This window comes from Oryx dammah, unplaced genomic scaffold, assembly GCF_014754425.2.
Source record: "Oryx dammah isolate SB20612 unplaced genomic scaffold, SCBI_Odam_1.1 HiC_scaffold_29, whole genome shotgun sequence".
Taxonomy (NCBI): Eukaryota; Metazoa; Chordata; class Mammalia; order Artiodactyla; family Bovidae; genus Oryx; species Oryx dammah.
Genome location: NW_024070213.1, coordinates 97664050 through 97808228, shown reverse-complemented (window position 1 = coordinate 97808228; position 144179 = coordinate 97664050). Strand labels below are relative to the sequence as shown.

Genomic DNA, 144179 nt, shown 5'->3' with positions numbered 1-144179 from the left:
GGACGGAGGAACGATGTGTGTATAGTGAGAAGTGATGAAGGGGACAGGAAACTGGGAAGCCACTGAAAGTAAAGTCGGCTAAGAAAGATTTCAACATCAGAGGCAATTTTATTATATTGGTTGGGTTATATAAAAACAAATCTGGTAAGGGCAAGTTTCAGGGGAGACGATGCAAAATGGACCCTCATAAACTCCCAGCAAGGTATAACTTGTTACTTCTGAATGGCGGTGTGGGGGTATGTATTCAAAGTCTAAATTATATGCATATCGAAAATTTTAAACTATGTGTAGAGTAATGTCACTTTGCCAACCAAGGTCCATATAGTCAAAGCTATGGTTTTTCTAGTAGTCACGTCAGGTTGTGAAAGTTGGTCCATATAGAAGGCTGAGTGTCAAAGAACTGATGCTTTCAAATTGTGGTGCTGGAGAAGACTCTTGAGAATCCCTTGGACCACAAAGAGATCAAACCAGTCAATCTTTGTTTTTTGGGTTTGTTTTTTTTTCAATTTATTTATTTTTTTAATTGAAGGATAATTGCTTTATTGAATTGTGTTGGTTTCTGCCAAACATCAACATGAATCAGCCATAGGTATACTTAAGTCCCCTCCCTTTTGAATCTCCCTCCCAGTTTCCTCTCCATCCCACACTTCTAAGTTGTTATAGAACCCCAGTCTGAGTTCCTGAGTCATACAGCAAATTCCCACTGGCTATCTATTTTACGTATGGTTGAAGCAGGTCAGGAAGCAATAGTTAGAACTGGACATGGAACAACAGACTGGTTCCAAATAGGAAAAGGAGTATGTCAAGACTGTATATTGTCACCCTGCTTATTTAACTTCTATGCAGAGTACATCATGAGAAACGCTGGGCTGGAAGAAGCACAAGCTGGAATCAAGATTGCCGGGAGAAATATCAGTAACCTCAGATATGCAGATGACACCACCCTTATGGCAGAAAGTGAAGAGGAACTCAAAAGCCTCTTTATGAAAGTGAAAGTGGAGAGTGAAAAAGTTGGCTTAAAGCTCAACATTCAGAAAACTAAGATCATGGCATCTGGGCCCATCATTTCATGGGAAATAGATGGGGAAACAGTAGAAACAGTGTCAGACTTTATTTCTGGGGGCTCCGAAATCACTGCAGATGGTAAGTGCAGCCATGAAATTAACAGACGCTTACTCCTTGGAAGGAAAATTATGACCAACCTAGATAGCACATTAAAAAACAGAGACATTATTTTGCTAACAAAGGTCTGTCTAGTCAAGGCTATGGTTTTTCCAGTGGTCATGTATGGATGTGAGAGTTGGACTGTGAAGAAAGCTGAGCACCAAAGAATTGATACTTTTGAACTGTGGTGCTGGAGAACACTCTTGAGAGTCCCTTGGACTGCAAGGAGATCCAACCAGTCCATCCTAAAGGAGATCAGTCCTGGGTGTTCATTGGAAAGACTGATGCTGAGGCTGCAACTCCAATACTTTGGCCACCTCATGCGAAGAGTTGACTCATTGGAAAAGACCTTGATGCTGGGAGGGATTGGGGGCAGGAGGAGAAGGGGACGACAGAGGATGAGATGGCTGGATGGCATCACGGACTCGATGGACGTGAGTCTGAGTGAACTCCAGGAGCTGGTGATGGACAGGGAGGCCTGGCGTGCTGCGATTCATGGGGTCGCAAAGAGTCGGACACGACTGAGTGACTGAACTGAAATGAGCTGAACTGAACTGAATGTAAGTTTCCATGTTGCTCTCTCCGTAAATCCCACTCTTCTTCCTCCTCACTCCCATGTCCATATGTCTGTTCTCATGTCTCTGCCCTGCAAATAATTTCATCAGCACCATCTTTCTAGATTCCATATATATGCATTGCTGCTCCTGCTGCCACTAAGTCGCTTCAGTCGTGTCGACTCTGTGCGACCCCAAAGAGGGCAGCCCACCAGGCTCCTTTGTCCCTGGGATTCTCCAGGCAAGAACACTGGAGTGGGTTGCCATTTCCTTCTTCAATGCATGGAAGTGAAAAGAGAAAGAAGTCGCTCAGTCGTGTCAGTATTTGTTTTTCTCTTTCTGACTTACTTCACTCTGTATAATAGGCTCTAGGTTCATCCACCTCATTAGAACTGATTCAAATGCATTCTTTTTTATGGCGCAGTAATATTCATTGAATTTATGTACCACAGTTTCTTTATCCATTCATCTTTCGACGGACATCTAGTTTGCTTCCATGTTCTAGCTATTGTAAATAGTGCTGCAATGAACACTGGGGTACATGTGTCTTTTCCAACTTTGCAATCCAGTTAGTCTTAAAGGAAAGCAACTCTGAATAGTCACTGGAAGGACTGTTGCTGAAGCTGACACTCAAGTACTTGGCCACCTGATGTAAAGAGCTGACTCACTGGAAAAGACCCTGATGCTGAGAAAGATTGAAGGCAAAAGGAGAAGGGGATGACAGAGAATGAGATGTTTGGATAGCATCACCAACTCAATGGACATGAATCTGAGCAAACTCCGGAAGATAGTGGAGGACAGAGGAGCCTGGCTTGCTACAGTCTAAGTAGTTGCAAAGAATCAGGCATGACTTAGTGACTGAATACACACATGTAATGACTCCACCAAAAATACATAGGGATACAAGGGGAGAAATGTGAGTTTATATGTATGTAAGCAATGACCCTCTGGATACTGTGGTTATGGATGTTTCTTTTTCTGCTTTACTGAGACAGAGTTGACTGACATATAACATTGTGTAAGTTTAAGGAGTACTGTGTGTTGATCTGATAATTATATACTGCAAAATGATTACCATCATAACTTGAGCTAACACCTCCATCACATTATATAATTACCATTTCTTTGGGAGGATGAGAACATTTAAGATTTATGGGGCTTCCCAGGTGGGGCTAATGGTAAAGAACCTGCCCATCAGTGCAAACTCAGGATACACAAGTTTGATTCCTGGGTCGGGGAGATCCCCTGGAGTAGGAAATGGCAACCCACTACGGTATTCTTGCCTGGAAAATTACATGGACAGAGGAACCTGGTGGGCTAGAGTCTATGGAGCTATGAAGAGTCAGACATGACAGAGAGCGTACACACACATTTAAGATCCACTCTTTTTGCAACTTTGACGTATATACTGCAGTATTATTAGCTATAATCACCGTACTAAACATGAGACCCTCAGAACTCATTACTGGAATTTTTTGCCCTTTATCCAACATCTCCCCATAAACCCCACCCTTGGCCCCTGGTAACTACCATTCTACTCTTTTTTTCTAACACCTTTTGTAGTTTCTATTACTTTTAAGTGAATTCATGCAGTATTTATTTTTCTCTGTCTGACTTATTTCACTTAGATGAATGTCCATAGGTCCATTCATGTTATTGTAAATGGCAGGATTGCTTTTCCTACTGACTAAAATTTCAGTCTGACTGAAATTCCTCATGGTTGACTAAAATTTCCTTTTCAAGTATATGGGTGATTTTTTTTTTTCTAATTCTCTCCTTTTACTTTTCTAATTTTTTGGAAAGATTTATTCACTCAACAGACATGTCCTGAGCACCTGTCACATGCCAGGGGTTTTCCAGGTGCAGGAAATACAACAACAAATCTCATGGCACTTAGATTCTAATGGGAGGATTAGGCAACACAGGAAATAATAAAGTATGTAGTGATATGGAGAAAAATCATGTGGAGAAGCATATCAGGAACAATGGGGTGGAGATTTGTGGTTCTTATTTTATTTTATTTTTTAATATTTATTTTGGGGACTTCCCTCATGGTCCAGTGGCTAAGCTTCCAAGCTCCCAATGCAAAGGGCCCAGGTTTAATCCCTGGTCAGGGAATTGGATTCCCCATGCAACAACTAAGAGTTCTCATGCTATAACTAAGACCCAAATAAATACATTAATTTATTTGGCTGTGCTGGGTCTTAGTTGAGGCATGCGGGATCCAGTTCTCTGACCAGGGATCTAACCTGGACCCCTTGCCTTGAGACCACAAAGTCTTAGCGACTGGACCACAGAGAAACCCCAGATTGTGGTTTTTAAAATAAGTGTCAAGAAAGGCTCAGAGAAAAGTGAGATTTAATCAAAAACTGAGTGTAGGTGAGGGAGTAAGTCTTTCAGGAGTCTGTGGAGAAGCATTTCCATGCAGAACAAATAACGCATGAGGTGAGGACAGAGCAAGCAAGAGGGGGGAAGGTAGCAGGATCTGAGGTTAGAAATCAATGAGACTGATTATGTGAAACTAAGATCTTTACAAGAACTCTACTTCTACTCTGAGTGAAATGGAAAGCCATTGTCTGATTCTGAGCAGCAGAGTTACATGTCCTTGTGCAAACTTTGTTGGTACCCCTCTGGATATGTTGGGAATAGTTTCCAGGAGGGGAAGGTGGAAGCAAGAAGACCAGTCAAGGTTCTTTCAACAGTCCAGGCAAGATGTTCTGGTGGTTCAGACCAGAGTGGTGGCGACAATGGTATGGTGCTAGATATATTCTTAAGATGTGACCAACAGGATTTGCTGAAGGTTTGGATGGATAGAGTCAGGGGCCAAGAGAGATCAAGGAAGACTCCAAGGTTTATGGCGCTAGTTAGAGTTGCCATTGACTGACAGGGACATCAGTAGGAAGAACAGCTGGGAAGGTGAAGACCAGGGGTTCAGTCTTGGACACATTGTATCTGCAGTGTCAAGGAGGGATGGATCTGGAGTTGGGGGTGGGATACAGGTGGGAGAAGGAGCCTAGGCTGGAGTGTTACATTTGGGAATTTGTTAACAGGTCTATGGCCGATAGACTGAATGAAATGACCAAGAGTGCCTTTAAACAACAAACAGGTGTCCAAACCCTGCCTTCTGGAACACTCTAGAGTTAAGTTCATGGAGATGATAATGAGCCAGCAAAGGATGCTGAGAAGGAAGAAGTGAAGGAGAAGGATAACCAGGAGCTCATGATATTCTGAGCCTTGTGGGGAAAAAAAAATACCTTTTTCAAGGAGAGAGATTCATGACCAGTGTGAACTGCTGCAGATTGGCTAGGTAAAATGAGAGGAAAAGTTGTCCATTGACTACAGCAACTTGAAGGTCATGGCTGACCTTGACAAGAACAGTTTTAAAAGGTGGAGTGTGCACATGAAAGCCTGATTAAAGTGACTTTAAGAAAGAATGGGAGGAACTGGAACCAGTGAACGAAGACAACCCCTGTGGAGTTTCCCACAAAGGGGAGAAGAGAAATAAATCTGTAGTTAGAAGTGGAAACGGGGCCAAGTGAAGGGTTCTGTTTATTTGTTTAGAGAGATGGGAAAAATAAGAGTTGTTTTATTGATAATGATGATCCACAGGAAGGAGAGGAAAGACTCATGGTGCAGAAAAGTGAAAAGACACTTGCTGGAGCAGTGTCCGTGCATAGGCAAGGAGGGACAGGCATCTAGTCCCGAAGCGGAGGGAAGGCAGGGGTCAGGTCAGACAGTGGCAGAAGTGGTGTGGGAGAGAGCGGAAGTTATCTTCTGGTGGCATTTATTTTCTCACTGAAATAGGAAGCAAGTGTTAAGAAGATGAACACGTATTACTTAAGGACAAGAAAATCAGGAAAAGAAAATTTAAATATGCATGAACTTTCAGTTGGCGACATCACTTCCAGGAATTTTTCTTAAGGAAATGATTAAAGAATTTTGTCAAGATGTTCTCCGGCAGGATTTTTTGTGAAAGCAAAAAGTTAGAAACAATCTAAGAGCCTCACAGTAGCAGACTGGTTCTATTTAACCAATCTATTAATCAGCACTGACTTTCAAATACATGAATTGCTATGGAAAGCTATTAACTATACATGTGGGCTTCCCAGGTGACGCTAGTGGTAAAGAACACACCTGCCAATGTAAGAGGATGTCAAAGCTGCAAGTTCGATCCCTGGGTCTGGAAGATCCCCTTGAGGAGGGCATGGCAACCCACTCCAGTTTTCTTGCCTGGAGAATCTCATGGACAGAAGAGCCATAGGGTCCATAGGGTCACAAAGATGGGACACGACTGAAGTGAATTAGCATGCATTCACACACAACTATACATTTAAAAGAAAAACAAAGTTCCCATGTTTGTAAAAAATAGATATTTATTTGTAGATAGCTATCTATATGTATTTACATGTTTAAAATTGGCAGTCCATGACAAATGGGATCATAGATTGCTGATATTTTTTGTTGACTGTATTTTCTGATTTTTCTACAATAAGCAGAATGAGAAACTTGCAATAAGAAAGCAACAACACAAGAACCAGCTCAGTGTATCTGTGCTGTGTGGCACGTTTAGATTTTTTGGTGATTCTCAAGAGGTCTAGGGCCTCTTTGCACTGGGTCCTTCCACATCCTGCAGGACCCTCTTGCTTGATCTAACTCAAATGTTGCCTGTATAGTCCTGTTGTATGTCAGCAAGTTCCCTTCGATCCATGCCTGTTGGATGCTGATTGATATCCACAGAAGCAGCTCCTGCCTGCTTACTAACACATGTATGTATGTCTGGCCTTCTCTTGGAGACTCGCTTGAATTGTGACATACTGCCTGGTGTGGATTAAGTAAGGCCCACTGGCCTGTTAGAAGAAACTGCTGAAATTCCTCAGGAAGACCCTCATGATCATCTCTTGGTCAGATTGGTTTAGGCCATTTGTTACGTATAAAAATATTACTTGATATGTATCATGGACATTGTCTCAGTAGTATGTGAAGTGGGTATAAAAGCATATTTAGAGAGTTATACTTCCACTGATCTGTTGCATGCAATCCAAGTTTAAAAAAGCATGCTGCCTATGACACACCTTGAAGACAACCCTTAGCCATCCATTTTTTAGACAGATTGCTGCTCCAAGCCTGTACTATCTAAGAATTCTGGTGCTCCTCCATCCCATGAGGGACTCTCGGTATTTTTTTAGATGGCTATCTGCCTTGTTTCTGCAATGTGCCACTTACCTTTGAAAACAGCTGCTTCACACTTAGAATTTCCAGCCCTGAGTTGTCATTTCTCTGAACCATTTGCAACTTATGCACTATTAATGTTTACACTAGATAACTTTGGAGGTTAAAATTGATTCATGCAAATAGATGACTGAGTAAGCAACAGAAACGTGACCTAGGGTAATCTCATGGTTTGCTATTGCATAAACACGTTTTATAATCTGTTTAACGGCAAACTTGATACTTCCTGAATGTGCCAACCATAACATGCCCTTTTCTGTTAGACAAGAGAAAAAGAAAAACCAGCTTTTTCTTCTCATTCATAATCAAGGAAATTATTAAACTAAGAAAATCTGATTGCCCTTAGTAAATACACTTTCTTGTGCTCTTCTTTTCATTCTGGGTTCTTTTATTATCCTCTTGTGTGGAGCTGGAACAAAGGCACCTCTCAGAGTTGGAATGGTAGCATTTAACCCCAGGTTTATTATTTTCAATACACCTGCCTGACTCTGACCAGAGATCAAAATAAGCATCACTAATAATGGGAGAGATTGACACTCTATGTCACTTGATAGGACTCACTGAGAGAAACACAACCCCACTTCCATCATGTGTATGTATGTGTGTTATTTGCTCAGTAGTGTCCAACTCTGCGACCCCACGGATCCTCTGTCCTGTCCTCTGTCCATGCGATTCACCAGGCAAGAATACTGGCGTCCTTCTCCAGGCGATCTTCCCAACCCAGGGATCGAACCCAGGTCTCCTGCATGGCAGGCAGATTCTTTACCATCTGAGTCACCAGGGAAGCCCACTCTTCCATGATATTTCTGGCAAAATGCAAATGATCATAAGGAAACACCATACAAACCCAAACTGAGGGAGATTCTTCAAAACAACTGGTGGAAATCTTCAAAAACATAGCAGCCATGAAAAACAAGTCCAGATTGAAGATCAAAGAGACATCAGAAGTGAAGGTGACATGATATCCTGGATCAGAACCAGAAACAGGAGAGAGAAATGGGGGGGGGTACATACTAGAATAATAAGTGAAATTTGAGTGGCATGAATGGATTACATGGTGATACTGTGTAAGTGTCAACTTTGCGCTTTTGATGGCTGAGTTGTGGTTATTATGTGGGAGAATGTCCTTGTCTTTTTAACAAATTCACATGATCATATCTAGTGAAAATAGGGCATTATGTCTGCAACTTTCAATTTTTTCAGGGAAATAGCTCACTAGATAGACAATAGATAAAGATAGATAGAAATAGAAACACACATAGATAACGATAAAACAGAAGTATCAAAATGTTAGGAACGAGAGACTTTGGGTAAAAAGGATATGGCAGTTCTTTGTATTAATTGTTCTGTGTCTGTGTCTTAGAGCAAGAGACACTAGGTTACTTACCATTCCTCTTAAAGTGAGAATGTTCACTATCATCATAAAACAAACATCTGTAGCTACAGACAGTTATTATTGCAGGCAGACACTTTACCCTCTGAGCCACCAGGGAAGCCCTATTATGATATATAAGATATAAATAGACAGTATCCATCAATCTTTTTTATATCTATCTTGCAAAGGAAGTATGGACTTCCTTGCTGGCTCAGTGGGTAAAGAATCTGCCTGCAATGCAGGAGACACAGGAGACGTGGGTTCTATCCCTGGGTCAGGAAGATCCCCTGGAGGAGGGCATGGCAATCCACTCCAGTATTCTTGCCTGGGAGATCCCATGGACAGAGGAGGCTGGCAGACTAGAGTCCACAGGGTCAAAAAGAGTCAGACATGGCTGAGCGTCTAAGCACATGCTCATGTGTATATGTATATAATTTGCCTGGGACCCTAAGGGTCTGGTGAATTAGAGTATGGGTGGGGATGGAGTGCCCCTCGAAAGCCCAGCGGTGATAATGGCACACGGCCAGCGCAGCGGGTCACCCTGTAAGCAGGGCCTCTCAGTTTCGGGAGCTCTTGGGTGGGTCTGGGAAGGAAGGCGTACTTCTGCTTCTCGTCCTGGCTTCTGTCTCATATTCCAAGCCCAGTGCCTACTGTCCATCTCTCTTTGGCTACTTCCCTAGAGTATAAATGCCTGACGATGACTCAGCAAATCTTCCCAAACCGAGTTTCTCAAAAGCCTAATGTGTTCTCAGAAAACAAATGAAAACAAAAACAAATAATCCATTTGATTCTAAGTTGAATAAGTCTACATTCCCCTTCACAGAAGAGCTCCTTCCTGGACATTTATAAAATGTATTCATTTATAAATGGCTTGCAAAAGGCTGCATTTTCTGTAATTCAGTATTTCACAGATGCTTTCGGCCACGGAATGCTTTCCCTCCCACTTAACACCTATCGCATAGCAGCCAGTGACATTTGTGTTTCTTCAGGTGCTTAGTCCCAAAGCCTGTGTGAACTGTGAAGGACACTGATGGGAAAAGCGTGAAGGTACTCAGCTCTGGGGATGGCTCACTCAGGACCTGGCGCAGACCATTCTTTCTTAATTTCACAGCTCTGCTTTCTTGCGTATGTCAGCTTATATGCAAGGTGACTCCCCTCTTGAGATTTCAAGACGCTGTAAGCAGCAACTGGATCTAATGCTTTTGCCTTCATGGACAAAGAACGTATTGTGCTCATCCTGCTCAAATGAACCCTAACCAGTCCCCAGATCCAGGGAAATGGGATTGCCCTATTAGCCTGGACCAGCCAGTGCTCACCCATCCATACATGGTGGCTACACCGTGGGGAGGGGGTGGGGTCGATGTTGGGGTGGGGTTATCAGAATGTCCTCCACAATGTGGATCTTAAGCCAGTAGAGTACTGCGGTCTTGTAACTGCTTGCTCTAGCCACACAACGCTCCCCAGACTATCACCCACTCCTCATGCAGTTCTCGACGAGGTTAACCTGTCCTGGGCTGAGGAAGGGGCCCCCTGAAAGTTGAGGGTAGGGGGCAGAGGCAGTGGCTGACCCAGTGGCTGCTCACTGAGGAACAGATAAGCGTGCCAGTGAATTGAGTTGCCTTTTCCATATTTTTCCTTGCTTCCTTTTTTCACGTTCTTTCCCACGATTGGATTTTTCTTCTTCTTTAGCCCCACTGGGCAAGCCTGGTCTCTAGGAACACAGCTATGTTCAGGACACTTCTGAAAAGAGTGCTGAACACAGATTGCTTGCCAGTTCCCCTACTGGAGGCTGAATTCCAAAGGTTATTTTCTTTAAGCCTTAATCTCAACATTTTGCCTCATAATTTTGAAGTAAAACCCTTCTCAAGACAAGTCCTCACAAAGTCCTTAGAACTGAACAATGTGTCATTGTTACACTTGCAGTAATTCCCAAACAGCATCAGTGAATTCAAATATTTGTAACTTTGCATGGGTCAGTTGGCTGCAGCCAAGGAGTCTCCCATGTCGAGGCTAATGATGTGCCTTTAGTTTGATCTAACGCAAACAATGAACAGAAATCAACACAGGTTGGATTTTCCCACCTTTCCTGTGAAATAGTTAATGCCACAAATACAGTGCTTTCAGAAGACTACATCTAGCTTTGAAGACCGACCACCACTCATTCATCACCCAAGTGATGAAGGATTCTAGGGCTTAGTTGCCTACCCTAGGAAGCCTCAGAAAGTGCCTGAGCCTGTCCCAGAGCAGGTGTCCAACTAGAAACACTCTCTCCTTCCTTCTCTTCTGTCCCCCAGTCAATGCCCCAGAGGAAAAGACCTAAGAAATTACTGAAAATTAATGTAACTGGTTACTCCTACAGCTACTTTCTGGTTGCCATTCCTGAAATTATCAGCCCTTTGTTATTAGATTACTGCCTAATTCATCTGATAAGTCACTAGTGATGAGGTGTGTTATCACACACACATGCACACATACGTTTCTAAAATTGAAATATAGTTAATTGATAAAATAGGTATAAATAGAGTTATTTCATAAAATGAATGCTGTATTAGTTCCTGGTGATTAGCAGGTATTAGCAAAGTGATTTAGTTATGCATCTATATATATATATATATACATATATTCTTTCTCATATTCTTTTTCATTACGGTTTATTACAAGATGTTGAATATTATTCCCCTGTTGCTTATTTTATAAACAATGGTTTGTATCTGCTAATTCTAGACTCCTAATTTATCCCTTCCCTCTCCTTTCCCCTTTAGTAACCGTAAGATTGCTTTCTATATCTGTGAGTCTGTTTCTGTTTTAGAAATAAGTTCGTTTCTGCCATATTTTAGATTATTCCACATATAAATGACATCACGCGATGTTTGTCTTTCTCTGACTTACTTCACTTAGTGTGATCATCTTTGGGCCCATCCATGTTGTTGCAGATGTCATTATTTCATTCTTTTTATGGCTGAGTACTATTCCATTCACACATTTCAATGTGAGAACTTCAATGCTTCAATTCAAAATAATGATGGGAGCTGAGAAACTTAAGCCTTCTCCTCACCATCAAGTACTTGCTACTCAAGTCAACCTTAGCAATGAATTTGGTTTAAATTTTTAGGGTCCCTTTGGGTTACAAGTAACTCCTTAAAACCTGATGCTTATCAATACCTGCCTCAGAGAAGAGTCAGAGCCAAACAGTTATGAGTTTCTTGAGGCTCATAACTCCGCAAGGCCACCTTAGATGGGTGAATCTCCTTTAGTCCCAGAATGGCTTCTGCATTGACCAGTTCAGCAGGTGTAACACAGGATCATAGAGTCTCAAGAGAGGAGCCGGGCTTAAATGTTCCATCGTCTATTATAAGCTACAATTCTCTTACCAATTGGTAAGCTAACCTCCCCTAAGCTATCTTCTGCCTGGCAGAGTCATCGAGATTCTTACCTTCTCTATGCTGACCTATATCCTTCTAAAAATCCCTGTATTACCTGAAACAAATCAAGTGAATGTCTAATCTTTGAACCCACAATGATTTAGCTCAGAGTTCTCGCATTTTCCAAATCTTCTCTTCTCTGCAAATATTTAACCACCTGCAAATGTTTAAACCCTCCTTCTGAAATGACTTCCAGTTGCTGCAACTTCTCTGCCTGCCCCCCTCATCTATCCTCTCTAAAGTTCTGTCCTACCTCCTCACCTCCAACAACCCAACCAGCATCACAAACAAAGCACATCAGACAGCCGTCCATTCTAAGCATGTGCTCTGTATCTCCAGCATAAACAGAAGGCTTTTATGAAATCAAACACGTACCTTCTTTTCACTCTTTTAAATGATCAGAGTAGAGATTTTTCTTCCTAGTCAGAACCATGGCTCCCAAAGATTGTTAGAACCAAGATCATGAAGAATGAACTCAAAAGAATGATTATGGTCTTGAGGGGAACATGATGAGTCTTCTTTTGATCTCCTGACCACCCATCTTCACTGGGTAAAATAAACAAAGGTATTGACTCATTTCAATTTACTTAGCTAGTACTTGGAAAATAAGTATCTGAAAGAATATGTCAATGTTTTTATGTATATTCAGTTTTTGACTGCAAGTCCAGATGGCTCAGTGGTAAAGAATCTGCCTGCCAATGCAGGAGATGGTGGTCCAACCCCTGAGTCAGGAAGATCCCCTGGAGAAGGTAATGGAAAACCCCAGCATTCTTGCCTGGCGGGCCACAGTCCAAGGGGTCGCAAAAGACGGACATGACTTATCAGTTAAACCACAATAGAAAACCTAATAACTGCATAAACCGTAGGATATTACTGAATGCTGGCATCCAAAGCTGGATGCATTAGAAAGGTCTATGCTTTTGTTTTTGTTTTCCACTCAAGGTTAGAATTTGTGACTCTGCCTCCAGAATTCTGCTTGGCATTTTCACATAACTGTGTTCAAGACGGAAAGTTCTGAAAATAATGGAGCCACCAGCAGACTTCCCCTCCCATCTCATTAGTCAGGGTGGAGGCACCAGGCCAATCTGATCTATAGAGAAGCAAGGAAGTGAGTTTTTGGCAAGGGAAGTGGATGGTCATGACCAGGGAAAGCGTCTGCTTTGTTGTGTTTAGAATACTAAAAAAAAAAAAAAAATAAAGCTTTATTTTATTCTAAAAGTTAATGCATAATTATTAAGAAACTTGGTGGAAAAAAAGTTTTCCCGATGCCATTGCCCAAAGTCGTCTTTCAGTGTACTATTTTAACACTGTTCTAATCGTACTGTACAGTGTGAATTTTTTCCTGTTTTCTTCATTTAACATGGTTATTTTAAAGCTCTATGGTTTTTGAAATACAGCTACCATTTTGAAATAAAATATTATAGACAACAAAGGAAGCAAGATGGGACAGTGGAAAGAGGGCTGGCTCAGGAGTGAAGAGAACCTGCTTGTGGCCCGGGCCCTGGTACTAATCCATCACTGTATTCCTGTTTCCTCGAAATAGAGAACTGTGTTTCCTTAGTTCTCGCATTTCCAAGTCTTTAAGATCATGAGAGTTGTACCTTTGAGACACCCAAGCACACTGTCCAGATGCTGACTCAACACAGAAGGTCAGGACCACAAAGTCAAGCAGACAGGTGAACTGGAGGTTACCACCGAATGAACTGAATGCCTGATACATAATAATGAAAATATAATACAAAATATGTACTACATGACATTAATATAATGCCAGTCCTTCTTACTTTTCAGTGGAAGTCAGAAACCTGCATGTTAATGTGAAATTATTCACTTTTTAAACATGGGCTGATGCTGAAGGTCTGATGCTGAAGCTGAATCTGCAGAGTCATTGGAAAAGACCTTGATGCTGGGCAAGATTGAAGCCAAAAGGAGAAGGGGGCAGCAGAGAATGAGATGGTTGGATGACATCACTCACTCAATGGACATGAATTTGGGCAAAATCCAGGGGATGGTGAAGGTCAGGGAAGCCGGGCATGCTGCAGCCCATGGGGTCGCAAAGTCAGACACGACTTAGCAACCGAACAACAACAAAACATGGGCACCTAATTTGAAAAACAAAATACTTTAGAAGCCAAACAAAACATGTCTGCTAAATGCAGTCTGCAACTCTGGCTAAACTAGTGGCCAACTTGAGCAACACCAGATAAAAAGATGTACAGGTATATCACAGAGGAGTGCTAAGAAGAGCTGCTTATAAGACATTTTGGCTACACTGCTACTGGGTGATTACAATCCATCTAAAATATCGAATGTTTATATTAATGGTGAATAAATATAGTCTATGATTTTATCATCTCTAGTGTTTTACATTGATGGTAATTGATAATTACTTCCCACTGCCGTTTCCGAAACACCCTGGGGTAGGAGCTGAGCTTTGATGTGCTCTTTCGAATACATGTGTGCGGTACGGGAAACATCTGAGTCAGGACCCTGCTAGGCCACGACTCCTTTCATATGTGTGTTTCATGTTCATGACTTTTTGTGGTTCAAAATCACGTCCTGCGTCTTTTGTCTCAATCATTCAGGGTCAGGACAAAATGAAAATGAAAAAGTCTTATGAAATGAAAAATGATGAAAGTCTTAGACAGGAGTTCCCTTGAGAAAGAACCGCCACCGCAAGCAGTTTGTTCTCTTCTCACACTGATGTTGCATCTTTAATCGCTCGTTTTCAGAGAGACAATGAATGATCAACGTCACCAGTCACCGCGGGCCTTCGCGCTTCATGATTTAGACTCTCACTAGCTGAGAGCAGGGCAGAAAGAGGATTTGACAACTTTAAATTTTCTATGTGATTTTTGCCTTCACCACAGTTGTTATTAGGGTTCTAAAAAGGCAACAGCTCCCTACAAGAAAGTTGAGTTTCTAAATGATTCATCTTCTCACAGACCTTGATATTTAATCCAGGTGTAGGAATAAACAGTATAGCCCTTGGGTTCTCTCCTCGGGGCTTGGAAAGGCTTCAGTGAAATTCTATAGCAAAAGGCCCCTGTGCTTCCCCTGACTTTCTTTGTTCTACCAACTTTTTATCTCTGAAAAGCAGAGGGATTTCCTTTGGGGATTAAGCTGAGGAAACAATTTAAGGTAGCGATAGTGTTTCATTAGCATCATGAGACGCAAAAATATCCTGAAGTCAATTCAACAAGCAGCTCTTTGCCCCAATCTTGGAAGGTTCCCCCTGTATATCCAGCAGAGAGGATCACAATCCCTTGCCTCAGTGAGGCTTCTCATCCTCTCATCTGGCCTCACCAATATCTTGGAGTGGTTTTTTGAGTAAGGCAGTGTCTCACCTGAATGTGATACATGCTTTTTTTTTTTTTTTGCTTTTTCATTTTAAACTTTTTACCCATTTTATTTTACTAACATGAAATCATTTTGAAATATGGCTGATTCATGTTGTTGTACAGCAGAAACTGGGGCTTCCCCTGGTGGCTCAGTCGGTAAAGAATCCGCCTGTAATGCACAAGATCTGGGTTTGATCCCTGGGTCAGGAAGATCCCTTGGAGAAGAAAACAGCAACCCACTCCAATACTCTTGCCTGGAGAATCCCATGGACAGAGGAGCCTGGTGGGCTATACAGTCCATGGGCTTGTAAAAGAGTTGGACACAACTTAGTGACTAAACCACCACCACAGCAGAAACTAAAGCAACATTGTAAAGCAAGTTTATTCCAATAAAAAAATAAAAGGAAATGGAACATTCCAAAAAAAAAAAAAAGATAACTTAGAATAAAATTTTAAACACACACACACACACATGAAATGAATAGGTCCTATTCTCATCCTGCTGTGTCCTGGTTTTGAGTCACTGAAAGGAACAGAGGTAGAAGACTAAGACAGATGACTAATTTTCTTAATGACAGACCTTAGAAGCTTCTGTTCAAATAATGACATGCAAGTGAAGAGTTTCCTGTTCACAGAAGGCCAGTGCGCTACTCTACAGATTGCTCCTCCTCACACTTCTTGTTCCAAACCTGGAGTCTGCAGAAGGATTAGGATATGACAGTAAAAGAAAAGGATTTGTGTCAAAGCAGGCACTAATGCTAGCCTGACATATCCATCTCCTGTCAACACAAAGCTAGATAGAAAGTACATACTTATCTGCTATTCAAGAGCCACTGAAAAAAACCTTGAAATAAACAACATATATCACATTTCTATTAGATTTCTCAAAATTTTACATTCTGATTGATGCATGACATTTACTTTAAAAATGTTCAGTAGTGGTAACCTGAATGAACAAATTTTAAAGTAACCATGAAATAACCACATCTATATTAACTACTCTTGAAGCCCTAAAGTAACTGTGTTTTTATTAATTACTTTTGAAGTAAAACAAGTTTCATTCCCTTTTGGTTAATGATTAACCTCAACATTTTCAAAGTGCCTACTATTTTTTTCACATTTCCTTATGCAACTTTGTTATATCTTCCTTTTACTTATTATGATCACTCTTTATATTTTTAGGGAGACATTTGGTTCATACTTTCATTATTTTGGCTATATCTCAGAGTCGGACACGACTGAAGTGACTTAGCAGTAATAGCAGCATCTAATTTGACATATCGCATATCTACTTACATTTACAAATACTCTTCACTACATTTGGGAGTTTACTCTCTGGCCTGAATGTAATTCAGTTAAGTTTTCTTTTTCATATTTTCTGATTAGTATCTGATTTTATGATTTACTCTCTAGATGTATGGAAGTTGTGACTTAATTATGTGTTATAGTATGTGGTCAATATTTGTATAAAATACACTTGGGCAAAAAAGCAAACTTGGTTATATTTCGATATAGTTTTTCACACATATGTTAAATCTGCTGTATTAATTTTGTATCACTTTGCGTTATGTGGATTAACTAAATTCTACTTATGAACTATTGATATTCCTAATTACATTATGTGTTGTATTTCTGCCAATTTTTTCTATTCATGTCCTTAGAAGTTTAAGGTGATTGAAAGTACTGCTTTTGGTTGTGAAATCTACCTTATTACGAGAAGAATTTCAAATCAGAGGCTTTATTTTTAATATTAATAGAAACATGCTTGAGATTTGGTCCAAAAGAAAATGCAACTGATGGACTTTGCAAACAAAAAGTAGTTAAAACACACCCTTTCTACCCCCATTAACCTCTGCCTCTTGGCAAGCCATTGACCCATTTTCCTAGTAAGGCCAGGCTACCATTGTGTTATCTGGCTGAGTCACAGTTGGGGCTTATAAAGGACAACCTGGCAATTACACTGTGTTCCTAGATTCAATGTACATTCATAAATCCTCTGGTGCATGAAGTCTAAGATCTTGTGACTTGCTAAGGCAGCATACTGTATAAGCCATCAGGGAAAACGAAGCATATAGCGTATTGATGTAATTCCAGTTATCTACTGCAGATCTGTTTTTATCATTAAATTTGCTCATGAAGTGAACACAATTATTTGTCAGTAAACTCCAAATATTTAAATTTTTTTCCTTAACAGCCAAAGACCTGGGTTTGATCCCTGGGTCAGGAAGATCCCTTGGAGAAGAAAACAGCAACCCACTCCAATACTCTTGCCTGGAGAATCCCATGGACAGAGGAGCCGGTTTATCTTCCAATCCTGTTGTATGGTCTGGATACCCAAGATGGCTGTCCTCTTGCTCTCTGTGCACTCCCCGTTCCATCAGCCCCTGCCTCCCCTACACCCCACGCACACGAATGCCTTTCCTCTGCCCTAGCTAGTACTTGTTCTAATCCTTAGGCCAGAACGTCTGCATCCACGAGTTTATTAAGAGGAAACATCAGCCTTCGCGATGCTGGTTAAACTGAGGGCCTGTGAGGGATGTGGCCCAGCTTCTGGTCTCCCTGGTAGCTGATAAGCCAATGAGGGGGAATCATCCCCCTGCAAATGGTAGCCTCCTTCCGCCCTGGGGAGCAAAGATGGCTGCCGCGTCCTGACTGCACCGGGACCCCTTGCCTTGGATGTGTAAGCTCCCCTGTCCAATGAATCACTGATGTCTCTGTGGCTGTCTCTGAACTCTTTCTCTGGTCTCCAGGCTGGGCAAGTACAAGGCTTGCAGGCAGGCAAGGTGCAGTCCAACTGCTGAGCCACAGACACTCCTATGAGTGCATGATGTTGGCAGGTAAGGACAGGGAATGGAAAGTTGTGTAGGTAACCCCAGGGTAGCCATCCTCTGCTATCTAGAACCTGATAGTTGAAGGGGTAACCTCGAACCATCTATCCACTAGCATGTGCAGCCCAGTGAGAGCTGGGTACCATGAGAGAGAAGTCTTTCTCTTCCATTGTATTGATATTCCTGCTAACCTCAGTCTCTTTCCAGGTTACAGTAATAGCCCCATGCTCCTGACTGCATGAGGATGACTGGTGAATACAGATGAATGCAAGAACCTGGATTATCTACAGAATACAGGGATACCCACACCCACCACCCTTAGACAATTATAGACACAGGCTTTAGGGATATTAACTCAGGAACAGGCTCGTGAATTGGGTGTTGCCAGTTACCCGGAAGGGTTTGATAGGGGCCCGAGGCAACAGCAAAATGAAAAGAATACCCTTGGGCTTCTAGTCCCAGCTGCGGAAGGGTGCAGAGCAACAACACAGAGTGATGAATAGATGGAAGAGCGGCTATGTGCAGTCTATGGTGCTTTCCACCAGGTGGAAGACTTTCCAGAAAGCCTGCCTGAGTCCTTGGGCAATACACAAAAAAACCACTTGCTGTGAAGTTCAAGATTTGACTGACAAAAACAACATACGCTGGCCTTTCCCCCTGCCCTACATCCCTACTACTGCTGGGCTAATTGAAAGGATGAATGGATGACTTAAACAACAGTTGAGATGGAAACCTGTTTTCTCCACACGGGGACTAACTTAAGCCCTGTGAACTATATAACTGAACATCCCAGGAGCAGTCATCTCTAATCATCTCTAACCCTACGCCATATGAACCCAGAGGCAAGTAGTCAACACAACCTAATTTCAGCTGTTGACCACCCCTGGTCAGGACAATAGCTCCCTTCTGCCCTTGTCACAGGATCTAACCCAGGGGAACACACTATAAGACAGGACTGGAAGGTACATCCCCGGTGGCTCGCGTTTGCTGCCCCGTGGGGAACAGAATTAGAGAAAGACTTGCAGATTTCACCGGGGCTTCTACCTGGCCCCTCCTGAGGCCACTAAGGTAACTAATCTGCCGCGCCCCCACCCCCCCCCCGCCACTGGAGAAAGGCACCATCACATGAACCCTGCGGGCTGTTGTTAAACCGCCTCCCCAGTACTGGGCACCGATGGTGGGGATGGATGGTGGACAGGTGGAATCGTCCTGCAGGCCAAGGGGAAAGTCACAGGCAGGGTTGCTATGATCCCAGAATGCTGTTCCTGCCTGCATTTTGCCTAGCGGTCATGATCTTCCCTGTACTGTGCCTGTTCAACATTTTATGTTTCTTCCTTAGTCTGAACAGAGGGAATCTGCTTGTGGACTGGGCGACGACAATGGCCTCACTGAGAAATGGGCTTGATTGCTGGGTTGACAGCAAGGTACTGCTATCATCCTTTGGACTTCCATGAAAGGGTGACCCAGTAAAGCATCTGGCTCCAAAGTCTACCCACCTGTTGGACTCTTGATACTCTCGCTGCTGTTGTCTGTACTTCATTTGTGGTATTTGGCTGGAGGGCACCTCTACATACCTGATCCCAGGGCTATCAAGGATGAGGGGCAGACCAAGATCATAAGGGTTATGCAGAGTATGAGTAGGGGTGGGCTGTGGTCAGGCCACTCAGATGACTGTTCTCTTGACTTTCTACATCACCTGCTCCACCAATCCCTGCCTCACCTACAAAGCCTTGCGTGCACTGATCAGGTGGGTGGCCCTCCTCGATCATATGCACACCCCCCTTGTTCACCTGCACACCCCCTTTTGTTCATGAGCCTCATCTTGGGTCACATGCATGGTTCCCTCTTGATCATGTACATACCTCTCTTGATCACAGTGTCCACCCCCTAAATATCCTAAGTGTTCACCATGGCTGGCATTCTGTATGCCCTCAAGGGAACATGTTATAGATTCACATCTTGGGCCTACAGCTGCTCTGACATCTGGTACATCAATTCAGTTCAGTTCAGTCGCTCAGTTGTGCCCGACTCTTTGCAACCCCATGAACCGCAACATACCAGGCCTCCCTGTCCATCACCAACTCCCAGAGTTTACCCAAATTTATGTCCACTGAGGCAGTGATGCCATCTAACCATCTCATCCTCTGTCATCCCCTTCTCCTCCTACCTTCAATCTTTCCCAACATCAAGGTCTTTTCAAATGAGTCAGCTCTTCTCATCAGGTGGCCAAAATATTGGAGTTTCAGCTTCAACATCAGTCCGATTTTCTTTAGGATGGACTGGTTGGCTCTCCTTGCAGTCCAAGGGACTTTCAAGAGTCTTCTCCAACACCACAGTTCAAAAGCATCAATTCTGCGCTCAGCTTTCTTCATAGTTCAACTCTCACAAGGTGGGATTTATTTCTTGGGATCCAAACGAGTGCTAACCAGGGTCATTCCTTCAGCCCTTGTCCAGTCCACCTCTTATCGGCAGGAAGTACCCAGAGTTGACCTAGCCCTTTTCCTTCCAGATGAAAGAATGATCCAAAGATGAGGGGCTGAACCCAAGGGTTAAACCCACTCCACTTGCCCTCAGGAATTAAAGTCGTGAAGACTTTGGGTTCTCCAATCAGCACAGAGCCTAACTAACGAGCTCTTTCCCAGAGGAATTACGTTCTAGGAACTTGGAGCCTCAGCTGTGTCTAGCTGGGGCTCAGCAGGTGAGACTGAATAGAACCCTGGATGCCTGCACTGGGCCTGTGCTCTTTGCTGGCTGGTCTGTTGTGAACATTTAGGGACCTGGAGCCTGCGCAGAAGGGGACTTCCCCCGCACCTTTTGCCAATTACCTTTGCCAGGCCCTCCTCACGCAGCCCACGCCGCAGCCCGCCTAGCGGCTTTATTCTGATCCATCAGTGCCTTCGCTGAGGCAGATCTGAAGCCTGTCCTGTCTCCTCGCCTGGCTTTCTCCAAAGAAACCCTCTCCTTAGCTCTACCATCTGTATCTGGACTGGCTGCGTATCTGGCAAGACGAACTTGGTTTGGTGACCAGTTTGGAAGCCAGCGGGAGGGCACCCAGAGGGGGCACTAATAGCCGGTGTATGAGCACCCGTGGCCTTGGGTCCCTTGCTTCCAGCACCACCCCGGAATCCTCCAGGCACCACCCATCACCTGAGCTTGGTTTGGGGTTTGGGTAGGACGACACCTTTCGGTGAGTAACCTCATTATGGAAATGTACCTGGCTCTGGGTTGTTCCATGGAGCTTCCCAGAGACAAAAGAGACACTGGTTCGATCCTTGGGTTGGGAAGATCTCTGGAGGAGAGCATGGCAACCCACTCCGGTATTCTTGCCTGGAGACTCTCATGGGCAGATGAGCCTGGCAGGCTACAATCCATGGGGTTGCAAAAGATCCGGCAGGACTGAAGTGGCTTAGCATGCATGTTGGCTGGGTTTGTTCCACAGTCCTGAGTAGATCGTAGTTGGAAGTCCCACTGGCAGATTTTGGAGGCAATAGGAAAGATCTTGGCTGCTGAGGTTCTCCGTGCCTGGGGAAAAGGCTCGGTTCAGCTATTTGTCCTTTTGTTCTGGTCTTCTGTGTCCAGGACCCTCTATATCTGATTGTCTTGTTAAGGATTAGATATCGGGGACTGAGCTTCTTGCTGAGCACAGTAAGGACCCTGAGATTTTGGTACTGCAAGCACCTGGAAGCAAGCCCCTTCAGAATGGTGGTGGTGGTGGTTTACTCACATCTGACTCTCAGGACCCCATGGGTTGTAGCCCGCCAGGCTCCTCTGTCTATGGGATTTCCCAGGCAAGAATACTGGAATGGGTTACCGTTTCCTTCTCCAGAGGGTCTTCTCCACCTCAGAATCAAACCTGCATCTCCTGTATTGCAGGAGGATTATTTACCACTGAGCCAGTGGGGATTCCCCTCAGAATGGACGATGTTAATTCAACAACTTGCCATTTCCTCTACCTTGCATTCTCCAAAATTGGGTGACTTTAAGTGAGGACAGAAACGGTATATACCTAACAGAAACAGAAGATATTAAGAAAAGGTGGCAAGAATACACAGAAGAACTAAACAAAAAAGATCTTAACAACCCAGATGACCATAATGGTGTGATCACTCACCTAGAGCCAGATATCCTGGAGTCCGAAGTCAAGTGGGCCTTAGGAAGCATCACTACAAACAGAGCTAGTGGAGGTGATGGAATTCCAGCTGAGCTATTTCAAGTCCTAAAAGATGATGCTGTGAAAGTGCTGCACTCAATATGCCAGCAAATTTGGAAAACTCAGCAGTGGCTACGGGATTGGAAAAGGTCAGTTTTCATTCCAATTCCAAAGAAGAGCAATGCCAAAGAATGTTCAAATTACTGCACAATTGCACTTGTCTCACACGTTAGCAAAGTATCAAATTCTCCAAGCCAGACTTCAACAGTATCTGAACCGTGAAATTCCAGATGTTCAAGCTGGATTTGGATACAGATCATTGAAAAAGCAAGAGAGTTCCAGAAAAACATCTACTTCTGCCTTATTGATTATTCCAAAGCCTTTGTGACTGTGTGGATCACAAAAAAAACTGTGGAAAATCCTTAAAGAGATGGGAATACCAGACCACCTTACCTGCCTCCTGAGAAATCTGTATGCAGGTCAAAAAGCAACAGTTAGAATCACACATGGAACAACAGACTGGTTCCAAGTTGGGAAAGGAGTAGGTCAAGACTGTATATTGTCACCCTGCTTATATAACTTCTATTTAGAGTACATCATGCAAAATGCCGGGCTGGATGAAGCACAAACTAGAATCAAGATTGCCAGGAGAAATATCAATAACCTTAGATATGCAGAAAAGACCACCCTTATGGCAGAAAGTCAAAGAGGAACCAAAGAGCCTCTTGATGAAGGTGAAAAAGGAGAGTGAAAAAGCTGACTTAAAACTCAACATTAAAAAAAAAAAAAAAAGATCATGGCATCCAGTCCCATCAGTTCAGTTCAGTTCAGTTCAGTTGCTCAGTCGTGTCCGACTCTTTGTGACCCCATGAATTGCAGCACGCTAGGCCTCCCTGTCCATCACCAACTCCTGGAGTTCACCCAAACTCATGTCCATTGAGTTGGTGATGCCATCCAGCCATCTCATACTCTGTTGTTCCCTTCTCCTCCTGCCCCCAATCCCTCCCAGCATCAGAGTCTTTTCCAATGAGTCATCTCTTCACATGAGGAGTTTCAGCTTTAGCATCAGGCCTTCCAAAGAACACCCAGGACTGATCTCCTTTAGAATGGACTGGTTGGATCTCCTTGCAGTCCAAGGGACTCTCAAGAGTCTTCTCCAATACCACAGTTCAAAAGCATCAATTCTTCGGCACTCAGCTTTCTTCACAGTCCAACTCTCACATCCATACATGACCACTAGAAAAACCATAGCCTTGACTAAATGGGCCTTTGTTGGCAAAGTAATATCTCAGCTTTTTAATATGCTATCTAAGTTGGTCATAACTTTCCTTCCAAGGAGTAGGCGTCTTTTAATTTCATGGCTGCAATCACCATCTGCCCATCACTTCATGGCAAATAGATGGGGAAACAATGGAAACAGTGGCAGACTTTATTTTGAGGGGCTCCAAAATCACTGCAGATGGTTTTTCCAGTAGTCATATATGGATGTGAGAGTTGGACCATAAAGAAAGCTGAGCACTGAAGAATTAATGCTCTTGAACTGTGGTATTGGAGAAGATTCTTGAGAGCTCCTTGGACTGCAAGGAGATCCAACCAGTCAATCCTAAAGGAAATCAGTCCTGAATATTCATTGGAAGGACTGATGCTGAAGCTGAAGCTCTAGTAATTTGGCCACCTGATGTGAAGAACTGACTCATTTGAAAAGACCCTGATGCTGGGAAACATTGAAGGCAGGAGGAGAAGGGGACGACAGAGTATGAGGTGGTTGGATGGCATCACTGAGTCTATGGACATGAGTCTGAGCAAACTCAGGGAGATGGTGATGGACAGGGAAGCCTGGTGTGCTGCAGTCCATGGGGTCGCAAAGAGTTGCATATGACTGAGCGACTAAACTGAACTGAGTTATGAATCCATGTTGGAGACACTGTTTTAATTCTTGCTGTAAAATGACAGGTTTTAGAATGGGGTCGATGTGTTCATGAATGGTAACTTGTGCTTTTGGGTTCAAATTTGCCACTTCAGAGTTCAGTTGGGTGACACCACCCATGTGTATCACAGAGAAGCATGCCTTGGAAGAGTAATTCATCTGAGTATGAGATGGAGACATCCTGGATTCTTATAGGCATGTATGGAACAAAACCCACATCATTTCTAAGGAGTCTTCTCTTCAATCACGACTGCCTTTCCCTATAGCTCCCTGTCTCGGGTCCTGACCCAGATTGCAGAAAGGTGGGTCCCCTTGTGTGGTCCCTTCACTGTAAACCATGAACATGCGTGTTCATTTTGTCTGGGCGCCCCTGACACCACAGCCCTTTTCTCTGCAGGGTTTGGTCTGGTAAAGGTACCAAAAGGCATCCAGCACGTGGGTGGTCCTGCCTTTAGCATTCTTGCTGACTGTGTATTTTACCAAGTGTTGAGTGAATAATGATATCAAGTTTGCCTGCCTCTGTGAGAGTAAGAAGAACGTGTGTCACTTGAGTGGGCTTATTCCACCTTGGCTTTCCCGTGTTTACCATGCTCTCAGAAATGCTCATCTGTGCATTTCTGTCTCATCCTCTCTCCCCTTTTTTCCTCCCTCCTCATCTCCCAGAAGTCTTCTGAATCAGTTATGAAAGCTACATGGTAGAGATGGTTTCTGTTCAGGTGCTTATGTGTCTAGAACCTTATGTGTATACATTTCCATTATAATATATGATGGTATTTTCAATATTTCTTGCACTTAAAAAAATTAATACCAGAATTGCAAACAACTTAGGGGCCTTTTCAGATGGTCATCTTTCACTTAGTGGTATACATTTAAGATTCCTCCATATCTTTTTATGACTGGATAGCTCATTTCTTTTTAACAGTGAATAATATTCCATTGTCTGGATGGATCACAGTTTTATTAAACAAATCATCCCTGAAAGACATCTTGGTGCTTTCCAAGTTTTGGCAATTATGAATAAAGATGCTATAATCATTCATGTGCAGGTTATTGTGTGAGCACATTTTCAATCTATTTAAATAACCAAAGATAACTGATTGTTGGACTGCACAGTAATTGGTATGTTTATTTTTGTAAGAAACTGTCAAACTGTCTTGCAAAGTGGCTGCACCATTCTGCATTCTTATCACGGAGCTCCTGTTGCTTCACATGGTTACCAGCTTTGGTTTTCTCAGAGTTTGCATTTTAGTCATTCTAATAGATGTGTAGTCATCTCTCCTTGTTTTAATTTGCAGTTTTCTAGTGACCTGTGATGTTGGAGATCCTGTTATGTGCTTACTGAGCCTGAATTTACCTTTGGTGTTTTCAATTGATGTATTTGTTTTGTTTCACTGGGTCTTTTTTGCTGCGCAGTCTTCCTCTGCTTGCAGCGAGCAGGGGCTTCTCCCCAGTCGCAGTGTGCGGGCTTCTTCGTGAGGTGGCTTCTCTTGTTGCAGAGCGCGGGCTCTAGAGCTCAGGGTCGTAGTTGTGGTGAGTGGGCTTCATTGCTCTGAGGCTTGTGGGATCTTCCCGGATCAGGGATGAAACCCATGTCCCCTACATTGGCAGGCAGACTCTCAACCACTGGACCACCAGGGAAGTCCCAGGTTTTTGTTTTTATATTGTTGGGCTTCAATTGTTTTATGCCTATTTTAGATAGGAATCCTTTAGCTGACAAGTACTTTGAAAGTATTTTCAAAGGTCGGATGGGCCAAAGAGACCCTCCTTTTTGGTTCCCGACATTAAAGCACCCCAACAAGTTTGCTCTATTTATCCCAGATCAAAGTTTGGGAGAAAATTACACTGAGATAACTTGATGAATAATTACTTGGTGCAACAGTTAGGACTAGTCAAAATCAAGTTAAAAGACTGATAAAAGGGCCTGAGTCTCTTGGCTCAACCCCTCACTGGGGACCCCAGAACCTTTTATAGAAAAACAGATGAATGGTCAGAGATGAAAAGAAAGCTTCTAGGACTCCTTGTAAAATCAAGGCTTTTTTAGAAGGAAATGGCAACCCACTCCAGTATTCTTGCCTGGAGAATCCCATGGATGAAGGAGCCTGGTAGGCTACACTCCACGGGGTCGCAAAGAATCGTACACAGCTGAGTGACTTCACTTCACTAATGTAGACACTAATGTAGCTTCCCTGGTAGTTCAGCAGTAAAGAATCTTCCTGCCAATTAGGAGACAAAAGTTCAATTCCTGGCTCAGGAAGATCCCCTGGAGCAGGAAATGGCACTCCAGTATCCTTGCCTGGAAATTCCATGGACAGAGGAGCCTGGTGGACTCCAATCCACAGGGTCATAAAAGAGCCAGACATGACTTAGAGACTGGACAACAATGGAGACTAAAAGCTAAAGGCGTAAAAGAACTGAGATGAAATTTTATAAAAATTGGTATATTTAAATAGGTTTTATTGAAGCTGGGTTGCCTAAGTATATTGTCGAAAAAACACTAGGTCTTCCTGGGGAATGCTTCCCTGTGCTGTGCTTAGGCACTCAGTGGTGTTCGACTCTTTGTGACCCCAGGGACTATAGCCCAGTAGGCTCCACTGTCCATGGGGATTCTCCAGGTACAAATACTGGAGTGCGTTGCCATGCCCTTCTCCAGAATGCTTCCCTTGCTTGGTATTTAAGGCAGGGCATATGAATCTGTCCCTCAGGAAATACACTAATTAACATACTAAAGGAAACTGATGGGATTACCTGAAACTGTGCAATACAGAATGGAGAATCCCAGGGACGGTGGAGCCTGGTGGGCTGCCATCTCTGGGGTTGCACAGAGTCGCACACGACCGAAGTGACTTAGTAGTAGTAGTGCAATATAAAGTAAAAATGGAGCTAATATTTAGGGGTTAACTTAAAAAAAAAAAAACTTTACTCTGGGTCTAGCCTTACACTCCGAAAGAGGGCCTTTGTTAAATGCCTTGTGCAAGCTTTTGAAGGCTTGATAAATTAACCCTGAAATTCTAGAACATAGAACTCTTGAATTTCAGTTTAGTTGGAAAGCTTCTCACTTATATTAAAAGATCAAATTAAAGAAAATATAGTTGGGCAAAATCAATCTTTTAATATCATTTGGGAGGCACACAGGTTCTTTGGAGAATTAAAAGCAACTATCTTTCTCTCCCCAGCAAGAATACTGGAAGTTGCCATGACCTCCTCCAGATCTTCCCAACCCAAGGATCAAACCTGTCTCCTGCATCAAGGGCAGATTCTTTACTGTGTGAGCCACCAGGGAAGCCCATCTTTCTCTTGCAAATCTCTACAAATCAGAAGCTTAGCTATAGCCCACAATGACCTGAGGCTGAGCGTAATTAATCAGATAGAACCTGCCAACAAGGAGAGAAAAGTGGAAAAGTAGCCTTTAAAAACTCCAACAGTTGGAAAGGCTCCTTTGCCTAGAATCTAATTCATAGCCTCCTTAAGGGTTTATCAAGGGCAAGTAAAAATCTTATTTCTTTTCCAAAAGGAGTAAAGCCCTAGTCCTCTGGGCAAGCAAATTTAACTTATTCCAGCTATTATTTATAAACTGTTTACACTGTTTATGGGCTTCACCGGTGGCTCAGCAGTAAAGAATCTGTCTGCAGTGCAGGAGATGCAGAAGACACAGTTTCGATCCCTGGGTTGGGAAGATCCCTTGGAGGAGGGCCTGGCAACCCACTCAGTATTCTTGCCAATAGAATCCCACGGACAGAGGAGCCTGGTGGGCTATATGGGGTCGCAGAGTCGGATACAACTGAAGCGAGTCAGCACAGAGCACACAAGTTTATACTGTAAGTTTATATTGTTTATAAACTTACTTTATATCTAAGTACATTGTAATGCCGGATTCATAACTGTTACAGTGAAGCTGTCTGTGTGGACTGAATAGCCTATATCACAGTCTCCAGCCGATCTAGGAGTGAAACTTCCTAGTGCCATGGGACAAAATTGATCACTAAATGCCTTCCAAATGGTTGAATTTATGATTGAGACATAGAATACTGGAGACATAGAATGTTGCCAGCATTTCAGTAAACAGATAATGTTGTGGTCACCGCACCCACCCTCGATTGGGCACCCTGAATTCAGAATGGAGAAAAAACAGGATACTGGTACTAGGTAGTTAAGATGCATATCAAAGGAAGAATTTCAATGAGCCCAGACTTTTGCATCTTCTTATACATAGAAAAGTGCTAAAATTCATTAGCTTGAGCTATCTGGTTTTCTTCAACAGTAATCTTTTAATGTTCTGACTACCTAGTTTGTATTTGTTATGTTGTTTTATTTGCAAAACTTCTATTTATCCTGGCTCCTGTCTTACCTCTTTAGAAAAAGTCCCTTAGAGTTATCTGAGAGGCTGTATATCGGACTTAAGTCTTTCGTAAGTGCACTGAATAAAATCTTCTCAACTTTTAGGTTGAGCATTTTTTTTGATACCTATCTGTTGAGCTCCTCCTGTGAACTGTGCTAGTTTGAGAATCTAAAGGTGATGACCGTGCTTACTCTTTGAAGAGGTCCGTTCACAGTGGAAGAGGCAGAACTGGGACGGTGTTGCAATCTTGTTGTACCAGGGCTAGGCAGGGAGTGAACGGAGGGTTACTATTTCACATAGGCTGATTAGGAAGGGCTCCTCTGAAAAGGCAACAAATGAGCTGGGCTGGAGTGTTCTCAGGGACGCCTGGGGACAGGGCTCCAGGCAGAGGAAATGGCAAGGCCAGTGCTCTCAGGGGGTAGCCGTTTTGCTTCTACAAAGGGAAGAAAAGAAGCTATTGTGGCCAGGGGCAGTAAGTGTGGCCCCCAAGGGGAAGAGGAGGTCTAAATGAAGGGGTGGGGAGCATATCACCACCATCAAACCTTGGGCTTCTACTCCAAGTCGGGAGGCCCTGAAGGGTTTGGAGCCGAAAGAGCCACATGTTTGAACTCCGTCTTTTCAAGAACCACTCTGGCCGCTGTCCACAGGTGACGGTGGAGACAGTTAAGAGGTACCGCAGTCATTCCGGGAAGAGACGATGGTGGCTTGTTTCGGTGGCTGACGGAGGGGTGAGAAATGATCCAGTCTCTCATATTTTCTCATAAGATTTGCTGAAGGCATGGGAGTGGAGTGCAGGATCAAGGATTCAAGGATAACTCCAACCGGAGTGCCTTGAAGGAGAGCTGGAGGTCCGGAGACTAGGGGAGAGAGGAGCTGGCTGGTGGTTGAGGGTACAGTAGGGACTGGCTTTGGGCACTTTCAGAGACGGCCTGCCAGGTCTTCCAAGTGGAGATGTTGCTCACGCAGCGAATAGGCAGCTAGGACAAATGTGAGGTTGGAGTCTGAAGGAAAGAATCCTCAAAAGCATAAACAAAGGTGTGGGAGAGGGAAGGAGGGTTATAAAATATCCCTCCTGAAAAAGTTTTAAGGCTTTCAAACTTCTGTCATCACTGTTTTTATATCACTTATAATAAAGGTCTATGGCCATAAAAGTATGTGGCAACACCATGTTGCAGGAAGTGGCTATAGCTGGTCAATAGTTTCTAAACTGTCGGCCTGAGGCCAATAGCACCAAATCTCCTGTGAGCTTGTCAGATGCAAATTAGTGGCCCTGCCAGACCGGACCTAGTGAATCATAAGCCCGGGGAAAAGCACCGGAACTGTTTTGACAAGTTCTCCAAGAGGTTGTTATGAAGGTTAAAGTTAACTGAGCTAGATAAGAAATTTTAGTATTACTTCTAGATTTCAATCATTTAAAAAGAAACAACTTTTTTTTTAAAGGTAAAATATCTTTATTGTTTGAAGAATAAAAAAGTAAATAAAAGTTGGTATGACATTTCATTTCTTAGTCTTCTCAACAAGGTTATAAAAAATACAATGCCACTTAGTCTTATAAACTCTTGAAATGGTCTAGAAGTTCCTACTTAGTATTGTATAAAAAGGCACTTAACACACACTGGATGATAAAACAAAAACACCTCATAAATACAATTGAAATCACTTTGAGATATTTCTCAATATAGACCCATACGTAAATAGGACTTTTTTCTTTTCCGAAACATAGTATCTTCCCCAGGGTATGCCTGCAGGCATCATGAATGTGGACTGTCTTCTCCCACCTTCTGTTTTTGATATAGGTTAACAGAAATGCAAGCTAAATTCTTTTTTTTTCCAATTTAATCTCTTATTTTGTTGAAGATAAAACTCTTAAATTATAACCAAGATCTTTTAGAATGTTTTACTCATTTTCATTTTGTTTCAAATCACAATTAAAAGAAAGAGGTAGACAACGATGCAAATAAATGATCTTTTAAAGTCCTTATATCCAGGTCGCAAAATCACCCTAAACATTCCTCAAGCATGTGAACACACATGGCTGTATATTTTTAAGTATTGCTGTTGCATGGTTCTGGGTTTTGAGGATTCTGCACTAATTTAATCTTCATAAACTGATATCACAGATTTGGATATAACCAAAAACATTCAGTGCCTTCATCTACGGAAGAAGATATGTGCACTTCACATATTCCTAACTCTTCATTTTCTTTCAGGTTGGTCAAAGAATAAGCAATGTATGCCGTAAATTAAATCAAAATCCCTGCCATATGTCCTGTACGTGCTGTTGCTAATTAAAATAAGTGTATTCTTGCTGTGGAAATTCTGTGGTTTGAGAGTTTGTGAGATCATCTTTTCATCAAATGGCATAGGTAAGAAAGAGTAAATTTTTTAAACTGAGAAATACAAGTCAGATCATTAATTCATTCTCTGCACATAAAATGCTATTTTAGAGGTAAGTGAATTATTTCACCCTAAGGGTACTGTTCACTAAAGAAGTACACTAATTGTTGAAGGAACTGCCTGAACATGGTCAATTTGAAATAACAATGAAATCCAAAGATTTGGTTATTTTCCTGGCAGGATTTGAACTATTAATGAAAACTAACATTTAAAAAATAATATGGGGGGGAAATATAGAGCCACTTGAATGCTTATCACTTTATTAGTGGAACCATAAATAGTAATGATTTGAATTAGTCCTAGACATTGATTGGTATGTTTAAACTGGTCCTTAATTATGCCTTTTCTGCCTTTTGTTCTGTTGCTCACCCTTTTAAGAAATGCCATGCCAATTCGCACATGGTTGCGTTGCATGAAGCAGCTGGTACTGCCTTCCTGAGTACATGTACATGTGTTCATTTCTCATGCCTCTGCTCATACTTTTCTGTTCAAATTTTCTGTTGGATTGCATTGAAAAGCTTTTGCTGATTTTCAAGGCAGTCTTTCAGCTTATCCTCTGTCAAAGTCAGTCGCTGCTCCAAGATTGAAACAGTCTGCAAACAAAGGAGGACAAAGTCATCAGGGCCTGGTGACCTGGTGGTGAGAATGATGGTGATAATCTCTGCACTGATCTTTTTCAGAACTGTAATGCCTACCCTCTTGCCAGGAGGTTGGCTCAGAAATGAGCTCCGGAACTTGCTCTGTTTCTGCACCCCACCACAGGGCAAAGCACTGCCAAGCCGTTTGAGGAAAAGGAAAAAGGAAGCATTTAAGGAAAAAGGAATAAATGACAGTCTCTATGGACAATTCTAAAGTCTGATCTTCTAAAGCATCGATGCCAGAGGAGAGACCATAGGAGGCATGTTAAATAGTGTCCCAGGTAATGTGGAATGCAGGAGGTGGACGGAATGCCACACGCCCACGACTCCTTAAATGGCATCCCTGGTCATCCTGCCACAATCAGTCCATATGGGCCATATCTATAGTACCCTAGACAGCTGGATACCTAGCTTACCTTGAAAGTATAATGACTGCCACTCATTTCTGCACCCAGAAGATGACAACAGCACCTCACAGAGTTGGTAGGAAGACTGAATGAAATCAGGCATGTAAAATGCTTAAGCTAGTGCCTGGCACAACAGGACTTTATGAATCTTAGCTATTCTAACTCCTTCGGCTAGTAAGTGGGTATATGACTATACACACACACACACGACTACTTTTAAATTGTGACTATCGATTATTTCACTTCAGTTCTTTTTTTTTTTTTTTTAACTTCACTATAAACTGGATTCAGGAAATTGCACATTAATAAGTATCAATGAATTCTCATGAGAAAAACACCCTTGTGACCAGCACCAGGTCAAGAACTAGTCCCTTGCATGCACCTTCCCCCATAACAGCCACTATCCTGACCACTATAATAATATTCTGCATGTTTTTATGGTTTTATCTTTCAAGTATGCATCCCTAGAAACTACAACTTTATCTTATCCATTTAATCTGCAGATTCCCCACTTCCTTGCTTTATTTTCTTTATAATTTGTCTATTTACAGGCTCAGGCCATCTGACCTGTAGATTCCCTACTAGACTGGATTTTAGGGACTGTGTGCTCCAGATACAGTTAAATCTGTTCTTTTACTCTCTGTATTTTATATAAATTGGAAATGGGATCCAAAGGCTTGATAAGAATCAGGCTAGATCTGTTGGTAAGTCTATTCTTTCTTTAGAGGGCAATGACATTCTATTTCCATTTATTAGTTGGGATGGTTTACAAAATACAATTCTCATATATTATTTGGTTCCGTTCATACAGGAAAAGCAGCATAAATGCATGGTTACTTTAGTGAATAAGTTTCAAGATAATGAATTGATTCCCTATCAGTTTGTGACAGTAATCAGTTGTTCTTTTTTTTTTTCTATTATTTAATAGTTTTTTCCCTCTCATATTCCATACTATAGATCATGACTTGTTATGATTGGCCTGTTTCCCAGGCCAATCAAAAGTAAAGCTGGCATGAGGTTGAGAGAAAAACTGCCTTTTAAAGGCAAGAGATGTCTGATAAACACAAAGTCACCTCCAGCACAATACTGCAATACTGTTAATGATCGAAATTAACAGCAATGCTCATAATACTTTCTAATATTTCTTGGGTGCCTACTATGCTGCAAGCTTTTTGCCTGATATTTACATACATTATCACAATGCAAAAAGCAAAACCTTTTGATATGTATATTATCAACATCTATAACACTGGTTAACTCCAGTTACCTACTGTCTGAAAAATTATAATGAGAAAGTGATATTGTTGGGTTGGCCCAAATGCTCGTTTGAGTTTTTCTGTAACATCTTATAACTTACAGAAAAGCCTGAATGTTTTGGCCAACCCAAAACAATCTGTACTGAATTATAAACATTGCCACAGGGTTAGGAGATATTCAGTCATCTGTAATTGAAGTGAATCAGAATATGTTTATTTCACTTGATTCGCCCACAGATTCACACTGTTCCCATTTTGCAAGTGTGCTGTGCCTGCTTTTCACTTCTTTTGTATTTGAAGGGTAGTCAGTCCTTCAAAGTTAAAAAAGTAGAGACTTTCAATAAAGTTTAAAGTGATCCATTTAACCTTGAATCAGGGAAAAGGGTGCAACGGGTCACGAAGCTGATAGAGCAGAGGATGGAAAGACCCTCAAGGGGACCTGCCAGTCAGTGTGACAGCACATGTGAGGAGCCAGGGCCCTGGCAAACAGGCCCATCAAAACTAAGGCTGGCAGGAGGTCGAGAGAAGAACTGCCTTTTAAAGGCGAGAGACGTCTGATAAACACAAAGTCACCTCCAGCACAATACTGCAAAGCAAAAATTGGTGATTTCCCTGTGATTTTTCACTGAACAAATCTTATGACTCCAAGGTCTCACAAGACTTGTTCCCATAACCTGTCATGACCCATATCCATGTCCCTTAACTACAAGGTTCGGAGATGTTATCTAAAGGGTGAAATTTTTAATTACTGGCTCTAAACCCAGAAGGGAACGTTAAAAGGCCCATGCCAAGGCCTTGAATTCTCTGGAGATGAGAATTGGACATCTGGACGATTCTTAATTGCCTGGGCGATTATAATGTACAGCCAGGGTTAATTGTACATTAACTTCTATGCAAGATAACTTCTATGCAAGAGCTATTTCAGCTCGAAATATTTATTCTGGGAAAGTAATCAACATCTCTAGTTCATGTCATAGCTTCTTTTTGTATAACTTGGGACAGCATCTGCTCTGACAAATATTAGTGTCCTCATCCTATTTATCAAAGAATGATAAGACTTATTCAAAAGAAACACCAAGGAGAGCTGGAAGGACAACCTTTGATGTATCCATCTTAATACACTGCTTCCATTAAATGACATCTAAATTTCCTGACCAAGAGTTGGAAGACCTTTGTATGTTAAGATTCATGGTATTCTTTCTTGGCAAAGGTAAACTGGCATTCAGTAAAGCAATTATCCTTCAATTTAAAAAAAATTTTTTTAAATTGCTTAAATGTAATTAAAAGGGATTAAGCCATTACTTCTTTTCTTTTCACTGTAAAATTATTCATTACAAGCATGACTATATAATGAAATTTAATAAAAGAATGTATACAGTCTGGTAAAAAAAAAAAGAATGCTGAAAGTCATCCTGTGCAGTAAAAAATAAATTACAATTTAGCATCAATGAAAAAAAAAAAAAAAAGACTGGGTAATATTCTAAAAGGGGAATGTGAAAACCTCATCTCCAGAACAGAGTGTCCCGTAAGAAGCTTTGAAATGAGGGAAGTTATACATTGGACAGAGGGAATTATGTGAAAACTAAAAGCATTGCCAATATTTCATTCTAAGTGAAATGATTAATCCCAATACATTTTTTCTTTTGGCCTTAAATATTTCTTTGATAATATCCAAGATCTGAATATACTGCATCAGAAAATTCTTAGGGCAAAACATTGCTGTCCAGAATCAAATTTCTAGCATGAAGTACCACAACAGTTCTTCACTGTCTCCTCCCCTCCCTTCTGGTCCTCAGATGCCAGATACAGGGCGGTGTGTATATGCACACACGTTTACATACGCATGGGCTCAGACCTTGTCTCCACAAGACTCAGCAGAGCATGTGCTACTCTGTTAACTACCACCTTTGAGCTTGCTAAGAAAGAAACTCCCCCGCTGCTCTGCTAGTTCTGCAGCCTGCTGTAACCAGGATATTGTACATCCTACCTCTAAGTGTGAAACGTGCCAACCCACCTGTGTCAAAACATTGAGCTGTTCCATAATATGCTCTAACGCGTCGGTCACAGCAAGCGGTATGCTTCTTTGACTCTCAGAAGGGAGGTCGCTTCTGTCTTCTGTTTTCTTTTTCAAGACTGTAGGTGAACATTCTGATGCCATTAAAGAAGGATTCAAGAAATATCCGCAGATCTCTTCACCCTTGTCTGGTAGAGTTCTAACAGTTGTTTCTGTTGTCTTTGATACCATAGAAAAGATGGGAAGAGTTATATTTTCCAAACTTTAAAAATTACATATAATATATATATACAGTTTCAACATTCCTCTTTTAAATGCCCAAATTGCATTTAATTTTCATCTTCAACTACTGCAAATTACAAGAGGAAAAAAGGCTAAAAAAGAGAATGGAGGGAATTCACAATTTTCCTTGATTTTTTTCAGTGAAATATAGTTTGTATGTTGTATGTATCTGTCTGAAGGATGAGGTGTTATACATTTAAACAGGTTGTTAAATGCTAATTCTTGATTTTAAAAGTTATGTCAATTAAGATGACTATTATTTGACTTCTGAGGGGAGGAGACAAGATGGCAGCCTAGAAGGACTTGGGCTTGAGTCCTCTCATGAAACACCAAAATTACAACCAACTGCTAAAGAACCATTGAGAAAAAAGACTGAAACCCATCAGAAAAGATATTCTACACTCAAAGATGAAAAGGAAGACACAGCAAGATGGTAGGAGGGGTGCTTTCCCAAAATAATAAAGTCCCATAACCACTGGGTGGGCAATAATTAAATAATTAAACCACAGAGGTATTCCCACAGGAGGGATAGTTCTGAGCCTCATGAACCGAGGGTCTGGCATCAGGAGGAGGAGGAGCCTCTGACTTTGAAGAGCTTAAGTACAGGAGCTCCACAGGACTGGGTGAAACAGAGACTCCACTCTTGGAGGGCACCCATAAGATTTCAAATGCACTGCGAGCCAGGGTAAGGTAGTGACTCCACAGGAGCCTGGGCCAGGCCTGCCTAAGGGTCTTGGAGGGTCTCCTGGGGAGGTGGGGCTGTGGCTGACTGTAGGGTCAAGGACACTAATGGCAGAGATACTGGGGAATATTCACTGACATGAGCTCTCCTTGAGGTTGCCATTTTCACACTGAGAACACAGCCAACAGGCTCCAGTGTTGGAACACCTCATGACAAACAACAACAAGGTGGGAACGCCTTGGGAACACCTCCCAATGGAGGGAGCCCCACCCATCAGCAGACACACTGCCTAAAGTTGTCTTGAATGTACAGCCACCTCTAAACACACACCATGACACAACCCTCCCACTGTGAAACCTGCACAAAGCTCTTAGACCAGACACACCCAGCAGGAGGCAGACACCAAAAGCAAGAGGAACTACAATCTTTCAGTCTGTGAAACAGAAACTGCAATCATAGACAGTTAGACAAAGTAAGATGACGGAGAAATATGTTCCAGACGAAGGAACAAAATAAAACACCAGAAGAACAATTAATGCAAAGTGGAGATAGGCAAACTACCTAAAAAAGAACTCAGAATAATAAGAGTAAAGATGATCCATGATATCAGAAAAAGAATGGGGGCACAGACCAAGAAGATACAAGAAAATATAAAGAGCAAGAAAATATAAACAACAAACAGTTGAACTATACAGTAACTGAAATGAAAAATACACTACATGGAATCAATAGCACAATAAATGAAGCAAAAGAAGAAATAAGTGAGCTGAAAGACAGTTGGGTGGAAATCACTGCCATGGAACAGAATAAAGAATGAAAAGAAATGAGGACACTCTCAGAACCTCTGGAACAATATTAAATGCACCAACATTCCCCTTATAGGGGTCCTAGAAGAAGAGAGAAAGGGTCTGAAAATATTTGACGAGATATTAGGCAAAAACTTAACTAACTTGGGAACAGAAACAGTCACACAAGTTCAGGAAGTGCAGAGTGTCCCATATATTAATAGATAAACCCAAGGAGGAACACACCAAGACTAATACATATTAATTAAACTGACAAAAATACAATTGACACCACAGAAATACAAAGAACCATAAGAGACTACTACAAAGAACTATATGCCAATAAAGTGGACAACCTAGAAGAAATGGACAAATTCTTAGAAAGGTACAATCTTCCAAGACTGAATTAGGAAGAAACAGAAAGTATGAAGAGACAAATCACAAGTACTGAAAGTGAAACTGTGATTTTAAAAAATCCTAACTAAAGTCCAGGACCAGACGGCATCATAGCTAAAGTCTATCAAATATTTGGAAAACAGGAAACATCTATCCCTCTGAAACTATTCCAAAAAACTGCAAAAGAAGAAACACTCCCACACTTATTCTATGAGGCCACAATCATCCTGATTCCAAAACCAGACAAGTTGTTGAAGTGGAAGTCGCTCAGTCATGTCCGACTCTTTGCGACCCCATGGAATTCTCCTGGCCAGAACACTGGAGTGGGTAGCTGTTCTCTTCTCCAGGCGATCTTCCCAACCCAGTGACTGAACCCAGGTCTCCCTCATTGCAGGCGGATTCTTTAGCAGCTGAGCCACCAGGGAAGCAAAACCAGACAAAGATACCAAATAAAGAAAATTACAGGGCAATATCACTGAACACAGATGCAAAAATTCTCAACAAAATGACAGCAAAGCAAATCCAACGATACGTTTAAAGGATCATATACCATGATCAAGTGGACTTTATCCTAGGGATGCAAGGACATTTCCATGTCTGCAAGTCAATCAGTGTGATATGCCACATTAACAAATTGAACAATAAAAACCACATGATCCTCTCAATAGATGTAGAAAACGCTTTTGCCAAAACCCAACATCCATTTATGATTAAAAAAAAAAAAAACTCTCCAGGATGTGGGCATAGAAGGAACCTACCTCAACATATTAAAGGCCATATATGACAAACCTACAACTGACATCATACTCAATGGTGAAAAACTGAAAGCATTTCCTCTAAAATCAAGAACAAGATGAAGATGTCCACTCTTGCCACTTTTATTCAACATAGTTTTGGAAGATCTAGCCATGCCAGTCAGGGAAGAAAAAGAAATAAAAGGAATCTAAATTAGAAAAGAAATAAATCAGTCATAGTTTGCAGGTGATATGATACTGTGTGTGAAGTGTTAGACACTCAGTCATGTCTGACTCTTTGTGACCTCATGGGCTGTAGCCCACCAGGCTCCTTTGTCCATGGGATTCTCCAGGCAAGAATACTAGAGTGGGTAGCCATTCCCTTCTCCAGGGGATCTTCTCAACCCAGGGATTGAACCCGAGTCTCCTGCATTGCAGGAAGATTCTTTACTGTCTGAGCTACCAGGGAAGACCAACATGATTCTATACGTCGATAATCCTAAAGATGCTACTGGAAACCTACTAGAGTTCATCAGTGAATTTGGTAAAGTTTCAGGATAAAAATTTAATATACAGATATCTCTTCCCTTTCTATATGCTAACAAGGAAAGATCACAAAGAGAAATTAAGGAAACAATCCCATTTACCACTACTTCAAAAAGAATAATACCTAGGAATAAACCTACCTAATGAGGCAATTAAAAGACGCTTACTCCTTGGAAGGAAAGTTATGACCAACCTAGATAGCATACTGAAAAGCAGAGACATTACTTTGCCAACAAAGGTCCGTCTAGTCAAGGTTATGGTTTTTCCAGTGGTCACGTATGGATGTGAGAGTTGGACTGTGAAGAAAGCTGAGCGCCGAAGAATTGATGCTTTTGAACTGTGGTGTTGGAGAAGACTCTTGAGAGTCCCTTGGACTGCAAGGAGATCAGCCCTGGGATCTCTTTGGAAGGAATGATGCTAAAGCTGAAACTCTAGTACTTTGGCCACCTCATGCGAAGAGTTGACTCATTGGAAAAGACTGATGCTGGGAGGGATTGGGGGCAGGAGGAGAAAGGGACAACAGAGGATGAGATGGCTGGATGGCATCACTGACTCGATGGACGTGAGTCTGAGTGAACTCTGGGAGTTGGTGATGGACAGGAAGGCCTGGAATGCTGTGATTCATGGGGTCGCAAAGAGTCGGACACGACTGAGCAACTGAACTAAACTGAACTGAATGAGGCAAAAGACCTGTACCATACTCCGAAAACTTTAGGATGCTGATAAAAGAAATTGAAGATGACAGAAACAGATGAAAAGATATCTTTTCATATCTTTTTTTAGGTGAATCAATATTGTTAAAATGGACATACTACCCAAAGCAATCTACAGATTTAATATAATCCCTATGAAACTACCAATGGCATTTTTCACAGAACTAGAACAAAAAAAATTTTTTTTAATTTATATGGAAACATATAAGACTCTGAATAGCCAAAGCAATCTTGGGAAAGAAAAATGGAGCTGGAGGAATCAGGCTCCCTGACTTCAGATTATACCACAAAGCTACAGTAATCAAGACAGTATGGTACTGGCACAGACACAGAAATATAGATCAATGGAGCAGGACAGAGGCCCAGAAATAAACTTATAACCTATGGTCACTTAATCTATGACAAAGAAGGCAAGAATATACAATGGAGAAAAGACAGTCTCTTCAATAAGTGGTGCTGGGGAAACTGGATAGCTACATGTAAAAGAATGAAATTAGAACATTTCTAACACCATACACTCTCATAAGTCTTTGTGCCATCAGCTGAGCACTTATCACTTCTTGTTCTATTTGTGTTTTCATGTCTATATTCCCTAGCAGATTATGAGGGTTACTCTCTAGGAGACATAACTTGGTCATTTTTCTTCCTAAGGTGCCTAGCATAGAGTATGAGACACAGACTGGGCTCAACATTTGTTAAACTAAATTCAACTGACTGTCCTACATCTGATGAGCCATCAACAAAATGTAACTATTAATAATTTGACAGTATTTGGAGAGAAGTATAAACTTAAAGTTAAGATAATACCATTCTCTACTAAAAATTAGTCTTAAATGCCTCCTAAAGGTGCAGTCTCTTCCCAGGCGGCACAGGTGGTAAAGAATTCACCTGCCAGTGCAGGAGATACAAGAGATGTGGGTTTGATCCCTGGGTCTGGAAGATCTGCTGGAGAAGGAAATAGCAACCCACTCCAGTATTCTTGCCTGGAAAATTCCACGGACATAGGAGCTTGGTGGGCTACAGTTCATGGGGTCATAAGGAGTCAGACATGAGCATGCACACACACACACACAAAGGCACAATGAGGGAGCAATATAAGCATTCATCACTTACCTGAAAATCACTGCTTGATTTTTATCCCCTAAAAGTATATTTGATGGTTTCTGGTGATATTAGGATTTTCTGACAAGCATGAATGCAAAAGGAGGCACTTCACATGTAAAGTGAAAGTGAAAGTCGCTCAGTTGTGTCCGACTCTTTGTAACCCCACGGACTATACAGTCCATGGAATTCTCCAGGCCAGAATACTGGAGTGGGTAGCCTTTCCCTTCTCCAGGGGATCTTCCCAACCCAGGGATCGAACCCAGGTCTCCCCCATTGCAGGCAGATTCTTTTCCCCTGCGCCACCTGGGAAGCCCTAAAATAAGTCAGTTTGGGCTTATAATTAACATTTCTAGTTTTGCTTTAATTCTGTAAGTAGAAAATAAAACAAAGCGAGAATAGTCTATCCAAAAGTGGTCTTGACCCCTCCAGCTAAAGTAAGTTTCCCATCATTGAAGGTTCAAAAATAGACTTGGGATGGTCACTTGTCAGGGATATTGTGAGAAATATACAAACATCAGATCAGGAAATTCAAACTGAATGCCCTTTAAAAGTCCTTTCCATTCCTGACATTCTGAGAGTTTTTAAGTCACTACACGCACACTACTCTCTCTCTTATAAAATGCCTGCCTGAAATAGACTAGGATAATAAAAAATATCTTTTGCCTAGACAAAAATAAAAGCAAAGACTACTTTTCAAAGAAAGAATGGATCATTTATTTTCAATGAGAACATTCAGAATCAAGATTAGAAACTCCAATTATCTTTATATGGTATCTAAAACAATGAAGATATACCATTTATTCAAACAAGATTTTTTTAGCACGTTTGGGTCTGGAAAATTCTAGATGCCAGAGAGATTAGGAACTAGATATAGGAGTATAATAGTTTATTAGATATTAAGAACTAGATATAGGAGTATATTAGGAATTAGATATAGGAGTATATTAGTTTCCTACCATGACTTAAATTACCCACAAGTTTAGTGGCTTAAAACAACACAGATTTACTCTCTTAAAGTTCTGAAGGTTCAGATCGATTTTATGGGGCTAAAGTCAAGGTGTCAGCAGAGTTCCCCACAGAGTTCCTCCTGGTGGTTCTGGGGGCAATCTATCCTTGCCCTTTCCAGCTCCTTGAGGATGCTGACATTTGTCGCTCTAGGCTCCATCACTCTGACCTCCATTTCTCTACTTCCCATGCCTCCCTCTTCACCCTCTAAGGACCATTGTGATTGCACTGGACCATAATCTAGGATAATCTCCCCATCCCAAGATCCTTAACTTGGTCATATTTGCAAAGCCCCTCTGCCATGTGCATGCCTGCTTGGATGCTCAGTGGCTTCAGTTGTGTCTGACTCTTAGCAGCTCCATGGGCCATAGGCCGCCAGGCTCCTCTGTCCATGGGATTCTCCACACAAGAATACTAGAGTGGCTGCCATGCCCTCCTCCAGGGGATCTTCCCTACCCAGTGATCGAACTGGCATCTCTTCTGTCTCCTGAATTGGCAGGTAGGTTCTTTACCACTAGCGCCACCTGGGAAGCCAGGTAAAGAAACATATTGACAGGTGCTGGGGATGAGGACATGGACATCTTTTTGGACCATTACTCTGCCTAATACAAGAAGTGAATAAACAAAAGAGACCCTGTTGACATGGGGTTATATTCCACTGGGTAACTATATAGATATGTGATGTAATCTCAGGTAGTAACAAGGGTTATAAAGAAAAATAAAGCTGGGTAAGGTGTTACATTATGATTTAGCTCCACTGATGATGCATTTTTTAATGGGAAGAAAGGCAAGAGAATAAATTTTGGAAATGTTAAGTTTGAGATGCTTATGTGATTTCCAAAGGGAAAAGTCATGGATATAACTGGAAATACATGAATCTAGATTTCTGTGGAGAGCCTGTGGCTAAAGATATAAATCTGGGAATTATCAAAATATATATGGGCTTCCCAGGTGGTATTAGTCATAAAGAATCTGCCTACAATGCGGGAGACCCAGGTTTGATCCCTGGGCCAGGAAGATTCCTTGAAGAAAGGAACAGCAACCCACTCCAGTATTCTTGCCTGGGAAATCCCATGGACAGAGGAGACAGTCGATGGGGTTGCAAAGAGTCAGACACAACTGAAGTGGCTTAGCACGCAGCATAGAACATATATGTATCTGCCAGTTTTTACACCGAATGTCAATGAACAGCCAGGTGAAGAGGTACATAAGGCAAGGTCTGGAAGGGTACCACTTGCAGAAGCTTCTGTTCCCTTGGAAGCTGGGGTGTGAGGCATGTAACTCTTTATAGCAATGAGTCTAGGAACCAAACAGAATACCTGCAAAGACTTTAGAAGGCAGGCAGAAAGGAGCAGGAAAGGTGACTAGAGGCTCATGTGGAAGGAGAGGTACTGGACTAGAAGCCAAGGAAGGGAAGGGAGTGGTCGCCAAGACCAAGTCCTGTAGAAAGACTGATGTGGCTGAGCCACCGGAACCTCAACAGGAGTGGAAAGGTGGGGGCAAAAGCTGAACTGGGGTGAATTCCGAAGAGTGAAAAAGGAAAATGAAAGCAGGAAGACTGAATGTATGCCTTTCTTTGAAGGAGTTTTGCCAAAAAGGAGAGCAATGTGACGGCACTTGGAAACAGAGGAGGGGTCAAATGAAGTTTTCCTTTTGAAAGATGAGAACTCCATTACAAATGTGTGCTGATGAAAAAGATCAAACAGAAAGAGAGCACTGATGTCACAGGACAGGGAGGAGGTAACTGCCTGGTAAATGGATTGCTAGGCAGTACTGAGTGCTCCTGGAACTGTGTATGAATAAATTTAAGGAGAAGTCAGTCAGCATGGCTGGCTAGTCAAGTTCAGTTGCTTGGGTGTACAGAGTTGGCAGAAAAATTTAATCAGGCTGAAGTTTTTTTGGGTGACTACAATGGAGAGAGAAAGGGGGCAAGGGCGTGGCTATGATGATGACTATAGAATCTAAGCCCATAAAAAAGAGACGTGCACACAGACACAGAACGTGAGCAATGAAAAGGCAGAGGCTCGGTGGACTGGAGCTCCTTCTGGGGCTGATGAATTATCAAAACTGGAAGACTAGAGGAAGTGGTGGCCAGTGAGTGGGAGGCTTTACACCGAGTTTACCATCAACACAAAGGATTCAGATGGTTACTGAGTTCATCTGAGAATCCTGACCAGGAGAGGACGGATGTATTTCAGAAGTGAGTCAGAGTGTTGCTCTGCCTTTGGTTCTTGCCTTGAGATCAAAAGCCAGTGTTAACCAAGGTGTGGATGGGTCAATCAGAGAAACGGAACACAGAGCTATGGAGTCACCTGTGTGGGCTTGTCACAGGGCCACAACACAGGCAGGATTCGTTCTCGGTTTCTAACACTCTTAGGAAGAAAAGGCTGTTCATCCTGAAAGAGAAAACCACATCTATTTTATATCTGCACAGTGTATTGTACATCCTTGTAAGAACATATTTATCTGATCCAGTCGGATTGATTTAAAAATATTTCTAGGATAAGGATCAGAGAATGTCATGTGAAATTTGTGTCTCCCAGACTAAATTCGCTGAGCTGAGAAAGCCTTCTGTTTATCCCTTGGGAAAAATCATACATCTTTTTTTTCTCAAAGAGAGAAAAAAGAGGCTTTGGGGATAACGTTTTACTGAGGGCTTTGATTTCTCTTCTTCAAACCAAATTGGAAAATTTCATTTTTGTCAGAAGACTTGAAAAACACCCCTGCCTCAATGCAGCTATCAACTAGAATATCTGAATGATTAATTCAGTGCCCTTGGAAATGACAGCCAAGGCCATAAATCTGTCTGTCTTTGTTTTTAATCTTTACTATCATCTCCAGAGAAGCTTATTAGTTTTGAAGCCATGAATAGGTAGGATAGAGGTAGGAAAAATAAATCTGTGCAAAAATATCCTTCCATGTTTCATGATTAGGCAAACATAAGCTATGAATCCCTTAAAGGAATATTTGTCTTCAAATGCCCTGTGCTGAGTCTCAAATCATGCACTGTATCAGATAAATCTTAATTAATGATAAAGCACTACCCAGAATTATCTAGGGGAAGTGGAGAAAGAGAGCAGGTAGTCCATGAACTAGAATTAGTACTCTCCCTTCTGAGTTAATATAAAACTAAAAATGCTATTCCCAGTATTCTAGATGAATATAAAACTAATAAAACTTTCTGTAAATTCCAAAGAGAAAACACGTAGTTATTACATTTCTTGTAAATCCTGCTGTTATACCCCAAAGGCCTACAGATTAAGGGATTTATTCTTATTATCTCTTTCCTATAGAATCAACAAGAACATTTTATGCAAACTGCTGAAACGACTAAGGTAGAAATCAACCATTATTTATAGCAATACTTCACTCTGTTCAAAACAGGTGTGTGTGCATGTGAATCTAAATTCTGAGGCAGGTAGTAGCTTATCCTGTACAGTGATGTACTGCTTTAAAAGATGTTTTACATTTAAGTAAGGATCACACCTTGTAAAAACTGAAGTTTGATTTGGAAGACCACATTTGGTTTAGTTGCACTCACATCATGTCTCCAAAAAAAAAAAAAAAAAAAAAAACAACCCATCTGTTCATCTTTCAGAAAGCTGCCCCTTCCCTGTATGCACATCAACCATCCAGTGAAATTAATATAGGCATGAATAAGAGATGTAACCTCACTGCAACACTAACATTTCTGAATGAATCTGGAATCCTCTTTTCATCTCATAATAACTGATGTTTTTAAGTTCCAATTTTGCTCTTAAAATTCAATGAAAATACCAAGTGAAGTTAAGTCAAAAAGAGAAAGACAAATACCATGATATCACTTATATGTGGAATCTAAAATATGACATAAAAGAACTTATCTGTGAAACAGGCTCACAAACATTGAGAACAGCCTTGTGGTTGTCAAGAAAGTGGGGGAGGAATGGCTCAGGAGTTTGTGATCAGCAGAAACAAACTCATATATGGAATGGATAAACAAGGTCCTACTGAATACCACAGGGAACTATATTCAGTGTCCTGTGAAAAACCATAATGGAAACCAATAGGAAAAGGAATATATATATATGTATAACTGAATCACTGTGCTGTACAGCACAGATTACCATAACACTGTAAATCAATTGTAATCAACTTTTAAAGAAATTCCGTGAAAAGGTGTAAGGATAATAAAGCAACCCTCTCCCCCACCTTAAGAAATAAAGTATACTCTACCTCTCCCTCTTAAAGGATGCCACCATCTTGAATATGGTGTCTGTCACCCCAAGCTATGTGCCTTTGCTTTTATCACATAAGCTGACACCCCTAAATAGCAGTATTGCTTTTACACGTATTCAAGCTTCACATAAAACAGTATTGTATTAGGTCTCTTTAGTAGTTTCTGTTAACCAATATTGTTGGATTTGCTACAAATAAGTCTGCTTCACTTATTTTCATTGCCAAATAGCATTCCACTGATGGATTATTCCATAATTTATGTATCCTTTGTACTGGTAACTAGCATTGAATTCCATAGTAAGCACTCTTATAAATGTGTCCAGTACACAGGAAGGTGAGTTCCTCTAGAGTCGCAGTTTTACCAGATATTCTCCCAAATGGTGGGATCTACCTACTGTTCCCTGAGCAGAAAATCTCCCCCTTTTCTACAAAGTCAAAAATATTTGATAGACATTTTAAATTTTAACAAAATAATGGACAGGAAATGATTTCTCAAAGTTTTAATTTTACTGTGCATTTCTTTGATTACTGATTACTTGAGCGTATTTTACGTGTATATTGATCATCTTCTGCAAATTGCCTATTTAAGTCTTCTGTCCACTGTTTAGTTGGTCTACTTCTCTTTTTTCTAATTAATATTTAAGAGTACCTCATACAGAGAAGTGCAAATCAGAACTACAGTGAGGTACCACTTCATGCTGGTCAGAATGGCTATCATTTAAAAAAAAATAGAATTACCATGTAACATAGCAATTCCACTCCTGGGCATATATCCAGACAAAACTACTATAATTCAAAAAGATACATGCACACTTATGTTCACAGCAGCACGATTCACAACAGCTAAGACAAGGAGGCAACCTAAATGTCCTTTCGCTGATGAATGGATAAATCAGATGTGGTACACACACACAGTGCTATTCAGTCATAAAAAAGAATGACACCATGCCTTTTGCAGCAATATGGACGTGACTAAAGAATATCATACCAAGTCAGTCAGAAAGAGAAAGACAAACACACAATATTACTTACATGTGGAATCTGAGATATGACACAGATGGATTGGAAACAGAATTAGGAACAGAGAGAACAGACGTCATAACTGAATCGCTCTGCTATACAGCAGTAATTAACACGACATTTTAATTCAGCTATATGTCGATAAAATAAACAAAAAAGTGTTCCTGATATACTATGGATGTCAATACTTTGTTTATATGTGTAACACATCCCGTACTCTGTGGATTGGGTTCACTTTTATTTTATGGGATTTTTTTTTACAGATGTTTTTGCTTTAAATGTTGTCAAATTTATTAAACTTTTTCTTTTATGAATTGTACATTTTATATTTTGCTTAAGTAATCCTTGCCTACCCAAAATACAAATATGTTCCTCTGTTTTCTTTTAGAAGTGTTGAGGTACGGTTTTTCACACTTAAGGCTTTAACCCATCTGCTATTAATTTTGTCTGTGGTTAAAAGTAAGAACATAATTTAATTTTTTTCCAAATAGCTAGCCGTCCCAGCAACATTTATTGAACAGTCGATTTAGTGTCTACCTCATCTTCATGGGTCCACAGTCAGGCCTTTCACATACCAACCATCCACATTTGTGTGGTTCTGTCTATGTGTTCTCCACTGTGGACTGTCTCACCCTGTAACAATACCGTGTGTGTGTGTGTTAGTCGCTCAGTTGTGTCCGACTTTGCAACCCTGTGGACTGGAGCCCATCAGGCTGCTCTGTCCAAAAAAGTCTCCATGCAAGAATACTGGAATGGATAGCCATTCCCTTCTACAGGTGAATCTTCCCGACCCAGGGATCAAACCTGGGTCTCCTGCATCACAGGCAGATTCTTAACCATCTGAGCCACCAGGGAAGCTCTTTCCTAGAGCTTAATGAGTCCCCAACCTTAAAAGAGCTTCGAAATTGCCCTGGGTATTTTTGGTTCTTTGCTCTTCCATATATGCCATGAAATCAACTTTCTGGTTTCATTACAAATCTTATTGGGATGTTTATTGGAATTACCTTGAATCTGTAGATTTATTTGGGGGAGATCTAACATCTTTATGACCTTGAGCCTCCCTATCTACAAATAAAATATTCCCAAACACATGGCACATTTAATAAATTCATGTTATCCTCTTGTGGAGGCCACTCTAGTATTTTCTGTATCTTTTGAATTTTAGTATATGTGCTGCAAAAGCAAATACACCATCACCACTTTAGTATCATGGTAGTGTACACAGAGGACCAACCAAACCAACAAGCCAAAGGTACTCCTCAAATAACTATCATTGTTTTTGAAACATAAAATTACCACAGAATCAAAAGGATTATTTAGATTATTTAAATTTCTGAAAAATTATTTCCTGGGCTTGCTGACTTCCTGATATAAATAATGCCATCCCTTGACTTTTTTTTTACAAGCTTATCTACTATTCCTTAAAACTCTTCAAGTGCCAAGTTCAGGAGAAGTAAGCTGTGTGTAAAAAGTCATGTTTTAATTGTATACATAAAATAACTCATGTTTCATGCTTTGCTCACTTGAATAAGACTAGCTTCCTCACTGTGTTTTAATACTATCAAGAAGCAATTCTAAGGCAGGAATTCATCCAATCATTTAACAAAGCTACATTCAGAAAACTGGCAAGCTTTACAGAACATCTTTTAGAGGGCAAATATTATATTTATTTATGGTTCTACTCACCAGCTAGCATAATGTGAACACTCTAGTATGATTAATGACAACTGTGATTATAACAGGAATGTATATTCACAGCTGGGTACTGAGAACCACTGTTTTACTTATTATTCATTATATCATTCAAAAAACAGAGAGTGAAAGCTTTCTATGTGATCTCGGTATACACAGTGCACTTTATATTAGTTGATTTTAATTTGCATTTGCAAATTAATGAAGTCATTCCTCATCTTCCCCAAATAGATGTAATTTGTCCCTGTTCTAAATCTCTATAAAAATTCAAATTTTGTTTCTTAAAGGCAATTATCATTTTCCTTCCATTTCTGCTATTTGTAATAATGTGTAATGATCCATGCTAACATATAATATGGCACTATATGAATGAGCCATCAAGTCACACAGACTTGGGTTTAGTCTTTCCTGTGTACTGACTGTATGACCTTGGACAAATGCCTTGGCCTCTTTAAGCCTTAGTTTCCTCATGTGTAAAATGAAGAAATTTTATTGGGCTATATTATATGGTGGCTGTGAGAATATTGGTCAAGAGTTTAATCTATAGTCTGTAATCAATGACCTATCATTATCAGTATTATCATACTGTGTCCTCCCCTGCTTCCACTAAAATCTGAATTGTACCTTTCTAGATGGCAACCCACTCCAGTGTTCTTGCCTGGAGAATCCCAGGGATGGGTGGTGGGCTGCCGTCTATGGGGTCGCACAGAGTCGGACACGACTGAAGCGACTTAGCAGCAGCAGCAGCAGCAGACAGAAGTCATACCTCGTCTTCTTTTAGATAGCTGACAATATGGTGAGTGCTGCCTGTATAAGGCATACATAAAATAATTAATAAACTCTGCTGAATGAAGATAATATTCTATGCATTATATTCAAAGTTTAAAAAATTCTCCTGTCTGGTTTCTCTAATTAATAGGCTATCTAAGGGCTGGTGGCAATTGAATAAATAAATGAATGTGTGTGTGCTCAGTCATTCAGTTGTGTCCAATTCTTTGTGACCCCATGGACTGTGGCTCACCAGGCTTTTCTGTCCATGGACTTTTCCAGGCAAGAATACTGGAGCAGGTTGCCACTTCCTACTCCAGGGGATCCTCCTGACTCAGGGATCAAACCCATGTCTCTGGCGTTCAGGACCGAGAGCTTAGAAGTAGAAAATCAGCAACAAACACTTCATTATAAATAACTGAAGATGCCATGTATTACTGTTTGATAGACATACTATATTTGTCTTTCCTACATTTTTATATGTTTATAGTATAGAAAGGTATGAGTGTTTTGCTCCTAATTTTTTTGGTAGAAGAAACTCAGAAACCAAAGGATAACAACCATGACTTGGTAACTAAGAAGAACCTACTGTATAGTACAGAGAACTATACTCAATATTTTTAAATAACCTATAAGGGAAAAGAATCTGAAAAAATATATAATATGTAAATGTATCACTTTGCTGTACACCAGAAACTAACACAATATCATAAATAAACTATACCTCAATTTAAAACAATTTAAGTCATTTTGAAAATGACTGTATTTTTAACAAATTACCATGGGGAAGATGGTCCAGGAGAATTCATATTCAAATATATCATAAAGTTCAAAAATATTTTTCATGCCATCATGAGTCAAAGAGAATATGAACCAGATTCAGTAACTTTATAAAAAGTTATCTGCACTAAACACATACCCAGAGGAGTAAGCAGGAAGTTCTTAAAGAGGAAGCCACGACACCACCAGAGCACGCGGCTACTTATCGCCATTAAATGCAACCCACTTTATCTGCTTTATGTTTCAGTTACAGTATTTACATTATTCAGACAGTTGTCTAATGATTCCTCTGGATGAATGAGATAAGATTACTGCTGATCATCTATCAAAATCGTTACCGTATTTGGTATGGAGAGCCAGTTCAGGGATCATCCCGTGGGACCTTACGTCTTACTCAGTTAAAGCTTCTTAGATCTGTACTTCTGCCTGGATCCTCCATACCCAAGCCCTGGCTCTCAGTGCCATCATCCACCTAGGAGCTTCACAATTGGGAGATTTTCTATACTCCTGCCTCTCCCCGTTGTCTAATCAGTAAACAGAATTTTAACTCTTTCTCTTCAGGATCTCATGGTCAGTCCTCTCTCCTTTATTCCCCTCCATGTTACTGCTGGAGCTCAAACGCCTCCCACCCGGCATCTGGATCACTATTGCCCCTGCCTCCTAATGTTCATGCCTCCAGTCTCACCTCCCTCTAACCTCTCCTTTATCATGTCTCTAGAGTAACTGTCCTAAAACCCAAAGTTGCTCTTGCCACGCTCCTGCTTAAAATCTTTCAGCGGTCTGCCAAAAATTATTAGGGTGAATCCAAACACCTTCAAATGGCATTCAAGATCATTCATGATCCACCCTCATCTTTTCTCTCCTGACTCATCTCATGCTATTCCTCAGCCCCAAGAGTCCACTACTGTTCCCCACAGCCAAGCAGGAATGTTCATGGTTCCCTGAATTCGCCATCCCCTTTCAAGCCTTCTCACCCATACACATACTGAACTGTGTGTTTTCCATAACGGCAGGCAAATCCTTAAAGAATCAGCTCAAATTTCAACCTATTCTGGGAAGTTATCTCTGATTTAAGTTTTCTGCCCCCCACCCTAATTTTCTGGGCTTCTCTGGTATATCAATGGTAAAGAATCGACCTGCCAATGCAGGAGATACGGGTTCGATCCCTGGGTCAGGAAGACCCCCAGAGAAGGAAATGGCAACCCATTCCAGTATTCTTGCCTGGGAAATCACATGGACAGAGACTGGCGGGCTACAGTACATGGGGCCGCAGGAAGTCAGATACAACTGAGCACACACACTCTAATTTTCTAGCACTTACACACATGCACACACTCACACTTCTTATTTAACCACTCTACTGATGTACTCCCATAGCATACCTCCCATAGGTATTTATCACTACTACTGGATGTCTTTCATCTGTGTATTCTCATTGCTTGGTATATAATAGATGCACAGCACATATATTGAGTAAAAAATTAATATATTCTAGCTGTCTCCTTCTGAATGTTTTCTGAACATTCAGAAAACTAAGATCATGGCATCTGGTCCCATTACTTCATGACAAATAGATGGGGAAACAATTGAAACAGTGACAAACTTTATTTTTTGGGCTCCAAAATCACTGCAGATGGTGACTGCAGCCATGAAATTAAAAGATGCTTGCTCCTCGAAAGAAAAGTTATGGCCAACCTAGACAGCTTATTAAAAAGACATTACTTTGCCAACAAAGGTCCGTCTAGTCAAAGCTATAGTTTTTCCAGTAGTCATGTATGAATGTGAGATTTGAACTATAAAGAAGGCTGAGTGCCAAAGAATTGATGCTTCTGAACTGTGGTGTTGGAGAAGACTCTTGAGAGTCCCCTGGACAACAAGGAGATCCAACTAGTCCATGCTAAAGGAAATCAGTCCTGAATATCCATTGGAAAGACTGATGCTGAAGCTGAAACTCCAGTACTTTGGCCACCTGTGTGAAGAACTGACTCATTGGAAAAGACCCTGATACAGGTAAAGGTTGAAGGTGGGAGGAGAAGGGGACGACAGAGGACGAGATGGTTAGATGGCAACACTGACGCAATGGACATGAGTTTGAATAAGCTCCGGGAGTTGGTGATAGACAGGGAAGCCTGGTGCACTGCAGTCCATGGGGTTGCAAAGAGTCGGACATGACTGAGCAACTGAACTGAACTGAACTGAGCTGTTTCTTTGCTCACCCTGCCCCCTCTACTCACTGTTCAATCCATTTCATACTGGCTTGCACCTGTATTAGTCCACTGAAAATGTTTTCCAAAAGGTAACCAAAGACTTCTGCCAAATTCATCATTTTAAAAATTCTTCTCTTAGTTTTGAGCAATGTTGACACTCCCATCTTCTTGGAAACACCCCTCTCTTGGTTGCCCAGACGCCACATTCTCCCACCCATCCCTTCGCTCCAGCCATCTTTTCAGTCCCTAGAGCATACCAAGGTCCCCTAAAGTCTCTGCATGTACAACACCCTTGGCCTAGAACATGCCTGTAGTCCTTAATGTCCTCACATCAACTCTTACTGAAGCTTTAGACCAGCACTTCTCAAATTTCATTGTATACATAAGTCACCTGGGGATGGTAACATGCAGAGTCTGACTCAATAGGCCTGGGATGGAACCCAAGACTCTGCATAGATCTAAGAGGCTCCCCCGTGATGATCAAATACACCATGGACCACGTTTTGAATGGCAAGGTTTTATATCTCAGCTCCCAACAACTTTTCCAGGGAAACTTTCTGTGATTCTACCTCACTTAAACTCCTGACTCAATCAAACGCACAGTTCCTACTTCCGCGGTATCATGTAACTTTCCATGATAGCTTTGGCTTATCATAATAACTTATATCCATCCTCCTCCCCCTCCACCCCCTATTCCTAGCGAGTTCCTGGCATGTTTGTTTTTTGAAAAATGAATGAACAGTGTCTGTTGAGCCAGCCCCCGACTTAGGCTGAGTCATTCCGTTCAGGATGCTACACACCACAAGGTTCACCACTCTGAGCTCAGCTCCTACAGAAATACAGCTCATGTGTGGTTAGCAGCCTATAAGATTTTCTATTCCTGCCAAGACTCACTCATCTAGGGTCTGCAGAGCTATGGCAGAAGAGTAATTCCATATGTACTGGTTTTTCTACTCTAACAAGCTGGCTGGCCATATCCTCCATATACAGTCTACTAGTGCTCCAGATTTTCTTGTGCTAGGTATATAAGAAGCAGAGGAAAAACTGTAAATCCTGGTTAAGGTGGTCAGATCCAAGTCTCCCTCCTCTCTCTTTTGCACTGACAAAAACTTTCAGTACATTCTGAAATTTTTCCATTCAAAATTCATTGTTAGATTCTCAAAAAATCCATTTTTTCTTTACATTTAGGAAAATAATTTTGATTAAAAATACTGTAGAAAGTAATTATATAGGATACAACAGCTACTAGAACACTTACATGAAATAAGTTTTGAAGTGGAACATAATGGGAGAGTTTAATTGCATAAAACATGACAACCAGAAGCATTGCTACTGTTGCCAAGAGAACTGCCTGGAAAAAGTGCCAAAGCAAAACTAAAAATAAACAAATAGTTTGAGATAAATCCCAGGAATTTCATTTCTCTCAACTAATAAGTACATAAAAATAGTCATTGCACATAGTAACAGAAACAATAAGACCTTAATGCTTGATTAAAATATTAATCATGTAATATCTTGGGAAAGACTGTTGCTCTTTAAATAAAATGTTTCAAGTATACTTCAGGGAAGAGATCATTTATCTTTAAATAGAATTTTTCTTTTCCAATTCTGTTTGATGAACCTATAAGTATACTCAATTTTTTAAATGGTGATTTTTAAAAAACATCATATTTGCTTAAAATTTTTCATGTCATTTAATTGTATGTCCAGACAGAGGCTGTTTTCCCGGAGGTGGGAGGAAGATGGTGTGACTCTATGATAGATGAGTGGCCAAAATGTAAAACAGCTATAGCCTTATGGCATTTATAAATCACAGAATATATATAAACTATTTCTTGAAAAAGAAAGAATGAAGTTTTTAAATAGTTTTAACAACTTGAATTTTTTTCAGTAATTTTATTGTGTACTGAATTTTATAGAGAGTACACAGAATTTTCTAAAAGTACAAATCTGGAAGACTGAATTTCTTAGTCAAATTCTTCAAAGTTTCAACTGATTTTCTAAAGCACACAACTGTCTTCGCTTTATCTTAAAAGAATGCTTAAAATGAGTAATTATTTTTCATCCTGAAATTTCATTAAACGATTATTATCCCTAAAATGTATTTTTCTGAGTTTAGAATAACATTTACTCTGGTACTTTGTCTAATGCTAGATGTCATTTAACATGAATTTATTCCACATAATATCAACCTTAAAGAATGGGCAAAACAGTGCACAGATTCATTGTACTGAACCTGTAGCGTCAAAGAAGAAATTTCCAAGTGAATTAGGAGATGTCTTTTCACATTTCACCTATGGGGACAAGGTTTAACACTAACAGGACATAATGACTCCCAAGACCAGATGGGAACTGAGTCTAAGGAGCCGTGAGCTTGGGGGGCACTGGATCCCTGTAACTGTGGGTAGTTCTGATCTGAGCAATAGCAGCAGCAAGAGAGAAAGGAAGGTTGGAGGAGACAGTCTGGGTTCTACAAACAGGTGCATAGCTGTACAAGTGCCTCAAACCACTAGAAAGAACCCCCAAATATTACGGGTTTGAGCAAGCTTTTGAGCCTTGTTCATAAATTTCCAGCCCAATGAACAGAATATTTACCAAGAAAACATAGCTCAGTTAAAAAAAAAAAGGCAATGGAAAATGACACTCACTTTATAAAATTCACACTGTAACCAAATCTGATGGACACTGACATTTTCACCTACTCCACACAGGAAATTATATCTGTACCAGAAAGAATAGCAGTAACACCTTAGGCACACACAATTCTTGCCACAAAGAATACTCTGCCTTAAAAAAAGAAGAAGAAGAAAAAGAACAAACAAAAAAATTAAAATAAGTTACAGGGTGAGGTTGAGGACCTCGGAAGGTCCCTGAAGTAAAAGAAAAGTAACTACAAAGTCCTGCCAAGGAGGGAAAGCCCAGACTCAATTTTTGTCAACTGTCATAATGATGTTCTATACAGTAACTATTTCCATCATCCCAGAATCAAATCCAGAGTCACACACACACATTTAGTTGTTGTTAAACATGGTATGGATATATAATATTCTATCGCTTGACATAATATGCTTTTATTTAACTAATACTCTCTTAAAGGATATTTGTTTGATTTGTGTCCATTTTTTGTTGCTGTTGTTTTCAGTAACGCTGACATAAATACCCTTTAAGTTTTTTTTTTTCTGTACATCTTATTATTTATTTACGATCTTTAGTATGATCATTCAGAACCCAGCAGAAAAACAGAAACCACAACAGCTATTTTAACAGAGAGAATTTAATATAGGGAACCCAGTTGGACAGGTTTGGAAGTCTGCAAAGGCTGAAAGGGAGCATAGAGATGAGAAGAAATAATAAATGCATGAAGCAAGCCCCACTTGGAGCTGAAGGAACAAAGCAAAGAAGCTGGTTTGTTAGAAAGTTAGACACTCAGAGGCCCCTTGCTGAGCTGAGATGGTTTGTTCATAGGAGGGAAGAGGAATGTTCATTAAAAGGACATTCTGAAAGGAAGAGGAAATGCCTGGCATTCCTTCTCCATCTCTCCTTCAACTTAAAACAAACAAGTAACTCTTATGTGCTTCAATAATACAATCCAAACAAATACATGAAAACTTAAAACAATTTTGCCACCATAAATGCTGAAACCCACCAAAATTCTGTAGTGATCTATCTGGAAAGCAGTTTAAAAAGCACATATGATATTAAAGTTGGGCTTTCTAGTGACTATCATTATTTCAACTAAAGGAAAAAGAAAATACTGTAGGAATTAGAAAAAAAAAAAGAAGGAAGTCAAATGATACCAGAACATTCCTCAGTTGTAAAAGTCATTTCAAGTCAATCGTAATTTTTAAGTTATAGGGGCTGATGGGCTGGTTGGTGTGAAGCAGTTTTCTGTATGCTCGAGGACGTATGACGGCGCACAGAGAATGCTATCTTCTACTGAGGCCTGACTGTCTCAGAAAGGAAAAGCCAGGAGACTGAAAGACACAGAACTAGGCAAGAACCAGGAGTGAGCATCAGTTGCCAGCTCACTCAGGCCATGGGGATTTAATCTCTCTTAAGTCCTAATATGTTAATAGTTTACAATCACCTGACGTCATAAAGCACAAAGAACGGAGAAAAATCGATTTCAGCAGACATGTGGACTACCTCCACCAAATAATTAGCTGTCGGGTGGCTAAATAAAGAAAGGAGCAGAGGCAACTAGCTTCACTGAATAAGCAGCTCCGAATAACTCAAAGCCGACGGGTGACAGCTGAGAGTGAGGCCTATTTCCCACGCCAGGCTACCGGACCCGCCTGCGCGCAGCTCCAGCGCACCTCCCTCCGGGTCAGCAGGAAGCGGGTTAGGGGCCGACCGTCCAGGAGGCGAGCACGTGGCGGTCGTGTCCTGTGTGACAAGCCCACTGCTGTTCCTGCATTCCGCAGGGTGCGTTTCTCCTCCTCTCAGAGGATGTTGCTCTTCCACAGGAAGAGGAAGGAACCAGTTGTTACTGGATGCGTGGGCTGAGGCTGTCGGGCATTTTCAGCATGCCTCGGCCTCAGCTGTGGGAACTGGGGACGCGGCTTAGATTCCCAGGCCCGGGGCAGCCCCGAGTGCGGCAGTTTAGAAACACGGGAGCTCAGGAAGTTGGAAGGCAGAAATGATACCTGGAATTTTAACACCTCCAGTTCCCAGCAATGTGCTCATTTTCTAAAGGAAATTCAAAAAGGTATTTACCTGTAGGTCTACCAAAGAGCAAGTTTTATAAAATCCTTCTGTAAATTCTCTGTCTCTCCATTTCATATAGAAAAGTTTAAGTCCTAAACCACTTTTGTCAACAGGTTATAAAGACCAGTTTTATTGCACAAATTTTTAACTAGGACCAAGCCTAAAATTTTAATTAGTATAAAATTTTTGGTAAAAGGAAACAATGTAAGCTCTTTCTCTGTGACCTTGAAACTTGAAGGGAGTGAAGCTCAAATTAGTAAATCCTTAGCAGACAGCTAAATTAAACACTTAGGGACTTACATGATTATTATGATTTTTATCAAAAAGTACATTTTATTTGGAGGAAAAAAAAGAAAGCCTCTGACCCACAATATTATTCTCCCTTTACAGTGGTACTTAGTAAATCAGCTTTTTTAAAAAGCCACATTCCTTTAACAGACTAAAAAGTTTTAGTTGGTTGCTTTTTTCCATAATCCCCAAACACATTTTTTTTTAAAGGTCAGTTATCTCATTTACAACTGTTGGTAGTTCTTATAATATACGGGTCATGATGTACCCAAGCAAGGAAAACTAATTTGAAAACAGTCTCATTCTCTCTAATGTTTTCTCTAAAATAACTTGTATCTGGAAAAAAAAAAAAGTTTTCTATTCTAAAGGGTAAGAGATTTATGGAACTGTATTTTTTCTTATTTACTTCTGTTAGTTACCATATGCGACTTTTTTTTTTAATGCTTTGACAATTTAATTACTTTATTTTTAGTTTCAAAGAGTGAGGTTTTAAAATTATTTCTCAACTCTGATAAGAATTCAAGTTTTACTCCTAATATCTAATAGTTACATAACTTTTTGAGACACTGAATTAAAAAAAGTATTACTGTATCTCACTTGACATATTCACTATTATTTGAAATTAAGACTAAATGTCTTAATAACATGAGGCTAAATTGTGGAAAGCACCTCTGTGTCAAGTCCAGAGCTGGGTTTTACAAATGCTTATGTTCATTTTCTTTCAAACACTTAAGAGTGGGGGCAGCAGAAAAATATTGAGGGCCACTGAACCAATGCCTAAAGATCCCATAAAAATGCCTTTTCCTAAAGCTTAGTAAGTACCAACAAGAAATACACAAACTTACCTAGTTTGGGGAATCATATGCACTAAATGCTACCTTACAAACTATTGCAAAGTTTAAACACTTAAAAAAGAGCTTCACCTACCCCCAACTTCAGAAGCTGTTAATATGATAATCCAGGAATGTTATCAGACAGAAAAGCAGTGGAAGCAGAAGCTTTGTGCAACATGATTTTTACTGGTTTTCCTGGAAAGGTAAATGGGGTATTTGGGGGCAAAACGTTGCATATTGCCAATTTACACTTTCCAAATCACCAGTTTTAGTTTTGAGACTTTTAGGTTTGCATACACTATTCTTTCAAATAAGTCTTTCCAAATCTTTGCTTACATAAGCAGTTAGGAACTGGAATAACTCTGAACTAGTTATGCAATGTTGTCTGGTAACCAGGATGAACTGTTGCCACAACATCCATGGAGATATCCTCTCTGCATTGGCAAGTTTACTCTTTGTCTGTCCTTTCATTTTATCAATACATCAGTATTTTTCAGATAGCATGTACCATATGACAACCTCCATGAAACTGGATTAACTTTTTTCTTCCTAAAAGTAGGCTGGGGAATTCCCTGGTGGTCCAGTGGCTAAAACTCTGCGCTCAAGATACAGGGGGGCTGGGTTTGATCCCTGGTCAGGGAACTAGTTCCCACGTGCCACAACTAAGACTCTATGCAGCCAAATAAATAAATATTTTAAATAAATAAATAAAAGTAGGCTGATGTGACCATCATTCCAGAAGGGGAAATCAATGAACTTTGCTAAAAAATGCAAATCTAAAGGACACCTTGGAAGGAAGAGAATGTTTCACTATTGTCATCCAAGTCAGAGAAACAGTACAGTATCTCTTGCTTTGATTCAGCTGACCACTTTCTTGATCCCAGAAAAGAAGATAGGAAAATCAAAGGTCTTTTTTTCTCTCAGCAACTCCGCTGGTAAAATGATGCTGAACTGGGAGATAATCTCAGCTACCCGGAGATTACTCAGGGCTGCACCTTACTATCCCTGGAGACAGGAGATAGGGAATCCCACAGCTGACATCCAATCTGTCAAGAAATCCTCTTGGCTCTGCCTTCAAAATATCAATACATTCAGAATCAGATCACTTAAAACCACCTCCTCTGCACTCTGGATCAAGCAACTACTGCCTCCTGTCTGATGATTTCATTAGCTTCCAAACTGGTCTCTCTGTTCTCCTCCACTTCCTTTTCCCAGTACTTTGGCCACCTGATGTGAAGAGCTGACTCATTGAAAAAGACCATAATGCTGGGAAAGATTGAGGGCAAAGAGGAGAAGGGGGCGACAGAGGATGAGATGGTTGGATGGCATCACCGACTCAATGGACATGAGTTTAAGCAAACTCCAGGAGACAGGGAAGGACAGGGAAGCCTGGCGTGCTGCAGTCCATGGGGTCACAAAGAGTCAGACCCGACTGAGCTACTGAACACCACCACCACCACCTTCGCCAGCTGATTCTCAGCATACTGGCCAGAGTGAAGCTGTCACACACCTGTCAGTCATGCCTCTTTCTCTGAAGGAAGCCCACCCCCGGGCGGTGGGTCCTCCTTACTCTCAGTCTGGCCTATCACTGCGCCCACTGGCCTGGAGCGCCTCCCCACATATGCTTCTGATCTGTTCACTTCCTTCCTTCAGTTCCTTCCACAAACCTCACCTTCCCGTGACTCCTGTCCTGAGCACACTATCTAAACACACCCCTCTTCCTCCCTGAGTTCAGGGCTATCTACACCTTTCCACTGTTTCTGTCTACTATACTACATGGTCTATTTTTAAAATCTGTGAATTGCTTGTCTACCCCTCTAGAATATAATGCAGGCTTCCCTGGTACAGGTACCTTTTGTTACTCAGGAAGTGTGGATTGAGAGCTAAAACTCTGTGCGGGCAGGTATGCTCTTGGCATTCTCCCACATCTGCTAGCCCATGCGTTAGGCAATGTCAGAGACTCCAGATGAGACGGACGCCCTTGCCTTACTATGGTGTGTATCATATTTTCAGTCACTTCTGAGGCATCTACTTATACCTTGCTTTCCCCACCTGGAATGTCCCTATCAAAATTCTACCCATCTCCACTCAAGACCTGGTCAAAGGTTTGTTTTGTTTTGTTTTCTTTAAGAGACATCTTCTTATTTCCTCTAGCCCATTCATGACCTTTTTCTGAATCCTTCTGTTAATAATCTTTCCTTTGACAATCACATACCCTTGGCATCTGGACTCACCAGGTGGCACTACTGGTAAAGAACCTGCCTGACAATGTAGGAGATGGAAGAGATGCGGGTTCAATCCCTGGGTCGGGAAGATCCTCTGGAGGAGGGCATGGCAACCCAATCCATTATTCTTGCCTGAAGAATACCAAGGACAGAGGAGCCTAGTGGGCTACAGTCCATAGGTCATAAAGAGTTGGACACAACTAAAGCAACTTAGCATGCACTCTTGGCATCTAGTATTTTGAAACTGACACTTATACTGTGTTTTCTCTCTACCTAGGTTACAAGTTTCTTGAGGTCAGGCAGAAACCTTGACACCCTGTCTTCAGGATATCATGTGATGCCTCCATGCAGTGTGGCTTTAAATATTTTGACTGATGGAGCAAAAAAAAAGAGACTGTAGACTTTGATTTTCTCCTGTAATGCAATTGTCAATTCTCAGTTATTTAAATAAATTTAACCTGGAAACTGTCCCTAATTCTAAAGAAAGACATATATATTACACTCATACTCTGTACAGTTCCCAGAGTAAAAAGGAGAAATGCAGTTCTATGAGAAGAGTCCATTATTTTGATGGTCAATCAATGGAACATGAGCAAGATCGACAATTCTATTGTGGTCATTTGCTGGAAAAAAAATAATAAAATACATCAAAACCTAGGAATGCAGTTTATCTAAAAATAACAATTTTAGTAATCTTAGTATTTTAAGTAAATTTTGCTTTGTCAGTATTTTTAAGAAATGCCACTTTATATAGGCAATTGCTCCTTGAAAGAAAAGCTATGACAAACCGAAGAGCATATTAAAAATCAGAGACCTTGGGCTTCCCTGGCAGGTCAGTGGCTGGCACTCTGAGCTTCTAATGCAGGGGGTGTGAGTTCAATCCCTGATTAGGGAACTAGAAGCCCATATGTTGCACTGCACAGCCAAATAAATAAAGTAAAATAAAAATGTAGTTTTCGTTTGTTTTTTTTTTTTTTTAAAGCGAGAGATCACTTTGGCAGAAAAGTCCATATAGTCAAAGCTATGGTTTTTCCAGTAGTCATGTACGGATGTGAGATCTATACCATAAAGAAGGCTGAGCACCAAAGAACTGATGCTTTCAAACTGTGGTGCTGGAAAAGACTCTTGAGAGTCCCTTGGATAGCAAGGAGATCAAACCAGTCAATCTTAAAGGAAATCAACTCTGAATATTCATTGCAAGGACTGATGCTGAAGCTCCAATACTTTGGCCACCTGATGCGAAGAGCTGACTCATTGGAAAAGACCCTGACGCTGGGAAAGACTGAAGGCAAGAAGAGAAGGGGGTGGCAGAGGATAAGAGGCATGGATGGCATCACCAACTCAGTGGACATAAGTTTGAGCAAACTCCAGGAGATGGTGAAGGACAAGGAAGCCTTGCATGCTGCAGTCCAAGGGGTCAGAGTTGGACATAACTGAGTGACCGGACAACAGCAACAGAGAAATTCCGGTCTTGCTTGCCTAGTGAGGAGAGGGGCTGAGGATGTAGCCACAGCACATGTCAGTCTAATGGTAAGTGGCTCTGTACAATTTGGATGACAAAATCTTGGTCTATTTCTAAAAGAATAAATGAAAACATTGAAATACTCAATGAGAATCTTGAACTAAATAATCTTCAGAAGATCAGTATTTAACATGTGACAATGTAATTAGAATAAGATTCAGAAGTTTGAGATCATTTTTAAACTATGTCTATGTGACAGCCTTTACAGAAACATTTTTTTTTTTAATCAACAAAGCTTTAAAAATGCAGATTGGGAACAGCTTATTTTGATCCTGAAATACTGTATCAAATTTCCTGCCTGGCATTAGAGACACAAGTGCAAGCCACCAAGATACCAGCTGTTACACTGTATCCCATAATTTCTTCTCTGTTGTAAGAAGGCATCAGAGCACAGATATCAATACACCAAGATCTAGAAATCTCCCTGAATATAATATTAAATCAAGTCAAAACAGGAACAGAAGCCAATTACTTCTTATATCATAAAAAGTCTGCTTTTATCCTATTAATAAATTTCACAAATTAAGTTTAAACAGTAATCTTTTTATATCTCATCTTGATGAAAATGAATTTCTAAAGAAATGTTCTTCCAGTCTGCAAAAACTAAACAAATCTCCAAAATAAATAGTAACCACAATAACAAAACCCACCTTTAAATACTGCTTTTTTTTTTTTTTTTGCTTCCAACATTTCTCTGGGTTTTTAAATTATAACCACATGCAAAGTTCACACCACACTAGTGCTTTATGCCAGAATAGAAACAAATATCCTTTACAATTATGCTTGTTGTGCGGAAGCAAAAGAAAAGCAGCCAATATGTAGAGGAGATGACAGATTAAGAAATATTTACCATGAAGTTAGTGGGCTTCCCTGGTAACTCAGATTGGTAAAGAATCTGCCTGCAATGCAGAAGACCCAGGTTCAATCCCTGTATTGGGATGATCCCCTGGAGAAGGGAATGGCAACCCACTCCAGTATTCTTGCCTGGAGAATTCCATGGACAGAAGAGCCTGGTGGGCTACAGTCCACAGGATTGTATAGAGTTCATGGGATCGCAAAGAGTTGGATACAACTGAGCGACTAACACATACCACGAAATTAATGGAAAGGCAAACAATTACAGTGATTTAACTTTAGTTTTCTAACCTCTTATCTATCAATAAGCTAAAAGAAAGATACACTGAAAATTTAAAGAAAAGCTCTTTAAAGATACTCTGTATAAAAATCTAAATGCTTCATGAGCATCTATGTCTTCAGAAAATGTGTTAGTAAGAGAAATAAAATCAGGATTCTTTGTCTTGCTGGGAGACCAGCAGCTATCTTCCAGATTATAGGTAGGATCTCATTAGCCTAATTCCAACCCAGTTCATAAAAAGTGAGTTTTTGTTTTCTGTTTTCTTGTTTATTTTATTTTTACACAGCATCGAGCACACAATTCAAAGTAACAGTGGAATCTTCCTTTTAAGTCTTGTATGTGGGCTGAACCATGGGAAATCACAGATATTAGATTGCTTTTGCCTACAAATGGCAACATCATATGATTCAATCTAACATTTATCCCTCATGCAGATAATAAGTGCACTCTTCAGTCTTATTTATACTGTTTTGTAACACAACTGTAAACAGCACTACATGTTTATTATAAAAATTATCTTGCCTATAGAGAACAAGACTTGAGATGGCCAAGGCAGGGAGATAGATTGGGAGGTTGGGGTTAGCAGATACAAACTATTGTGTATAGGGTGGATAAAATAACAAGATAAAAACACAGGTTTATGTGTAACATAGAAACTATACTCCTTGTGATAAACCATGATGGAAAAGAATATTTTTAAAATGTATATATGTGTATAACTGAATCACTTTGCTGTACAGCAGAAATTAACACATTGTAAATCAACTACACTTCAATTTGGAAAAAAAAAGAATTGTCTTCTTGAGGTCCTACCTACTCTGTATTCCTCAGTCAGTTGCTCAGCCATGTCTGACTCTTTGTGATTCCATGGACTGTAGCCCACCAGGCTCCTCTGTCCATGGGATTTTCCAGGCAAGAGTACTGGAGTGGGTAGCCATTGTCTTCTCCAGGGCATCTTCCTGATCCAGGGATCAAACCCAGGTCTGCAACACAGGCAGATTCTTTACCCATCTGAGCCACGAGGAAAGCCCTGGCATTCTTGAGTTAGGGTCCCATAATGTAGACACTTGACTTTGATGCTTCTGCAACACCATCCAGGGACAGACAGCCTGCTATCACTTGCTAGCTGGCATTTATGCACACCTCCATAGCATACTATCGAGAACACCAGGATTCCTCAGGTCATGAGGCTTTGCAAAGTTTGAAAGGTACTGGCAAGGAGAGTGAGTCTCAAATTTCAGACCAAAGACTTTTGATGATTTTTTGTATCTTATGCTGCCGCTACTGCTGCTAAGTTGCTTCAGTCGTGTCCGACTCTGTGTGACCCCAGAGATGGCAGCCCACCAGGCTACGCCGTCCCTGGGATTCTCTAGGCAAGAACACTGGAGTGTGTTGCCATTTCCTTCTCCAATGCATGAAAGTGAAAAGTGAAAGTGAAGTGGCTCAGCTGTGTCCGACTCCTAGTGACCCCATGGACTGCAGCCTACCAGGCTTTTCCGTCCATGGGATTTTCCAGGCAAGAGTACTGGAGTGGGGTGCCATCGCCTTCCCCACTTGTATCTTCTAGGACAGAAATATCCAATTTTAGTCTACCAACTACCTCACAAGAAGGCAGCACATCTCAAAAGCCACCTATCTTTTGCTCTTCTCACTACTGGGGCAAAAACTCAAGTCATCAGAATTTATAACTTTCAACAGTGGGCCTTTTGAGTGATTCATTGAACATAAATGTATTGAGCACCTACTATAAGCTAAGCACTGTGGCAAGAATTTGATGTCTAGTTAATTTTTAATCTCATAAATAACTTAGTAATGCAGGAATGCTCACAGGTTTATTTTATAAACATGAACATTGTAAGAGATAAGACCACAGATCTGCTTGAGGTCCTAGTGCATGTGTGCTAAATCACTTCAGTCGTGTCCCACTCTTTGTGACCCTATAGACCCCATCAAGCTCCTCTGTCCATGGAATTCTCCAGGCAAGAGTACTGGAGTGGGCTGTCATTTCCTCCTCCGGGGGATCTTCCCAACCCAAGGATTGAACCCACATCTCTTATGTGTCCTGCATCGGCAGGTGAGTTCTTTACCACTAGCACTACCTGGAAACTTACCAACAATTCTTGGGATTCTCTTTGACAACCAGCCCCTAGGTTGACCCTCCAGCTGATTTCCTGTCTCTGGAACTTCTTATAACTGATCTGGGAGTCTTTTCTGCATGGAATTCACCCTTAAAAGACCCTTTAATCTGACACAGGATAGACTAGTTCTCTGTAGAATTCCTCTACAATAAATACAATTCTTGAGATCTACTGGAAAGTTTATAATGTTGTAATGTCAAGGGTTTTTCTTGCTTGTTTTTTTTTTTTTGGCTACATGTGAATAATTTACCCCAAATATTTAACTATACTGACACTATTTCAGTAGTGTTGCTAAAGACCATGCCATTCTTCCCATTTGTTTTTAGGACTAGTTTTGCTCTAATAGAATTGCTGGCAGAAATGATCTGCCTTGCAAAGATTAAGCACACTCAAATTGAAAGGCTAAAACTCTCAATTTTTAAAGACTTCAGATACACTGATAAATTGTATGTATGTAAATACACCTTAATTTTTGGATTATCCATCAAGAGATATGAACAAAGGAAAAGGACTACTTTTCTTACAGCTTCTAAGGAGAACAGAAGTAAGTTTAGCACCTCTGAAAGTTAGCAAAAAAGGAAATCTGTTCTCTAACAGCATGTGAAATGTCACATGTACTACCTTAACAGGAGATGAGACAGCATGGATTCTCCTGCCCTCAGGGTCCTCAAACTACTTTTCTGGAAACTGGTACTGCTCCCCCTGGTGGCAATTTAGACACATTGTAAGTTGACTTTTCATATAAGGTTTTTTTCTAAACTGTTAGGCTACTTAGTCAATTTTATAATCTTTTCTCCCACACACTTTTTAAGGAAAATGGATTATGCCAAACAATTAAATACCACTTAAATGCCAAAGTAAACTTACTGTGGTAGAATCAAAAGAAAGGATGTCCACAACAGGGGGAGTGGAGGTCTGCAAATCGATTACATCAAGCTTTGGATTAATCTGCATATATACATTAAAAAGGCTAATATTAGATTTTTATACCATAAGAAATTGGATGCCATTTGTAACAATCTAGAGAGTATTTTCTAATATATTCTAAAATTAAATATATTTGTATATTAGCATGGATAGAAAATTTTTAAATATTAGCCTATCAAATCTATCAGTATACAAGAAAAGATCATTGTGACCAAGTTGAATTTATCCCAGGAATAAAAAGTTGCTTTTACATTTGAAAATCAATGGGATTCACCTAGGAAGGGCTATTAAAAATAAAATAAATGACCCACCTTAAAAGATGCAGAAAAGAATCCTAGCCAGTTCATTAAGACAAGAAAAGGAAATAAAAGCATTAAGATGTAGGAATTGGAACAGAAGAAATAAAAATTGTTATTCATATATAATTATCTATAAAGAAATCACAAAAGAATCTTACCACTAAATCATTAAAACTAACAAGAGAGTTTATTAGATCCAAAATTGATATACAAAATCAATTACATGTCTGCACTTTAGTACACAGAAAATGTAAATTTTTAAAAATCATAATTTATAATACTATAAAAATTTAAAAATACATCAGAGAAAAACCAAGATGCATAAGACCTTTATGGAAAAATAAAACTCATGTAAAGATATTAAAGAAGTTTATTGAAAGTTATACCATAAAGAGCTCAGAAGCAAAGCCCTGTATAAATGGAAAACAAATACAAAATAAAAATGGTGCCACAAATCGGTAGAGGAAGGATGACGTGTACCTGAGAAGCAGGCTCACTAAATAGATCCCTAACACTACATAAAAGATGGACAGCAGATAAATTATAAACCTAAATGGTATGTTAAAACTACAAAGTTAATAGGAGTAAATGTGTAAAAATGTCTTTCTGACATGGGGTAGAGAAGGATATCTTAAACTAAAGCTGCAAAAGTAAAGCCATAAGGCCGAAAAAATTAAAAATGGGTCCATCTTGTTTACACCAATATTAAGCATTTCTGTTTCACAATGGATACCATAAGGTTAACAATCAGATAATGAACAGGAGGAGATGTTATGTTTGGAACTGGAAAAGGACAAATATCTAAAATATATAGGAAAAAAAAGAAAAATAAATAAAATATATAGGAAAAACCTACAAATCAACGTGAAAAGAACAGAAGTCCTAAGAAAACATCACAGGAAGTCTAACAGTTATCTAGACTATGAAGAGATTTTCAGAAACATTAGTAGTAATTAGAAAAGGGAAGAGTAAAGCAAAATCCCACTTAATACCTATCAGATTACAAAAGCTAGAAAGCTCAGTGATGTGCTGACCCTGTTTATAGAACATTTTTTGTAATGGCAAAAACAAGAACCACAATCTTGGAGAAACTAACACTACATTGTAAATCAACTGTCAATAAAATAAACAAATTCAAGAAACAAACCACAATCAGAAATCCTCAAATGTTTATCAACAGTAGAACAGATACATAATCATGGGAATTACTGTCTTAAATTCATTGGAATCCTATACAGCAGAGAAAATGAATGAAATACAACTATGGATAACAACATGTGAAAGCATGAATTCAGAATCCATACAAACAAATCTCAGGATTTTAATGCTAAATAAAAAAGCAGGTTATATAAAAATATACATAGTATGATTCCATTATATAAAGTGTAGAACTATCGAAAATGAAATACTATCTAATTATTGATTCAAACATATATAGTAAAATTTAAAAGAAAAGCAAGGGAATAATAGAGTGGTGACTACTTCGGAGGAAGATTATTTCAGAATTTGTAAAAAAAAAAAAAAGGAAAGAAACCACAAGGTCACTAATTATTTACACTAAACATTATGAATACAAAGAAGTAAAGGGCAACAAAGATAGCAGAAGTGAAGTGAAGTGAAAGTCACTCAGTCCTGTCTGACTCTGCAACCCCATGGACTATACAGTCCATGGAATTCTCCAGGCCAGATTCCTTACCAGCTGAGCTACAAGGGAAGCCCCCTAAAGATAGCAGAACTTGGTATCGAATGCTACCAACAGTAAGTATACTGGCGAACCTCAGGAAGGGACTGTTGACTGAGAAAAGCTTCCCATGGAGCAGAGAGAGCTTAAGATGACATTCTTTAGAGAAGTTATGAAAACAAAAGCAGAGAGAGAGGGCCGGAGATGAGGTTATGAGCCTCCCGGAGCATACAGGCAGAATGCTGACACAAACTGTTGCACAAGGCGGCCACCAGAGAGGGTGGCAAGGGTGAGGTTGTGTGGGGTGAAGGCATCTGGGGAGGCACAGAAGAACTGGAGGCTAAAATGCACATTAGAAAGATTATGCTGGCAGGAACACGTACAGTATCCAGAATAAAGTAGGCATATAACAGTGAGAACACTGCAGCAGTCAGGGGCTGTGGGAATGGGGGCTGAACCCGTGGTTAAGAGGAGTGGAATGATTTCAAAAGCAGTATCATGTTTGATCAGTACAGCTGAAGCTTTGGAAACATTGTGAAGTGTTTATATTTATCCAGCCACTTGTGTTACAGGCAGAGGGGTACACACCCAACAATCCCTATACTGCAATAAAGAAGGAATCAGAACCATACAAGACCATCTATTTGCCTAGGTTTTTTCTGGCCATTGCACAGAGCAAGACGCACAGCCTCCTTCCCATCAGCTCTGGGTCCAGAGTTGAGGCAAAGAGAAGAAACCTGAGGCCCACCTGCTTTCCTTTCAACAGTGAGCTAGCTGTCCAGAAAGTGCTTGCAGACACCTTATTTTCTTTTATCTACTGCCACCTAGTGTAGATATGAAATTGTTTACCAATGAAAAATTCAATCTGCTTTTGCCATCTGAAATAAGAACTGCTCCAAAAGATGAAATCATATGGAAACGATCAGCGTCTCTCATAGAGAAATCCTTGAGCTTCTATGAGCTGGGAAATTCTTGCTATAACAATATTTTACTGTATCGTGCTACAAGTTGCTGCCATATTCATTAAGTGAAGCAGGAAAGTCTCACTAAGTAGAAGTTTATAGTCTTCTCCACAAAGAAAATATGTTGAGACAGTGACACTTACAGTTAAGTTCTTTGCAAGCTAATCTCCGTGAATATTAACAGCACCTTCTAGCTCTCCATTTTTATTAAAGGAAATAACGCTTCAATAACTACAGTTGCCTTGAAATGGGTATCAGCTGCCTCATGAGAGGCTGAGTTTTCCATCATCGAACAAGGAATTCGTGCATGATGGAGGGTTAATACAGGTGCCTTCACAGATTCCATCCCATGCTGAGGTTCTGGACAGTGAGGCGTTCATGAGCTAAAAAATTCTGAAGAGCAAGAAACATGTCCATCCTGTCCACTGTTGCATAAAGCTACTATGATGTCCAGTATTTCTTAACAGGATGAAATTAAATCTCGATTCTATTGAAGCACTGTATGAAAATAGTTAAAGGTACAGAATGGAAGTGACTGGTTGCAATTCTCATGTTGCTCCTTGCAAACTCTAAGATTTAACTTACATGGACCTCAATTTCTCATGGAATAGAAATGGTGCTTACTTTATAGTTTTTAGGAAGACTGAATGACAGTTTATGTAAGTCAATTAGAATAATGTTGCATGTGTTAGATATTATTATTATTATTGCTGCTATTATTATATAATCTCTAAAGTACATTTTCAGAGGTACAAAACAATACATATACCATAGCTAGAACTGAAATACAAAATTGGTAGAGGAGGTCAGTTTTATTAACCATAAATTAATGACACAATGTTTCAACCTTAATAGAAGGTTGAAATAAAAACTCAATCTCAGACTCCAAGTCTTAAATTGATGAGTTGTAGTTTTCAACTATGAATCATGGCCAGACTACCACACAATATCTTTATATAACTATTTGGTTAAAGTTAAAGGAAGTTTTCCTTCCTGCTCAATATCATACAGCATTTCCTATGCAATGTGGTGATTAAGGTAACCTCAGATGGCCATTATGAAGTCAGAAACCAAAAAAACAATTATTGACAAAATCTTTTTAATTAACTATTACCCCTTCTTACTGGACATCAATTCGAGCAAACTCTGGGAGATGGTAGAGGACAGAGGAGCCTGGCGTGCTGCAGTCCACAGGGCTGCAAAGAGTTGGATGTGACTTAGAGAGTGAACACCACCACTACCAACCCTTCTTACAATAATATCCCGCAACGCTCCTAGAATAGCTGTTTTGAAGCCTGTCTCCAAGATCTACCACCATCCTTTAGAATGGCTCTATGTCTTCCCATCAAAATGTGCAAAAAGGTGGGGAAGAAAAGTGTCAGGCATGCACTTTAAGTTAGTTCCTCCTTCGAGAAGGAAAGTTTGGTTTTGTCTGGGGGTTTGGACTATGTAGCCCAGCTTGTGACAGTCTGAAAAAGACGAAGTCAGCATGAATTAGTGATGTGCCATTGCACAATGTGGACAGGGTTAAAATACCTTGTATTAGAAAAGAAAGAAGTTGTCTTATATTTTAATTAAGACAGTGTGCCCAGGCCAGGAGCATTAACAAAGGCTCTGCAGTTAGATGAACAGAAAGACAGAGGAGGGGTCTGACACAGTGAAGAAGATTTTATGCTTTCTACCTTCTTTCATGTGACCTACATCTCTCATTTATTCTAAAAGCAATCTGCCCATCACCCTCTCTAACTGTGTAGGAATTAGTAATTTTTATGTGTAGTCCAGCTGGTACCCAAGGTCTAAGACTCCATAAGATACCATACCTTCAAACAAATGGTGCCTTTAAAAAGACTGGCAAATGGATGACTTTTGTAAAATGTCAAATAATTTCGCTCAGAAGATTGAGATTATGTGATTCAAATCAGCCTAATAGAAAACACAATAAAATATAAATCACAGGAATACAGTGTTGCTTCAAACTCAGAAATGAAACCCTTCTGGTTACTAAAAAAAGAGGAAGCTGGGGAAATTAGATCATTTAGATGCTATTTCACATTTTCTAATAATATATTTTTCTTCTTTTAATTAGGAATCTTGACCTCAAAAAAGGGGGGTTGCTAGTTTTCAATTATTTCCAAAGGAACATATTACTTTGCCTAAAGCTTTGGAAAAAAACCTTTAATCCATCAAATTTAGTATTTCAAAGTAAAATTTGCTTATCTTAAATAATACACAGTACAACTTCTATTCTGATTCACACTATTCTAAGTGACATTTAAAAAGTAACAGCCTTTTAGCTCTATGAGAGATTCATAGACATTAGTTTGAAGCCTTTAAAAAATAATTTGATATTTAACAACTATTTATTCATAATGTTAAAGATGTTCTCTGTCCAGAAAACTTTTTACCCTTGGTTTACTCTAAGAGATTTTATGGGAAAAAAATGAACCGTTGGTTGTTCTTATGCAGAACCCTATATCACCAAGTCTCTGGCATTTTATGTCACGAAATCTGAATTTTGACAAATGTAAGCCATACTGTATACTTAGTTTTAAGCAGGTAATAAATGCAAAGTGCTCAGGTAGTAACTGATAGGTAGTAAATGTTCAATATTCACTATTACTGGGCATCTAGTAAGAATGAGGCCTTTTGCTAAATATGAAAAATAAAAACAAACTGGAGTTGTAAGAATATCTTTTTGTACAATCTGTATACTCTCTCAGGACATGGCTCTTGTCACTGTCCTATATACAAGCCACACTTAAGAGTGTTAAATCATAATTACTTGTTACACTTAGGGAAACAGAACATTAGTTCCCCCAATCATCTTCCATAACTAAGAAAAGGAAAAGAAATGGATAACGACACTATGAATTGGTCTCTGATCTGCTAGTATTAGAAACTGAATTATGTATCCAGACATTCACTTTCTCAGAAGAGCCATTTTCAAAATTTTTCTTGGTAAATAAATGATAGATGACAATTGCTACTGAAACTTTATTTCTATCCCCATTTAGTAAATATGTATGAGTGCTTACAGGCTTCCCAGGTGGCTTAGTGGTGCAGCATCCACCTGCCAAGCAAGAGACATGGGTTTGATCTCTGGGTTGGGAAGACTCCCTGGAGAAGGAAATGGCAACCCACTCCAGTATTCTCGCCTGGGAAATCCCATGGACAGAAGAACCTGGTGGGCTACAGACCACAGGGTCACAAAAGAGTCGGACATGACTTTGCGACCAAACAAGAGCAACAAGTATTTACAGAAAATTTAAACTGTACGTGAAGGCTGACTTTCTCAAGGCAACAAACATAATCATTCAGTCCCAGTGTTCAAGATTCTACATCAAGTAACTGAGCTGTAACTCCAAGACGAAAAGCCAGCTTTTAACAGATTTTTAAGTGTCTATGTGAAAAAATATGGGTATAGAATGGTTCTGCATGGCCTGGGTCATCCTGACCTAGCCATACAAAGCAACCCAGCTAGTTTTACCGCTTTCTGGCTGGACTGCCAGAGCAGAGCTACTGAGAGAACTTGTTGACATCTTAAAGAAAGTCGAGCACTCTTAAGTGGGCTACGGGCTGAGAGTAAATCACAAAGAAAATGGCTTGAGTCCCCAGAGCCGAGGCAGTGTGATATCATGGAAGTATCACTAGATTAAGAGTAAGGAGACCTGGGCTCTGCCTGCAGCTCTGTCACCTACCGCTCTAGAAAGGCAGGTGGCTGAATGGACAAGAGGACAGCAGCAATGCTGCTGATCAGGCCCAGTCAAGCTACAGAAACACTAGAATGAAAAACACCAAGAGTCCATAAGATCAGCGTGGGTAAAACAAGGAAACTCAAGGGAAAATAGGTTTCACATATACTTGATGTGAATGCATTTGATCACAGGGGATCCACAAATCCATCTATAATTGTAGAGACTGAAGCAAAATGTGATAAACCAGAGATTACAATATATTCTTTCTATCAAAGAAATAAAAGCGGGAGAACAAAGACGGGGGGAAAGTAGATGGGCGTGGAGTGCCTCTCTCTCCACAGATGGATCAGGAGTACATCTAGAGATACAACAGTTCTCACAGAACACTGGCTGAATACTAGCAGGAGTCCTTGGCCACAGGGAAGGACTACACAGATCTGTGCATGACTGGCTAGGATGAAAGAGAGGAGGAGGAGGAGAGCACACAGGACCAGACCTGCATCTGGGGGTGGGGGGCTGAAGCAGGGGAGAGGCTCCTGCTGTTGGTTCTGGGTTTTTAGGGGTTTTTTCCCTTCCTTTCTCTCGGATGTTGTGGTTGTTGTTTTTATTATTATTATTTATATTCAGGCTTTTGGGACTTTTTTTTAATCATACTTTTTACTTCTTTTGTATATTTCTACTTCTACTTTGGCTTTCTGCTACACTGTCTTTTTAAAACTTTGTGTTGTTTTCTGTTTTCTTTTTGGGGTTTGTTTGGCTCTTTTTGTTGATGTTGTTTTAATATGTACAGGTATTTTTAAAATATACTTCTATTTCACATTTGCTTTTCTGAATTTTTTTTCTTTTATCATTTTTGTCTTTTTCCCTTTGTTTTGTTCCTCAGCTGGCACTCTGCTTTGGTTCTGCTGTTTTGTGCTTTAGTTTTGGTTTTAATTGGTGGATTTCACTTTTGCTTTCTTTTGTGCGTCAGGTTGCTCTCTTGTAATCTGCTTTCTGTTTTAGTTTCATGTGTGTGTATATGTGTTCTTTTGTTTTTGTCTCTGCTTATCTAATTTTGCTTTTACCATTTGTCTGGAGTTCATTTTTTGTTTTTTGTTTTTTTTAATCCCCTTTACTGCCATGACCAATGGCTTATGGGGTCTTGGTTCACTAACCAGAAGATGGGCCTTAGCCTCTGGGTGGGAGTGTTGAGTCCAGGACACGGGACCACAAGACTACTCCTGACTCCAACCAGTATTATCAGTGAGAACTCCCAAAAAAGCCTCCATCCAAATCCAAGACCCAGCACCACTCAACTGTCAACAGCACCCAGTGCTGGGTGCCTCACCCAAAGAATAAGCAAGACAGGAACACAATCCCAACCAGCAGCAGGCAGGCTGCCCAAACATACCCCAAAAGATACCACCTTATACAGCCCTGCCCACCAACAGGAAAAAACTCACTTCCACTGACCAGAATGCAGGCACAAGCCCTTCCCAACACAAAGCTTACACAAGCCACTGGACCAGCCTCACCCACCAGGGGCAGAGACTGGAAGCAAGAGCTATGACCCTATAGCCTGAGGATAGGAGACCTCCAACACAATGACACAAAGTGAAAAGACAGAGAAACACTGCACAGTCGAAGGAACAAGGTAAAAACCCACAAGACCTAAAGACAATGGAGTTGCAAAAACAGAGAGGAAATAAGCAAACTACCTGAAAAAGAATTCAGAGTAATGATAGTAAGCATGACCCCAAAATCTCAAAAGTGGAATGGAGAAAATGCAAGATTCTCTTAACACATTTAGCAAGGACCTAGAAGAAATAAGAAATAAATAGTGATGAACAACACAATTACTGAAATTAAAAATACTGTGTATGTTAAGTCGCTTCAGTCATGTCTGACTCTTTGCAACCCTATGGATTATAGCCCACCAGGCTCCTCTGTCAATGGGATTTTTCAGGCAAGAATACTGGAGTGGGTTGCCATGCCCTCCTCCAAGGGATCTTCCCAACCCAGGGATTGAACTCACATCTCTTTTGTCTCCTGCATTGGCAAGCAGGTTCTTCACCACTAATGCCAGCTGGGAAGCCCAAAAATACTCTAGAAGAAATTATTAATAGAATAACTGAGGCAGAAGAACAGATAAGTAAGTGAGCTGGAAGATAAAATGGTAGAAGTAACTATTGAAGAGCAGAATAAAGAAAAAAGAATGAAAAGAATTGAGAATAGTCTCAAGAGACCTCTAGGACAATATTAAACTCACCAACATTTGAATTATAGGGGGCCTAGTTGAAGAAAAGAAAAAGGGTCTGAGAAAATTTTTGAAGCGATTATAAGTGAAAATTTCCCTGAGAGGAAAAGAAATAATCAAGTCCAAGAAATGCAGAATCCCATACAGGATAAACCCAAGGAGAAATGTGACAAGACATATGCATCAAACTAACAAAAGTTAACCACAAAGAAAAATGTTAAAAGTAGCAGGAAAAAAGCAACAAATAACATACAAGGGAATCCCCATAAAGTTATTAACAGGTGAACATCCAGCAGAAACTCTGCAGGCCAGAAAGGAGTGGCAGGATATACTTAAAGTGATAAAAGGAGAAAAGCCCTATACCTAAGATTACTCTTCTCAACAAGGATCGAATTCAGATTCAATGGAAAATCAAATCTTCACAGATAAGCAAACTTAAAAGGAACCAGAGATCAAATTGCCAACATCTGGATCATCGAAAAAGCAAGAGAGTTCCAGAAAAACATCTATTTCTGCTTTATTGACTATGCCAAAGCCTTTGACTGTGTGGATAACAATAAACTGTGGAAAATTCTTCAAGAGATGGGAATACCAGACCACCTGACCTGCCTCTTGAAAAACCTATATGCAGGTCAGGAAGCAACAGTTAGAACTCGACATGGAACAACAGACTGGTTCCAAATAGGAAAAGGAGTACGTCAAGGCTGTATATTGTCCCATGCTTATTTAACATCTATGCAGAGTACATCATGAGAAACGCTGGGCTGGAAGAAGCACAAGCTGGAATCAAGATTGCCGGGAGAAATATCAGTAACCTCAGATATGCAGACGACACCACCCTTATGGCAGAAAGTGAAGAGGAACTAAAAAGCCTCTTGATGAAAGTGAAAAAGGAGAGTGAAAAAGTTGGCTTAAAGCTCAACATTCAGAAAACTAAGATCATGGCATCTGGTCCCATCACTTCATGGGAAATAGATGGGGAAACAGTGGAAACAGTGTCAGACTTTATCTTTTTGGGCTCCAAAATCACTGCAGATGGTGACTGCAGCCATGAAATTAAAAGACGCTTGCTCCTTGGAAGAAAAGTTATGGCCAACCTAGACAATACATTGAAAAGCAGAGACATTACTTTGCCAAAAAAGGTCTGTCTAGTCAAGGCTATGGTTTTTCGACGAGTCATGTGTGGATGTGAGAGCTGGACTGTGAAGACAGCTGAGCGCCGAAGAATTGATGCTTTTGAACCATGGTGTTGGAGAAGACTCTTGAAGTCCTTTGGACTGCAAGGAGAGCCAACCAGTCCATTCTGAAGGAAATCAACCCTGGGATTTCTTTGGAAGGAATGATGCTAAAGCTGAAACTCCAGTACTTTGGCCACCTCAAATGAAGAGTTGACTCATTGGAAAAGACTCTGATGCTGGGAGGGATTGGGGGCAGGAGAAGGGGACAACTGAGGATGAGATGGCTGGATGCCATCACTGACTTGATGGATGTGAGTCTGAGTGAACTCCGGGAGATGGTGATGGACAGGGAGGCCTGGCGTGCTGTGATTCATGGGGTTGCAAAGAGTCAGACACGACTGAGCGACTGAACTGAACTGGACTGAAACTTAAAAGAATTCAGCACCACCAAACCAGCTCTATAACAAATGCTAAAGGAACTTCTCTAGACAGGAAACACAAGAGAAAGAAAAGATCTACAAAAACAAACTCCAAACAATGAATGGTAATAGGATCATGGACTTGGTGGCTCAGTGGTAAAGAATTTGTCTTGTCAATGCATGAGATGCAGGTTTGATCCCTGGGTCGGGTGATCCGCTGGAGGAGGCTATGGCAATCTGCCGGGAGCCAGTGTGAGGAATCCCACCCATGGCAAAGGTCATGAGGAAGGAAGCCCGACAAAACGCAAAGGCGTGATCTGGCTTCGGGGGTTCCCCCTTGGTTTTCCTGAACATCTACCCCTCAAACACCAGACTTTGCCTGCCTTATTGTACTGTGCTTTTCCACTCTTCTGACACTCGCTGGAAAAAGTTAACTTAGGGCTTCAGTCTTCTGCATTTGAAAGGAATGTTTCAGGTCAAACCCCCTCTGATGGCTCTCTAACTTGCCTAACAGGTTCCCCTGGACTTTTTACAACTTGTGAATTGTTTACAGCCCCCCAACCGCAAGAGGCACAAAGCTTAAAGCATCTTAAAGATACAGAGCCTTTTCTAAAGAGCTAAAAATCATATTGGTGATAGGTTTTCACTGTTGAGTCAATGACTGTTGCCAGGCCTCCATATTCTTTATCTTTTAACCCCTGAAGGATATTAATCAATGTAATTGGGATATAGAAAAAGGAATATAGTAGTTTTGGTGTTAGCAACACTAGACTTTTGAGTTAATTACTTTTCTTTTGTTATAAATCACTGTACTCCTTTTACTTGTTGTAAATTGTTGTGCCTTTGCTATGTAAGAATGTAACTTTATTTAGTGCTTTCTGAGAGTGGCTTTGGGAAGAACAAGACAAATAAGTCTTCTGGTTGACAAACCCTTATCAGAAAAGGGCCATAAAATGTTAATTGGCCCTCTGGCCAGAAGATGATATAAATCACCTAAGACTTGTGTATACAATTAGGTATGCAGAAAGAAAGCCTGGTTTTGGTAAGAGTCAGGGCTGCTGATGCTGCATAATTTTATATTATCCACTGATGTCTATGTACAAAAAAAGGTATAAAAGGCCTTTCTGGACAATAGGGGATGGGCCAGTCGCTGGACTGGTTTCCCCCGTGTCTTCTCTTTATTCTATTTTTAGGCTGAATTCCCATCTGGGGCGTGGAGGCTCGCCATGTCTACTTACTTGCCCTGGCTTCTAAGATCCGTGAGAGAGAGTGCCCAAGGCAGGGCACTCTCCGATATTCAAATGGGTGCCGGTGGCCCAATCTCTTGTCCTGAGATTTTATTGGCTTTCCCCGTAAACCAAGTTATTCAGCATCTTTTCTCCACTAAATTTTCCTACTATACTATTTCTTCGTAATTTCTCTTATATTTCTAAATAAATAAGTTTTTCCTCCTCTACTCCATCTCCCCTTCGAATTCCCTGGAGCCACCGGGGCAGGACCCCGGCAGCAATCCACTCCAGTATTCTTACCTGGGAAATCCCAAGGATGGGAGCCCGGTGGGCTGGAGTCCATGAGGTCACAAATGAATTGGACACAACTTAGTGACTAAACAACAACAACAGTAGGATCATACATGTCAATAATTACCTTAAATGTAAATGGATTAAACAATCCAACCAAAAGACACAAATTGGCTGAATGGATACAAAAATAAGACCCCTATACATGCTGTCTACAAGAGACCCACTTCAGACCTAGGGACACATACAGACTGAAAGTGAGGGTCTGGAAAAAGATATTCCATGCAAATGGAAATCAAAATAAAGCGGGTATAGCAATTCTCATATCAGATAAAATAGACTTTAAAATAAAGACCATTACAAGAGACAAGGAAGGACACTACATAATGATCAAGGGATCAATCCAAGAAGGAAATATAACAATTATAGATATATATGCTCCCAACACAGGAGCATCTCAGTACACAAGGCAAATGATAACTATAATAGTGGAAACAGTAACACAGTAATAGTGTGAGACTTAAACACCTCACTCACACCAATGGACATATCATCCAGAAAGAAAATTAATAAGGAAACAAGTCTTAAATGACACATTGGACCAGACAGACCTAATTGATATCTAGAGGACATTCCATCCCCAAACTGTAGAATACACTTTTTTTCAAGTGCACATGGAACATTCTCCAGAATAAATCACATCTTGGGTCACAAATTAAGCCTTGGTAGATTTAAGAAAATTGCACTTTTTTCTGACCACAATGAAGTAGGATTAGATACCCATTACAGGAAAAAAAAGAACTGTAAAAAACACATGGAGGCTAAACAGTAAGTTTTTAAGTAGCCAATCAGTGAAGAAATCAAAAAGGAAACTAAAAAATACCTAGAAACAAATGACAATGAAAACACAACAACTCAAAACCATGGGATGCAGTAAAAACAGTACTAAAAAGAGGGAAGGTCATAGCAATACAAACCTACCTCAAAAATCAAGAAAAATATCAAACAACCAACCTAACCTTACACCTAAAGCAACTAGAAAAAGAAGAACAAAAACTCCAAAGTTAGTAGAAGGACAGAAACACAAAGATCCGAGCAGAAATAAATGAAATAGAGACAAATAAAACAAATGCAAAGATAAGAAAACTAAAAGTTCGTCCTTTGAAAAGATAAACTTTACATAAAAAATAAATGGAAAAATCTTTAACCAGACTCATCAAGAAAAAAAGATGGCTTAATAAAATTAGAAACGAAAACGGAGAATTTACAACAGACAACCAGAAATACAAAGGTCATGACAGACAAGAGACTACTCTATGCCAATAAAATGGGCCACCTGGAAGAAACGGACAAATTCTTAGAGAAGTAAGACCTTCCAAGACTCAGCCAGGAAGAAGCAGAAAATATGAACAGACCAATCACAAGCACTGAAATCGAAACTGTGATAAAAAAATCTTCCAACAAACAGAAGCCTAGGGCCAAATGTCTTCACAGGCAAATTCCGTCAAGTATTAGAGAAGTGCTAAACCTATCCTTCTCAAACTTTTCCAAAAAACTGTGGAGGGAGGAAAACTCCCAAACTCATTCTAAGAAGCCATCATCACCCTGATATCAATACCGAAGATATCACACAAAAAGAAAATTATGGGCCAATATCTCTGATGAACAACTATCCTCAACAAAATACTAGCAAGCAGAATCCAGTAACATGTTAAAAGGATCATACACCATGATCAAGTAAGGTTTATCCCAGGGATGCAAGCATTCTTTAACATACACAAATCAATCAATGTGATACACCATATTAACAAATTGAAATATAAAAACAATATGATCCTCTCAATAGATGTAGGAAAAGTTCTCAACAAGATTCAATACCCATTTATGATAAAAACTCTCCAGAAAGTAGGCATAGAAGGAACCTACCTCAACATAATAAAGGCCATATATGACAAACCCAGAGCAAACATTCTTAATGGTGAAAACGTGAAAGCATTTCTTCTAAGATCAAGAACAAGACAAGGATGCCCACTCTTGCCACTATTATTTAGTATTGTTTTAAAAGTCCTAGCCGTGGCAATCACAGGAAAAAAAGAAATAAAAGGAATCCAGACTGGAAAAGAAGTAGAATTCCCAGTGTTTGCAAATGACACGATACTATACACAGAACACTCTAAGATGCCACCAGAAAATTACTAGAGCTAATCAATGAATTTAGTAAAGTCCCAGGATACAAAATTAATACATAGAAAAATCCCTTGCATTCCTATACATGAACAACAAAAAGTCAGAAAGAGAAATTAAGGAAACAATCCTGAAAAGACAACCCCTCAGAAGAGGAGAAAATAACTGCAAACAAAGCAACTGACAAAAGATTAATCTCCAAAATAACAGTTATAGCAGCTCAATATCAGAAAAACAACCCAGTCAAAAAACGGGTGGAACACCTAAACAGACATTTCTCCAAAGAAGCCATTTCTCCAAAGATGGCCAGCAAACACATGAAAAGATGCTCAACACCGCCCATTATTAGAGAAATGCAAATCAAGACTCCCATGAGGCATCACCTCACGACGGTCATAATGGGCATCATCAAAAATCTACAAACGGTAAATGCGAGAGAGGATGTGGAGAAAAGGGAACCCTCCTGCAATGTTGATGGGTATGTAAATTTATACAGCCACTATGGAGAGCAGTATGAAGATTCCTTAAAAATCTAGGAATAATACTACTGTATGACCCAGCAACTCTACTACTGGGCATATACTCTGAGAAAACCATAATTCAAAAAGACACATGTACCCCAATGTTCATGGCAGCACTATTTACAATAGCCAGGACACGGAAGCAAGCTAGATGTCCATCAACAGATGAATCTATAAAGAAGCTGTGGTACATATAAACAATGGAATATTAGTCAGCCACAAAAGGAATGAATTGAGCGAGGTGGATGAACCTAGAGCCTGTTGTACAGAGTAAAGTCACTCAGAAAGAGGAAAAACAAATATCGTATATTAACATACATAAATGGAATCTAGAAAAATGGTACTGATGAACTTATTTTCAGGGAAAAAAGAGAGATGCTGACATAGAGAACAGACTGGTGGGTACAGGTGGGGAAGGAGAAGAGGAGGTGCATAGATAAGTGTAGCATTGACATATATTTAGTACCAAATATAGCAAAATAGCTATATGTGCAAAATATGTGCAAAATAGCCAGTGGGAAGTTCAGCTTGGTGCTCTGTGACAACCCAGAGGGGAGGGATGAGGGAAGTAGGAGGGAGGCTGATTCACATTGTGGTATAGCAGAAACCAACACAATATTGTAAAGCAATTATCCTCCAATTAAAAATGTATAAAATTTATTTTTAAAATGAATAATGATTTCAATGGAATACAATCTATTGCATAGAAATAAATTCCATGAGCCATCCTCATAGAAATACATAGATGACTTCAGTTTATCAAGCATGCGTAGTTGTTTTTAGTGGGAGGTATCCATTTAATCATACTGGTGAAAATGGAATTTCTTACAATCCATTTTGAAGATCTAAAACATATACCACCATGTATTTACACATAGTATGAACTTAATAAATATTTGTAGAGTCCAGGAATATATAATAAAAAAAAAGCAAGTGAGGAAATGATAACATTCACTTAATGTTCTGACCTGCCTCCTGAGAAATCTGTATACAGGTTAAGAAGCAACAGTTAGAACTGGACATGGAACTGACTGGTTCCAAACTGGGAAAGGAGTATGTATGTCAAGGCTGTATATTGTCACCCTGCTTGTTTAATTTATAAGAAGAGTACATCGTAAGAAATGCTGGACAGGATGAAGCACAAGCTGGAATCAAGATTGTCAGCAGAAATATCAATAACCTCAGATATGCAGATGACACCACACTTATGGCAGAAAGCGAAAAAGAACTAAACAGCCTCTTGATGAAAGTGAAAGAGGAGAGTGAAAAAGTTGGCTTAAAACTCAACATTCAGTAAACTAAGATCATGGCATCTGGTCCCATCACCTCATGGCAAATAGATGGGGAAACAATGGAAACAGTGACAGACTTCATTTTGGGGGTCTCCGAAATCACTGCAGATGCTGACTGGAGCCATGAAATTAAAAGACACTTGCTTCTTGGAAGAAAAGTTATGATCATCCTAGACAGCATATTAAAAAGCAGAGACATTACTTTGCCAACAAACATCCGTCTAGTCAAAGCCATGGTTTTTCTAGTAGTCATGGATGGATGTAAGAGTTGGAATATAAAGAAAGCTGAGTGCCAAAGAATTGATGCTTTTGAACTATGGTGTGGGAGGAGACTCTTGAGAGTCTCTTGGACTGCACAGAGATCCAAGCAGTCCATCCTAAAGGAAATGAGTCCTGAATATTCATTGGAAGGACTGATACTGAAGCTGAAACTTCAATCCTTTGGCCACCTGATGTGAAGAACTTACTCACTGGTAAAGACCCTGATGCTGGAAAAGACTGAAGGCAGGAGGAGAAGGGGACAACAGAGGATGAGATAGTTGGGTGGCATCATTGATTCAATGGACATGAGTTTGAGTAAACTCTGGGAGTTGGTGATGGACAGGGAAGCCTAGTGTGCTGCAGTCCATGGGGTCGCAAAGAGTCGGACACAACTAAGCGACTGAACTGAATGGAATGTTCTTATTTTCAACACATTATCCTATTATTACATTTTACAATAAATGTTGAAATAATTGTTTTTTAAAAAAGTGAGGAAATGATAATACAATAAATGGCACAAAGATGAAGTAAAGCACAATGGTAAATACTTTATTTAGAAGGTCTGGAAAAATGGTTGAAAAGAACAAAAATTGAAAAGTTGAAAAGGACAAAAATTGTAGCAAAGAACTGAAAATAAACACTACCATGGAAAAACAAGGAAAGAAATCCCAAAGATGTGACCAGATTAAACAAAATCTAGAAAACTGTCCAAAGATATCATTTTTTTCTGAAAACTTATACATGAGTGTATACACACACACACACACACACACACACACACAACAAAACCCCTGAGAGTAACAGAAACAGCTGAGCTAAGAGAGAAGACCAAGACGGACGAAACCAAAATTAAAGGACTGACAGCGGGTGAGGGGCCCAGGAACCATGGAGAGGAGTCAGACCACAGCATGAATAACAAGCATGAAGTGGCTGGGAACTGCCTCTCAGGAATCATATCTTAAAAATTCAAAACATCTACTGTAAAAACAAAGAAAGATTCCGCCAATGATTGGGGGAAAAAATTCAGATGAACAGACAATAGTGATTCCTGATTTTAGCTCTTGCTGAGAGAAAAAAGAACTTAAGAAGAATCATGCAAAATGGAAAGAAACAGACTAATACCAGCTAAGTATCCAGCAAAGACAAATTTACGGCTAAATAGGCAATTATATGTTTGAAAATACATGTTGGCAAACAGTAAAATGGTCCCAATTACTAGGTGTAATGCTTAAACCTCTTTTTAATGTTCATAAGACTTGCTTCAAGATACCCGTTTCAATAATTGCCCTAAAAATTCTTGCCTTTCAGCTGTTCTCATGGGAGCTATCACATGAGTTTCCTAAACACGTCTAGAACACAAATTAGCTCAGACTTTACAGTCAGAGGCCTTAGATTTGATTCTTCCTTTCCCATTATTATTATCATCACAGGTTTTAAGTTTTATTTCTAAATCTTCAAGCTGCAAATATGAGACTTTAGTACTTTATATACTACTCAATTTATAGTTTTATTAGTGAGTATAATTGTTTCTTTTTTATTTCATTTTATTTTATTTTTTTAGGTTAATTTATTTTTTATTTTACTTTACAATTCTGTATTGGTTTTGCCAAAATGTTGTTGTTTTAAAGGAGGACTAGGCTTTATATAATTAAGTATAACTCCAAGCATATAGGTCGCCAACAGTCCCAAAGTGTACACTTACAGATGGCAGGGAAAGCACTTGTGAAGTACTCACTTCAACAGTTTCAGTTCTTTCCTCATGGGGATGTGGTGTCCTTGGGTAGATATCGAGAAGATGTGGTGGTGAATCAAAGTGCAGTCTTTTGAGGTTTCTTTTACTAACATCTTTATAATTCAGTTCATCAAAGTTAGTCCTCCATAATAAGACCTATAAAAATTAATCAAGTTGGCAGTTATTGATTTGCAAGTAAAAGTAGTAGAAGAAAATTTTTAAAAAATGAACATATAGAATAGGCTCTCAAAATAGTTAGGAAGGCTAGATATATTTTCCCACAACATTATATCTCAATACCTTTTAAAAGGGTAATAGGGAGAGATTTTGTATTCTGAATTTTATGTCCACTTTATTCAATAAATGTGGCTCTGAATGACTTTTTGTCATTTCAAATAAATACAGATGTGTTACAATTTAAATGTATCATACTCAAGAAGTTTAATCAACATTTGAAAAATAAAACACACAGACAATAGATTAGGCAACAATTCAAGTGAAAAGGCCCACACCAATATTAGGCACTCAGTGTTAGTTTTATGTATAAGTATAAAGATGAGCAAAAGAAAATAACTGCTATTTGAGTTCCAAAAATGATCAGAACTGGTACCATTTCAGTTCTGAGATAGCAGATTCCCTGGCACTAACTAAAACATAAACTCATTCATAATCATCTGAACATAGACAAACTAGCGGGTTGTAAAAACCTCAGCTGAAGCCTCAGATTCCATTTCCCCTAATCAAATCAAAGAGGGAGCAGAGAGCTTTACAAACCTGTGCATCTGCACCTCCTGACGTAAACAGCTCTCCACCTTTTGAAAATGAAACAGTGAAGACAGGCCCCTAAGAAATAAAGGGAGATAAAAGGAAAAAAAGCATTTGATGACGTGTTTCGGTGGCCAAGAAGGCTGTGAGTATTATTTTTTCATCCTAATTTGTGCAGACTATTTATGCAATAAGTCTGAGGACATATTCAGCTGCTAGTAACCAGGCAGGCAAAGAGAATCAAAGCATCAACTCAATTATCTGAAGACATCTATAAACAATAGTAACTGAAAAAAGAGATACTAATAAAAATTAGAAAATACACTTTTCTTCCCTTTAAAGAAGTTCGTGCATAGGTCAGTGAGTAAGAATTTCTTCTGTTAAGATTTTCTGGCTTTGAAATCTTATTCAACAAATCACTAGCAGAGGCTGAATGATGGGAGTGAGGCTGTATGAAAAGAAGTCATTTCCTGAACCCCAACATGCTTCCCCGAGCTCTTCACGTGGGCAACAGTGAGCCACTTAAGAGTTCTGAGAGCAGGACACAGATAGGAGAAGAGCTGTGACTGATGACAACTGATACCACGACTGCAAGAATGATGAGCTGGAGTTTGAACCAACAGTTGGGAGCCACTTGGGAAGTCCCTGCAGCTATCAGGGTGGGAGGTAACAGGAAAGTGAGCGTGGTGAGCAATGGCAGCAGCGCTGGACGACTCTCAGCACAGTCACAGCATGACCTCTGGGTCAGTTTTTAGTCAAGAGGACTCATTTCTCAGCTTAAAAATGCTAGTATACTGTTTAATAAGTCGGTAATCTATACAATGGAAACAGTGAGAGGCTTTATTTTCTTGGGCTCCAAAATCACTGTGGATGTGACTGCAGCCATGAAATTAAAATATGCTTGCTCTTTGGAAGAAAAGCTCTGACCAACCTAGACAGCATATTAAAAAGAACAGAAATTACTTTACCAACAAAGGTCCATCTAGTCGAGGCTATGGTTTTTCCAGTGGTCATGTATGGATGTGAGAGTTGGACTATAAGAAAGCTCAGCACCGAAGAATTGATGCTTTTGAACTGTGGTGTTGGAAAAGACTCTTGAGAGTCCTCTGGACTGCAAGGAGATCCAACCAGTCCATTCTGAAGGAGATCAGTCCTGAATATTCACTGGGAGGACTGATGCTGAAGCTGAAACTCCAATAATTTGGCCACCTGATGCAAAGAACTGACTCATTTGAAAAGACCCTGATGCTGGGAAAGATTTAGGGCAGGAGGAAAAGGGGATGACAGAGGATGAGATGGTTGGATGGCATCACCGACTCAATGGACATGAGTTTGAGTAAGCTCTGGGAGTTGGTGATGGACAAGGAAACCTGGGATGTTGCGGTCCATGGGGTCACAAAGAGCCAGACACAACTGAGCGAATGAAATTAACTGAATCTATATAAGAAAATCTATGGGGAAAAGCCTCTCATATCTTTCACACAGACCAGCCCACAGTCTCAGGTTATTAACACTCATAAACACCTCCACCTCCAGACTGTGAAAAATTCCATCTTCGTGTAATAGTGCTTTTCTCCTAAATTATTTTATTTACTTTTTTTCCAGTACTCAGTCCTTCTTCCATGGATATTTTAATTCATGGCCACTTTTATTGGTTGTTAATCCAGCCCAATTCCATGCGTAAACATGTATCTGAGCTGGTTAATTGTCTATTTCTGCTTCCCTCTAACACAGCTGTAAAACAAATGATAAAGCAAGCAGGAAGTCCGGCAGGATACATGAAGGCAGAAAAAGAAAAGTTCTCCCCTAGACCACAAAGCCCATTCTATTTCTGGATATAAATAGCTTGTACTTGGTTAAAAGGAAGTACCTAGTATATCTTACTTTAAAAAAAAAAAAAAAAAAGGAGGGGGATGTATTCTAAAAAATTTAGAGAAGTTTGAACATTTACCCAGAAAGGAAGAACAGTTTTTACACTTGAAAAAGTTTTTCTTTGGTATATTATACATCCGTATGTGTATGTGTGTGTGAGTGAACAGCCTCAATAAATAGCACCCCACTTCCCCACTGGGTTCCTAAACTAATTAAAAAATAAGACAAAGAAATACTATCTTTCTCACTGATGAGGGCTTGTAAAGAGAATATGGCTTCATCTGTGGGCAAACAGGCTTTCCAGAACTGAAATCCAAAGTGAGTCAGACTTGAGTACCCTGTCACAGGCAAGAATGGACAAGGGCTGGCCTCCCCACAAGAAATACTGGAGGAAAACCATGAGCACAGGCTCCTAGAAGCTGAAGGCATTAGGCTCGACTTGTCAAATTTCTCCTTCTAAACTCACCCATCAGTTCAATGGAAAGCGAGAGTGAAAGGGTGTGGAGGCTGAGAGGATCAGAGCTGGCACGTGAGCGGAAAGAGCAGAAGTCAGAAAAACACAGATCTGTCACCACTTAACCAGTCAGATCCACACTGCATGCTGAGGAAGACAGCAGTGGAGGGTTACGTCACCGGCCACTGAAAGATACACGTTGATTTTGACAAGAACTACAATAAATAATATTTCGAAGAGTTGCTTTCAGAGGATGAAAACACAGCCTTGCAAGCAAAAGAAAAAAAACTGTAATAGCAGCAATGTGTAGTACACTTGGAAAAATGTAATAAATTTTTTACATATATAAAGTTTATATTTTAGTTAGTGCCATATACTAAAGCAAATATCTTGGGGTTCACACCGTATGTCCTTGAAGTGTATATATAAGCCTTCCTTCTAAGAGGTCCAGGATCTTCAGCGTACCATCTGAAGAAGCAGTGATGAGATAGTTACCCGAAGGATGGAACGACACACAATTCACTCCACCGCTGTGAACTGATTTGTAGAAAATAAAAGCAAAAAGTTCAGAGAATAGTTCTTAATTCTAAAGATGCCCCTTCACCCTACTAGCAACATTAGGTTGAAAGCAAGAATCAAGTAGAGGTAATGTCTCAATAGCACCAAAACTCTACATAGCTCACTAAAACAAATAAGTAGTGTGGCATCAAACAGCTTAAGCTTCCAGTTCATGAGACAGAAAAACTTTACAAATGAAACTCTGTCATGGAAAGATGATCTTATTAACTACTAAACTATAAAATCTTCAGATATATTACCAATATAAACAACCATTGTCTACCACCAGTTCACATAAGGTATACATCCTAGCCTTAAACTAAAGTTAATAACCAATTAGTTGCTTGGGACAAGGGGCGAAGAGTATGGAGATGTCTTTGGACAAGGGCAGCCTTGCTAGTTTGAGAATTCATTTCTGGACACCATCCTTCCAACAGGAGGCAGTATAGCACAGCAATCAAAAGTTTGTTAATCACTGTACTTTGTAAAAAACATACTTTGTAAACAGAAAGACCTATGTCAGTCCGAGCAATATTTTAGCAAGTGACATAGGCTCCTTCGGCCTCAACTTCCTTGTCTTTAAAGTGGAGGTAATAGTAATACCTCTGAGGGCTGATGTGAGAATTTAGCACAGTGTCTGCTACATTATGTTTATTAAGGAACGGAAATTTGGGTTTAATGTAAATCTAATACACATTAAGAAATCAATTCATTTCTCTTTTAACTTCAATAGACAGGCACAGTAGGATGTTTTCTGCCAGTTATAATGCCTATTTATGCTCACGTATCTCCTTCTGAGTCAATTTTATCCTGGATTCTTATACAAAGCAGATAACCAAAATCTAAAAATCTTATAGTAACTTTTTTTCTTTTCTTTTTCCTTTTTTTTTTTTTTTTTTACAGCTCTGGCATCATTTTTAAGGTCCATCCACCTCCCTCTGCAGGCTGGCACCTATCTCAGCTCCTTGGACCATGCTGCTGATGGTGGCTAACTTTTCTCTAGTCAGTCCATCACATTCAGTAAGAGGGCCAAGCCACATTGAGATGAATAGTCTCTGCCAGTGTAAGAGAAGCCCATTGTACAATTCAATTCTGTTATGGAAGTTGTTACCTTGATAATGCTGGAGTAACTTGTTCACTCTTATATCCCAGATTTTCACAGTATGGTCAGAACCTGCTGAAGCTATGCATGTACCATTAGGGTTAAAAGCCACAAAATTTGCAAACCTGGGAGAAAGGAATAAGATGGTCTAATATTTCAATTTCTAATTTCTTTATTTGAATTGTAATAATTAAATGCCTTCCTAGCAAACTAACCCATATAAATGCAAAGAGAGAAATGGACTTACCCTACAAAATCTGAGAAGTTGTTAACACACTGCTTACTTGTGGTATCCCAGATTTTAATAGTTTTATCCTCACTGCATGATACGATTAGTCTGCCATCAGGTGAAAACCTGGAGAGCATAAGAAAGATCACTCTTGTGGAAGGCTCCTGACAATCACAATCAACTCTACCATGACTCACAAGTCAGGCTGTATGTATTAAATGATACCACAGCATGCAGCAGAATCATATTCTGCTACCAACATCTTTCCAGCTGAAAATAACACAATGAATGACATTAATAAACCATTAAAAAAGATCACAATATACTATATAGACTAACCAAGTTTCTCTTACCTTTTATTCTTTTTTTTTTTAATTTTTATTTTTACTTTATTTTGCTTTACAATACTGTATTGGTTTTGCCATACACTGACATGAATCCACCACGGGTGTACATGAGTTCCCAATCCTGAACCCCCCTCCCATCTCCCACCCCATATCATCTCTCTGGATCATCCCCGTGCACCAGCCCCAAGCATCCTGTATCCTGTACTGAACATAGACTGGCGATTCATTTCTTACATGATAGTATACACGTTTCAGTGCCATTCTCCCAAATCATCCCACCCTCTCCCTCTCCTTCAGAGTCCAAAAGTCCATTCTATACATCTGTGTCTCTTTTGCTGTCTCGCATACAGGGTTATCATTACCATCTTTCTAAATTCCATATATATGTGTTAGTATACTGTATTGGTGTTTTTCTTTCTGGCTTACTTCACTCTGTATAATCGGCTCCAGTTTCATCCACCTCATTAGAACTGATTCAAATGTATCCTTTTATTCAAATAATTTACTTTTATGGTATCTGTTCTAGGTCTGCACTGCTTCCAAGCCAAATAGCTTATGCTTTTTTTTTTTTAAGTATTCTCTATTTCTGTCATTTTCTGGTGTTATCCATACGACCCAAGAGAGTCTGTATTACTCATCTTACCAACCCTGCAGTGACGCTCTTTGTAGGAAAATAACTGGTATCTTAAGAATGAAAATTGAATGCTAACAGCAATAGGGGCTTCCCTGGGGGCTCAGTCAGTGAAGAATCTGCCTGCAATGTGAGAAACCTGGGTTCCACCCCTGGGTCGCGAAGACCCCCTGGAGAAGGAAATAACAACTGACTCCAGTATTCTTGCCTGGAGAATTCCATGTACAGAGGAGCCTGGTGGGCTACAAAATGTGTCCATGGGGTCACAAAATGTCGGACACAACTGAGTGACTAACTTTCTTTATCATCGACAGGAGGACAGATTCCCCAAGCCTGTAACTTCCTGGATGAGGGGAGGCCAGAGAGCTTCAGTGGACTGAAAACAGGACAACTCATTTATACAAAACTGAAGTTCCTTCATGGACACACCTACTATCCACACACCTCATTAAAAACAAATGAGAAAATTCTCAGACATCTTGTCTACTGCTTTTATACTCTCTCTCCCTTTAAGGCCCTTTCCAAGGTTGCTTTTCTGCCTTAAGTGCCTTTTTAGAATGGAGACAGGAGAGCAGAAGATCAAAAACAAAGTGAAAACTATTAGGAAACTATGAATACTCATTTTGCTATTAATACTTCAGCAATAGCAAAACCCAAAAAAGACAGATTTAGGTCACAGACCAATTATGTTTCAATTTTATTAGTAGTTTCCCTCTTGGCCCAGATTACTATAAAAGTCATCAACTAAGTAAGGGTGTGGATTATAATTGAAAGCTTTTCTTTTTGTTCTCTCACCATCCCCCTCCCAACTCCTGTTCTTAAGGCTGGCCTAAAAATAATTCTTCCTAACAGAAACTTTCAATCTAGAATTTATGAATTCACCATATTGTAAAAAGGACAGAGAGGCATAATTAAATTTTACATGAAATAGTCCTTAAAAATTCAACGAAATAAACTTACAAGGAGATATCTTCCACACCGGGCAGTTCAGCTTGATTTTATAATAACGTATTAATCTTTTCCTTTAGAAAATATGTAAGGAAGATTCAAATGTGAATGACAGTATTATAGAAATGCTCCAAAGAGATGAAACTTATTTTGTACAGATTCTGGAGAAGAAAAACCTATTCAGTATCCCCATGAAAATAACGTTTGCATCAAATTATAAATAATTAATGCAAGAAATCAGAGTGTGTTTCTTAATATGCTATCTTTTTAAAAGAATTACTTAATATGAACATTTTAAATTTTATTTCTAAGAGATGACTCAGTTCTTACGTTTTAAGAAAGCAATGATGAAAAACGTAATAAAACGGAAGGATTAGGTGAAAGCAAAGTACAAAGTACAAATCCACTCTATGACATTATTGGCCAAATACAACTACTGCCACGCCCACCACTACCACCAACCTCGTTTACCCTGCCAATATTAACTGAGCGTCTATGTGCTAGGATGGTTCTCAACACTTTACTTAGAACAACTCATTTAATTATCCAAATAACCCTACGGAACAAGGGCTGCTGCTGCCCTCAATTGACAGATGAATAAACCAGGGCACGTAAAGGAACAGGAACTGCCCATCACAGCCAGGAAGATTTGAACTCGAAGTCTGGCTCCAGAGCCAAACCACTTGGCCACTCTGTGGAAGACTCTGGCAGAAAGGAAAGTTTGTCTTACTGGCCAAAGTAGAGCACAGGAAGTTCTGTGTGGCTTCTTTGTAACCACAGAAAGTTCTAAAGTGGAAGCAAACCACAAAGCCATGCTCTTAGGAGGCTAAGTGCCTGGGTTCTGCTTGACAGGCTGACCACCAGACTATCTTTTAATTAAAATCTGTGTGTCTGCTGCCATGCCCCATCAGTGTCCTTGAGGAGTCTGTGGGACAGACATCCATTCATTGACTCATTCAAATATTTACTGAGCACCTGTGGGAACCAGGCACTGGGCGCTGGCCTGGGTTATAGGAATATCATGGTGAATGAGACCGATAAGACCCCTGCTTTCAGGAGGCTTTCATTTTAGGTGGGAGGAAAGGCACCCAAATAATATAATTTTAGATAATGGTAAGAAAAAAGTTTTTTAACAAAAAGGTGCCCATTAGTCACTAGAAGCTCCCCAGAAGAAACTTGTGAATAAGGAAAAGAATGTTACCTTGACTAGCCAAAAATTCATCCTGAGCAGCTGGAATTATAGCCTGGGAGAAATTTCCCCAGCGATGGAGAAATGAAATGAAGACAATGTGAACTTCAGAGAAGTGGGGAGTGGAGGAGCTGGCTGGAATGAAAGGAGCCAGTGCAGAGAGGATGTTTCTATCTCCAGCCCGGCAGGGCTGAGGCGGGGCTTAGAAACATGCTCTGGGGGCTCAGGAACATGCTCTGGACACGGTATTACAACCCCTGCATATACTCTCTGTAGTTTCTTTTTGTCTCTTGTGTGTATGCTGTCCCTCAGCCATGTCCAATTCTTTGCAGCCCCGTGGACTACAGCCCACCAGGCTCCTCTGCCCATGGAATTTTCCAGGCAAGAGTACCAGAATGGGGTGCCATTTCCTCCTCCAGGGCATCTTCCCAACCTAAGGACTGAACCCGCATCTCTTGCACCATCTGCACTGGCAGGCAGATTCTTACCACTAGTGTCACCTGGGAAGCTTTTTTTGTCTTTGGAAGGGTTGAAAGTGACAATGGCGATTTGGCCTTCTCCTCCCTTTCATTTTTAATTAGATACATCAGAAATAGTTTAGCACCAATAAAAGAGGCTACTCTTTGCCCTGTCTTTGATCACAAAATGACAGTCCTTTTTTGTGTGTGAGGGTTCAAATAATACCTAACAGGGTTATTAATTTTAAGAATATTAAGAGGATATAAAATTTCTACCAAGACATTAACAAATTTCTAACTCTCTAATTCAGTACCACCCAACCACCTTTTAAGACTTTCAGCAAGTACGTTACCAAGATGAACATTAGTCAATGGTGACTAATGGATCAGCAGATGTGAACTGTCTGTAAGGCATTTGAGAAGTTAACTACTTCTTATTCAACCCCTTAAAATGTACTTTGGAGAAAAGGAGGAAATTCTCGAGCTTTTTGCTAGAAAAACTGGTTCACATGTCCTTGAGAGTAGCCCAAGTTATATAACAGGAGTTCTTTAACTTTGAATCTATGGAGTTCCTAAAACTATATGCAAAATTGTAGTCCATAAGCACAGTGATTGAGTTACTTCTTCAACAGTGAGCCAAACAGATTAGTGAACCCTGAGAAGTTTTAAAGTGCATTCATAAGAAATCAAAATTCTCATTTGGATAATTATCATTAGACTAAATATTCTATAAAAACCACTATATACATGCATGTATCAAATCACCACACTGTACACCTTATATCTTAATAAAGCTGAGGGGGAAAAACACAAGGGCACACAATCCCCACCCCTGCCAGACAATTAGCTGCATGGAGGAAGGGCTAAGCCTTCTGAGATGAGAGCTTGTGACTCAACTATCAGCCCTCCATGCAGGAGAAGGAAATAGTTTAATTTGAGAGTTAGATAAGCAATGTTTAGGTATTAGATATGGTCCCTGAGGACCAACCTGGACTTCACAGGCGGAAGGAGATTTACTAAGCATCCAGTATCAGCCATACCCAAGGCTCCAACTGCACAGGGGATTTAAAAAAAAAGAATTTAAAATAAGGGAGGATAGAAAGGAAATAGTGGACGAGAAGGAAAGAAGGAAGAAAACATAGAAAGAAAATATATTCTCAAAAACCAAACTTACATTTCTGGCCCTTAGGGCTCTGAGACCAAAGCAGGCATTGTTCCATGTCCCTTAAGAAACAAATAGCAAGTGGTACTCTGAAGCCAGCAGCTATTCAATAGGAGGGGAAAACAGGGAAAAGCAGTGAAAATAAGACTACCCGGTCAGTACAGAGTCTGAATTTTAAGGCCATTTCTGAAGCTGCCCAGATATGTAACCTTATGAAGCTCCTAACTACCCGAGCCATTGTTTTCTGTCTGGATAATGAGAGAGTCTGAACTGCATTCAAGCCTAAAACTTTCATGTGGTGGTTTACTTGCTAAGTCGGGTCCAACTCTTACAAAACTTTCATAGACTCATTAAAAAAAAAAAAAATTGGCAGCCTCCAAGTTTGCTTTGATGGGATTTGGGGTTTACATACTGAAGACGGAGTTCAAGGCAATAAGCAAAACATTCATGTTTTTTTAAGTGTTGGGTAGCATTAGAAGAGAAACCCTCCGTTGATCGCAGTGATAGAACTCATTCCTATAACTGCTGAGAGAGAAAAAGCAGATGAAAGAGATTCAAAAAGATTTAGGTGTACTGTGAAACACGCTAATTATTGTTGGATCATTTACCATTTACACGCCCAGACTCCTCTCCTGGGATTTCCACCCATAAGGAGAACTGCCTAGCAAGCGCTTCCTCTTGGATATGCTGCAGGCACTCTGACTCTGTACTTGTCCCAGTCTGAACTCATCTTCCTCCCCAAACTCCAGTGTTCCTTTTCCCAGTAAATGATTTCTCAAGCCAGAAATCTAGGAATCAAGCGCGATTCCTATGCCTTCCACTCACTGTTACATTCCAGACCATCACCAGACCCTGCCTCTTCAGATCCTAACAGGCCCTGCTGATGTTTCATTCTCCACAATCGAGAACAATCTGTAAATCTTTTTTTTTTTTTTAAACTCTTTGGTGGTTTCACATTTTTTCGTGGGAGAAACTGCCCACAGCATCTGCCCTCCTGTCTCTGCATCATCACCTTACACTTCCTGGCACCACACCCCTCTTCTTTCTGTTCTTGCCCCAGGGGTTTCCTCATATGCTGTTCGCTTTGCTTCAAACATTGCTCCCTACTCTTTATCTTGTTTCAAATACTCTTTGTGATCCCATGGACTATACAGTCCATAGAATTCTCCAAGCCACAATACTAGAGTGGGTAGCCGTTTCCTTCTCCGGGGATCTTCCTAAACCAGGGATCAAACCCAGGTCTCCTGAATTGCAGGTGGATTCTTTACCAGCTGAGCCACACGGGAAGCCCCTAGTACTGAGTATTCAGTTCAGTTCAGTTGCTCATTCATGTCCGACTCTTTGCGACCCCATGAATCGCAGCACGCCAGGCCTCCCTGTCCATCACCAGCTCCCGGAGCTTACTCAAACTCATGTCCATCAAGTCGGTGATATCTCCAGCCATTCATCCTCTGTCATCCCCTTCTCCTCCTGCCCCCAATCCCTCCCAGCATCAGAGTCTTTTCCAATGAGTCAACTCTTCACATGAGGTGGCCAAAGTTGTGGAGTTTCAGCTTTAGCATCAGTCCTTCCAATGAACACCCAGGAGTGACCTCCTTTAGAATGGGCTGGTTGGATCTCCTTGCAGTCCAAGGGACTCTCAAGAGTCTTCTCCAACACCACAGTTCAAAAGCATCAATTCTTTGGCGCTCAGCTGTCTTCACAGTCCAACTCTCACATCCATACATGACCACTGGAAAAACCATAGCCTTGACTAGATGGACCTTTGCTGGCATAGTAACATCTCTGCTTTTGAATATGTTGTCTAAGTTGGTCATATCTTTCCTTCCAAGGAATAAGCATCTTTTCATTTCATGGCTGCAATAACCATCTGCAGTGATTTTGGAGCCCAAAAAAATAAAGTCTGACACTGTTTCCACTGTTTCCCCATCTATTTCCCATGAAGTGATGGGACTAGATACCATGATCTCAGTTTTCTGAATGTTGAGATTTTTCACTCTCCTCTTTCATCAAGAGGCTCTTTAGTTCCTCTTCACTTTCTGCCATTAGGGTAGTGTCATCTGCATATCTGAGGTTATTGAGATTTCCCCCAGCAATCTTGATTCCAGCTTGGGTTTCTTCCAGCCCAGCGTTTCTCATGATGTACTCGGCATAGAAGTTAAATAAACAGGGTGACAATGTACAGTCTTGACATACTCCTTTTCCTATTTGGAACCAGTCGGTTGTTCCATGCCCAGTTCTAACTGTTGCTTCCTGACCTGCATATAGGTTTCTCAAGAGGCAGGTCAGGTGGTCAGGTAGTCCCATCTCTTGAAGAATTTTCCACAGTTTATTGTGATCCACACAGTCAAAGGCTTTGGCATAGTCAATAAAGAGAAATACATGTTTTTCTGGAACTCTCTTGCTTTTTCCATGATCCAGCAGATGTTGGCAATTTGATCTCTGGTTCCTCTGCCTTTTCTAAAACCAGCTTGAACATCAGAAGTTCACAGTTCACGTATTGCTGAAGCCTGGCTTGGAGAATTTTGGGCATTACTTTACTAGCATGTGAGCTGAGTGCAATTGTGTGGTAGTTTGAGCATTCTTTGGCATTGCCTTCCTTTGGGATTGGAATGAAAACTGACCTTTTCCAGTCCTGTGGCCACTGCTGAGTTTTCCAAATTTGCTGGCATATTGAGTGCAGCACTTTCACAGCATCATCTTTCAGGATCTGAAATAGCTCAACTGGAATTCCATCACCTCTACTAGCTTTGTTCGTAGTGATGCTTTCTAAGGCCCACTTGACTTCACATTCCAGGATGTCTGGCTCTAGGTGAGTGATCACACCATCATGATTATCCGGGTCGTGAAGATCTTTTTTGTACAGTTCTCCTGTGTATTCTTGCCATCTCTTCTTAATATCTTCTGCTTCTGTTAGGTCCATACCATTTCTGTCCTTTATCGAGCCCATCCTTGCATGAAATGTTCCCTTGGTATCTCTAATTTTCTTGAAGAGATCTCTAGTCTTTCCCATTCTGTTCTTTCCCTCTATTTCTTTGCATTGATCACTGAAGAAGGTTTTCTTATCTCTTCTTGCTATTCTTTGGAACTCTGCATTCCGATGCTTATATCTTTCCTTTTCTCCTTTGCTTTTCGCTTCTTTTCTCTTCACAGCTATTCGTAAGGCCTCCTCAGACAGCCATTTTGCTCTTTTGCATTTCTTTATATTGGGGATGGTCTTGATCCCTGTCTCCTGTACAATGTCACGAACCTCCATCCATTGTTCATCAGGCACTCTATCAGATCTAGTCCTTTAAATCTATTTCTCACCTCCACTGTATAATCACAAGGGATTTGATTTAGGTCATACCTGAATGGTCTAGTGGTTTCCCCTACTTTCTTCAATTTCAGTCTGAATTTGGCAATAAGGAGTGCATGATCTGAGCCATAGTCAGCTCCCAGTCTTGTTTTTGTTGACTGTATAGAGCTTCTCCATCTTTGGCTGCAAAGAATACAATCAATCTGATTTCGGTGTTGACCATCTGGCGATGTCCACGTGTAGAGTCTTCCCTTGTGTTGTTGGGAGATAGGTAGAGCATTGAAAAACTTTTCAACGGGACTGGGACTAACCTCATATTATGGTCAATGATGCGACTGAACAGCTGAGGGCGTGCACACACACAGAGTCAGGGAAAGCTGGTGTGTAAAGCTTGTGTGAACTATCTGCACAACAGGAGTGTACTTAATGCCTCTGAACTATATACACTTGAAAACTGGTTCAATGATAAATTTTATACTATATACAGTTTACCCAAATACAGAAAAGTCTTTGCAATTCAGAGGATCAAAGATCACTTGTAACACAACCCAAAACTGAAAATTATGGTCAGATTTTCCCCGTGAAAGTTAATGCTAGAGAAACAATGTTGGAAAAGTCGTTTCGTTGGCCTCTACTTATTTTTGACTGAGGATACCATAAAAAAAACACAGCCCACAGCACACATTATTTTTAAATATTGAACTTTTAGAAAAATTCTTCTGCCACTAAAAATAAGTATTTCTCACCTGCATATGTAGATATTTCAAACAACACATGTTTTCTTCATTACTCATTAAAGACAAATTGCATGTTTAAAAAAGCTGGGAAATATAGTAAGTAAAAACAGTGCATAGCACCATCACTCAAACAAAATCATATAATATTGTGTCTATGAAGGAACTTTATCTTATGTATAGATCTTTTATATTATAATCACGAGTTCTGAATATTGCCCCTGTTAACCCAAACACATACATATTTTCAAGTCACTACTTACGTATCTTCTTTTAATAGCTATAAAATCATTTAAGTTTATTTAACTAGCTTTCTCTAGTTGGAGAACTTGATTATTTCCAAGTTCTCATCATTGTAAATTACACTGAAAGCAGTATCTTTAAATACAGATTTTTGGCAGCTTTTACTCCAAAGCTCTACCTACAGTGGAGGTGTACCCCCCAGAGGGAGGCGGCATGGCTCAAGCATTCGTCAACAGTAAGATCCAGCCTGGGAAGGTGGTCGTGTTCATCAAGCCCACCTGCCCCTACTGCAGAAAGACTCAGGAGCTTCTCAGCCAACTGCCCTTCAAACAAGGGCTTTTGGAATTTGTCGATATTACAGCCGCCAGTAACACCAGTGAGATTCAAGATTACTTGGAGCAGCTCACCGGAGCCAGAACGGTACCTCGGGTCTTCATTGGTCAAGAGTGCATAGGTGGATGCACTGATCTGGTAAATATGCACGAGAGAGGGGAACTGTTGACCCAGCTAAAGCAAATTGGAGCTCTGCAATAATTACAGCAAAGCAGACCCAGGCTGATATCCCCCTTGGGGACAGGATGGCATTGCAGATGATGACAGCAGTTCCTGGAGGAGGGACCTGGGGTGACTGTACCCAGTTACAGCAACTGTTTACTGAAAATTCTGAAATATGTTAACCTCAATAAAAGGGGAAGGGAAGTCAACAGCTTCCCTTAAAAATGGACCAACTTGCCCAAAACAACAGGTCTGATGGATGTCTTGGGTTTCTTGTGGATTGGCCCTTTGGGTTCCAAGGGACCATGACAAGATATGCTTAGGATTCACTCACTGACCCAAAAGATGGTCCTTCTCTTTGGCGCATGTTCTTAACAAGGGTCTCCTCGAGCTGGGTTGCCTCTACCTCCAACACCTGTGTTTCTCAACCAAGTGTATCTCAGGCCCCCAAGGCCGAAGCTAGAGTTGGTTTTCTGCTACTGCCTGAAAATTATTTTGTTGAGTTTAACTTCCTAGAATTTGCATTATGAAATCAACAGGCATTTTGAATGTGCTTTTTCAGAAGGTGTCTTCCCAGGCCACCATCTCCACCCTACCCTACCCTACCCCTTTCTGCTTTGAGAGTCACTGCTGTGAACCACTGCCCTGAACCCTGACAACTCACAGATCTCACAGGAAATGTTCAACGGTTCTGTCTGTTCTGTCTCTCAATCCGAGAGAAACCACGTGAAAAGTTAAGCACAGTTGGTCTTCACTTGGTGCTACAGGGATTAGAGGTCTAACTGTAGGTGCGGTGATCATACAGCAACGCTCTTAGGTCAGATGGTGTCCAGGGAATCCTGAACAAGCATATATTGTTTAGATGACACACAGAAGGAAAACATAAACATTTAAATGTTACGTAGAAAACCTGTATCCCCCTCCCCCCAAAAATATGTCTGTGAGAACAGCCAAATTTGGGAAACACTGTTCTAGACGATTTTCTCTCTCCCCTCTTCTCCCCTCACTCTATGAGAACTTAAGAATTCCTTATTGTGAAGGAGTCTAGAATTGCAAGAGCAAGTTAATTTCTTTCTGTAGACGCAAGTATGAATGGTTAATTTCTTCTCTATTAAAGAAGTACCCATGAATCACACTGATTTTTGCCCAATTCTTCATTCTCAAGACTTTAAGGAGTGTCATCAATGCAAAATAAACCAATTTCAGGTGTTTGTTTTTCCCACGTCTGTCCCCCCTTCCATTATAAATAAAGGCACATGCTATTGTCTTTCACCGAGAAAAAATAAATAAATAAATAAATACAGATTTTTTTTTTCTTTGAATAAGAATTTGAATAAATCTATGTAGGATAGATTTCCAGTTGTGAACTCACTGTAACAAGGACTCCTGATATATTTTACAAATGGATTTCTAAAAAGACTATGCTAATTTCTATTTTTAAAGCATGAATATATCTCCCAATAGATAACAAATCTTAAAAAAAAATTTCTGTGAATCAAGATGTATGATTGAAACAATAGTTAGCCTAGAAAACACAGCTATTCATCTGTTCTTACACTGACGGGTACCACCTCTATGCCACATGGAGTGAGTCTGGGCTCCTGGGACAAACTGATAGTAAGTACGGGGCCCAGAAACAAGACATTGAATTTAAATTACTTAAGTCAACAACACACTTAAAATTCAAATACTTAAGGGAGAAATAATTGCTCTGTCGACCCTCTACATTCATTTAAATATATTGTCAATGCATTGGAAGGAAAAGCAGTATCACTTAGACTATTTCTAATGTTAAGCTGTCTAATTCATCTGTAATTTTTGGAAATGTGTGGTGTGCAATACAGATCTAACTTTAAATTTTTCCAAATAGAAATCTAATTATCTGAACTACATACATACATTTTAATATATTAAATAACTACTTAATATTATCTTAATATTTTAACAACTATTCAGCTACTTCACCACTGATTGGAAATACCATCTTTATCAGAAAACATATGTGGATCTGCACCTGAACTTTCTATGACCCATTTTCCTAATCTGGTACCATGACTGTCTTATTTTAATTTCTACAGATTTATACTGTGTTCTAGGAGCCCGTTACACAAGCGTCTTTCAATTTTTTCTGGTCATTATTTTCTTGGGTATTCTTGGACATTTAATTTATTCATACGAATTTTGGAATCGGCTTGTATAAGTTTCCACTGAATTCCTTTGGCAAAACTTCCCGTTCTGAGTAAGGGTAGTAATGATTTTCAGACTTACTCCCCTACTATAAAAAAATCATACAACTCAGAAAAATATATGAAGTGATTGATTTTAGGCACTGGATGAAAGACAGAACAGGGTTGTGAAGCTTGAGAGAGAGAATAAATGAGATAAACACCAAATGCATCCCAAATTTCTACCTGGGAGCATTTTTCAGACATGGCTTAAGGACACAGAGCCCAAGGAAACAGCTGCAGTCTCACTGGACAGACAAATAGCAGTTAGAACTCAGAAATGCTGAAGGGCTGGAATTTTGAGGGCAGGATTGATAAGAGGACCTGTGAAGAGAAGAAATACCTCCAAATCTGCCCAAGTCTTGAGTCTTTGATCAAATACAAACGTGATAAGGCTCAGGACAAGAAGAACTGGAAGAAAACAACAGAGACTGAGAGTCAAACAAAACTTCCTGAGGGTACACAGTACCAAGGCATGTCCAAGTTCTCAACAGATCTGGTTGAACACTCCAGGCATTCAGGGGAGGCCCTAGAAAGGCCACTAGTACTGAAGTCCAAGAGTAAAGGCCACTCTAGATCCACCCTAAAAAGTCTGTATTCAACACAGTCTAGCTAGGCCAGCAGAAATGTAACAGCTTACCAAAACAAAACTCAACACTTTTTAGAAGATGATAGAGTAACTCATACTCTCAAACATTTAGCCATGTTTGAGCATACAATAAAACATTTAAATATAAACAAGCAAAAATTTTGACTTGGATATGACATAAACATTGGAATTAACAGACAAGGACTTTAGAACTATTATTATAAATATGTTCAAGAATTTAAAGGAAACGATGAGCATAATGAGCAAACAAATGGAAAATCTCAGAGAAATGGATAAGCTTATAGTACACTGGACATGGCAAGGAAAAAATACCACTGAACTTGAAAATAGGCCAATAGAAACAATGCAAATTGAAGCACAAAGAGAACATAAGTTTGAGAAAATGAACAAAGCCTCAATTAATGATGGAGGTTTATTGCAAAAGTCTCCATAAGGGATAATGATGCTGAAAACGAAGGCAGTGTTGGGGCTGGAGATACAACAGATATTATGAGTGCACATGACTGTATGCAAGGACCACTCCTGCATTTCCAAACTCTGCTTCACTATCACTTCCTCTGGAAAGTGCCTTTTAAAAAAGAGTGAAAGGAAAAGTTTTAAGGCTCACGTCTCTGTCTCCCTCCTCCTCTTCTCCCCTTCCCTTACTAATAATTCCAAGTATGGCTTTATTCTGAAACCACACCATGTAATTAGACAGCAATTTCTGTCTTCCTCTCACAGCTCCACTCTCCTCTGAAAGAATCAGCATCATTCTCAAATCAGTATTTTGAGCACGGTGTCCCTCAGCAGTACAGGTTCAAATAAGACTTGGACTATCTCATGCCAGCCCTCTAAATGCAAAGTCATGCCAGTAGAATAGACCAATCAACAAAAAAGAGCTCAGATCACACTTTAAATAAGGAATGTAAAACAAAAGTGCTTCCCTCCCAGGCCAATTTCGATAAGGAAAGGAGATACATATTTTAAGTATTGTAGCAGTGTGTCTTAGGAATAGCGGGCTCCCTGGCTGTTAGCAGATGCTAATAACACTTACAATAGCACTTGTCCCAATAGACTGTTGCCAAAGGTTATGGAGTCATTCTTGGTTCCTCTCTCATCCCATCCAATTAGACAGCAAGTACTTTTGGTTGTAACTTAACTGCAATAGACCACTGAACAACATGGTGGTTAGGGGCACCAACCCTCTGCACAGTGAAAACTCCATGTGGAATTTAGTTTACCCTAGGAATCCAAGGTTCCTCCATATTCACAGTTCTGCATCTGTGGATTTAACCAACCACCCCTGCAGCTCAAACCCATGTTATTCAAGGGTCAACTGAATAAATAATCTAAATTCCAACCACGTCTCAAAATCTCGACAGCCAGCACTGCAGACCAAACTGGGATGAGGACAAGTGCAATAGCCCATACTTCCCAGCTCTGTTCTGACTTCTGATGGTCTACTCTCCACATGGTGGTCAGGGAGATCCCATTAAACTGTAAGTCAGAGAGAGGAACAGGCTCCAGTGGCTCATCTACTCCGCCTGTCCATCAGGGCTATCCCTCCACTCTCCCACGCTCTCCACCACCCCTGCCTTCCTGCTCTTCCTCACATGGCCACCGAGCTCCCGCCCGAGGGCTCTCACTCTTGTCTCTTCTATGCAGGACATTCCTTTCCCAAACATCTTCAACTCTCACTCCCTGCCCTCACTCGGGTCTCTGCACAAAGGTCACCCTCTCTGGGAGCAAGTGCTGAACACCTTATTTAAGCCAGCAGCTCTGATCTTCTCCATAGCACTTAGCACCGTATCGAGTTTCCTATTTGCTTATTCTCTGTCTCCCCTCCCCAGAACATAAGCTTCATGAGAGCAGCAGTTTTTGACCATTTTGTTTATTATTATTCCTGGCACACAATAAACATTTGATGAAGGAATAAATAATGAATGAATGAATTTGCCCTCAATCCCTTTTTCTGGGATTTGGGGGTAAAATTCAGACTACAGCAGGAAAAACCATATGGAAACGTTATGGTGAAACTTTGCACTTACTTGGCACAGCGAACCCAGTGTGTGTGTCGGTACAAGGAATATAAGAAGCGCTGGCGATACATGTTCCATACTTTGATAGATTTGTCTTCAGAAGCTGTGGCAAGAAACTGGCCATCGGCTGAAAAGTCCACACTTCGAACTGGAGCTGTGTGGGCTTTAAATTCAGAGGATTTCCCTCTCCTGGAAATAAATAGTTTAATATTTATAACGTGATTTAATTATAATCACGATCTCATCAGTATACAGACTTTGAAACATATACAATAGTTTAACTCATAAAAACTGACAGTAAGTGTGGAAAGGCTGTTTTGAACTGCACTCTGCATCAGAACCGTTTAAGCCAGTTTTGTTCACTGAAGAAGAGAGACCCTGGTGATCACGACCCGGAAATTCATTTGCTGAGTTTGTTTTAACAGGAAGCTAGGAAATAATATTTTTGAACAAATCTCTATCATGTATTTTAAGTTCCTGTTGTTCCTCTAGAGACCGCAATATATAGTTTAAATAAACTGCAACCTAGCAAAGCTAAGATTTGTTAAATAAGGAGCTCCAAGGCAGTGTTTTCAAACTTTGACATGAAAGTTTGGGCTGGCAGTCTGGGTTGGGAAGGAGGAAATGTCCTCCGTGTCATATGCCTCAACAAAAAACGTCCCTGGGTGATTTGATGCTCCTGTTTTGACCCACCAGCAATGGGAACTGAGACCCCTGGGGGGTACCTACGACCCTGCTCACGTCTGAGCCCAATCTTACATTCACAAGCAAAACAAAAGATAAATGGTAATAACAGACTTCGATTCTTAGCACCTTGAAATTTCAGATACCTTCTTTTTCTTGGCTAGGGTGCGGAAAAGAGAATAGAAAAAAAAAAGGTGAAAATAATGTATGGCATTTAAGGAGAAGCAGCAGGAAAACTACTGAAATAATTTGGAGGCAGGCTAGTAGATGGACTGGAAGTAAATGGTGACATTCGGGAAATGCTACTTTGTGTCAGCATTTCCACTTTCCCAAGGTACTTTCACTTTATACCACATTTAGACTTAGCAATTTTTTCCATTCAGAAAGTCACATTTATACAAGTGATGCCTTATGGGAAAAACTGCCACAAGAATGTTAAGAAGATTAGGCAGCAGAACTGGCAGAAACCTAGAAGTTACACCCAGCTCCTCCTCTTCCCCAGTATCCAAGGGGTCAGCAGGCCTATTTAGCGACAGGGAGATTGCCATCACCTCCTGCGTATCTTCTGAATCCCTTCTCTTCTTTGCATCCCAGCTGTGCTCGTATTAAGGTAGATATACACACCCTCTGTATCCTTCACCTAGATAACTGCAAAAGCCTCTTAACTGGTCTCCCCACTCTAATCTTTTATCCCCCTCCAGTCACCTACATACTGTGTTTATAGACTTGCTAAATGTGTGATTCTAAGCATGTAAACCCCAGTGTAAATGTGTCATAGGCTGCTCTCCAAGAAAAAGTACAATGCCCAAGCTCTTTGGCAAGACCACCTGCCACTGCAGTGACCTTTATACCCTAAGACAACCACACTGCCTCAAATACGCCTCTGGCTTTGCACTTGCTGCTTCCTTAGCCTGACTGCTTCCTCTTACCCTGCCTTTCACCAACCCAGATAGGCTTACTTGTTCTCTATCTGCTGTGTCTATTTTGCTTATTATACAGTAATTTTCGTTATAAAATAGATCTGCCTCTCTCCTATTAGGCAGTAATTTTTCTGAGGACAGGAATCATGACTTACTTATCTCTAAAAGACCAGCATCTAGCACAATGTCAGGCATATAAAAAGAGCTCAGTATGCTTTGCTGAATTCTGCTGGGAAGACTCGATCCTTTAACGGTTCTTAGATCCCTCCTGGCTTTCCCTTCCAGTGGTCTGTAGAAGGCAGAGGGGACTCTGTCATAAATCTCCATCACCTGATATGTGGTATTTCACGAGGAATAATGAAAATAATATAGGAGGGAGCATTCAGGGACTAGTCCAGTGAGGTTTCAAGGGAATGTTCTATGAGTAGAAGTCAGGAGGACAACATGCGCTGATTTTCAGTATAAGCCTAGAGTAAACAAACTAAAGACTTGGTATCTAATGTGACCAGGAAGCCAAGGGTAGTCAGTATCATAGAATCTGCCTTGATCTTTATTGGGCTCTATCCCGTCTGCCTTCTTTGTAACAGCTCCTCCTCTTGGCAGTCAGTTCAGTTCAGTTCAGACGCTCAGTCGTGTCCGACTCTTTCGACCCCATTAATTGCAGCACACCAGGCCTCCCAGTCCATCACCAACTCCCGGAGTTCGCCCAAACTCATGTCCATCGAGTCGGCGATGCCATCCAGCCATCTCATCCTCTGTCATTCCCTTCTCCTCCTGCCCCCAATCCCTCCCAGCATCAGAGTCTTTTCCAATGAGTCAACTCTTCACATGAGGTGGCCAAAGTATTGGAGTTTCAGTTTTAGCATCAGTCCTTCCAAAGAAATCCCAGAACTGATCTCCTTTAGAATGGACTGGTTGGATCTCCTTGAAATCTTAGGGACTCTCAAGAAGTCTTCTCCAACATCACAGTTCAAAAGTATCAATTCTTCAGCGCTCAGCTGTCTTCACAGTCCAACTCTCACATCCATACAAGACTACTGGAAAAACCATAGCCTTGACTAGACGGACCTTTGTTGGCAAAGTAATGTCTCTGCTTTTGAATATGCTGTCTAGGTTGGTCATAACCTTCCTTCCAAGGAGTAAGCGTCTTTTAATTTCATGGCTGCAATCACCATCTGCAGTGATTTTGGAGCCCCCCCAAAATAAAATCTGACACTGTTTCCACTGTTTCCCCATCTATTTCCCATGAAGTGATGGGACCAGATACCATGATCTCAGTTTTCTGAATGTTGAGCTTTAAGCTAACTTTTTCACTCTCCTCTTTCACTTTCATCAAGAGGCTTTTAGTTCCTCTTCACTTTCTGCCATAAGGATGGTGTCATCTGCATATCTGAGGTTATTGATATTTCTCCTGGCAATCTTGATTCCAGCTTGGGTTTCTTCCAGTCCAGCATTTCTCACGATGTACTCTGCATAGAAGTTAAATAAGCAGGGTGACAATATACAACCTTGACGTACTCCTTTTCCTGTTTGGAACCAGTCTGTTGTTCCATGTCCAGTTCTAACTGTTGCTTCCTGACCTGCATATAGGTTTTTCAAGAGGCAGGTCAGGTGGTCTGGTAGTCCCATCTCTTTCAGAATTTTCCACAGTTTATTGTGATCCACACAGTCAAAGGCTTTGGCATAGTCAATAAAGAGAAATACATGTTTTTCTGGAACTCTCTTGCTTTTTCCATGATCCAGCGGATGTTGGCAATTTGATCTCTGGTTCCTATGCACTTTCTAAAACCAGCTTGAACATCAGGAAATTCACGGTTCACATATTGCTGAAGCCTGGCTTGGAGAATTTTGAGCATTACTTTTACTAGCGAGTGAGATGAGTGCAATTGTGCGGTAGTTTGAGCATTCTTTGGCATTGCCTTTCTTTGGGATTGGAATGAAAACTGACCTTTTCCAGTCCTGTGGCCACTGCTGAGTTTTCCAAATTTGCTGGCATATTGAGTGCAGCACTTTCACACCATCATTTTTCAGGATTTGAAATAGCTCAACTGGAATTCCATCACCTCCACTAGGTTTGTTCGTAGTGATGCTTTCTAAGGCCCACTTGACTTCATATTCCAGGATGTCTGGCTGTAGGTGAGTGATCACACCATCGTGATTATCTGGGTCGTGAAGATCTTTTTTGTACAGTTCTCCTGTGTATTTTTGCCACCTCTTCTTAATATCTTCTGCTTCTGTCAGGTCCGTACCATTTCTGTCCTTTATTGAGCCCATCTTTGCATGAAATGTTCCCTTGGTATCTCTAATTTTATGGAAGAGATCTCTAGTCTTTCCCATTCTGCTGTTTTCCTCTATTTCTTCGCAATGATCGCTGAGGAAGGCTTTCTTATCACTCCTTGCTATTCTTTGGAACTCTGCATTCAGATGCATATATCTTTCCTTTTCTCCTTTGCTTTTTGCTTCTCTTCTTTTCATAGCTATTTGTAAGGCCTCCTCAGAGAGCCATTTTGCTTTTTTGCATTTCTTTATATTGGGGATGGTCTTGATACCTGCCTCCTCTACCATGTCACAAACCTCTGACCATAGTTCTTCAGGCACTCTATCTGATCTAATCCCTTGAATCTATTTGTCATTTCCATTGTATAATCGTAAGGAATTTGATTTAGGTCATACCTGAATGGTCTAGTGGTTTTCCCTACTTTCTTCAATTTAAGCCTGAATTTGGCAATAAGGAATTCATGACAATAGTTCTTGGCAATAGGCAGGTCCAACCAATGAATCCAGATCCCGTCCCAACAGGAAGTATGTAAGAACCCAAGATAGGAGTGCCCAGTGTTTGTTTTGCTGGTGCTTAGCTGGTTTCTAGCTCCTCACCTGCCTTAACAGAGTCTGTCCACTTCCCACACAGGTACCTGCCCTTTCTACCCGAATTCTCTTGACTGCCCACCGTGACCAACGCCAGCCACACCTGCCTGCCAGCTCGCTCCTGCTAGCCTTTCTCAGCCTTCCAATCACCAGCTGTGGTGTCGGTCTGCTCACCTGGCTGCCCACAGCTCCTCTCTCCCCCAGGCACACACACCACTCTTCCCCACCAGTGGCAGAATCCACCAATTTCTCCTCCTTCAAATCTCAAGTTGCAGTCAGGCTACTGTTGTGACTGAGTGACCGACAGGATGTGGCAGAAGGCACACTGGGCAGGTTCCAGGCCCAGCCTTTAAGAAGTCTAGCCGCTTCGGCTTTGGTTGTCCTAGATTGCCCGAACAGCTGCCATGCTGCAAGGAAGTCCTTTTATGCTGCTGGAGAAAGGGCAGGTGGAGGACAAAGGCGCCCAGCCAACAGCCAACACCAAGGCCACTGGCATCTGAGGGAGGCACTGGACCTGCCAGCCCAGCTGCCAGTGTAATGAAGATGCCTAACGGCCCACATTACTGGGGCAGTGGGATAAATCGTCCAGACAGCCCCAACAACTGGGAGAAATGACAGTTACTGTCAAGCTTCTAAGTCTGGGGACCGCCGTTATGCAGCAACAGATAACTGGTTCATCAGTTTCCTTCTCATTGCCATGGTCCACTGTTGCCCTGGCCTGCTGAGGTATGATTCAGGAAGAGGAACTAGACATATCTACACAAGCCTAATTGTGGTGCTTAGATCAGGCAGTGAAAATGAATGATTCCGTGTGCTTTTAGCTCGTCTACCCAGTGCTTTACTCACTGAGCTTTCCCCAAAATAGCAATGGGAGATGGAGGCTGTGCTGAAAACAGCAAACCACTAGTCCAAAATTCTCAAAGTCAAGGCTTTAAAATATGCTTTCCCTTTTAGACCCTGAGCCAGTCTCTCTTCCTTACAACTCCCTCTTACACTGCTATCTGTAGTGTCAGAACATGTCAACATGTCACTTCTCCTCAGTAGTGTTGTCCTGCCTTGAGATACTCTTCAGATTTCTCAGTTTGGAGTTTCCTTTAGGCAGTGGCAGGGAAAAAAAGTGCCCACTGGCAGGGAAATGCTTCAGGAACTTTCATTTATTTGGGAGTGCCTGGGCCCATTCAGGCACGAACCACAGATCAAATCCCGCCCCCACAGAGTGAAGGAAAACATTTCTTTTTATCTGATGTGATCTGATATGTATATATCCCAGAAGAAAAGGGGGTGGACAGATGAAACAAGACTGACAGAACTCTGAAGAACTACTCAATCTGGTGGATGGTTATGGTGGGGAGCTGTCATGCTATCTACTCTATTTTCATACATGTTTGAAATCCATATAATTAAGAGTTTAAAAACTTTTTAAAAATAATCAAGGCTCAATAACTGCTTAAAATAGATGGACTATCAGCTAGGGTTTGAAAAGGTAGTGGGTTGAAAGTGAAAGTGTTAATTGCTCCATCATGTCAGACTCTTTACAACCCTGTGAACTGCAGCCCACCAGGCTCATCTGTCCATGGAACTCTCCAGGCAAGAATACTGGAGTGGGTAGCCATTCTGTTCTCCAGGGGATCTTCCCGACCCAGGGATCGAACCTGGGTCTCCTGTATTGCAGGCAGATTCTTTATCATCTGAGTTACCATAAACTGTAAAATCTTGGTGAGGCAGTCCAATGTGTATCTCTCTGGGGAGATAATCTAAAGCTTACATGAGATTTATAAAGGGATTGATAACCATCACCCTCCCTAACCGCCTCTCCTAAAAAAACACTTAAGACATTATTAAGCATATTTCCATGGTTAGAAATAGTTTCCAAACAGAAGACACAATTATGAGTTCAAGATGAGGGGAAAATGGTATGAAATAATTTTACCAGGCCAGTAAGCCTCGTTTGTGTCTTAGAGTAAAGATGTACATGTATCTGAGGGGTTAGGCAGTCCAAGAGGGACAGAATCTCAATCCCAGTTATCTTTTACATTTCCAAACCCACCGCGTAACAGCTATTCTGCTCTTACTTGTCAGGGATCCAGAGTCTAATGGTCCTGTCTCGTGAAGCTGATGCCAGTAAGTTTCCAAGTGGGGAAAACTGCAGGCTGGTGACAACGTCCTTGTGACCCACGTATCTGAAAGCTCTAGCTTGCGGCCTGAGGCTCCACAGCATGAGAAATGTATCCCAAGAACCGGTAGCTATTAAGAAACAGAAGAACAAGACCACTGTGTGTTAAACTGCAAACACAGGCATGTCTCATTACAATGGGCAGGGTATCTAATAACAAGATGTCCAGGTAACAGAGAGGCTGGAGGTGGCACGACAGACCAGGTAACGGCAAAAATATTTTGAAAAGAAGCCCAAAGCCACATCACTAACACGCAAGCGTGGCTGTGTCCTATGTAGCCATACAGCAGGATCAGTGGCCCCTGTATTTGGTTAGGACTCAATGACTGTTTACTAAAAAAGGCAGCTCAGTACAACAGAGACACAGGACTGGGGGTCAGTTCTGTCTCTCTCAGGGTGACTGAGAAAGTAACTTACTCTCTGTGTCAAAAGCGCTGCATGCTTCTCCTGAGGGGGCTGGAGATGATTTTTTTCAACTGTTCATGTGGAGATAATTTCACAGTTGCAGAACAGTTACATTAACAGTATAATGAACATGAATATACGTTTTACCAGATTCACCTGTTGTTACTATTTTGCCCCATTTGGTTTATAATTTTCTTGTGGGCTCACTCTCTCTTTTTCTGTACACAAGCATGCATGTGCACGCACATGCGCACACTCACACACACACACACAATTTTTTTCTTAAGCCATTTTGGGGTAAGCAAATTCAACACCATGGCACCTTTATTCCTAAATATTTAAGGGCATATTTCTAAGAATAAAGCTATTCTTCTACATTCCAACAACACTGCAATCAACTTCACAAAATTTATCAGTGACAGTACTTTAACTGACCAAATGTTTTCCAGTTTTGTTAACTGACCAGTAATGCCTCTTATAGCTAGATAAGGTAAGCTTAAAACCCACTTTGGGCTCTGTTATGACATCCTACAGTTAATAAAAGAATCATGTGTTTCAGACATCACCTTAAGACTTTAAGAAAAGGAAGACAAATGGAATCAATAGTGGAAATAAATGCCTTTGATCAAGAAGTAAACAAATGAAAGACAGATCTAACTCTTTGCCACAAAACCAAATGTTATATATGCATTGAAGTGAAGTGAAGTGAAAGTCGCTCAGTCATATCCAACTCTGCAACCCCATGGACTATACAATCCATGGAATTCTCCATTCCAGAATACTGGAGTGGGTAGCCATGCCCTTCTCCAGGGGAATCTTCCCAACTCAGGGATTGACCCAGGTCTCCTGCATTGCAGGCGAATTCTTTACCAACTGAGCCACCAGGGAAGCCCATTATATATGCCTGTACCCCCAAAATAGCCCCAGTGAGAGAAACCAGGTCAGTGAGAATCATTAAGTTTATATTATAGAATGTTCAGGAAAAAATACCTCGAAACACAATTAGTATTACTCTTAGAAGAGAAAAATAAAGTCTCTGAAGCTCTGAAAAGCTTCTAAGTTCTTCAGCCATAGATAAAATTCATTTGAACTTGGTCTATGCATTGTTTCCATATAAAATAGTTAAAGTGAGTTTATAAGCGGCATACTATCCCCCGCTTTTTTTTCTTAAAGTACAAAAGCTGATGTTCCATCACAATTCATCAAATTATTAAATAAATCAGGTTCAAATTATTTGCAGCTAAGGTGACAAAACAGGGAAAACCATGAATTATCATATGTGTTACATTTAGGACTCGAGTTCTAAGGTATTACACTACAAACAAGAGCTACAAAGGGAAATAAGACACAATTCATGGAACTGCCATAGAGTAGGAGATGGTTCATCAGTAATGTCATACACATTCAGAGGACTTTTATATATTATTTATTCTTTCTTTTCTTTCAGTTATGAGATATACATCATAAAATGATTACCACAATAGATTTAGCGAACATCTATCATCTCATAATTCTTATTAAAGAAATAGAAAAAAAAATTTTCCCTTGTGATAAGAACTCTTAGGACTTACTCCCTCAGCAATTTTCATACAGCAGTGTTAATGAATGTTATACATCACGTCTCTTGTACTTATAATGGAAGCTTATACCTTTTTCCCATTCTTAATGTTATACAGAGTGGTGAGTGGTTCTGTTTAAGGAAAGGACACCCCCATCTGAGCAGAGACTTGAGGGAAATGACAAGTGGTTCAGGCTAAGACATGAAGAAAGAGCACTCCAGGCAGAAGGACTCCACATGTAGGGCCTGAGACAGCAATGAATTTGGCAGTCTGAGGAACAGCAAGGAGGCCAGCATGTCTGCCAGGACAGGGAGAAAAAGACAACCAGGGATGGAAGCCAAGAAGGAAGCAGATGCCGGCAAGGAGCCATGTGAGAGGTGTGTATTTAGTTCTAAGCCACTAAGGGATTCTCAACAGGAGTATCTTGTGATTTAAGAAAACTGTCATTTTGACTGAGAAAAGAATGGGCTAGCCAATAATAATGGTGGATCAACTGGGTATTCACAATGAGAAAAACAATGTATCCTATATTTTATACTAGACACGAAAATAATTCCATATGGATTACAGATCTAAATACAATAGGCAGAACAATAAGCGTTTAGAAGAGCACTTAGGGGAATATATTCATGGCCCCTGGGGTAGGTATGATTGTTTAAATAACACATGAAAATTACTAAAATACTAGAAGAATGATAATTTGTACTACACTAAAATTAAGAAATTTTATTCACTGAAAGACATCACTAAGCAAATAAAATGGTAAGCCACAGAGAGGAAAAAGATATTCACAATACAGTTATCCAACATATAACAAAGAATATATAAAGAACCCAACAAATCAATAAGGAAAGTCAAGAAAACACAGTAGGCAAATAGGCAAAGGGCTTAAATAGGCACTTCATAAGGGAAGATATACAATGGCCAATAAATGTATATAAAGGTGCTCAAATCCACAGTCACCAGGAAAGTGCAAATTAAAACGCCAACGAGATATTACTACACTCTCATTAGAATGGCTACAATAGAAGAGATCAGTTCAGTTCAGTCGCTCGGTCACATCCGACTTTTTGCAACCCCACAGACTGCAGCACGTCAGGCTTCCCTGTCCATCACCAACTCCCGGAGCTTATTCAAACTCATGTCCATTGAGTTGGTGATGCCATCCAACCATCTCATCCTAGGGCTGCCCTCTTCTCCTCCTGCCCTCAATCCATTCCAACATCAGGGTTTTTCTAATGAGTCAGTTCTTCACATTAGGTGGCCAAAGTATTAGAGCTTCAGCTTCAGAATCAGTCCTTTCAATGAATATTCAGGACTGATTTCCTCCAGGACTGACCGACTGGATCTCCATGCAGGCCAAGGGACTCCCAAGAGTCCTCTACAACACCACAGTTCAAAAGCATCAATTCTTTGGTGCTCAGCTTTCTTTATAGTCCAGTTCTCACATCCATACATGACTACTGGGAAAAACCATAGCGTTGACTAGATGGACTGTTATCACAAAGTAATGTCTCTGCTTTTTATTATGCTGTTTAGGTTGGTCATAACTTCTCTGCCAAGGAGCAAGCTTCTTTTAATTTCATGGCTGCAGTCACCATCTGCAGTGATTTTCGAGCCCAAGAAATTAAAGTTTCTTACTGTTTCCATTGTTTCCCCTTCTATTTGCCATGAAGTGATGGGACCAGATGCCATGATCTTCGTTTTCTGAATGTTGAGCTTTAAGCCAACTTTTTCACCCTCTTTCACTTTCATCAAGAGGCTCTTTAGTTCACCTTTGCTTTCTGCTGTAAGGGTGGTATCATCTGCATATCTGAGGTTATTGATATTTCTCCTGGCAATCTTGATTTCAGTTTGTGCTTCATCCAGCCCAGCATTTCTCATGATGTAGTCTGCCTGTAAGTTAGATAAGCAGGGTGACAATATACAGCCTTGACATACTCCTTTCCCTATTTGGAACTAGTCGATTGTCCCATGTCCAGTTCTAACTGTTGCTTCTTGCCCTGTATACAGATTTCTCAGGAGGCAGGTAAGGTGGTCTGGTATTCCCATCTCTTTAAGGATTTTCCACAGTTTGCTGTGATCCACAGTCAAAGGTTTTGGCATAGTCAAAAAAGCAGAAGTTTTTCTGGAACTCTCTTGTTTTTTCAATGATGGCAATTTGATGTCTGGTTCCTCTGGCTTTTCTAAAACCAGCATGAACATCTGGAAGTTCTCAACTCACGTACTGTTGAAGCCTCACGTGGAGACTTTTGAGCATTACTTTGCTAATGTGTGAGATAAGTGCAACTGTGTGGTAGTTTGACATTCTTTGGCATTGCCTTTCTTTGGGATTGGAATGGAAACTGACCTTTTCCAGTCCTGTGGCCACTGCTGAGTTTTCCAAATTTGCTGGCATATTGAGTGCAGAACTTTCACACCATCATTTTTCAGGATTTGAAATAGCTCAACTGGAATTCCATCACCTCCACTAGCTTTGTTCATAGTGATACTCCCTAAGGCCCATTTGACTTTGCATTTCAGAATGTCTGGCTCTAGCTGAGCGATCACATTGTGGTTATCTGGGTCATGAAGATCTTTTTTGTATAGTTCTTCTGTGTATTCTTGCCACCTCTACCTAATATCTTCTGCTTCTGTTAGGTCCATACCATTTCTGTCCTTTATTGAGCCCATCTTTGCATGAAATGTTTCCTTGATATCTCTAATTTTCTTGATGAGATCTCTAGTCTTTCCCATTCTATTGTTTTCCTCTATTTCTTTGAATTGATCACTAAGGAAGGTTTTATCTCTCCTTGCTAGTCTTTGGAACTCTGCATTCAAATGGGTATATCTTTCCTTTTCTCCTTTGCCTTTAGCTTCTCTCCTTTTCTTAGCTATTTGTAAGGCCTCCTCAGACAACCATTTTGCCTTTTTGTGTTTCTTTTTCTTGGGGATGGTCTTGATCACTGCCTCCTGTACAATGTCACAAACTTCCATCCATAGTTCTTGAGGCACTCTATCAGATCCAATCCCTTCAATCTATTTGTCATTTCCATTGTATAATTGTAAGGGATTTGATTTAGGTCATCCCTGAATGGTCTAGTGGTTTTCCCTACTTTCTTCAATTTAAGTCTGAATTTGGCAATAAGGAGTTCATGATCTGAGCCACAGTAAACTCCCAGTTTTGTTTTTGCTGACTATATACAGCTTCTCTATCTTCAGCTGCAAAGAATATAATCAATCTGATTTTGGTATTGACCATCTGGTGATGTCCATGTATAGAGTTTTCTCTTGTGTTGTTGGAAGAGGGTGTTTGCTATGACCAGTGCATTCTCTTGACAAAACTGTGTTAGCCTTTGCCCTGCTTCTTCTGTACTCTAAGGCCAAACTTGCCTGTTACTCCAGGTGTTTCCTGACTTCCTACTTTTGCATTCCAGTCCCCTAAAATGAAAAGGACATCTTTTTTTGGGTGTTAGTTCTAGAAGGTCTTGTAGATTGTCATAGAACCGTTCAACTTCAGCATCTTTAGCCTTACTGGTTGGGGCATAGACTTGGATTACTGTGATACTGAATGGTTTGCCTTGGAAATGAACAGAGATCATTTTGTTATTTTTGAGATTGCATCCAAGTACTGCATTTCAGACACTTTTGTTAACTCTGAGGGCTACTCGACTTCTAAGGGACTGTTGCCCACAGTAGTAGATATAATGGTCATCTCAGTTAAATTCACCCATTCCAGTCGCTTTTACTTCACTGATTCCTAAAAAGGAGATGTTCACTCTTACCATCTCCTGTTTGACCACTTCCAATTTACCTTGATGCATGGACCTAACTGGTTCCAATGCAGTATTGTTCTTTATAGCATTAGACTCTACTCCCATTACCAGTCACATCTACAACTGGGTGGTGTTTTTGCTTTGGCTCCATCCTTTTTGGAGTTATTTCTCCACTGATCTCCAGTAGCATGTTGGGCACCTACTGACCTGGGGGGTTCATCTTTCAGTGTCCTGTCTTTTTGCCTTTTTATACTGTTCATGGGTTCTCAAGGCAAGAATACTGAAGGGCTTTGCCGTTCCCTTCTCCAGTGGAATGTGTTTTGTCAGAACTCTCCACCATGACCTGTCCTTCTTGGGTGGCCCTACCTGGCATGGCTCATGGTTTTGTTGAGTTAGGTAAGGCTGTGCTCCATGTGATCCGAGACTGAGCCAGACCTGCCTTTGAGTGTTTCAGTGTCTCCTGAGGAGGTACGGGTCAGCAGCGGGCTGCTGCAGGGGCAGGAGCTCTGGGTGCAGCAGACCTGGGTGTGGCGTAAGCCCTCTTGGAGGAGGTCGCCGTTAACCCCACCATAGAGCCGCCAGAACTTACACAGGGGAAATAGACTCTGGAGGGCACAGACAGAACCCTGTGGGCACCAGGACCCAGGAGAAAGGAGCAGTGACCCCACAAGAGACTGACCCAGACTTGTCTGTGAGTGTCCAGGCGCTCTGGCCGAGGCGTGGGTGGGCGGTGGCTGCTGCAGGGTCCGGGGCTCTGGGTGCAGCAGTGCGTGCACCGGACCTTTCGAAGGAGGTCGCCATCATCTTCATCACCTCCACCATAGTTTGGCCTCAGATCAGAAAACAGGGATGGAACACAGCCCCCCCCCCCACCCCCCCATCCACAGAAAATTGGATTAAAGATTTATGGAGCATGGCCCCGCCCATGAGAAAAAGACTCAGTTTCCCCCTCAGTCAGTCTCTCCCATCAGGAAGCTTCCATAAGCCTCTTATCCTTATCCATCAGAGGGCAGACAATGAAAAACACAACACAAGAGATAAATAATACCAAATCTTGGTGAGTATGTGGAACAAGGGAACTCTCAGATAATGTTGGTGGTTATAACCACCCTTGGAAAATTGTTTTGAAATCTGTTAAGCTGAAAGACTTCCCTGGTGACTCAGATGGTAAAGAATCTGCCAGCAGTGCAGGAGACCTGGGTTGTATCCTTGGGTCAGGAAGATCCCCTGGAGAAGGAAATGGCAACCCATTCCAGTATTCTTGCCTGGAGAATTCCATGGACAAAGAAACCCAGAGGGCTACAGTCCATAGCGTTCAAAGAGTCAGACACAGCTGAGCAACTAACACAGAAAAACCATACACACACACACACACGCACACAAGATGACTATATTTGGGCTTCCCTGGTGGCTCAGTGGTAAAGAATCCTCCTGCAAAATGTAGAAGTGGGTTCGATCTCTGGATCAGGAAGATCCCCTGGAGAAGGAAATGGCAACCCACTGCAGTCCTCTGTCCTGGGAAATCCCATGGACAGAGGAGCCTGGTGGGCAACAGTCCATGAGGTAGCAGGAGTCAGACATGCAACAACAAGCAGCCGATTATACACTTACCATCTGACTCAGCAATTCAACTTCTAAGTCAAATACCTGCAGAAATTCTTACACATGTTCAGCAGAAGATATACACAGTAATATTTATGGAACATTACTCAAAGAAGACCAAAACTAGAAACCCAACTGCCCATCAAAATAAAACAGATAGACAAATTGTGGTATATACATCCTGTGTACCTGTGTAATTAAAATGTACTCACGAAGTTCAAGAAGCAAAACTGATCTATGGAGTTAGAAGTCAGCATAGAGATTATGTGGGTGGCAGGCAGGGAGGACAGTGGCTATAAGGGAGATCAAGGGTACTGGCAAAACAGGCAAGTCACACTGTGGAGATTCAGCAAGCTGTTCAACGTTGGTACATATCTTATACTTCAAAAAAATGTTTAGACAAAACAAACAGAAAATATCAGTCTGGCTGTTGTTTGGAGTGCATACAGAGGGAAGAAGGAAATCAGTTTGGAGGCTGTTGCAATAGTCCAGCCAGAAGGAGGTGGTCTGGACCAGGCTGTGGAAGCGGGAGAAATAGTCAAAACCAAGGTATATTGTAAAGACAGAGTCCACAAGGTTTGCAAACACACTAGATGTGAGGGGAAAGATAGAAAAGAAAACAAAGTGCCTGGCTACTGGCCTGGGCACCCAGGTGAATGCTAGAGATATTTAATGAGACTAAGGCATTTAAGGCATTAAGTGAAATAATACTCATAAGCCAAGCCTGGCACACAGAGAACACTCAGCTGTAGCTATCATTATGGTAGCTTTAGTTTTTGCTACTGTCAGCAGTGACAGTGTAGATAATACATTAAAGACTGGAAATTGGATGGGGTCACTCAAGCAGTAAGTCTAGATACAGAAGCGGATGAAGGTACTTAACCTGGAGAGAAGGAAGCGAAAGGAAGGGGCCATTAGTGGAGCAGGAAGGGCCAGGAGACTGCGGTGTGCAGGAATAGAGCGTGTCCTCACAGAGGGTGACAGGGCTGCTGTCGAAGGCTTCAAAGAGACTTGGTAAGATCAGGCCTGGACACGACCAGCTACATCGTTTGTGGGATCCAGTATAAGATGTAAACGTGGGGTCTCTTGTAGAAAATCAGTGAAAATGTCAAGACCGGGATGGCAGGGCCTTAAACTAAATGTGTGCCTTGTGCGACCACACAGGTCAACTGCCCAAGAAGCCAGCTGTAGGCCTGAGGATCAAAGGCTGGTTTGGCAGCAGAATTGTTTCAGTGGAGTGGTGGGATCAAAGCTGGAACAGTGTGGGTTGAGGAGAAACTGGGAGGGAGGCAGTAGAGAGAGTTAATACACACAACTGACCCACGAACTCACTGAAGGTTCATAGGGTCCCTAATATTCAATACAACCAGGAAAAAATGTTATTATAGGATCAATGTGAAGTGACAATTAATTGGGGCTGGTGGCAGGGGTGGGAGAGACACAGAGCCAGAGGTAGAAGAATATGACACAACCAAGATGGTGACTCAGGAATTGAGCTTTTACTGATTTCCTCAGAAAAGGAAAAGGGCACCTTAATAGACTCAGTGTTAGCTGCTCAGTCGTGTCCAGCTCTTTGTGATCCCATGGACGGTAGCCCACCAGGCTCCTCTGTCCATGGGGTTTCTCTAGGCAAGAATACCGGAGTGGGTAGCCATTCCCTTCTCCAGGGGATCTTCCTGACCCAGGGATCGAACCTGGGTCTCCTGCATTGCAGGCAGATTCTTTACTGTCTGAGCCACTATGGAAACCCTTACCTTTAACCAGAGTGGATGCTCAAAAATTGTTAGCTTTAAGAGTTGATGGCTACTTACCTGTATTATAGCAATACTTGCTATTATCAGCAATGAGGCCTGCTAAAGAGAAGTGACAGAAAGCAGGGTGAACGCTTAGTTTAAAGGATGTGGGCAGCTAAACCTGAGAGCCAGGTGGCATTTCCGAGCCCTATTAACTATGAAACACTAGCAGCAGAGATGTCCCACTTAAGACTGTGTGGCTCAGCATACATGCTACATTGTCTTCCAAATTTCAAGAAAACAGGAAAAAGACCAGCAATCTACAAAACGCTCACGGATGCATTCTTCTATGAATACCGACACTGAATTCCCCTCCTCGGTTCCTTAACCCTGATCCACCAAACCCTAATACCATCATAATAAAAGGTATTTGATTATTGGTATCCGTGCTGTACAGTGTCAACTTGGAATTTGCGTTCATACATTTCCAGTGAACCACACCCTCTATAAACATTACCCCATCATTTAAAATGTCAAAGCTTGTACCTAATCGCCATCTGTTTGAGATTAACTATCAGAGGGAGGAAGCTAAAAGTTTAAGAAGTCTAGCCACTAAAAAAAAATCTTTAAATTATATTCTATAACAGTAGTCCATTGTTTCAAGAAATCCTCATTAGGACAAAAGAAAGAACAAAGTCCACACTCACCTGGAGCTGACGACAAAGAATATATACTAATGGTTTGCTCTCCATAATGTCCAAAAGGGCATCAGTTGTTGTGCTGAAGAGCAATAACTTTCTTTAATCAACCCAAGCGCTCTCACTGATTTAACCAAAATCAACTATGGTTAATTAGAGGCTTGCTTTGTGAGGAATACCTTTTCTGGAAAGCATGGTATTGCCTCTGGCTTCTTACATTTGTTGTTAAATTCCCTTATCTATTCTGTTGTGCAAGTGTGTATGAGACAGAATTCCAATATTACAGGAGTATTTACTGAATTTCTCTCCAGCCCTTGGCCACCTGGTTCCCCTTCCGGGAGGCATATTGAACATATTTGTTTAAGCACTGAGGAGAGAAGATACTCATTTTCTTGAGTATCCTCCTATGTGCTTAAACAAACGTGGGTGTCTAGTCACATTTTTGTCTAGGTTATTTATAATTTCTTCCTCCAGTTTTACTGAGACATAGCTGACATACTACACTGTATATTTAAGGTGTACAGCATAATGATTTGACTTACATGCCTCAAATGATTACCACAATGAGTCTAGTGAACACCCATCATCTCATATAGATACAGCAAAGAAATAGGGAAGAAAATATTTTTCCCCATGATGAGAACTTTTAGGATTTACTCTTAACTTTTATATATAATGTTGGTTGGTTGATCTGCTTTGATCAGTTGCTCGGTCGTGTCTGCATCTTTGCGACGCTATGCACTATAGTCTGTCAGGCTCTTCTGTCCATGGGATTTTCCCGGCAAGAATACTGGAGTGGGTTGCCATTTCCTCCTCCAGGGGATCTTCCCAATTCAGGGATGGAACCTGCTTCTCCCACACGGGCAGGTGGATTCGTTACCACTGCACCACTTGGGAAGCCCACATATAGCAGTACAGCAGTGTTAACTACACTTCTGCACCCCTAGTAGTACGTCTCTTACAGCTGGAGGTTTGCACCTTTTGACCACTCTCATCCAATTCCTGCTTCTCCTACCACTGCCTCTGGTAATCACAAATCTGGTCTTTTTGTTTGTTTGTTTGTTTTTTGCAGATGTTTCCTTGTCATTAGATTTAGGATACATACATTTTGACAAGAATGTCACAAAAAGTTATGCTGTGCCCTTATCAGTGCATTGTATTAGGGTACATTTGATATCTGTTTGTCCCAATATCGGTGAGATTAACTTTGATCACTTGGTGTAGGTAATTTTTGCCTTATAAAGTTGGTGTTTTTTCCCCTTTGTAATTAATAAGTATTTTGTGGGGAAGATAGTTTAAACTATGTAAATATCCTCTTCCTCAATAAACTGTCACCCACTAATTTTAGCATCCTTCAATAATTTTTGAACCCATTATTCTTTAATTTACTACTTAATGAACTAATATTTAATTCATTGATTCACTATTTTAAGGAAGAATCTTCTCTTTTTCTCCATCTATCTACTTATTCAATTGCTCATTTACATCAGAATGGACTCAGATTATTTTACTCAATGGGCTATTATCCAGATTTATCATTATTTATTCTGATTCTCATACTGTCCCAGATTTGGCTAGGAAGAGCCCCTTAAAGCTCGCCTCTGTGTTCTGATATGTGTCCATCATTCTTTGAATACTTCCTTACTTCCATAATTACAAGGTACTACAAGATGTACTTTCCCTGCTCCAGCCCTGGTACAGGTCTTTTTTTCCCCCAAGAAGTTCTGATTCCTTTTCATAGAGAATGGCAAACTTAGAAACCAAGATCTGGCAACTATGTTTGCTCATTGCTTACTGGGCTTACCAGGTGGTGCTAGGGGTAAAGAACACGCCTGCCAACACAGGACATGTAAGACACGTGGGTTTGATCCCTGGGTCGGGAAGATCCCTGGAGGAGGACATGCCAACCCACTCCAGTGTTCTTGCCTGGAGGATCCCATGGACACAGGAGCCTGGAGGATCCCATGGACACAGGAGCCTGGAGGGCTACAGTCCACAGGGCTGAAAAGAGTCAGACACCACTGAAGCAACTTAGCACGCAGGCACAAACTGCTGTGACAGCTGACAGAACTAAGATATAAACAGAAATCTCAGAACTAAGAAATAAGATATAAATAGAAAGCGGTATCTATCTATATGCAGAAATCAAGATAAAGATATTAAGAACTATGTGTTCATATACTGGTAACTCCCATTTCAATCTAACAGCACAGAGTACATTTCAGCCCTTCGTCTTCTAACATTTATAACTCTCCTTGCCCACAGTAAAAAGAAAAAAAAAAAAAAACCTGACTCACATTACACTCAATATACTTTTGTTCAAGTCTAGAGCACGCAAACAGTTTCAGAATCACTAACCCACATCCTGCCATAAGCAGTTCTAGTCAGGGTGCATTTTACGTTTTACTCCTTTTGATCTTGTCAGACTTGGTTTTATTCTTTGTCAGAGTGAAACTCCTTCAGTTGTGAACTGTTTTCAGGCATACCCTTTATTTCAGATGTGGTCCTGATGCCTACGGGCTGGCCTCCTGGTGTCTCGCCTGAGGTGCTGGGAAAGAGCTCCCCTCTGCTTGAGCTACAGCTTGGTCCAGCTCTACCCGGCATGGTCCCTGGGATCACCAGCCTCTTCTTCATCCTCCCCCACCTCCTGCCTGGCAGGAAAGGATCTCCCCCAGACCCCACACTCTCTCAAGTGCACCTCAGCCAAAACTGCAGCGGCCCCACAGAATCTGCGGCCGCCCACCTGTCTCAGCAGCTTGGCCCTGACACGGCCAGGCTTGCTCTGCTCGGCTCTACCTTCCGTGGGCAGCAGGGAGAGTGCCCCTGAGAGAAAGCCAAGGCCATGCGCAAACGGGAGGGGCTCACCTTGTGTTTCCCTCTCGCAAGGATCACCGGTTTACGTTCCCTGTCGCTCAACACCCGAAAACAGTTGCCTTGTATATTCTGTCTCATTTCACAGTTGCTTTCAGCTGGAGGGCAAGTTTGGTTCCTAGTTAACTACGGTGACTGGAAGCAGAAGTCAGCCTCAGTCTTTTTTGTAGCTGAATAGTATTCTACGGTGGTGGTGTTTAGTTGCTAAGATGTATCTGACTCTGCGACCCCGTGAACTGTAGCCTGCCAGGCTCCTCTGTCCATGGAATTCTCCAGGCAAGAATACTGGAATGGGTTGCCATTTCCTTCTCCATGGGATCTCCCAACCCAGAGACTGAACCCACATTTCCTGCATTGCAGGCAGATTCTTTACCACTGAACCACTGGGGAAACCATCCTATGATGTACCTATATCTTAATTTTTTCAACCAGGTGACCACATTTAGGTTGTTTGCAAACAATGCTGCAATGAACATGTGTCATTTCTGATATGTACAAAATATCACTGTGATAAATTCCCTGAATAATTATTAATGGGTCAAAAAGTACATATTGTAGCAGGCCCATGTTCACCATCTAGTATCCTTCACAACTTAAAAAATTTGGATTATATTCCTCTCAGGCCTTTTCATTCCATAGTCAAGAGGGTCTGAAAAACTCAATCACCTCCATATAGAAACTCTTGAATTTTTCAATTATTTCAGAAGTTCCTCGATATACTTTGTAGCTTCATTATGTCTGCTTTAAAACCCCCTACCAGGACGAAACTCAGCTCTCTGGTTTGAGGGCACCATGATTCTGTATTTTCTGTTGCATTTCTAGGTTCATATTGGTTTGGGGTTACAACAGAAAACACTGGATCACCTTCTTCAGGGAGATATAAACAAGAACATTTTCTAAGGAAATCTAAGGGGAGGAATTCACTGTAAGTATTTTTTTCAAGACAAGAAAAATAAAATGTAATCCCCAGGCAAAGACACCACAAACCAAGAAAGAAGGAAGAGAGAGGGTTGCACAATACAAAGACAATATTCTAACCATAACTAGATAAACTTTAATATCTTATCTAATTCTTTCAGAATCAGCTTGTCCAACCCAAGCACTATGTAATAGTATTGATATAATTAAGGGATGGCACTAACTCAAAATTCCTCTGCCATGAATAGGGAATAATTTTCCTGCTAGCTGACACGAAGTAATTAGCCTGTTAGTAGTGCAAGCAGAGTCTCAAAGAAACTGTGGCTGCTTTCAAAATAATCTTTAGTAATGACAATGTGGAGAAATTTAATTTATTCAAACTCTCCATGAGGGCTGAGGAGCTTAACAACACAAACCCTTCTGGAGTTGTCACTAAGGGCCAAATCCTTTTGAGAACTTGGTAAACATCCTTTTACTTAATCCTCACAAGGAGGTAGGTGACTATCATCACCCCTTTTTTATGGATGAGGAAATGAGGCTTGGTGAGGTGAAGTAACTTGCCCAGGGTCATAAACACAGAAAGGAGTGGAGTTTAACCCAGGTCTGTCAGACTCCAGGGCTTCCCTGGCGGCTAGGTGGTAGAGAATCTGCCTGCCGATGCACAAGACATGGGTTTGATCCCTGGGGAGGGAAGATCTCCTGGAGAAGGAAATGACAAACCACTCCAGTATTCTTGTCTTGGAAATTCCATGGACAGAGGAGCCTGGTGGTCTACAGTCCACCCACTGGGGTCTCAAAAGAGTCGGACACAACTTAGAGACTAAACAACAACAATCAGACTCCACATCCACATCCCTTTAACCAAGAACCCAAGCTCTGGGGATTTACATATTATCCCCACTGGAATTCCTGGGGACCTTGTTGAAAACGTGTGTTTCTAGTAAGCTACATTCTTCAGAGTGAAACCCAGGAGCCTGAACTTTTGGCCACTTTCTCCCTTACTTCTGACGAATATGGAGATCTGAGAAAGACCGCACTCTGTTCCTGCCTCTCAGTGCATGCCTGAGGTCACTTCAGCACTGGGAGCAAGAGTTAAAACCTGTAACAGTAGGAGGAGCTTCAGTAAAAGTTGCTACACAGGTTGCCTTCAAGAACCAGAATAACAGGCTTCCCTGGGGGCTCAGGGGTAGAAAAAGTGCCTGCAGATGCAGGAGATGTGGGTTTGATCCCTGGGTCAGGAATATACCCTGGACTGGGAAGTGGCACCCTGCTCCAGTATTCTTGCCTGAGAATTCCACGCATAGAGGAGGCTGGTGGGCTACAGCCCATGAGGTCTCAAAAGAGTCAGACACAACTCAGCAATGAAGAACCAGAAGAGAAAAAGAATTTCTGGCAAACTTCAATTATGGTTTCACTGTCAGGAAAATAACTTTAAAAATTCACAGTTTCATTCTGCCTCTATTCAGTAAGAAAAGGGGTAAATAAAATTGTCCTACACCATCATTTATTGTACAAACACCCCAGAGACTAAACAGGGAATGAGTTGATAACAGAGCCACCCTGAACACAAAAAGAGGAAAGGCTGACAACGTCAATGCTAAAACACATCATTTTAATTGGAAACTAACATGCAGCTTAGATTGTGCACGTCACATGAAAATGCTCTTAAACTCTTCTAATGTTTGTGTAAACTTAAGTGTGGCCTTCTGGGAAACTGAGCTAAGGGGAAAGAGTGTGGCTCCAAAAGCTGACTGGAGATCAGGCTCAGCCAGGCTCTGCTGCTTACCAGCTACACCGCTTTAGCTAACTTACTCAGCTTCCAGTTTCCGCCTCCATAAAGAGGGATGACATTCACAAGTTATCATCTGCTCCTATCCTCTCCCCTCTGATTGCCCCCCATCCTGTGAAACCCAAGAGCCCACCACCTTCTGAGAGGCTGCTGAGTATACATAAATCCACCGCACCTCCCCTTCTGTTTCCTCTAGTCGTGCCTTCAGCCCCACTGCCGTCAATCACGCTGCACTCTCACTCCCATGATGCTTGGGATGCTCCCTGGGCTGACCCTGGTACCCACACTTGCTCTCCTTCCCCAAAGCTACCACCTGGCCAGAGAAACACCACTTACAGGACCTCTCTTGTACACACCCCCTCCTCTCTGAAAGTCCCCCCTCCTACTTACCTACTTACACGTTGACTCTGCTTGGGGACATCAAGTTCCCTGAAACCATCCCAAGTGACAAGCATTTTCACACTTCACCTACCTGAGGTCACAGTTCTTCTCTCTGTTCCAAGTCTTGGTATTATTAGTTCACTCAACAGATATCTCAGCCCTACCACATGTAAGGACAGGGTGGCTGGGGTGGGGGGAGTCCTGAGTCACAAAATAGGCAAAAATCTCTAAACAGGGAGCTTCAATTTAAGCAGAAAAGAGGGCAACAAGTCAACAAGCAGGCTAACGTATCAATTTAAATTGTGCTAAGAGGCATGAAAGATAAAAGCAGGATGTCATATGAGAATTTTTTGTGGGCACAGAATACTTAATTCAGGTGAAGTAATCAGTGGGATTTTAAGTGGAGTTATGAAGGACACAAAGGAACCAGCCAAGCAGAGTGAGGCAGTGAAGAACATTTAGGATCAAGGGGACAACCAGGCCTCTCTGAAGACCTTTACTTCCATGTGTCTTCAGCATCCTGTTCCAGTGGTCACATCCTGAATGTTATCACAAGCAGCGCCAACACTCCTCTGATTACTAACTGAAACCCACTATCCTTAACAACATGCTTTCCTTATAGCTTGCTTGTTCACAGCTTCTATCTTATCCAGAACTCCAATGCACTGACCTACGTTCTCCACTGAGGCTTTCTTTCACTATCTTCATTTCACTATCCAATTTGTAGTCATTTCTTTCCTTGCCCAGTTTATAAACCCTTTCTTGCACATATATTCAGTCCTCTGACTTGTCTCCCTCCCTTCAAATTCCTCTGGCAAAATCTCAGTCACTCAGCCTTTTCTGGACTGTACACAAATTCTGTATTTGTGACAGAACTGCTAGACACACTCCAAGGAAGACCAGGAACAATACAAATTCAAGACTGCTCATTTCACAGGGACCAGTCTACACTGCTCGGTGGCGCTCAATTCTGCAATAATTCCCTCCCCCACTCTCTCTAATGACTAACATATTCTCTGTTCTCAACGTTTTCACGCTACTCTATCTACACCTCAGCTTTCATAATACCCTGCTATAGGGGCATTCCCTCCTATTCTTCTAACCATTCCTTCTTGGATTCTTTTGTTATTTCCCCTTCTGACCCAAAGGCTAGAGATTTTTGCATATGTGCATACTCAGTCGCTAAATCGCGTCTGACTCTTTGCAGCTCCATGGACTATAACCTGGGAGGCTCCTCTGTCCATCGGATTTCCCAGACAAGAATACTGAGGTGGGTTGCCATTTCCTTCTCCAGGGGATCTTCCTGGACTAGGGAATTAACCGCAGATTCTTTACCACTGAGCCACCTGGAATGGGCCATTTGCCCTCATTGTTCTGTTTTTCCCAGGTGACTTTATCTATTCCATGACTTTAAACACTATTCATATGCTAGTAACCCTAGCTTGAAGATTACCATCTTAGTGTGAAGCACCATCACCTGCTGATATTACTATAATGGCCCCTAACTGATTTTTCTACTCACAGTAGTTCAATCCACATAGAAACCAGAGTGATTGTTTTCAGGTGTGAATCAGATTGTGTCATTCTCTCCCTTAAAATCCTTCAACAGACTTCCATGAGTCTCAGAACAAAAGTCTAAAACATGGCTTCTGTCTTAGTTTCTTGCGGCTGCTGTAACCAAGTACCGTAAATTTGGAGCCTTAAAACAACAGAAATTTATTCTCTCACAGGTCTGGAGACCGGAAATCCAAAATCCAAGTGTTGGCAGGACCACACTCCCTCTAAAGGCTCTAGAGGTTTCATTCCTTGCCTTTTCCAGACTCTGGTGCCTTCAGGATCTCCTTGGCTGGTGGCTCTATCATTGCAATTTTTGCCTCTGGTTTCATGTGACCTTCTCCTCTTATCTCTCTGTATGTCTCATTTAGGGCCCACCCAGGTAGCTCAGGAGGAGCTCTGCTCAAATCCTGCAAAGACCTTTTCTTTCCAATGAAGTCACACTTACGGGTTCCAGGTATCAAGACAGGGACACATCTTCGGGAGGGTCGCCGTTTAATCCACTGCAGCTTCCAAAGACTCAGTGAGCTGCTTCTGCCTCCCCCGCAACCACACCTCTTGAAGCTTTCTTCACCTCCCAAAGCCTGTTGTTTACAGGCTCTACCCATCCGGGCCTTCTTTTATCTCCTTGATCAAGGACTAGCTCTTTCCCACTTGGAATTTTTGCTTATGCTAATCTCTCTCCAGGCTTCCTTGGTGGCTCAGTGGTAAAGAATCCGCCTGCCAATGCAGGAGATGCCGGTTTGATAGCTGGGTTGGGAAGATTCCCTGGAGAAGGAAATGGAAACCCACTCCAGTATTCTTGCCTGGGAAATCCTATGGACAGAGGGCAGGCTACAGTCCACAGGGTCGCAGAAGAGTTGGACACAACTTAGTGACTAAACAACTACAAATTCTGCCTCTAGTCTTTGCCTAGCTAGCTCCGCCTTCAGGCCTTGAGTTGAATCTAACACACAGAGAACTGTTCTTTGACCCCCATAAACTTTAGTATATTGCCCCAGTTACCATCCTTCAAAGAACCCTGTTCCTTTTCTTCACCACAAGTTGTATCTGCACATGATTTGTGCTTACGTGTTAATATCTGTGTCTATCACTGGACCATGAATCCTTCATACCACTGTAAGAAGCACATCTGTTTTGCACACTTCTGTATGAACACCCAAGCATAGGATAGCACCTGACAAACAGCAGAACTAAATTAAGGAAAAAGAAAAAAGTAAGTAGAATACCTCCTATTCCTTTTTGAAAGAGGATCAGATAAGTATAAATAAATGAGTTAGAATGATGATCAGGCAGTGGAGGACACTGCTGGCCCGCAGGAGACATCCTTGCCTAGCCAGCCTAGAAATGATCAAGCTGGGCAAAAAAAGGAAAAGCAGCACCCAACTACTAGAGTTGGGACTTCTCTAGTCTCCACTTCTGCCACAGACAGCTATATACTCTGTCTGGAACTCATTTCACTTTGTATAATAATCTCTATTTCCTGTTCAAAAGGATTGATTGAGGTTTTTCTGAACTTTTAGGGAAAAAAACTCCAATACAAACTAATTTCTACCTGTAACCTAATTCTAAGCTAGGAGGTGCACAGATTTATCTAACTTCCTTAATTATGCTGAATTACAGCATGACTCAAGCATTAACAACAAATACCACTGGGCTGGTTTAAAGTCTAGTATGCACGGAGGGGCTTCCCTCATACCTCAGTTGGTAAAGAATCTGCCTGCAATACAGGAGACCCGGATTTGAAAGCTGGGTCAGGAAGATCCTCTGGAGAAGGAAATGGCAACCCACCCCAGTTTTCTTGCCTGGAGAATCCCACAGACAGAGGAACCTGGCAGGCTATAGTCCATGCGGTTGCAAGAGTCAGACACGACTTAGCAACTAAACCACCATCCACCGAAGGACAGAGAAAAGAGCAGTCTTTTCCGAGACATGTGAAATTCCCCAGCCACTTTTTCCTCCCCTAAAGTTTTGTTTTTTTCTAACTGAGATACAATTCATATACCACAAATTTATCCTTTTAAAGTGTACGATTCAGTGCTTTGTTCAAAGTTGTACAACCACGGTCACCATCTAATTTCAGAACGTTCTCACCACCACCATTACACCCTCCAAAAAATCAACCTTCATGAGTGATCAGTCTCTATTCCCGCCTCCTCCAGGCCCTGACAACCACTAATGTTCTGACTTTAAGGATTTTCCAGTCTTTTTTTTTTTTATGTTAATGAAACTGAAACACAGAGAGATGAAATGATTTGCATAGGGTTGCAGCCACTTAGAAACTTACCAGCAAGATTATTATCACTCCTTACTAGGAAGATCACAACACACATGTTTAGGGTAAGTTTTTAAACTATACATAAAAGGAAAAAACCAAAAGCTCAGTGAAAATATATTTAGCTTGACTATGTGCATGCTTGCTTAGTCGTGTCCGACTCTCTGTGACCCCGTGGACTGTAGTCCTCCAAGCTCTTCTGTCCATGGAATTCTCCAGGCAAGAATACTGGAGCAACTTGCCAGTTCCTCCTCCTCTTTCTGACCCAGGGATCGAACCTTGTATACTGTGTCTCCTGCGCTGACGGGCGAATTCTTTACCATGAGCCACCTGGGAAGTCAACTTGACCACACATACCTTAAATAAGGCTGCAAGACACCTGAAATATAAGGCAGAGTCCTGAGACTGGCGACGCTCAGGCAGTGTGTCATGCCAGGGATCAGCAGGGGTGGAGGGTGTTTGGCAAGGATTACCAAAAGAGGAAGAAAGATACTACTGGTGGACAGGAATTGTGCTTAGGGACAGGGTGATATAGACAGAAGGTTGAGGAAGTGTGACGCTATGCAGTTTACAGGACAGACATATTTCTTTTTGGCCCAGGGTTTTTTAATGTTGTTTTAATGTGCCCACATGTCCACGTGCTTCCTTTTATAGTGCTCCCAATTTGTCCCGGAGATTTCTGATCATTCCCAGTTTGTTTATGAGTAGTTAATGCATAAGACTTCCCTGGTGGCTCAGGAGGTAAAGTGTCTGCCTACAATTTGGGAGATCCGAGTTCAATCCCTGGGTGGGGAAGATCCTCTGGAGAAGACAATAGCACCCCACTCCAGTATTCTTGTCTGGAAAATCCCACGGTTGGAGGAGCCTGGTAGGCTACAGTCCATGGGGTCACAAAGAGTTGGACACGACTGAGCGACTTCACTTTACTTTAGCGCATGAACAGTGTTAGAACCACTACAGAATCCCTGCTACTTAATGACACTTCGCAACATAATGCATGGAATTCAACTTTTTAAATATTCTACTGTCTGCATTTGTCAAATAAGTAAAATGATAACAAGTTTACCTTACTCCTATTACCAGCTGTAAATGTGTATGCAGAAAGAGTGATCCCGGAGACTAAAACCGTCAGAATCCATTTGCAAAAATAATTAGGCACATGTTTTATTTTACATGTCTTAATCAATATTGCAAATATCATTAACAAAAGGAAAAAAGGACAGAAATCGCTCATCATACACCCAAAAATTCATTGTTCAAAAGAGATTAATCTGAATCTCAACATTCTTTGTGCTCATTTAATAATATTATTAAAACATCAATTCAAAAGGACAAACAAGTCAAAACTAAGTATTTTATTAACTAAAATTGAGACCCTAAATCAACTACACAACTGAAAAATAACCTACCATCAACCTAGAAAAGTTTTATTTGCTAACATATAATGAATACTCAAGAGCCTACTACTGGGTGCAGAGACAAATTTTCTTTTACAAACAAGTTATTTTGAGTTACAGAGACTCTGTAGATGACTAGATTGTCATTGTTTTTAAACGGCTGCTAAAAACGACTATTTAGAGAGTCAACCTATTCACAGAATTGAACACTAAATAACATCAGTTCAGTTCAGTCGCCAATGATCATTTAAAGGTGAAATTCTTGTGTACCAAATTTTTATAACATTTTTAAAGCATGTAAATTAACTTAAAAGATCTGTTAATTATATACAGCAAAAGAGCTTTGGTATCAATAAATTAGAAGTAGGAAATCAAATATACCTTGTAGTTTTACAGTGTGTTTTAGGAATTAAATTGGAAATGCCTACATATGAAAATGTAAAAGTCTCACTTTTATTACCTACATTATTATGAAGAATGAACCACCCGCTTTAAATAAAACACGAGCCTAAAATTTCTTCCAAAAAGATGAGTGGGTCACACCCTGCAATTTAGGCAAAAGGTAAATAAAGAATTCAGTGCTTTACTTTTCAATGCTCCCTTTTTCTTTTGATGAGAGCAGAAAGATTCTAGGATAAAAATAATTCCAATAAATACATCTAAAATACATCAATCTTAGCACTCCCATCTGATAGGAGGCTAAGAAGAACAACCACCTGCCAATGCAGGAGACACAGGTTCGATCCCTGGGTTGGGAAGATCCCCTGGAGAAGGAAATGGCAACCCACTCCAGTATTCTTGCCTGGGAAATCCCACGGGCAGAGGAGCCTGTAGGGCTACAGTCCATGGGGTCACAAAGAGTCGGATATGACTAAGCGACTGAGCATGCAAGAAGAACAAACAAAAATAAATAAAGAGAGAAAAGTGATTTTTAAAAACCAAAAGGCAGATTGAGTATGGGGTGAGGGTGGGTTTAGTAGAATATCTGCTGCCAATGAACGAATTCAGAGCACTATTACAAATTCTTCCTAAATTACACCCAAGGTCATGCACATGACGCATAGAATCTAAACAATTCTTTGCTACGTAACATATGGAAAATTATTAACACATTTTTATTTTATGAAACAAAAGAGAAACAAAATATACAAAGCAATATTACTGTTTGAAAAGGTTATTCTAAAAACTTTTGTTAAATTTAGGTTTTGCCAAGTTCCTATTCTCCACGTAGTCAACTAGACACCAAAAACAACTTCTGAGTACTGTGGACTGATCCTTTATGGAGCATGCATTTTTCACAAGTCTACAGCAAAATGAACTAGTTAAGATTTAATTCTAAATTCAGCCTGTGATTGATTTCTGGATGTAACACTGGATTAAAAACAGTAAAAGTAACTTTTTAAAAATATGTTTACTTCTCACATAAATTAGTTTAGAAAATGTTAATATTCTTAACCCAAAAGATTCCTTTCAGAGTTTGAAAGATCAAAGAATAAAAAACAAAACTGGTTCAGCAATTTCCAAAATAAAATGAATACAAACACTGGCCACAACTTTCCACTCAATCCAAAATAAACCACTTCAGCTGAGCTCAGCTCACTTAATTTTCAAAAACCATTTCTTTTTCCCAGCTTCATACCTGGAATAACCGTTCCTCAACAACATTATCTACGTTAGCAGGGAGGAGATAAAAGTGTTGTAGAGACTGCACAGTCACTGAATGTACAAGCAGGACATTCCAGAGCAGGTGGGAATCTTCAAGACCTGCTCCAGCACCCACATTTTACAGATGAGAAAACTGAGGCCCAAAATGAGTCATTTAATCAAATGACTTGACCAAAGCCACATTGTGTGGCTGAGCCGTTCATTCAGCCAGTCATTCATTCACCCACAATTACTGACAGCTATCTAGGCACCAGGCCGGGGACTCTGTGCAGAAAAGAAGCTGGAAGGCCCCATCTACCATTGCAGAGGCTATCCTTCCCCTTGGAAAATCTTAAGATCAACCTTTAAAAGTCCTCATCAGCAAGAACTCTTTAGGAATTCCACTGACTTTGTCAAACACGTCTCACTTTGAGTTTCACAAGTTTCAGTAAACAAGTTGGCCTCTACTGTGTTTATTTTAAGCGATTATTAAGCATTTACTTTAAGTGATTAAGCATTAACAAAGAGAAGCACAGTATTCTGAATGAGTCCCTTTCTGATACATTCAAAGTTTAAGGAAGTGCAATCAGAAAATACCCCATATACACAAACAAGTTCACAGAGAGGACAGCTTACAAAATCAGAGCGATCTGAGGTATCAACATAGAGCAGTTAAGTCTAATAGCTCAATCCCCTCAATTCCGCAAAGTGTGGAATGTAAATGGTTCCCATTTCATTCAGATGTGGGTATATTTTTCTGAGATGTCTGTATGTTAGGAAGACCTCTAAACTCAATTCCAATTCACATCCAGTGACAATATAATTAAACCAGGCCTTTCTCCTGAAGAGTAACTTTCCTTGATTTCTATTTGAGTAACAAAAAATTAGAATAAAAAACCTAAATAAAACCTAAAATTTCATGTGCTGACTAAAGGAAATTCAAATTCTATGTACAACAAAAATAGCAACAGCTTGAACTGCACATTTCTGAGTTTTTTGCTTTTTCTTTTTAATGAGATGTGCAGTGAACTTACCCATCAACACAAATCATCCCTCATTTTGCTTGGACTTTTATATTCTTTAAGATTAAGTCTGGCACTTAAATGTTTTGTGTATCTCAAGTCACAGTTGAGTCAACTTCTTTAAGAAGTAAGAGAACATATTGACAAAGCTCTTAAATAAAACAACCCCCAAATAAGGCACTTTGAAATATTAAACAACAGCTCTCTGTTTACCCAGTTTCAGTGTTTTGTTTTGTTTTCTTAACCAAAACGCTCCGCCGCTTTTACAGAGGTCTTGCAGATGACCACTGGGTGAATGTTGATGAAATAAATCTTCACTGAGGCTCTCTGAAGGCTGACTCCCCTGAAGCTATTGTCAGATCAGGACCATAGTACTGTTATGCTCATCTATGTTTCAAACTTCCAGATCTGATTTTTATCCAGAGCATCACAAGTTCTCATCTGAACATCGGGCCGGCCCTCAGGTGTCCGGTAAGCACTAAGACACAGTCCTGAGTGGGGATGAAAAATGGTTCCATCTTCTTTAAAATGCCAAATAATGTTTGCTGGGATAGGAAACCCATCTTTGGGACAATTTTGCATTCCCACATGCTTTTTTAGCTCGGGAACTTCTGCACATAACTCCGTCACCGAATTAAACCTTATTTCTTTGTTGGAGGTATATTCAAAGAATTGATTGCCTCCTTGACCATGGCATCCAAACAGGGAAAGGTTAGCACTTGTGGGGTTGTTGTCAGGAGCATTATAATCTAAACATTCAGAAGAGACCCCAATACTGCGAATAGCTCCGTGCCAGCCTGGCCTATCCTCTGGAACGTGCAAAGTAGAAAACACATTTTTCAAATACCAGTCAAAGCTCTTGCACCTCAGCCTTTCCCGTAGTAATTTTCTTTCAGAAATATCGCCATAAGCTTCTTTCCTTGCTGGAGGGTTTCGGTTGTAGAAATGCTCTTTGTACTCGTCCATCCACACTTCCGCTGCCCGAGCAGTATTCTGCAGGAAATTGGGCCGAGCATATGGTGCCCGCTTAGGGAATACGTGGCCCACGTGGGAACACGGGTGGATCTCCAGTTTACCTCCACACTGCCACACCCTGAAAGACAGCTCCAGGTTTTCACCTCCCCACACTTCCATCCCAGTGTCATAAGTTCCAAGGTACTGAAAATACTTCTTGCTGACGGCAAACAGTCCTCCGGCCATGGTGGGCGATCTGAATGGTTCAATTCTCGATTTACGCCTGTCCCTTTCATGTTTGGGGGCAGAATGCCACTGGAATGTTAGACGCCAGTCGAACCCACCAATCATGGGTTCCCCAGTCTGCATATAGAATTCAAAAGTATTCCAGTCGATGGTGTCTATAACAGGACAAATGACCACTGTTTCATCCTTATGAATCCTTTCCAAGAGTGGCTCCAGCCAACCAGTATTACACTCACAGTGACAATCCAGGAAAGTCAGGACATCGCCAGTGGCAAAAGTGGCCCCAATCAGACGGGCCCTCACCAGCCCTTCCCGCTTGTTTGTTCTAATCAGGCGGACTCTATCCAGATTGCTGACGTAAGTTTCAAGCTGCGTCTTCAAATATACCCTGTCGCTCAAGTCATCGACTAAGATGATCTCCTTCAGAAGGACTGCGGGAGAAGTTTCTAAAACACTGTGGATGGTGCGAAGTAAAGTCGACCAGGCTTCGTTATAGAAAGCGATGATGACAGAAGTGGTGGGAAGTCTCCTGTAGTTAAACTTCTTGGACTTACACTCATACATTCTTTTATCCTCTATGTGGCGGTGCAGGGAAATCCTGTCACTGAGGTAAATGTTAATGGCATATCTCTCAATGAGCTCCTCTTGCTGCTTCAGTTCACTCTCGCTGAGCTGGAGTTTGCTGGCTTTCCCCCACTCCCCAAGGGCACGGGAATCTGCAGGGGGCTTCTCATACAGCGGTCGAGACAAATCCACTGCTTTCTTCCCCGGCTCTGAGAGCTGTCTTGACCCCGGTTCCCGGGCACCGCCGGCTCGTAAGGAGGCATGGAAAGTGGAGACGGAGAGTTCCACCAGGAGGTAGGCCACCGTTAGGAGCGCCAGCAGCAGGCAGCTTCTGCGTGCCCACGTCCACCTTACGGCCACCCGGATCTTCATGGCTGGGGCGCGGACGCGGCCAGCAGAGTCACCGCGCGCAGGGGAAGGGCTGCGGGACCCGCCGCTTGAGCTCGGGGCTCAGGTAGGAGCGAACTTCCGAGCAGGTCCCTCTTTTCATGCAGGCGTTCGGCTCCTCGGCAGTCGCGGGGGCTTCCTGGGGGTCACCTGGGACCTCCGCGGGGCTCGGCCTCCGGTGCAGCCCCAACTCCTCTCTCCCCACTTCCTCCTGCCTGCCTCACAACTTTTCACAAACTCTACAGCCAACACCACCCCACCCTCCCCGGGCCGAGGACAAACCCCTCCCCTTCCCTCTTCCTCCCCCTGGTGGCGAGTTCGCGCCAGTGGTCGGCCAGGCCCGGGCCCAGGTCTGTGGGCGACTCTGCGGGGCCGCGGGCGGGAGCACCAAGGTGACCCCGGACTCGGGTCCACTCCCGCTCCAACTGCATCTCGGCCGCTCTCCACACGATTCCACCCATATAGGTCCTCAGTCGTGATGCTCCCGGGGACCCAGCGTGCACGGGCGGCAATCCTACCGATTGAGCGTCTCATCACAAAAAAAGAAAAAGAAAAAAAGAAAACTTACCAAGTTGTTTGCCGTTGGGGCTAAAGTCCACGGAGGTGATCGCGGCTTTGTGGCCCTTAAAGTAACGCTCCAGAACCGGGTCCTCCTGGGAAGGAAAGTTGTCAAGTTTTGAAAGCAGGTGCAGATCTCGAATGTGGGGGGGTCGGAGAGGAGCGCGGTCCCCTCCTGCAGGAGCCGGCCCGGGAACGGCCGCATCGGTGCAGGGTTGTGGGGGAGCAGCAGCACCCCGAACGAGCACGCGCGGCCGCAGCTAATTGGGGTGTACGCCGAGCACCAGCTTGCCCCCCGCAGAGCCGGCGGAATCCCGGCTCGCGCTGCCCAGAAGCGGGCGCCCGCCGGAGACCACCTGGGCAGAGCGATTGAAATGCACGTTCCGGGGCCCCGCCCGCAGGCTCGCGGTCACAGGTGCGAGGCGGAGCCCCCAGGCTTCGGTACTTTTCAAAAACCTGCCAGGTGATTCTGACGCAGGCGCTCCACGGAAACCCCAAGAGAATTCTGGGGGGGCCTTGGGGCCGCCGGGGCGGTCGGAGCTCGGGGAGGAGCGCCCAGGGCTCCGCCAGGGCTCGGCGCTCCCGGGGCCCCGGGGGCAAGGGATGAGTCACGGGCGCCCCAGGGCGAGGGGCGCGGAGCTCGCGGGTCGGGACTCGGCTGAGGACTCCTGCCTCCATGCCCCGCCAGGTGCGGGTGTAGCCCCGACCTGGCTCCCCAACCCGCGGGACCGGCTCCAGGGAGGCGCACCGCAGCCCGTCCTTACCGGGGAGGAGGCCATGGGGGAGCTCAGCTCCCGGCTCCTGCCCGCAGGGGGAACCGGGGGGAGGGAGGGGGCGGGGTAGGAAGGGGGACCGTGCGGTGCCCGGAACCGTCCGCCCGGAGCGGCAGCGCCTCCCGGTCACTACAACAACGGCGCCCCAGTCAAACCCCGCGCTCCAGGCGTGGCCAGCCGAGCCCCGAGGCTGCGCCCGAGCCGCGAAAAGCCGGACCTCCGCCACCTGGCAAACCGGACGCCTGGGGATCAAGTGTCGCCACACATCAAAGCCAACGTTTGCTAACACCTGAGCTCCCCCCGGCTTGATACCAGAAGGAGGTAGTAACCGATATAGGTAGGAGACCGATGGTTGGGAGAGGGTAAGGAACCTGTGATCGATGCAATCAGAATTCTATTACGCGTTAAAGAGACAGCGCGCGCGAATTTGAAGCGGGTCCCGCACAGCTTATTTTTTGATGCGGAAGAGTTTGATCTGAAATGAGGCGGCTTGCTATTTATTAATATACACAAAAGAAGTAAATCTCTGGAGGACAGACTTGAATTTATTTAATCACTATTTTTCACACACGCCCAGCGTGTTATAGATGTACATGCTGGATAAACGTGATGAATGAACGGATGTTTTCCATCCACTTAAGGTTTTTCTGCTGTTTCTGTTTCAGTCTCGTTTGCCTGTGCTTTAGAGCTGCAAATTGATACAGTAGCATATTTGAAGTCTTTAGGAAGACTTAGAAACATATTTTTTGTTCTGTTTAAACTATCCGGCCACATGGTAACTATAGCCATTGCTACAGGAGACTTTCCTACATAGAGTATCATTTGAGCTTCAGCAACACCGCGAAGTTGATAGGAAATGTCGCCGACCTTTAGAGATTATAAACTTGATTCTTAGACATTTTGATTTAATTATCAAAGGTTACACAAAGACAGCTCTTCCAGTTACAAGTCCGTATCCTTTTTTACCCTGTTACAAAGCTTGAAGGACTCAGCTGAAAGTTACATATAGCATAAAGATTCTTGGCAGCATAAGATGGGATAATAGACCACAGCTGGTAAGAGACACTGTCTATACAAATGAAAGGCATACTACACTATTACAGATTTTCTAACTCGTTGAATTTAGTTGTAGTGAATACTGTACATAGCAATCAAGCAAATTTAGACTGAAATATTAGTTCAAGAATATGTTTGTTGAATATCTCCAGGATATTTGGCAGTGAGGGATACAAAAGTGACTGAGATATTTTCCCCGCCTTTGAGAACTCAACAATCTAGGTTTCTGAGTTTCATGTTTTAGCATGCATAATGATGGTTTTAGGGGACCTCAGTCTCAAAGATGCTGATTCAGCATATATGAAGTGGCATCAAGGACCCTACAGATGTATTAATAATAAGCCTCTTAGGTGATTGCCTTGGGAGTCTCAGCTGTGTACTTTGAGAAACATCACTCTAGTCTAGGAGATGATGTGTCAGGATTGTTGATACTAGCAACTTATCAGCAAACTGCGGCAGGACTCTAAGCTTTGCTACTTATTCCCAGTCCAGGTTTGACTTTAAAAGAAAGAAAAAAAAAAGACCAACATATTAAAAAAATAATGCTGGATACTTGTGGGAACGTAAAAGGAAATATAGCACTGTGGAAACAGTTGGCAGTTCCTAAAAATTTAATCCTGAGGTATATACCCAAGTGTATTAAAAACAGGGACTGGAACAGATACTTGTACACCAATATTCATAGCAGTATTATTCACAATAATAAATAAGTTGAAGCAATTCATGTATCCAACAGATAAATCAATAAGTAAAATGTGATACATACAATGTCATAAAAAGGAATGAAATTCTGATACATGCAGCAACATGCTGTGTGATGCTTAGTCGATCAAACGTGTCCAGCTTTTTTTGACCCCATGGACTGTAGCCTGCCAGGCTCCTTTGTCCATGGGGATTCTTCAGGCAAGAATACTGGAGTGGGTTGCCATGCCTTCCCTCCAGGGGATCTTCCCCACCCAGGGATCGAACCCAGGTCTCCCACATTGCAGGCGGATTCTTTACCATCTGAGCTGCCAGGGAAGCCTGCTCCAGTGTGGGTGAACCTTAAAACATTCTGTTAAGTGAATAGGCCAAACACAGAAGAACATATACAGTATGATTCCACCTAGTGAGGCACCTCAAATATGTGGATTCATGCAGACAGACAGTAGAATGGAGGTTCATAGAATGGACTGGGAATGAGGAAGAATGGCAAGTCATTGTTTAACAGGTGTGGAGTTTCTGTTTGAAGTGATGAAGTTCTGGAAATAGTGGTGATTGTTACAAACCATTGTGAATATACTTAATGCCGTCGAACTGTACACTTAAAATAGTTAAAATGGTAATACTTATGTATATCTGACTACAATAAAAATAATAAAATACATAATAATTCTGAAAACTCTGAGGACCTCAAAATTTCTCACAGTCAAGATCTCTCTAATATTGGGTTCGGCAGATTAACAGAAAAAGTTGGAGAAGTATAAACTAGCTCAAAAAAAGAGAGAGAAATTTTTTAAGTATGGGTTTTTCTCTAAATCTTTTAGTTAAAAGAGATTCCCAGGGGACAGGCTTCCCTGGTGGCTTAGGGGTAAAGAATCCACCTACGAATGCCAGAGACATGAGGTTGATCCCTGATCTGGGAAGATCCCACATGCTGTGGAGCAACTAAGCCCATGTGGCACAACTACTGAGCTTGTGCTCTGGAGCCCGGGAGTCATGTCTACTGAATTCACGCGCGCCCTAGAGCCCATGCTCCGAAACGAGAAGCCGCCGCAGTGGCAAGCACCACGGACCCCAACTGGAGAGTAGCCCCTGCTTGCTGCAACTACAGGAAAGACCGTGCAGCCGCGAAGACCCAGCACAGCCAGAAATAAATTTAAAAGAAGTTTCCCAGGTGACGCAGTTGGGAAAGAATCCACCTGCCAATGCAGGAGACCGAAGTGATGCATGTTCAATCCCTGGATCAGGCATATCCACTGGAGGAGAAAAAGGCAACCCACTCTAGTACTATTACCTGGAAAATTCCATGGACAGAGGAGCCTGGTGGGCTACTGTCCATAGGGTGGCAAAGAGTCAGTCACTACTGAGCATGCACACTTGGTTAAAAATAAATTTAACTTTTTTTTCCAATTATCAAAAAATAAATATGAATAGAAAAAAAATCACAGATCGTCCCATCACTTAAAAGCTGCTTTAAAAATTTTTATTCAAGTACCTATGATACGCCCACCACATGCCAGGTACTCTTCTAAGTACCTTAAAATTTTTGACAAATCTCGTAAGAATCTGATTCAGTTCAGTTCAGTTCAGTCACTTAGTCGTGTCCGACTCTTTGCGACCCCATGAATCGCAGCACGCCAGCCCTCCCTGTCCATCACCAACTCCCAGAGTTCACTCAAACTCACGTCCATCGAGTCAGTGATGCCATCCAGCCATCTCATCCTCTGTCGTCCCCTTCTCCTCCTGCCCCCAATCCCTCCCAGCATGAGTCTTTTCCAGTGAGTCAACTCTTCGCATGAGGTGGCCAAAGTACTGGAGTTTCAGCTTTAGCATCATTCCTTCCAAAGAGCACCCAGGACTGGTCTCTTTAGAATGGACTGGTTAGATGATATTAATTTTTTTTCTTCCAGTTTTGTTGAGATATAACTGAATCACAGCACTGTACAAGATTAGGGCATACAACATAATGAGTTGACTCTCATACATGATTAAATGATTACCACAGTAAGTTTAGTGAACATCCATCATCTCATATAGATACAACATTTAAAAAAATTTATTTTCCTTGTGATGAGAACTCTTAAGATTTACTGTCTTAACTTTCATATATAATATATATCAGTGTTAATTATATTAGTCATGTTGTACATTATAGAGAGATGATATTTTTCCTATTTCCCTTGTACAGATGAGGAAATTGACATGCAGAGACATTAAGTTGCTTAGTCACAGGCACACAGCTAGGATGTGGAAGACTTTTAGATTTTAGTGGGGTGCTTCCAGACGGCACCTCTTAATCACTAAGTCATGATGCCATTTTGGGGGACTGCAAGCACATTAAAAATATGTAAAATTCTGTATCCTACCTAACACTTTTCCCAGGAAGTTTTACAAAAAGCAAGAAATATAATACCTCTTTTATTTCCATTCCACTGGCCTTATTTATTACTCCAAACTGCCCTGTCCATTATTTTCCATATTTTCTTTTTTGCTATTCCTAAACTTTGCAAATAGCAAAAGCTCAAAGGTCAGTTCAGTTCAGTCACTCAGTCGTGTCCTACTCTTTGACCCCATGGACTGCAGCACACCAGGCCTCCCTGTCCATCACCAACTCCCAGAGTTTACTTAAACTCATGTCCATTGAGTCAGTGATGCCATCCAACCATTTCATCCTCTGTCATCCCCTTCTCCTCCCGCCCTTCAATCTTTTCCAGCATCAGGGTCTTCAAATGAGTCAGCTCTTCCCATCAGGTGGCCAAAGTATGGAGTTTCAGCTTTAGCATCAGTCCTTCCAATGAAGATTCAGGACTGATTTCCTTTAGAATGGACTGGTTGGATCTCCTTGCCATCCAAGGGACTCTCAAGAGTTTTCCCCAACACCACAGTTCAAAAGCATCAATTCTTCAGCGCTCAGCTTTCTTCATAGTCCGACTCTCACATCCATACACGACCACTGGAAAAACCATACCTTTGACTAGACAGACTTTTGTTGGCAAAGTAATGTCTCTGCTTTTTAATATGCTGTCTAGGTTGGTTAAAACTTTTCATCCAAGGAGCAAGTGTCTTTTAATTTCATGGCTGCAGTCACCACCTGCAGTGATTTTGGAGCTCAAAGGTGGACATCTGGAAAAGTGGCCCAAGTTGGGGACTTTTTCCCCTTAAACTAAAGCCTGCTTGAGTTCATGTAATTCTACTTGCTACAGTGATCATTTGGGGCCTTCTCAGATTACAAATTTATTAATCTGAATGGGAGCCACAATATTTAAAAATCTACAAGGTATCATTAGAAGCCAGGTACAAAGGTAGGACAAAATGGATTCTTTATTTAGCCCTCCTTTTCTAGATCCCCCTCAGATCAGAAATTGAGTTGATCCACTTCGACACTCTGAAGGGTTGTTATGTTACACCAGTCATTCCAAGGTCTGCTGCTGCTGCTGCTAAGTCGCTCAGTCGTGTCCGACTCTGTGCGACCCCATAGATGGCAGCCCATTAGGCTCACCCGTCCCTGGGATTCTCTGGGCAAGAACACTGGAGTGGGTTGCCATTTCCTTCTCCAATGCATGAAAGTGAAAAGTGAAAGTGAAGTTGCTCAGTTGTGTCCAACTCTTCGCCATCCCATGGACTGACCTCCATCCACCAGGCTCCTCCATCCATGGGACTTTCCAGGCACCACAGTTCCCTTCAAAGGTTGAGAATTCAGGCATAGCACAGAGGTGCCATCTGCTGTTCATTTTCCTTTATGGCACTTGGACTGAACTTAAACTGAGCTAGAGTCGGAGATGACTGAGCAACTGAACTGAACTCAACTGAACTGAACCCTTGAACACATGGGTGTGAACTGCACAGGTCCACTTACAAGTGGTATTTTTTTTCAAAATTTGCAACAATTTGAAAAAACTTTTGGACAAACTATGAGCCTAGAAATGTTAAAAAATTTAGGTATGTCATGAATGCATAAAAATATGTAAGGTTCTGTCTATCCTTACATAGGCATAAGGTGAGTGATATTTCATATTAAATGAATAGTGTGTTAGCCTTCTTTTGTTTTATAATTTTTCTTTCAAAGAATTACATCATAGATTATGCCTCTCCCTTGTAATCAGAGAAACTGCATATCAGCCTAGCATCACAGGTAAGTTTTTTTTTGATGTAATAATGTTTCCAATACTGTACTGTGAATAAGACTTTAATACTGAATGCTATAATAGTTTCCCTGCTGGCTCAGTCAGTAGAGTCTGCCCACAGTGTGGAAGACCCTGGGATTCAATCCCCAGGTCAGGAGGATTCCCCTGGAGAAGGAAGTGGCAACCCCTCAAGTATTCTTGCCTGGAGGATTCCATGGACAGAGGAACCTGGTGGGCTACAGTCCATGGGGTCACAAAGAGTCAGACATGACTGAGTGACTTACACTGTATGCTATAAAAATTTTATATTGATCATTCATGAGTGTATAGGGTAGGCTATCATGAAGCATTTGTATTGATTACACCAGGCTACAATAAAGTGATCATATTGCTGCTACTTCATTATCAATGCAGAAACTGTTATGCCTTTAAACAAGTATGGATTTCTTTTTCATATTACCTTTCATTTTTGATGTCTAGTGTTAGTAATATGTATAACACCTACAGTGTTTTGTATTATACAAGACAATATTGCTGTAGATAGAGGCAGATGATTCATTTTGTAAACAGATGACATAAACTTATGGTATGGATAATACAGAACAGTACTGTAAGTGTATTTTCTCTCCCTTATGATTTTCTTGATAACATTTTCTCTAGTTTATTGTAGGAATTCAGAATATATCAAGTATAACATACAAAATAGATGTTAATCAACTGTATATGTTATCAGTAAGGCTTCCAATCAACAGTAAGCTATCAGTAAAAGTTTTCGAGGAGTCAAAAGTTATACATGGATTTTCAACTGCCCAGCATTGTTCAAAGGTCCCTGATGCTGGGAAAGATTGAGGGCAAAGGAGAAGGGGGCAGCAGAGGATGAGATGGTTACTTAGCATCACGGACTCAATAGACATGAGTTTGAGCAAACTCCAGGAGATAGTGAGGGACAGGGAGGCCTGGCCTGCGGCAGTCCATGGGGTCGCAAGGAGCTGGATACAACTTAGCAACTGAACGACTACCTGTAGCCTGTTACCCAGCAGTTTTACTCTCTTCTGGATACAGTTGCTTCATAGTAGAGGAGAATACACAGAAAGGAAAGTACCAGATCCTTCTGAACCATTAAAGCATTAACCTTTTTTCTTTTAAAGACTGTGAATGATTTATATCAATTAACATTAAGTCACCAAGTCCTATCAACTACATTCTCACAACTGATTTTCCCATCTTTCTGTTCTTTTGGCTCCAGCTCCTCTATAGACCCTCTGCCTCTGCCTCCTGGAGTATTTCTGTAATCCCAACTTACTTTCTGATTTCCAGACTTACCTGTGTCTGTCTATCCTTCATGGTGCTAACAAATAGATAAGAATCATCAGGGTAGCCAAAGTACCAATTCCCACCCCAGAGATTTTAATTTAGAAAGTCTGATGTGAATACAAGAAATCTATAGGCTCTCAAACAAGCTTTCCAGGTGATTATAATGTGCATTAATATTTGGGAGCCAGTGGGC

At 41.2% G+C, this 144179-nt stretch overlaps 3 protein-coding genes across 5 annotated transcripts; 1 reads left to right on the top strand and 2 right to left on the bottom strand.

Annotated features, from left to right (window-relative positions):
• Positions 1-30147: 30147 nt before the first annotated feature.
• Positions 30148-139093, bottom strand: POC1B (POC1 centriolar protein B). 3 transcript variants are annotated; one of them, XM_040234440.1, is made up of 13 exons: positions 136782-139093; positions 136028-136112; positions 109605-109776; positions 103073-103252; positions 88724-88831; positions 88486-88601; positions 87220-87353; positions 84500-84568; positions 83729-83881; positions 65686-65766; positions 43598-43681; positions 35039-35257; positions 30148-31316 (listed from the first exon to the last, which is right to left on the bottom strand). In XM_040234440.1, the coding sequence occupies exons 1-13, from the start codon at positions 136794-136796 to the stop codon at positions 31212-31214; spliced, it is 1521 nt and encodes a 506-aa protein (XP_040090374.1). In that variant the 5' UTR covers positions 136797-139093; the 3' UTR covers positions 30148-31211. The 3 variants fall into 3 exon arrangements, with proteins under 3 accessions (XP_040090374.1, XP_040090375.1, XP_040090376.1); XM_040234441.1 differs by lacking the exon at positions 43598-43681; XM_040234442.1 differs by lacking the exons at positions 43598-43681; positions 65686-65766.
• On the top strand, positions 97875-98419 carry LOC120858403 (glutaredoxin-1-like). Its single transcript, XM_040234443.1, has one exon. It carries the CDS (start codon positions 97929-97931, stop codon positions 98247-98249), a length of 321 nt encoding a protein of 106 aa, XP_040090377.1. The 5' UTR covers positions 97875-97928; the 3' UTR covers positions 98250-98419.
• GALNT4 (polypeptide N-acetylgalactosaminyltransferase 4) lies at positions 133539-136031 on the bottom strand. Its single transcript, XM_040234439.1, has one exon. The coding sequence runs from the start codon at positions 135442-135444 to the stop codon at positions 133696-133698; it is 1749 nt and encodes a 582-aa protein (XP_040090373.1). The 5' UTR covers positions 135445-136031; the 3' UTR covers positions 133539-133695.
• Positions 139094-144179: the final 5086 nt, after the last annotated feature.

Excerpts from the sequence above, each read along its gene's own strand:
- LOC120858403 (XM_040234443.1), top strand. The coding sequence starts at position 97,929 with ATGGCTCAAGCATTCGTCAACAGTAAGATCCAGCCTGGGAAGGTGGTC.
- GALNT4 (XM_040234439.1), bottom strand. The coding sequence starts at position 135,444 with ATGAAGATCCGGGTGGCCGTAAGGTGGACGTGGGCACGCAGAAGCTGC.
- POC1B (XM_040234440.1), bottom strand. Across the intron at positions 87,354-88,485 it reads GTTACTCCAGCATTATCAAG|TTCACAGCGGTGGAGTGAAT; the intron begins GTAACAACTTCC and ends TCTACAAATCAG. Across the intron at positions 65,767-83,728 it reads AAAGAACTGAAACTGTTGAA|ATTAATCCAAAGCTTGATGT; the intron begins GTGAGTACTTCA and ends GTATATATGCAG.